This window comes from Bos indicus x Bos taurus, chromosome 9, assembly GCF_003369695.1.
Source record: "Bos indicus x Bos taurus breed Angus x Brahman F1 hybrid chromosome 9, Bos_hybrid_MaternalHap_v2.0, whole genome shotgun sequence".
NCBI classification, from domain to species: Eukaryota; Metazoa; Chordata; class Mammalia; order Artiodactyla; family Bovidae; genus Bos; species Bos indicus x Bos taurus.
Genome location: NC_040084.1, coordinates 63307642 through 63451820, shown reverse-complemented (window position 1 = coordinate 63451820; position 144179 = coordinate 63307642).

Here is a 144179-nt window from a genome sequence, read left to right as displayed (position 1 = left end):
AAAGAATTCATCTTCAAAACACACAAGCAGCTCATGAAGCACAATACCAGAAAAATGAAAGACCCAATCAAGAAGTGGGCCAAAGAACTGAGCAGACAGTTCTCCAGAGAAGACATATAGATGGCTAATAAACATAAATAAGATGCTCAACATTACTCATTAACACAGAAATGCAAATCAAAACCACAATGAGGTACCATCTCAAGCCAGTCAGAATGGCCACCATCAAAATGTCTATAAACAATAAATGCTGGAGAGGGTGTGGACAAAAGGGAACCCTCTTACACTGTTGGTGGGAATGCAAATTAGTACAACCACTATGGAGAACAGTGTGGAGATTCCTTAAAAAACTGGAAATAGAACTGCCATATGACCCAGCAATCCCACTGCTGGACATACACACCAAAGAAACCAGAATTGAAAAAGACACATGCACCCCAATGTTCATTGCAGCACTGTTCACAATAGCTAGGACACAGAAGTAACCTAGATGTCCGTTGGCAGACAAATGGATAAAGAAGTTGTGGACGGAATGTGAAAGGAAGTTGTGTACATATACACAATGGAATATTATTCAGCTATAAAAAAAGAACGAATTTGAGTCAGTTCTAATGAAGTGGATGAAACTGTAGCCTATTATACAGAGTGAAGTAAGTCAGGAAAAGAAACACCAATACAGTATATTAATGCATATATATGGAATTTAGAAAGATGGTAATGATGACCCTATATGCAAGACAGCAAAAGAGACACAGATGTAAAGAACAGACTTTTGGACTCTGGGGGAGAAGGTAAGGGTGGGATGATTTGAGAGAATAGCATTGAAACATGTATATTACCATATGTGAAATAGATGACCAGTGCAAGTTTGATGCATGAAGCAGAGCACTCAAACCCGGAGAGATGGGATGGGGAGGGAGGCGGGAGGGGGGTTCAGGATGTGGGGAAATATGTGCACCCATGGCTGATTTATGTTGATGTATGGCAAAAACCACAATATTGTAAAGTAATTAGCCTCTAATTAAATTAAATACATTAATTTTAAAAAGAGTTATGTTTATGCTATACTGTAGTCTATGAAGTATACAATAGCATTATGTCTAAAAAGCAATGCACACACCTTAATTGAAAATACTTTATTGCTGGGTCTTCCCTGGTGACTCAGTGGTCAAGACTCTGTGCTTCTATTGCAGGCATGTGTGTGCGTGCTTAGTCACTTCAGTTGTGCCTGACTCTTTGTGATTCCATGAACTATAGCCTGCCAGGCTCCTCTGTTTGTCCAAGGCATTCTCCAGGCTAGACTACTGGAGTGGGTTACCATGCTCTTCTCTAGTGGATCTCCCTGCCCCACGGATCAAACGTGCATCTCTTATATGTCCTGCATTGGCAGGCAGGTTCTTTACCACAAGTGCCATCTGGGAAGCTCTCCACTGCAGAGGGCACTGCCAAAACAAACAAACAAACAAAAAAAGGTCTGGCTGAAGACTTGATAATAGCTCCTGCAAAGGCTGAGTAAGATTCCTTCACAGGGAACTATCTTTCTCTCCTTTTCTCTGGAGACCAGCCTTGTCTCTCTGTCTGAAGAAAACAGGACAGCTTCTTGAATAAACTGAAATGGTGCTGCTGAAAATATCAATTTTCACAGATAACTGTTATTTCTTTCTAATTCACTGCTGCTTTCTTTTGGAGGCTATAAGGGGAATTTCCCCCCTTTTTTTCCAGTTCATATATTTTTGGTTGTTTTTGTATATATGTAGGTATGGAGATATAATTGACAGGTAACATTTAGTTTAAGATATACAACTGAAGGTTTGATATACTTCAGTTCAGTTCAGTCGCTCAGTCGTGTCCCACTCTTTGTGACCCCATGAATCGCAGCACGCCAGGCCTCCCTGTCCATTACCAACTCCCGGAGTTCACTCAGGCTCACGTCCATCGAGTCAGTGATGCCATCCAGCCATCTCATCCTCTGTCGTCCCCTTCTCCTCCTGCCCCCAATCTCTCCCAGCATCAGAGTCTTTTCCAATGAGTCAACTCTTCCCATGAGGTGGCCAAAGTACTGGAGTTTCAGCTTTAGCATCAGTTCTTCCAATGAACACCCAGGGCTGATCTCCTTCAGAATGGACTGGTTGGCTCTCCTTGCAGTCCAAGGGACTCTCAAGAGTCTTCTCCAATACCACAGTTCAAAAGCATCAATTCTTTGGTGCTCAGCCTTCTTCACAGTCCAACTCTCACATCCATACATGACCACAGGAAAAACCATAGCCTTGACTAGATGTACTGCAATATGATTACCACTCTAGCTTTATCTAATACCTCTATCATGTTACATAAGTATCTTCTGTGTGTTGTGTGTGTGTGTTTGTGGTGAGAACAATTAAGAACTAGTCTCCTAGCAACTATTAAGCTTACCGTACAGTATGGTAAACTTATGTTTACTCCAATGCAGGAGACATAAGAAACATAGGTTCGATCCCTCAGTCTAGAAGATCCCTTGGAGGAGGAAATGGCAACCCATTCCAGTATTCTTGCCTGGAAAATTCCATAGACAGAGGAGCCTGGAGGGCTATATAGTCCATAGGGTCACGACTGAAGCAACTTAGCACACATTGTTGTTTATAATCACTGTGCTGGGCATTAGCTCTCCAGAACTTTTTTATCTATTAGTTTTAAGTCCATGCCCTTAAATAACATCCCTCTAATTCCCCACCCTATAGTCCTTAGTGACCACCATTCTACTCTCTGCTTTCACAAGTTAGGCTTTTTTAGATTTCACACATAAGTGATATCATATAGTATTTGTCTTTCTCTGTCTGACCTATCTTACCTAGCACAATGCCCTCAAGGCTGATAAATGGCAAGATATCCTCCTTTTGAGTGGCTGAATAATATTCTAATGTGTGTTTGTGTAAAAATAAAAAATCTGATTCTATAAAGAAAGGCAAAGAACTAGATATGGGGTTGACTAAAGGATATATGAATGAATCAACAAAATAGAATCCAGAAAATGACCTATATGTGGTAAATCGATTTTAAGCAAAGGTAATTTGAAGGCACTCCACAAAAGAGTACAGTTGACCTGTGAACAACATGGTTTTGAACTGCACACATTCACTTACACATGGATTTTTTTCAAGAATAAATACTACAGTACTACAGAATCCATAGCTGTTTGAATCTGTGACTGTGGAATCAAGGATATGGGGGGCAGCTGTAAAGTTACATGTGGATTTTTTACTGTGGGGTAGGGCATCCCTACCCTTGTATTTTCAAGACTCAACTGTATATCCAAACAGTTAATGAACATATGGAAAGTGCTCATTCTTTTTAGTTATTAGGGAAATGAAAATTATAAAAAATATGTATGTGTGTAACTGAATCACTTTGCTGCACACCTGAAACTAACACAATATTGTAAATCAATTATGAAAAGTGCAAGTGCTAGTTGCTCACTCTTGTCTGACACTATGTGACCCTATGAACTGTAGCCCATCAGGCTCCTCCAGGGAGGACTGTCCATGGGACTCTCCAGGCAAGAATACTGGAGTGGGTAGTCATTCCCTTCTCCAGGGGATCTTCCCCACCCAGGATTGAACCTGGGTTCTCCTTTGCTGGCAGCTTCCTTACCATCTGAGCCAAAAAGCAATTATACTCTAAAAGAAAACTAGAAACACAAAACAAAAACAAAATAAGATAGCATTACTCAGTCTTCCAAAGGGTTAGAATTAAAGAGTGAGAAAAACAATGGTCAATGATGGTGTAACTGGAACTCTACCCCTGTTGGGAGAATAACCTAGTACAATAATTTTGGAGAACTATTTATTTCTACTAAAACTGAATATTGGCATACCCATGACACAGCCAGTCCACTTCTGGAAATATCCCAAGAAAAATGCATGCCTCAGTACCCTAAAATACACATTCAAGAATGTTCATAGCAATATTATTTCCCAAAATGGGAAAAGCTGCAAACGGCCATTAGTAAAATGAATGAATATATTAGAATATTCACACATGAAATATTATATAGCAATGAATAAGAACAAACCACTGCTACTTATTGTGGCATGGATGAATTTCACAAAAGTAATGTTGTTGAAGCCATATTTAAAAGAATATATACTATATGACTCTATTAACATAATATTTAAAACAAGAAATCTATGATATTTGAAATCAGATAGTTGGCTACATCTGAAATAAGAGAAGAATGGCTGGTTGGCATGGGGGACAAGCAGATATTTTTGAGATACTAGTAATATTTCATTTCTTAACTTGAGTGCTTGCTGCATTTACTTTGTGAAAATACTTCAGCTTGTATGATTTTGATTTGAACACTTTTCTCCATGTCTTTCTTTAATAAGAAATTTATTAAAAAAATAAATACACATTTGGTTTTGTCTCTTTTGATCTTAAAATGGAATCAGACTATACATATTTTTATAATATTTGCTTTTTCACTTAGCATTTTTATTTTGCATTTGTATGTTATTTATTTACGTTATAGGTCGATATACACAACTATAGTTCAGAACACTATATGATCATAATTGTGTTTTAGAAAATCACTCCTGGTTTTGTATACTGAATGGATTTGAGAAGGAAAAAGCAGTGTCAGGGAGACAAGTTAGGAGCTGTCAACATTTTGGAGAAATTTGGGTGGCCAGATCAAAGGCAAAGGAAATAACCATGATAATGGGGCCTGAAATTTAAGAAAAGTTCTTCTGGCATCCCCATAAGATCTGGTGACTAAACGAATATTGGCAGTAGCAGAAAGGTATAATGTAAATTCCAGGTTTCTTTTTACGAGCACAATAGGCTGGTATTCCAATCTATAGGTGTTTTTTAACCCTGGCTACACATTAGAATCACTTAAAGGGCTTTTAAAAAATGATACTGTGCTTTCCCCTTCAATGAATATCAATTAAATTGGATTATCTAAGGATGGGGACCATATTTTGGTGCCTTTTTAAACCTTGATGGTGGGGCGTCTTTTGGTGGTGCTGGGGCTCTGTATCATGGAGTTTAACGAGTTCCTGGCCAGGACCCAGAGAAGCTAAGAAGGAGCCAGCAGGGCCATGAGCCATGTGGGCACTGTGACCCAGCTGCTGCCCCACCCCCTCCAGGGGACCGTGCATTCAAGCAACACTGTGAGATGGAACACTACCTCTTGTTCTGCACCGAGCTTCCAGCTATAAAATGAAAAGATGGCTCCTGCTTCACCTACACCTTCTACATCCTTCCTAATGCCTCTTGCAACACAGACTAATCCAGAACTATGCAGAGAAGGGAATCCTGGGAAATGTAGTTGTGTTCTAGCTATCTCAGTGCAGTGCAGATATATCTGCATGTCCATTGGTTTTGTTGTTCAGTCGACTCTTTGAGACCCCATGGACTGCAGGACCCCTGTCCTTCACCATCTCTTGGAGTTTGCTTAAATTCATATCCATTGAGTCAATGATGCCATCCAACCATCTCATCCTCTTCTGTCCCCTTCTCCTCCTGCCTTCAATCTTTCCCAGCATAAGGGTCTTTTCTAATGAGTCAGCTTTTTGCATCAGTGGCCACTGTATTGGAGCTTCAGCATCAGTCCTTCGAATGATTATTCAGGGTTGATTTTCTTTAGGATTGACTGGTTTGATCTCCTTAGTCATGAGACATTAACAGTGGCCCTGTGAACAAGTGAAGACAAATATATATATTGTACTAAAGAGGAAGGACATCACGGCTCCAAAAAGTCATGCGACTGCCAAGATCCAGGTAATGAGAGGAGAGAGGAACTAAGGCCAAGCACACATCTCCTGATTTCTGACCCTGTCTGCCTCCAATGCTTCTGCTGCCTGTAGAGATAGGAGTCATGACAAGATTATATTGCTCCTAAGTTGTATGTATGTAGATTTGATATATGATTTTTTTCTGACCTTCCATAAATGAAATTCATGCCAAAATCATTCAGCCCTTTGCTCCAATAAGTCCAGGAGGACTAGATAATGAAGTGGTCCTCAAAGAGGAAACCCAAAGCTTTGAAAGAACTGATCTAAAATTTAAAACACTTGATTTTTCTTTCCTCTATTCTCTTTTCCTCCTTTCTCAGATTTTCTTCTCTGATAATTGCAAGGAGAGGGAGACCTATTTCAGGAATAGTTTGTATTGCCTGAGTGGACTGTTTTCTGGATTGAGTTCTGGGACTCGGTCTCCACAGCACAGACTCATTTCACTGCTGCTGGAAAACAAGGTACTATTACTTCCAAAGGTCAAAGTCTCCAACTTCTCTAGAGATCACATTGCGAGTAGAAGCTAGAAAGGAGGGGTTGAGAGTAGTGGGCGTATCTAACAAGTTAATCCTCAGTAATTGAGAGATAAAGCTGCACAGATGGTCTAATAAGAATTCATTTTCATTGTTGAAAAATGTTAACATCCAAGGCATAAATTTTTATAGCTGCAAGTGAGGCTTAATTTGATATCAGTTACTGATATTCAGTGGAAAGTTAAATAAAAATCATTTAACTTCTCTTTAGCTCTGCTTCCTTTCATATAAAACGAGACTAATTTTTTTGCCTACTACTTCCTGCAAAGATATAAACTGAAAATTAATAGTAATATTTCAGTTTGGCGGAAATGACAAGCTATGACTCTGTAAATGCAATCTTATATTTAATCTTGGCTTCCAATCAAGATTTCTGATTCTGATGAAATTTCCTCAAAGCATTGAAAATCAGCTGTAATCTCAACTCCAGCAATCTCACTTACTACAACCACTTCAAATCACTTTTTATTTCTTTTTAGCTATATAATCAATAACTCACGAAAAAAGCAGCCCATTAAATGATACTCTTTTCCAAGTTTTTTAAAATTAGCATTTTGGCTTGTCATATGTCTAATTCACCCTACAAGAACTCTGCTTTCTGGAAAATCTCTAGCACAGTGACTAAAACATAGAGTATTTTATAAATATTAGTTTTCTTTTCTCTTCATCAATCTGAAAAATATATCTGTACTTTTCTCTAGAATCTTCATTTTATCCCAGGTGAACTCATAGAGGTTTTTTGTTTTGTTTTATTTTTAGGTTTGAAGCATCATATTGTTAAAACTAAGCTTTGTCCTAATTTCATAATTGAAGAGTTATCAACATTGTTTTATTTTATTTTTATTTTGTGGATGGATTTGGGGAACTGATACACTAGTGTTCAGCAAGGGACATCAAGAAAGAGAAATACTTTATGCTCGCATATTTTGGGGTTGTATTTTCAAAGAGTTATGTTCTTGTATTCTAATGCTTCTGAAAATTTGATTGGAGATTTTGTTCTGCATCCAACTTTTCAGGGACAGAGTGTCCATCTTTGTTGTTCCCTTCATTCCCCTCATTTAGTAGATACACCTGGTTCTGAGTGTCAAGGGTACAGGAGTCTCATGAAAGGTAAAATGTGTTTGCATACTCCTTCTTGGTATGTGGATACAAAGCCAAAAACTTCAATAGCTACCTAAGGACTCATTTCACTGTCTAGAGAAGCAACCTAACTTTTCCACACTTTTGTTTCTGATTTGGACAAAAACATTCTTCTTAAGGAAGGGAGGAAAGGAAGCTAAGGCTTCAGGATGTATTGGGGACTTGCATCATTAAAATAGACGATCCGGGTCAGGGGTGAGAGAAAGACAAACAGGTTAATTTTTAGGCATGGGATTCTCTGGCCTGGTGAGCAGACAATTCTATCATCAGATTTTTATTTAAACAAACAAACAAACACAAAACAAACAAACAAGAAACCTCTTCCTCATTTGGTGGAAATGACAGAACTAAAGAAAACCTGAAGAAGTTTCAAAGGGGTTAAGGGTGCAGTGAAACCAAGGGGGATGTGAGCAAGCAGAGAAAGGTGTATCTCCCACGTATAACTGTATTTGAGCTGGATAGTGTAATGTGGCTTTGGGAAATGCATGCTGAGGGACTATTACAAGGGAAGGACGACCATAGAGTGAAGAGCAGGGATTCACTGAGAGAAAGCAATGTCATCCTAGTTTTGGAAGAGACATTGAGCAGAGAAAGCTGACTAGGGTTGGTGAGTGTGGACCTTTTAGTTACTTGTATCTCTAGATCTTGTTTAGTCTACAGATTAACTCTCGCTTTGTAGTTGAACACTGGGTCGGGCTCCAACATGCAAAACAATGTTTGTTTTCCTCTTTCTGTCACTTAACCAGTTCTCCCTAACTTTTTTCATAAACACCATGAGGCCAGGGCTTTGTCTCTCTTGTTCTCAGTAAAATGGCTGGCACGTAGAAGAGTGAAACCACTTATTAATATCCACTGGATAACTTCATGGTATCACAAAGCTCCCTTCCAGTTACCCACACAAAGCTAAGGAATGGTCTCTGATGTGCGTCATTGATCAACCCTTTCCCGAACATTCCTGCTTCCTATGCCCTCCCCTCCCCTGGTTTCAAATGCCTTTACTATCTTGTGCATGCTAAGTTGCTTCAGTCATGTCCGACTCTTTGGGACCCTATATACTGTGGCCTGCTAGGCTCCTCTGTCCATGGAGATTCTCCAGGTAAGAATACTGGAGTGGATTGCCATGCTCTCCTCCAGGGGATCTTCCCAACCCAGGGATGGAACCCATGTCTCTCATGTCTCTTGCACTGGCAGGTGGGTTCTTTACCACTAGCACCACCTGGGAAGATCCTTTACTACCTCACCTTTGGGCTGGGCCATCCTTAGCTTCTCAGTCATGTCTGACTCTTTGCGACCCCATGGACTGTAGCCTGTCAGGCTCCTCTGTCCGTGGGGATTCTCCAGGCAAGAATACTGGAGTAGGTTGCCATGCCCTCCTCCAGGGGATCCTCCCAAATCAGGAATCGAACCTAGGTATCTTACACTGAAAGTTAGTCACACAGTCATGTCCGACTCTTTGTGATTCTATGGACTGCACCCTGTCCTGCTCCTCTGTCCATGGAATTCTCCAGGCAAGAGTACTGGAGTGGGTTGCTATGTCCTTCTCCAGGGGATCTTCCTGGCTGGGGATCGAACCCAGGTCTCCCACACTGCAAGCAGATTCTTTACCAGCTGAGGCACAAGGGAAACCCCTCTCACACTGAAGGCAGATTCTTTACCATCTGAGCCATTGATTATTGCTATTGTTTTTAGCTATTCCTCCTCCTTCTGATCTTTTCAAGCAAATCAATTTTTTTGTCTGTGTGTGCAAATTGATGTTTTATTGCCTTAGTAATTTTTCCTAAGCACTTTTTAAGTCATAATACTTCCCTGCACAAAGAGTGACTCCTCATCACTTATTTCTTATCATCTAAAACTGACTTAACCACTTAATTGGGCTGAATTCCCTCATTTACTGGAGGAATTAAATGAGATCATCTACAAAAACCTAACTCTGTGTTAACACCCACATAGTTCTATTTCACTTTATGATTTTTTGTTTTGTTTTGTTTTTCAGAAGGAGGAGGTTTGGGGCCCTTGAAAGTCTGGTTGATCATCTTGAGTGAGAGAGTTGGGGCACGTGGTCTGATGCATTTCTCTGTGAAAAGGCCTGGGTCATTGGGGAATAAGAGAACAGATGCAGAAGCATCTGTGGTTTTGACCCAGTGGGCCCCGCTAGAAGAGCACAGGAAGCTCCCCAGGGCAGTGGTGGCCCTATGGAGGTGGCAGATGGCACTCACAGGCGTGGGTGTCAACAAGCATCTGAGGGAAACCAGCCTGCTTTAGCCTCTGGCTGAGAAAGGATACAGTTAGCCACTATTTAATTAACAAGACTCACAATTTGAGCACTGCATTATAATTTTGAATAGCTATAATTTGCCTTTTATAAACAGGGAGTAAGTAGTCTTCATTCATCCCTATGGAATTGGCTAAATAATTTTTTTTTAATTACAGAAAAGTGTATACGAAAATATGAAATAGGTAAAGTTTTCTGTGATGTATATTTGAGGTAAATTTGATACAGCCATGCTAATGCCATGCCACACAGTTTCCAGTGAAGGAAAAAGAGCACAGGGACTTCCCCGGCAGTCCAGTGTCTAATACTCCAAACTCCCAAAGCAGGGGGCCCAAGTTCAATCCCTGGTCAGGGAGCTAAGGGTCCACATGCCACAACTTAAGATCCCACATGCCACAATGAAGATAGACCATCCCACCAACTGCAACTAGAGACCATGCACAACCAAATAAACATATAAATACACCGAAGAGAGAGAGAGATAAAGAAAGAGAGAGCACAGTGGAATTTAGACTCTAAAGGACACTAAATGGTTCATCTTGAAGTATTACCCACTCAAAATGGGAGACAGAATGGCCAATCTTTCAGTCCCTATATTATAGTGGTCCTCAAAACCCCTCATTTTTGGGGGGTTTCATCTTGAGGTTCCCAAAGCTAATTTCATATGGGGAACTGGGATTCAGAAATCAAACACGCCTGGCCTCCAACCAGCAGCACTATATTTCTGTGAATTGCTTTCCCTGGAATCATCTATATGAAGTGTCCGTCCCAGCTCGACTGAACTTCTCAATGAACCCTCTGTTTCCTTTAGCCGAAATAGCAGACTGAATATAAAGATGATTCAGCGATAGAACAATGGGATAGAGAGTCAGAAAGAAATCTCACTGACCTGGTAGGTGGCCAAACATCTACTCTACACTAGCATCATCATCTTGTGCAAGTCAATTATCCCCCATAAGTCTCAAATTCCTCACTTGTCAAATGTGGACATTAGTCCGGATAGTCACCGATCTTAAGGGTTGCATGACAATGTACAGGCAAGTTCTTTATACACTTTAGAGTAGAGACATGGCTCTGAGCAGTTAATTCCATCTTGCGTTGTTCACTGATTTCAAGTGTTTCTCCAGGGAAGAAGCCTCAGCTTCTCATTTTGTCCTCCCTGACACGTCTTTTATTCTATAGGTGCTGTGGGGCAGAGAGCAGAAATTATATAACTAAACTGTCATACACATCCAGATTGCTGCTAAAATCTAAATTTGGTGTCCTCTCATCTCTTAATTCCCCACAAAGCTTGCTGCAGTCAGTTGCCACAGCTGACAACTGAAAAGTCTTATTTTGAGAACTTTTGGCTAATTGGAAATGCTTTGAAAGTAGGACTATTGAGCTGTAGGGAGATTTAGAAAAGACAGAGATTTTTCTGATGCAGGATTTAGTTCCAGACACACAGCAGATACTCTTTTTCATTAAGAGCCTTAGATATTTTGCTTTATTTGGTCACTCGTATATAGCTGCTCAGCTTCCCCGGGCTCAGTGGTAAAGAATCCGCCTGTCAATGCAGAAGACACAAGTTTGCTCCCTGGATCAGGAAGATTCCCTGGAGAAGGAAATGGCAACCCATGCCAATATTCTTACCTGGAGAATCCCATGGATAGAGGAGCCTGGCAGGCTATTGTCCATGGGGTCTCAAGAGTCAGACATGATTGAGCAACTAAAAAACAACAAACAAAATGCAACTGCTCAGGAGACAATTCTCTTTAGAGGTAAACACAGCAGAAGGATTTAATATAATCTTCAGAAAACAGCCTTGAGACGAAACCTCAGGAGATTATGTCAGTTTTTGCCTCTTAATAATTGAGCAACATTATGATCATCCCTTGTTATCTAAGGGGTGTTGGTTTCAGGATTTCTACAGACACCAAATCCACTGATGTTGAGTCTCTCATGTAAAGTGGAGTAATACAGTTGGCCCCCCACACCCGCAGATTCAACCAAAGACAAATGTGTTGAATCCACAGATTCAGAACTGCAGACAGAGAGGGCTAACTGTATATAATTTGTCCTGTTTGTACCCTACCTATTTTTAACCCATATAACATTTTTAAGTGTACATTACTGTTGACTATAGGTACAAGGTTGGGCAGCTGATCTCTAGAACTTATTTTTCTTGCTTAAGAAAGAAAGCTTTCTTTCTTTCCAACCGATTTTTCCATTGATTAGTAACTTCTCATTTCTCCTTTACTTCAGTTGGAATGGCAACCACCATTCCACTCTTTGATTCCATTAATTTAACTATTCTTGAAACCCCATATAAATGGAAAAAGGCAGAATTTATCCTTCTGCTTTTGGCTTATTTCACTTAAAAAAATGTCTTCCAGCTTCATCCACATTGGTACATGTTGCAGAATTTCTTCCTTTTTAAAGACGACTAATATTTCATTGTATGTATATATCACATTTTCTATATCCATTTATCCACTGATGGATATTTGGACTATTTCCATATCTTGGCTATTGTGACTAGTGCTGCAATGAGCATAAAAGTGCTATTAACTCTTCAAGATCCTGATTTCAGGTTTTTTGATAAACACGCAGAAGTGAGGTTGCTCTATTATGTGGTTGGTAGTTCTATTTTTAATGTTTTGAAGAAATTGTGTACTCCTTTTCATAGTAGCTACACCATTTTGCTTCCTCATCAACAGCTCTATAGTTGACCCTTGAACAACATGGGGGTTGGGACCCACTCTCATTGAAAATCTACCTTTACTTTACAGTTGACCATCCTATCTGTGGTTCACATCCATGGATTTAACCAACCTCAGATCATGTACTACTGTAGTATGTATTTGCTGAGAAAAAAAATCATGTATTAGGGTATCTATGCAGTTCAAATTTCTGTTGTTCATGGATTAACTTCACCTTGTATGTTAAAGGCTATTATGTTCACCTGGTTCAAAAGTGTTTTGCCTTTGCTACCCCACGACCAAGGTCAGGGGCGGTGGCCAGGAGGAGCTACCCCACCCCCAACGTCAGGGGCAGCAGCCGGGAGAAGCTACCCCACGTCCAAGGTAAGGAGCAGCAGCTGCACTTTGCTGGAGCAGCCGTGAAGATATACCCCATGTCCAACGTAAGAGAAACCCAAGTAAGATGGTAGGCACCGAGAGAGGGCATCGGAGGGCAGACAGAAGGAAACCACAATCACAGACAACTAGCCAATCTGATCACATGGACCACAGCCTTGCCTAACTCAATGATACTAAGCCATGCTGTGTGGGGCCATCCAAGATGGATGGGCCATGGTGGAGAGCTCTGGCAGAATGTGGTCCACTGGAGAAGGGAATGGCAAATCACTTCAGTATTCTTGCCTTGAGAACCCCATGAACAGTATGAAAGAGCAAAAAGATAGGACACTGAAAGATGAACTCCCCAGGTCAGTAGGTGACCAATATGCTGTTGGAGATCAGTGGAGAAATAACTTCAGAAAGATTAGAGGGATGGAGCCAAATCAAAAACAACACCCAGTTGTGTATGGGACTGGTGATAGAAGCAAGGTTTGATGCTGTAAAGAGCAACAATGCATAGGAACCCGGATTGTTAGGTCTGTGAATCAACAAACTGGAAGTGGTCAAACAGAAGATGACAAGAGTGAACATCGACATTCTAGGAATCAAAAAACTAAGATGGATTGGAATGGGTGAATTTAACTCAGATGACCATTATATCTACTACTGTGGGCAAGAATCCCTTAGGAGAAATGGAGTAGCCATCATAGTCAACAAAAGAGTCTGAAATGCAGTACTTGGATGCAATCTCAAAAACGACAGAATGATCTCTGTTCGTTTCCAAGGCAAACCATTCAATATGACAGTAATGCAAGTCTGTGCCCCAATCAGTAGCACTGAAGAAACTGAAGTTGAACAGCTCTATGAAGACCTACAAGACCTTTTAGAACTAACACCCAAATGAGATGTCTTTTTCATTATAGGGGACTGGAATGCAAAAGTAGGAAGTCAAGAAACACCTGGAGTAACAGGCAAATTTGACCTTGGAGTACGGAATGAAGCAGGGAAAAGGCTAACAGAGTTTTGCCAAGAGAACACACTGGTCATAGCAAACACCCTCTTCCAACAACACAAGATAAGACTCTAACGGGGACATCACCAGATTGTCAAAACCAAAATCAGATTCATTATATTCTTTGCAGCCAAAGATGGAGAAGCTCTATATAGTCAGCAAAAACAAGACCGGGAGCAGATGGTAGCTCAGATCATGAACTCCTTATTGCTAAATTCAGACTTAAATTGAAGAAAGCAGGGAAAACCACTAGACCATTCAGGTATGACCTAAATCAAATCCCTTATGATTATACAGTGGAAGTGAGAAATAGATTTAAGGGACTAGATCTGATAGACAGAGGGCCTGATGAACTATGGACAGAGTTTTGTGACATTGTACAGGAGACAGGGATCAAGGCCATCCGCATGGAAAAGAAATGCAAAAAACCAAAATGGCTGTCTGAGGAGGCCTTACAAATAGCTGTGAAAAGAAGAGAAGCGAAAAGCAAAAAAGAAAAGGAAAGATATACCCATTTGAATGCAGAGTTCCAAAGAATAGCAAGGAGAGATAAGAAAGCCTTCTTTAGTGATCAGTACAAAGAAATAGAGGAAAACAATAGAATGGGAAAGACTAGAGATCTCTTCAAGAAAATTAGAGACACCAAGGGAACATTTCATGCAAAGATGGGCTCAATAAAGGATACAAATGGTATGGACCTAACAGAAGCAGAAGATATTAAGAAGAGGTGGCAAGAATACACAGACTCAGATAATCACCATGGTGTGATCACTCCCTTGAGCCAGACATACTGGAATGTGAAGTCAAGTGGGCCTTAGCGAGTATCGCTATGAACAAAGCTACTGAAGGTGATGGAATTCCAGTTGAGGTATTTCAAATCCTAAAAGATGATGCTGTGAAAGTACTGCACTAATATGCCAGAAAATTTGGAAAATGCAGCAGTGGCCACAGGACCGGAAAAGGTCAGTTTTCATTCCAATCCCAAAGAAAGGCAATGCCAAAGAATGCTCAAGTTCAATTCAGTTCAGTCACTCAGTCGTGTCCGACTCTTTGTGACCCCGTGAATTGCAGCACACCAGGCCTCCCTGTCCATCACCAGCTCCTGGAGTTCACTCAGACTCACATCCATCGAGTTGGTGATGCCATCTAGCCATCTCATCCTCTGTCGTCCCCTTCTCCTCCTGCCCCCCAATCCCTCCCAGCATCAGAGTTTTCCCAATGAGTCAACTCTTCCCATGAGATGGCCAGAGTACTGGAGTTTCAGCTTTCCTTCCAAAGAAATCCCAGGGCTGATCTCCTTCAGAATGGACTGGTTGGATCTCCTTGCAGTCCAAGGGACTCTCAAGAGTCTTCTCCAACACCACAGTTCAAAAGCATCAATTCTTTGGCGCTCAGCCTTCTTCACAGTCCAACTCTCACATCCATACATCACCACTGGAAAAACCATAGCCTTGACTAGATGGACCTTTGTTGGCAAAGTAATGTCTCTGGTTTTGAATATGCTCTCTAGGTTGGTCATAACTTTCCTTCCAAGGAGTAAGCATCTTTTAATTTCATGGCTGCAATCACCATCTGCCGAATAAACCACTTCAGTATTCTTGCCTTGAAAACCTCATAACAGTATGAAAAGGCAAAATGATAGGATACTGAAAGAGGAACTCCTCAGGTCGGTAGGTGCCCAATATGCTACAGGAGATCAATGGAGAAATAACTCCAGAAAGAATGAAGGGATGGAGCCAAAGCAAAAACATTATCCAGTTGTGGACATGACTGGTGATAAAAGCAAAATCCGATGCTGTAAAGAGCAATATTGCATAGGAATCTGGAATGTTAGTCCATGAATCAAAGCAAATTGGAAGTGGTCAAACAGGAGATGGCAAGAGTGAACATTGACATTCTAGGAATCAGCAAACTAAAATGGACTGGAATGGGTGAATTTAACTCAGATGACCATTATATCTACTACTGTGGGCAGGAATCCCTTAGAAGAAATGGAGTAGCCATCATGGTCAACAAAAGAGTCCAAAATGCAGTACTTGAATGCAATCTCAAAAACGACAAAATGACCTCTGTTCGTTTCCAAGGCAAACTATTCAATATCACAGTAATCCAAGTCTGTGCCCCAACCAGTAGCACTGAAGAAGCTGAAGTTGAACAGTTCTATGAAGACCTACAAGACCTTTTAGAACTAACACCCAAATGAGATGTCTTTTTCATTATAGGGGACTGGAATGCAAAAGTAGGAAGTCAAGAAACACCTGGAGTAACAGGAAAATTTGACCTTGGAGTACGGAATGAAGCAGGGAAAAGGCTAATAGAGTTTTGCCAAGAGAACACACTGGTCATAGCAAACACCCTCCTCCAACAACACAAGAGAAGACTCTACACATGGACATCACCAGATGGTCAAAACCAAAATCAGATTGATTATATTCTTTGCAGCCAAAGATGGAGAAGCTCTATACAGTCAGCAAAAACAAGACCAGGAGCTGACTGTGGCTTGGATCATGAAATCCTTATTGACAAATTCAGACTTAAATTGAAGAAAGCAGGGAAAACCACTAGACCATTCAGGTATGACCTAAATCAAATCCCTTATGATTATACAGTGAGAAATAGATTTAAGGGACTAGATCTGATAGACAGAGTGCCTGATGAACTATGGACAGAGGTTCATGACATTGTACAGGAGACAGGGATCAAGACCATCCCCATGGAAAAGAGTGCTCAAACTACCACACAATTGCACTAATCTCACATGCTAGTAAAGTAATGCTCAAATTCTCCAAGCCAGGCTTCAACGATACGTGAACCGTGAACTTCCAGATGTTCAAGCTGGTTTTAGAAAAGGCAGAGGAACCAAAGATCAAATTGCCAACATCCACTGGATTATGGAAAAAGCAAGAGAGTTCCAGAAAAACATCTATTTCTGCTTTATTGACTATGCCAAAGCCTTTGACTGCGTGGATCACAATACACTGTGGAAAATTCTGAAAGGGATGGGAATACCAGGCCACCTGACCTGCCTCCTGAGAAATCTGTTTGCAGGTCAGGAAGCAACAGTTAGAATTGGACATGGAACAATAGACTGGTTCCAAATAGGAAAAGGAGTACGTCAAGGCTGTATATTGCCACCCTACTTATTTAATTTATATGGGGAGTACATCATGAGAAACACTGGGCTGGATGAAGCAAAAGCTAGAACCAAGATTTCCAGGAGAAATATCAATAACCTCAGATATGCAGATGACACCACCCTTATGGCAGAAAGTGAAGAAGAACTAAAGAGCCTCTTGATGAAAGTGAAAGTGGAGATTGAAAAAGTTGGCTTAAAGCTCAACATTCAGAAATCTAAGATCATGGCATGCAGTCCCATCACTTCATGGGAAATAGGGAAACAGTGGAAACAGTGTCAGACTTTATTTTTTGGGCCTCCAAAATCACTGCAGATGGTGACTGCAAGCCATGAAATTAAAAGATGCTTACTCCTTGGAAGGAAAGTTATGACCAACCTAGACAGCGTATTTAAAGCAGAGACATTACTTTGCCAACAAAGTTCCGTCTAGTCAAGGCTATGGTTTTTCCCGTAGTCATGTATGGATATTAGAGTTGGACTCTAAAGAAAGCTGAGCACTGAAGAATTGATGCTTTTGAACTGTGGTGTTGGAGAAGACTCTTGAGAGTCCCTTGGACTTCAAGGAGATCCAACCAGTCCATCCTAAAGGAGATCAGTACTGGGTGTTCTTTGGAAGGACTGATGTTGAAGCTTAAACTCCAATAGTTTGGCCACCTGATGTGAAGAGCTGACTCATTAGAAAAGACTCTGACACTGGAAAAGATTGAGGGCAGGAAGAGAAGGGGATGACAGAGGATGAGATGGTTGGATGGCATCACTGACTCGATGGACATGGGTTTGGGTGGACTCCGGGAGTTGGTGATGGACACGGAGGCCTAGTGTTTTGAGGTTCATGAGGTCGCAAAGAGTTGGACACGACTGAGCGACTGAACTGAACTGAACTGAACTGAATCATCTTCCAAAAGGAGGTACCAGAAATTACCTCTAAATGTACTTATAACTTCATACTTATAAGCTTCTTCTTTTCCTTTTCCTGTGGTTACAGACTCAGCCAGAACCACAATTTACAAAGAAAAAAACTTCAGCAAGAATGAATTAATATGAGTCTCTGATCAAACCTGCTTAATATTAATTAAAATTGGATGGTCACATAATTTTAAAAGATGAAATTTGTTTTAGATTTTTTTGATGTAGATCATTTTAAAATTCTTTACTGAATTTGTTACAATATTGCTTCTGTTCCATGTTTTTTTTTAAAATTTTTTTGGCCATAAGGCATGTGGGATCTTAGCTCCCCAATGAGGGACTGAATCCACAGCCTCTGCATTAGAAGGTGAAGTCTTAATAACCACTAAACTGCCAGGGGAAGCCCCAAAAGACAAACTTTTTAAGAGCTTTGAGTGTAGGACATCTCATCTTACTCTTTTCTTAAACTCCGTGGTAGATGGACAATTTAAGCAGAGGGAAGAAAGACTCACAATGGTAAAACTAGCACTTAGCATTAGCAAAGTACTAGTAGTTCTCCATATATATGAACTCAACCCAGTTGTTTTGTCAACATCCTTCGAGGTAGGTACAATTATGATCCGTATTTTAAAGAAGCTGATTAGTGGAGAAGAGAAGAAGCATACAAAGTAAATTGCAAAGCTAGACTTTCTACCCAGGCCTGTCTCCATTGCTGATGCTCAGAACCACTGCTTCGTCTCCTCCACAATAGGTACGCAGATCTGCCACGAAGGCAGTTAGAGGAGCTCTCTTGCTCTCATTAACTTGGGTAACTAAGGACTTCTTTTCAGACTCAGACCCATATGACAACTGAGTCAGTCCCGAAGAGGGCAAGAAGCCCATTAGCAACGCAGCTGCAGTAGGTGAATCCAGAATTATTTTTGCTGGCACAGACCAAAAGCCCTGCAGTGAATCTTGACTGTCCCTTGCCATCAGTCACCATTTGAGCTTTTCCCAGTCTTTTCTCTCTTAGCCCCAATAGTTGGATGAGGCTTCAGCTCAATTCTCCAACCTGAATTTTATATCCCCAAGATGGACTGCTCTGAATTCCAACCAACTTCTTTGCAGCTCTGGGTTTGACCTAATTTTTGCAAGTTCTTCACAGGATGGAAGGTGAGAAAAACTAGACATCTTTCTCTCAGTGCCCTTAGCCATTGACTAGGATTTGCCGTGAATAGTTTGGAACTTTGGCACCAGTGTTTGCCTTTTATTACCCTGGCTGCTCACAATCCACCATAGCCATTTGGCCTTATTGATTGATCAGTTAACTTGCTCTGACAATGTCTAACAAATGAATGTTATTGTAGGAGGAGCTCTTGTAGCTGAGGTTAGATTTTTCAGTACACTTCCTATTGTTCATCCCCCTCCTCCTTCTTATTGCTTTTCTCACAGCATGTCTCAGGCTCTGACCTGTTTGACTTAGGATACTTCCCTTTATACAGATCCTCAGGGCAGAAGTACTGTTAGTTCTATGCAGCTACTTAAGTTCCATGACCACGGCCAGCCTGGAAGATCGTGAGGTCAGTTGTTCTGGGCATCACTTGGCCTATTTTGAAAGCTTACTTTGAGTCAGGTGCGCTCACATTGCACTCTCACTCTCTCACCCTTTCCTTATCTCTTCTTTCTCATATTTAACAGCTCAGCTGCTAATAGTTGCTGAGTCATGTCTTTGCGACTCTTTTGCGACCCCATGGACTGTAGCTCGCCAAGCTCCTCTGTCCATGGGATTTTCCAGGCAAGAATACTGAAGTAGATTGTCATTTTCTTCTCCAGGGGATCTTCCCAACTCAAGGATCAAACCTGCATCTTGTGGATTGCAGGCAGATTCTTTGTGTATTTTGACCACTTTCATCACCAAAGGTATTGTATTATTATTGACTGTATTCCCCACATGTACACTTCATATCCATAACTCATTTATTTTGCACCTGGAAGTTTGTACCTCTTAATCTCCCTCACCTATTTCACTCATCCCCTCACCCCCTCTCCTCCGGCAACCACTGCTTTGCTTTCTGTAGCTATGACTCTTTTCTGTTCTGTTACGTTTGTTCATTTGTTTTTTAGATTCCACATGTGAATGAAATCATATGGTATGTTTTTAGTCTGACTTACTGAACTTAGCACGATAACCTCTAAGTCCATCCTGGCTGTTGCAAATGGCAAGATTTCATTCTTTTTTTATGACTGAGTAAAATTCCATCATATAATATATATGTATATATATGTATGTGTGTGTATATATGTATATATATATATATATATATATATATGAAACCTATGTAAAATATGTCTCACATCTTTATCCGTTCATTTATCTGTGGAAACTTAGGTTGTTTCCATATCTTGGCCATTGTAAATAAAGCTGCAATGAACATAAGAGTGAATGTATCTTTTCAAATTGATGCTTTTGTCTTTTTCAGATAAGTACCCAGTAAAATTGCTGGAACATATGGTAGTTCTATTTTTAATTTTTTGAGGAACCTGCATACTGTTTTCCATTGGTAGCTGCACCAATTTACATCGCCACCAACAGCACTAGAGAGTTCTCTTTTCTTCACATCCTGACCGGTACTTATTATTTTTTGCCATTTCGGTGTGGTTTGTTATGCACCAAAGCTGATGGATAGATGCATGTTGTCTCATTTGATGTTCATTGTTGGGCTGCAGTGAGACAGGTTACGTGACTTGACTAAGATGCTTAACTTGTAAGTGGCAGAGCTGGGACTGGGACCTGGGCAGCTCTAGCACCTGTCTTTTCCAGTGCACCCTCTCTGCTTCTCTGTCTGCCAGAGGAGCATCTGATGAGATCGAATGGAATAGTGAAACACTGGAGAGGAAAGAGCCTTAGGGACAACTTAGTACTTCTCTCTTCCTGCACACCTGAAGCACCCGAGGCCCGGGAGTGTTTGTCTTGGTTCTCAAAGCTTGGAAGATATGTAGCAGGGATGCTGACCCCAGGCTTTCTCTTCTTTTTCTCATGCTGTCTGCTTCAGAGTTCTCTGCTCTGCCTTCAGGCCCCCCCAAATTCATTTTTTTAAGGTGAGATGGTGACAGTAAGGTGGTGTCGTGGTGGGGATAGCATTTTAGGCATGAGGAAAGCATGCCTTATGTGTTTGTGTGCTTGGTGTGGGTGGCTTCTTTTAGATTTCTGAAATTAACAAGAGGTGGTCAGCTGCTTCTTTGCCTGCCTAAAATTTGCCTTCAGTGATGGACTCCCCTTCTTAGAGAGAGCAGATGGCCTTCTAGAAACAGATACTTTCTCCCTATTGTTTTAGGCACAGGAGATGTGCCTAAAAGCCTGATGTGAAGGAACCTCTGGAAAAGAGCAGCCTCTGTGCAGAAAAAGACAGATTTCTCTGATCTGTCTAGACCCTGATCTTAGACAAGTCATACACAGGGGCAGACAGAAGAACAGAACTTAATTCTACTGTGGCCTCTAGGCAAAGGGCTGCCACTGCCACATCTCTATTTCTTTCCATTCCCATAAAGCTCTTTCTTAAGGCCTATCTGTATGTATTCAGACAGCCATCCACCAACCTTTGGGGTGCAAGTGTAGCACTTCAATCTTGCCCCCACCTCACCCCAAGCCTAAACAGAGGCCTGAGAATGGAGTCAGGCCTCCTAGTGGGAGTGCCAGTACAAAGCAGTATTTTCCCTCTGTTAGTGTTGATGTCCAGCCCTTCCTTTCAGTTCTACTACTTTAGGTATGTTGTTTCTACTCTGTAAAATGTCTCTTTTTAGAGAATCTTTCCAAAGAAGATAATTAGGTAGGTAGCCATAAATAGGATGTGCAGTAATGAGAGTAGGTTGTACAATCTGGGAAAATTTTTCATGCCTGTAATGGGGAGAGGGCACTGGTAAGAATGCTGGTCTTCAGTAAAGTGAGAGGTATAATTGCATCCTTTTCCTTATCAAATTATGACCCCCTTGTTATTCCATTTCTTGACTTTGAATTCTTCCTTCTATAAAATCATATACTAACTGGAGAAATGAAACATCTTATCATTGCCATATAAAATATATAGAATAGGGAAAATGTACTTGAATCTTTATACATTTTTTAAAATTTTATTTATTTATTTTAGTATACTTGAATCTTAACGGCTTGTATTTTTTTTAGAGCATTTCTTTTGTGGTTCTTCTTTCTGAGTCTTAGGTGGCTTATTTGTGTATCAGAAGCACAGCAAGAGGGAGAAGAGGAAGGGCAATCTAAGGTCATGACCCTGAGGATTCAGGCAGCAAGATAAAAGCTCCTTTCCAGCCCCCACCAAGAGAGGAAAGCAGAAGTGATGGGAATGTCCTGACTTTAGCTCTACAGAAGCCTTTGAATCATTTGATTGTAAGAGATGAATTCTTTCAAAAAATTTTTAAAAGAGTAATAACAAAAAAAGGCATTATACACACCTCTTAGACAAGATACCACTAATTTGGCTAAATATTAGATGAGAAGAGTTGACGGTCCCAGGGAAAATTCAAGTGCCTGCTTTCATCCAAATCTTCTCCATGTGGACAATAGCTCTCATTGTCATATTAGGAAAATTGAGGAGAGAAAATAGATGTAATTTTCTATTCTTCTCACTACATTCCTCAGAGTCCATGAGTAGTTTCTGAGTTTTACTCTAGACATCAGATGAAAACTTCTAGCCCTGGCCTTCAAAACTGCACACTAGGCTTGTCTTTCTTGTTTGCTCTCATCCCCAGTATCCATCAGGAAGTCTCTTCTGCAGCACAGACTGCCTCCCTGTAGGATCCTGAGGTCAGATTTTTCAATCTCCCTGTTCATCAAGTGCAGAGCCTGGGCTGGTGCTCAACCAGCCGTAGAGATTTTACCTGGGTTCCTTGCATACACTGGAGTCTCCAGATTTTTCACCTTGTCTACTCCTATCCAGGATCAGGTTAGTGTTTTGAGAAGATCATCCTGACAATGGTTTTGAGAAGGAAAGGCTGAGTAGAAGGACATGGGTGGGAAACGAGCACCAGAGATGCTTCTATACCCACTAAGAAGCTAGAGGAAAGATGATTTGAGTGCCCAATTCAATGTAAAAAGTGAAGAAGGAAAAGTGATATGATTATTTGATTCTAGGCATTTTCATTTACTCTAACCACTGATTATCTAGATTTACCATTAATTGAAATATTTTATCTCCTTACTATGGTCACAATTATTTAAGAGACAAGTTATATGAAGTTACCAGAATTTCATTTATCTCACAGGTGTTGTCTTCAGATCACATTTAGCTCCTCATCTAAGGATATGGTCATACCATGAAAATGAAAATTACTTGCAGACTTTAAATATAAAATATGAGAAATTCACAAAGTTGCTATAAGAATTTTCTCCCCACAGTTTCAATGCCTTAGGTTTCTCAGAAAGTTCCCAATACCTTTTTTCTAAATCATGCATCCTGTTGGTTCTGTAGAGAATGAAAAAGAGAAAGTGAGTAAGACTTATAGTATATTTTAGGGCCAGACTTGATATTTCTGACTCAAATTCCTAAAATAAACACTAAACAATTGTGTCACAAAATAATACAAACTTGCAAATATCTGGAAAGTATAAACTTTATAAGGGAAAAAATTAAAATCAGTCATAATCCTATTGTTCAAGGAAACCCACTGAATTTTCTGAATTTTTTAGTCTTCAGAAAGACTAGATTGTAGCTGTATGTATCAACTACATAGATGTAACTGTATGTATCCACATTAATTAGGACCATAGTGTATATTCTAATTTATATTCTTTTCTCATTTAATACTATATCTTGAGCATTTTCCATTGATATTAGAATTTTTACAAAAGCAGAATTCAGTGAATATATGACATTTTAACTTGTAGAGGTGTCATAGTTTAACAGTTTTTGCTACTGATAATGTTGTGGCAGAGACTGGTTAGATGGAAGGTCATTGAGAGAATGTGACCTCCAGTTGACCTCAGAGCTGGACTCTGACAATGGAAGGCTCCTCACTCCCTCCCCTGTCCTTGGGATGTGTGCTCTGTTCAATATTCCCATAGTTGAGAGCTGTTTCCAAGAATGCAGGCTTGAATGAGCAATGTTTTGTTGAAACCATCTGGATGGTATACATGACTGAGCCTGGTTAACTTTAACTACATAAACTTTGAGGTTTTGTAGGTAAGTGCAGAGGTCCACTCATCCTTTGGCCACCCAAGATGAGCCTCCTAAGTTTCCTTACCACCTGCCCATCTGGAATGGTTTGTCCCTTTCTTTGGTCTCTTCTTTCCTCTGTGCATGGGGATGGGGCAGTTTCAGATGTTTTTTCCAGGAAATTCTCAAGGTTTCAAACCAACAACATCAACCCCATTTCCTCCTTCAAGGAACACAGGAAGATTATACTGTCCAGCCTCTCTTGCAGCTAGGTTGGGGCCATATAACTGGCTTCTGGCCGGGAATTTGAATCAGAAATATCAAGTCTGACCCTAAAATATAGTTTAAGTTTTCCTTACTTTCTCTCTTTCATTCTCTACAGAACCAAAAGGACTCGTGGCAGATGTAAAGGAAGGCACATTTTAGAGTTGTCACTCGAAGGAATAGTCATGCAAGAAAGCACCTCAGCCTTCATCAAACTCTGGTATGAGTGAGAAAGAAATGTTATCATGTCAAGTATCTGGGAATTAAAGCATTTTTTTCCCCCAGCAGCTACCGTTATTTATGTTGAGTTTTTCTGATTTTATTCAATTTATTAATATACCAAAATGTCTATCTTTATACACATACAATTTGTCCTCTTAGGACAGATTTCTTAAGATCAATCTGGGTGGGATTTTTGGCTTCCATTGAGGATGTAGAAAGCTAGAAAGGCAACATCCCTATTCCAGCAATAAAAAACCTGGATAATCTACAAAATAATAATTTTTCTTAACACCATCCTAGAGGTGAATTCACCTAAAATATAGGGAAAATTTTAGAATCTAAAATTTAAGGGAAATTAAGGCAAGGCAGTCACCTCCACAGAGAGACAGAACATAAGCAGTGTCCTACCTATCAAGGCAGCAAAAGGAAGATGGGGCTTCCATAAAAGGATGGGTAAAGATGCCTTCAGCTAAGATTTGTATCAGATTACTAAAGGAAGAGAGTGGGCTGGGATGAGCATATAGATCTCCTGGGAGTCACAGACAGAATGGGTGTTTTGCAACCTCTTCTTGGATATTGTCAGATACTCAGAGAAAGAATGGGGTATATGGCAGCTGGAGAAAGGCTCTTTTGGAGATGTTGGCCTAAGAATGAGGTTGGCTACCCTTGGAAGGAAAAGCATGACATCCCACTTGTTCCCATCTTCCTGTGGGAAGCATAAACATTTCAATTAGTCAATCAACAGTCACTGTATAGGCCAGGACTGTATAGGGCCACCTCCAAAGACACCCATGTCTTATTCCCTGGAATCTGTGAATTTGTTGCCTTTCATAGCAAAAAGGACTTTACAGATATGATTAAGTTAAGGTTCTTAAGATGGGAAGATTGTTTTGAGTCATCAGGGGCCTAAAGTATAGAGAAGCAAGACTGTCAAATTTAGAAAGGCGTATGTAATGACAGAAACAGAGATTGGAATGATTTGCTTTGGTGAAAGCAGAGGGCCATGAACCAAGGGGTGCAAGTGGCCTCTGAAGCTAGAAAAGACAAGGAGACAGAACTTCCCTGAAGCTTTCAAAAGGAACACAGGATAGGTGACACTTTAGCCTTCTAAGGCTCATTTTGGATTTCTGACCCCCAGAAGTGTAAGATAATAAATTTGTGCTGTTTTAAACCCCTCAGTCTGTGGCAGCTTGTTCCAATAGAAATAGGAAACCTAGATATCCAACCATGTCCCAGTGGCCACCCAACCTTTACAAGGGAAAGCTGAAAGACATAGCTTTTAATGGGCACTCTGGCATCTTGTCTTAGTCCACTCAGGCTGCTGTAACAACATGCCACAGACTGGTGGCTTATAAACAACAGATATGTATTTCTCATGATTCTGGAGGCAGGAAGTCCAAGGCGAGAGTGTCAGCATATTCAAGTTCTGGCAAAGGCTCTTTTCTATGTTGCAAACTGCTGACCTCTTGATGTATCCTTACACAGTGGAGGAAGGGGTATGGGATCCTTCTGGCACCTCTTTTATAAGGGCACTACTCTCATTCATGAAGGCTCTGCACTCATGACCTAATCACCTCCCAGAGGCTCTACCTCCTAATACTATCACTTTACAGGGTTAGAACTTCAGCATATTAATATGGAGAGACAAAAGCTTATATACCATACCACACTTCCAATAAAATTAGAGTTCTATTAAAGCCAGAATTGTTAGTTTAAAATGAGCAATCTCTTCCACAACAGATTTGTTTTAGTTCTTCACTATCCCAATTACTTTTTTAAAGATTTTATGTATTTGTTGTTTTGATGGATGGTGTGTGGGGTCTTATTTCCCCCACCAGGGATGAAACCCATCCCCCCCTGCATTTGAAGCAGAGAGTCAACCACTACACCAGGAGGGAAGTTCCATTATCCTAATTATTACAGCTGTTGTGAGGTGTTTTAATATCTAGTGGGTCTATTCTCTTTCACTTTTTTCTTTTTTTGAATTTCTTGAATATTCCTGCTTGTTTATTTTGCCATGTGTACTTTACAGTCAATTTGTCTAATGAAAAATATCCTGTTGGTATTATGTTAATTTATAGATTAACTTTTAGAGAATATTGACATCTTTATGAGGCTGAATTCTTCTGCCTAACTGCATGGTATAGGTCTCCATTTGTGCTAGCTCAGTAAGACTCCTTTGGTACTTCTGACCTCTGGAACTGTAAGCTTTGCTTCTTTCTCTATGTAGATTTTAACTTCTTGCTTGAAAAAGGTTAATTCTATTTGTTGTAGGGTATACAAGAGTGATTTTTCAAATGCTGAAGTAAAAAACATGTGACAGTAGTATTACATTGAATTCCTTCTCTCAGGAGGTCATTTGTATAGAAGTATCACTGGATATAAAATCACAAACAGCTTTGTTCACTGCTCACTATTTGAAGATACGCTATAGCTCCTTGTAGACAATAACTGCTGAAAGTTGTTCATAGTCAATGATTATATTGTCAAATATGTGAAATGTTTCTTGACATGTAAATTACTGCATATGAAAACTTTATTAGAACTGAGGTTCAAACAGCCCCATCAAATTCTGAAGAGTGAGATCAGAGCAAACTGAAAGGAGGAAAAATGCTGATGTGTGAAACAGACAACTCACCATGCCAGGCTAGGAATGCAAAGGGAGAGCTATGAATGTGTCCAGACCTCACTGACCCTTGATATCGATCATCCAAAATACCTTTCAAATTCTTATGCTACTAGACTAAAATACCAGTATATTAGCATGACTCCAATTCTTTAGTAGTATCTAGTACTAGCTGAGAAATTCTGTATAAGTAAAGAAGAGTTACTTCCTAGCCATCATATATAATCAACCATAAACTGGCTTAAGTAAAACAGTCAGAAGTTATATTCATTTATCCTGTCTCACCTGAATCTATAAAAAAAAAATCTAAAATGTTGATTAGGGCTTTTAAAAAAGATTTTGTGTGTGTGTGCGAACCATTTTCAAAATCTTTATTGAATTTGTTAACAATATTGTTTCTGTTCTATGTTTTGTTTTTTTGGCCATGAAATACATGGGATCTTAGCTCCCCAACCAAGGATCGATCATGTACCCCCTGAATTGGAAGGTAAAGTCTTAACCACTAGACTGCCAGGGAGGTCCCTCAATTAGGACTATTAAGCAAGGGTTTTACCTCTTTGGGTGCTCAGCTATTTCTTGAGGGGATTAGCTGTATAGAATTTCAAGGCATCACTCAGATGTAAACATAAACAACAAATGGAATAGGGAGATCCTTTACATGAGTCACAGCTGGGAGGAGAATGTCCTGTAAATTGAATGTTTTAATTAGCTTCAACAAATGGGAGAGACAAACTGGAATAGAACCAAGGGGAGATGCTTAGATTAACCTGCCAGCTCTAGTTGTTTGCATCAAAAGAGCTACACTGCCATGACAATTTGTCCAGTTGAATTCAAAGAAGAAGTAGAACATGCACAAAATAGGAAAATACAGATTGAAAAAGTAAGAGTGTTAATCTGTATTAATATTCAGGTAAACCAAACTTTATAACTTCATGAAGGGATGTAAGCATTAAGGGAAAGAGGTGCCTGGCTTATAGCCACTGTTCATCTCAGACTTGACTGCCTGCCGTTACTTAGAAGCAGGCACTGGGCTAAAAAAAGACCCAGAATATTACAGACCCAACTTTGGAAGGTATGTTAAATGTCCTCTGGAGTGATCCGTCTCCTTTCCTGTGTTGATTCCTTTCTGTAGAAGCCTCACAAAGTCCTCACTAAATCAGCTTGTACACTGCCTTCCAAAGCAGTCTACTCAATCCTTGGGGAGCTCTGGCTGTTATATTCTCCTGTATGTTGATCCAAAAGCTGCATAGTTTTAGTTTCTACCCATTGCTTTTAGTTCTGTTCCTTGAGGAACAAAATTAATCTTGGAACTGTACAACAGTTTTTCAGCTCTCGAAAACTGGCTATCATCTCCACAACGTACTGTCTTTAGCTGACTAACTAGCTCTTAATTTTTTAACTGCTCTGAACAGGACAAGAGGTCAAATTTCCTCATCATCCTTGTCTCTTTTTTACAAGCTTGTGTTTCTCTTTGTCATCGTAGACAATGCTGAACAGAGCATACTTCTTTTGTTTTAAATCTTTGCTGTCAAAGTGTGTTCTTCCAACTCACAGGAACTTCTTAAAAGTGAAAACTCCACAGACCCACCTCAAACTCCTGAATCAGAGTTTGGATTTTGTTAAGATCCCCGGTGACTCATATGAACTTTAAAATTTGAAAAACACTGTTCTAGATAAGTGGTTCTCAAACTTGACACCACATTGGAATACAGGTCCTTGAGTCCATTCTGAGCGATGACTGAAAAAATGTTTTTTCCCAAAAGCAACAATACTACCTATTTTTCTATACAAATGTTGAAATGTAGGGGCAGTTGAAGGGCAGAGAGCAAAATAAGCATGTCATGAGTCAAGAGTACTAACAAACCCAACAAAAGAAAAGTCCGTTTCCATGTGCTGTGTGGTGGTGCTATCCAGTCTTGGTTCTACTATTTGAAATATGACATAATACTCATCGGAAATTATAGTGGCTTTACTTCCTATTGATACAAGAATCTGGATAACAAAACATAAAAAAAACAATAAATTTAGAAATCACAATCTCTAGGATGTCAAATTTTATAGCTTATGAGGGCCTGCCATTTAATGTTAAAACAGTAATTTTGTATTTACTTGATTATACCACATGGTGGCTCAGACAGTAAAGAATCTGCCTGCAATGTGGGAGAGCTGGATTCAATCCCTGGTTCAGGAAGATCCCCTGGAGATGGGATTGGCAACCCACTCCAGTATTCTTGCCTGGAGAATCCCATGGATAGCGGAACCTGGCAGGCTACCGTCCAAGGGGTCACAAAGAGTTGAACGTGACTGAGCAATTGATATATATGATGAATGGAGACTCACATGCCAATAATGCTAATGTCTTGTCCACTACATGGCAGCCTGAAGGCATACTCAGGTCCTTTCGTGTTGTATATTTTGGAGTCAGTGTTTTATAAATCATTCATCTATCATTTTAAAGGCAACAGTAAAGTAAACTCACTTTCATCAAGAGAAAATTTAAGCTTTTTGTGCCGTGACTAAAGAAGTTAGATTAAAATCTACTAACTCAGTGGTCCCCAAACTCTGGTATCTAATGCCTGATAATCTGAGGTGGAGCTGATGTAATAATAATAGAAATAAAGTGCACAATGAATTTGATGTGTTTGAACCATCCCAAAACTATCCCCTCTCCCTGACCTGTCAAAAAATTGTCGTCCACAAAACTGATCACTGGTGCTCAAAAGGTTTGGGACCGTAAATCATTGGGAATAGAAACAGTATTCAATACAAAGTAGAAACAAGAAAGAGTTTAGAAAGATTCTCTTGAGAACAAAGAGAAGAGAGTCAGAGAGGAAAGGGTTTAATCTCACAGGTCTGCTGTGAGAATATCCATTTTATCTACGTAGAATGAATAAGTTGACTTATTTTATTGCATCCCACAAGGCAAATTCTCTCAGCTTCATTATAAAAAACAATAAACAAAATGGATGCAATATTTTTTGCACATCAGCATGTAAAAGCTTTGCATTGTGTTGTAGGAAAAAAAAAATACATGTAGACCACGTGTCATGTTCCGTTCAATGTTTCTGGCTGTCTACACTTGTCGAGTGCTTCTCACTTCTTACACAGAAACTGCCACAGCACATGGTAAAAAATGCACCAAACTATCACAATTATGCATAAAAATATTCCCTAAGAATACAAAATACTAGGGACTGACCCCAAAATACTCCCTAGTATACAAGTTCTAGGGACCATATTTTTTTTCTGAAATCTCATTTTTTCCTGTGAAGTGGCAGAATAGAATTGTGGTAATTTTAATCTCTAACAGAAGGATCTTTAAGGAGAAGGCTGAAAAGTTGAATGGGCTTCCTGGGTCTCTCAGTGGTAAACAGTTCACCTGCAATGCAGGAAACGGTTTCAATGCCTGGGTTGGGAAGATTCCCCTGGAGAAGAAAGTGAAAATCCACTCCAGTATTCTTGCCTGGGAAATCCCATGGACAGAGGAGCCTGGAGGGTTACAGTCCAAGAAGTTGCAAAAGAGTTGGACATGATTTAGCAACTAAACAACAACAAAAGGTTGGACACTCTTTCTGGGCATCTGGATAAAACAGCAGTTGAGATGAGAACTATAAGTTAGAGGACAGGCTCAGCAAAACAGCATTTCAATGCCTTCCATCTGCCTTCTCTTCTCTTCATTGCATTCCTCAGCCATGCACTCAGTCTGTTGTTTCTTTCCTCCTTATTCTTGCATCAGTTCCAAAAATAACTGCTGAACACTTACTGCATGCCCAGCAATGTGCTGACTTCTAAGGATACAGCAGAAAGCAAGACAAAAGATCTACTTTTGTGAAGCTTAGTATTAAGCAGAGAAGACATGCTGTTAACTAACCAAATTACAATAAAGTGTTTAACTGTGTTTACCCCATCTCATTGTCATTTACCTCCAATGTCTGCATCTTTTCCCCTCTGTCTGGGCATATGGAAACTAGGGGCAATCAGGGAGACCAGAAACAGAGGAGGTGACTTTGCCCCTATATTCTCTGAATCTTGTAGTTTTGGGGACAGAGTACTCACTTTTCAACTTAATGTTAAATATTTATTTTCTATTTCCAAACTGGAGTTACATTTCACATCATAGTATTATCTTACAAATATAACAGTGTGTAGCACTTTATTATTTTTAAAAAAATATTTATTATTTGGCTGTGCTGGGTCTTAATTTTGGCACTCAGGATATTCAGTTGTGGCATATGGAACCTAGTTCCCTGGCCAGAGTTGGTCGAACCCAGACCCCCTGCATTGGAAGCACAGAGTCTCAGCCACTGGACCACCAGGAAAGTCCCTGTGCAGCACTTTAGAGTTTGAAAGTCCTTTCACAGTCATTACTACCTTAGACTCAAAACAAGACTGTGAGATGAATGATCCACTTTATGGAGGAGAAAACCAAGGCTCCTGGAGGCTAAGCTACTTGGCTCATTAGCAGCAGAGCCTAAACTTGAGCTTTTTTGCATGATTTAATTGGTTACAGGCTCATACTAGATTTAAACCTGTCTTTGCCTCAGTGATGCTTCATGGACTATCTACTGTGCTAGAAGAATGTTAAAAACATAGTTTGTGTTACTTCAGTGAGTGATTACAGACAGTGATTAGATTTTACGTTAGCTGTTTGCAGGAATTACACTGCAGGTGGCAGTGTGATATTCAGACCCAGGGATGCATTTGCCAAGCGGTTTCCTAGGAGCTGCCTGTTTTGTTTGTTTGTTTTACCATTTATTTATTTTTTAATTTCTTTGGCTGTGTTGAGTCTTCCTTTTTGTGTGGACTTTTCTCTTGTTGAGGTGAGGGGAGGCCGCTATCTAGTTGCAGTGCACGAGCTTCTCATTGTCATGGCCTCTCTTATTGCAGAGCATAAGCTCTAGAGCTCACAGGCTTCAGTAGTTGTGGCTCCCAAGCTCTAGAGCACAGGCTCAGCAGTTGTGGCACATGAGTTTAGCTGCTCCGAGGCATCGGGGTCCTCCCGGACCAGGGACCAAACATGTTGTCTCATGCACTGGCAGGCAGATTCTTCACCACTGAGCCACCAGGGAGGTCCACGGCCTATTTTTGGTTCCCTTGCCAACACTAGTTGTGGCTGGAGCTCTGCAAGTGGAGACAGGACAAGAGACTATTAGGAGACTGCTGGAGCAGGAACCCTGACATATCTGCATAGGTCAGAGTTCTATGAGTAAAGTGGGTTAAATTTGGGAAGACAGTACAAGAAGATGTCAAGAATCTCAGAGCTGGTTACAATGAGAGTTAAGCAGCAGGATGATGAACACCAACAGGTTAGGCCTCAGGCTGGCTTCACGGGCCTGTGACCTGTGCAGGGTTTAATGTTCTGTTGTTGCCATCTTGAAATTCTTAATAAGTATGTTTTTGTATATTTAGTACAATGGGGCAATGACAATGAACAGAAAGAAGGAAATCTGTGAAATATGCATGTGGTCGATCATTTCCCTCCTCACTTACACATAGCACTCACCATGCTCTGTGAGCATGCGATAAGTGGGCAAAGGGTGTCTGTGAAAACAGGTGTCCATTATCACAGGGTGATCCATGAGCACAGGGATGTCCATGAACATTCTAAACATCTGTCCAGAAATAAGGATTTCTATCACATTCTTTCCCACTGTTGTACCTCCCTGCATTAGCTGACCTCTTAAACGGAAATGATGACATAGAAGAAAAGGGAAAGATGGAGCAACTCAGAGTTTCTGATGATTTCAGTCCTTCTTTTCTCATCAGCAAGTCAAAAAAAGAGTTAGGTGGTATATGCGTATATTAATAAGTAAAATAAAGCCAGGTGGTTCTGTGACATTTTTCTCCACTCTTCTGGTTAGAACAACATGCATATGCTTGTTTCAGTTCTGATATACAAATTGTGTAATTTTGGTGATTCTGTATATGAGTTAAGTGCTCTTGTATTTTCATTTAAAACTGGCATTTTACAATATCAAAATGAATGGGAAAATTCAGGTTATACATTCAAATTTAAAAATTTTTGTTTGTAATAACATTAAATATTGGTTTAAAAAATTCTATGATGAGTGAAGAGAGAAGCCACAGAGGAAAGAAGAGGAAAGAAAAAGTTTATATCCAAGCACATTTAAGGCATGTTTTCTTTTGCTTTGGGAACAGAGTTCCTGCATTTTCATTCTGCACTGGACCCTACAAATGATGTGGCCCGGTCTCCTCCTCCCAGGTAGGGTAAAGAAACCTTCAGCACCCTGGAAGGCCTGAAAAGATCAGTAAGAGCTTGAAACTTGGTGACTTTTAGGAATTTGGGTCAGACAAACTAGAGGATGTTGACCAAAGGAGCCCCAGACAGGTATATCTAGAGTCTGGGGGATAGTCAAGGTCACCTGGAAATAGACCCTAACTAGCAACAGAAGAGTGTGGTCCCTGGTGAGGCTTACTAATCATTTTCTGGCCTTGGGTGGCTTCTGTGAGCACCCTGGAGAGAATGGGCCCTGGAAGAGGAATAGCAGATGCCAGCAGCAACAAGAACCAGGTGGCTATGAGGTGCCAGTGTCTAAGTCAAGGTGTTTCTCATATCCTGTCAATGCCTCCTACCTTTATTGCTGCATTGGAGCTCCAAATGCTTGAGCTCAGTCATATCGAGTTCTGTGAGTTTTCAAGTTGCCTAGGGAAACTACTCTTGTTGCATCAGATGTCTAAGCAATAGACATCATGAACACTTTGACTCTGTGGACCCCAGGATACACAGATGCAGTGAGACAGGAAAGCAAAGATGTCACTGGAGGACTGGATCTGAGCCCCATGTGGGCAACAGGTGGCAAGCATGAACACTAAAAACATCTAAATCTCACAGTTTTCTCTGCTCTAATCAGACAAATAGGGAAAAACTCATAGGCTTTCCTAGACAGAAAGCTCCCTACTTCCCACCTTCAGCTTCTAACTTGGAGCCTGGCCCCATAGCACACCTTCCCTCCTTCCTTCCTGCTGTCACATCACCAACAGGGAGGGGATGAGTGTTCATGCAAAACCAACCATGATGGCAAATGGTCCTTAACATCCTTTGACTCTTATTAAGCTTTGCCAATAAGGCTAACTGCCTACAGTAATAAATACATGCCATATAAGGATTTTCACCAAATATAAATAAGAACTCAAAAAGTCTCAGCACTTCTCCCCACCCTTATTTGTACCCACACATTGGCTACTGCTTCTGAAAGATATAAAGATTCTATGTAAACCTTGTGAGTAGCCAAGGCGATAGTGTGCTAAACAGGAAATACACACATTTAGTATCAGAACTTGCCAGTAGGGCACTGGCAAAAGTTATTTTATATCAGTGAGCCTCCTCTGTTAACTGATTAAAGAAGTTCTTTTCCTCTGTAGACAGTGTGGGTAATGGCTTTGTTCATGGTGGTGTCTGTGCAAGTGTTAGTTATCTTTAAGACAGTCAGTACTTCAATTTCTGTTGAATTGTTGAATCCTCAAGGAAATCTGGTGAAGTCCCCTGAGTAGTTAGTCTGATTATCCTAACCTCTGCTTGGCATTGGATGTTCCAAAGGGGAAAAAAAATGACCAAGGAGAAAGGATAAGGGCCAATGGCTGTAATATCCTGGCTAGTTCTCAAAGCAAATTTGACATACTTAAGATGGATAAAGGCAAGATTGATTAAGAGGTCTGTTGGGACATATTGTTCAGTCTCTAAGTTGTGTCTGACTCTTTGTGATCCCATGAACTGTAGCATGCCAGCCTTCCCTGTCCTTCACTATCTTCTGGAGTCTGCTCAAACTCATGTCCATTGAGTCAGTGATGCCATCCAATCATCTCATTCTCTGTTGCCCCCTTCTCCTTATGCCCTTGATCTTTCCCAGTATCAGGGTCTTTTCCAATGACTCAGCTCTTCACATCTGGTGGCTAAAGGATTGGAGATTCAGCTTCAGCATCAGTCCTTCTAATGAATATTCGGGGTTGATTTCCTTTAGGATTGACTGGTTTGATCTCCTTGCTATCAAAGGAAATCTCCAGAGTCTTCTCTAGAGCCACAATTCAAAAGTATCAGTTCTTTGATGCTCAGCCTTCTTTCTAGTCCAACCCTCACATCCATATGTGACTACTGGAAAAACCATAGCTTTGACTATCCAGAACTTTGTTGGCAAAGTGATGTCTCTACTTTTTAATATGCTGTTTAGGTTTGTCATAGCTTTTCTTCCAAGTGTTGAGACATGGCCAACTGCAAAAGAGAAATATTAAAGATAACTTTACAGTTCCAAGAACTCTCTTCACCTTATATAGTTCACATGTGTTCATTTAGAATTGGAAATACTTTTAAAATCAGTTTGTTTTCATTTTGTAAGTGGCACAAAATTCTATTAAATTTCATAGCAAAATATTTGACAAACTAATTGTTTGAAAGAGGTAGCAATAATTAATGTTTGTAACATGTCTTAATCTTTACAAAGTACTTCTTTAATCATGATGCATTTGCTCCTTACAGAAACCTTTTGAGAGTAGTAACTATTGTTTACTTGTTTTATAGGTAACAATACTGGACTTAGTATCTTTTCAGGAAAAACTAGAAATTAGTTGGACTCCAACTTGAATCTAGGCCCACTGACTCCAACATCCATAACGTTTATCAAAATGTATAACTGATAGTCAGATACTCTGATTAGAGACGGAATTAGCCCAGCACTTGGGAAATGTGGATTCTGGTTCCAACTCTGTCATCATCTGGAGTCACCTCAGTCCTTCCCTTTCACCGGGTCTGTTTCTTCATCAGCAAAATGAAGAAGCTCTGTGGAGCATCTCTAAGTTGTCTCCCATTCCTTTATCCCTCGACTGATATGAAGAAAAGAATTGCAATGGAATCATATTGAACAGAAATTACTCCAAGGCTATCTATTTTAGAAAATATGTTTTCTCTTTGGCTTACGGGAGGAGGGCAAGTACGAACAGCCAAGCAAGTAATAGAACTAATCCAGGCGAGTTTTCTCACCCAGCATAACTCCCACAAGAAAATAAATTCCACCTGGCACCGTGCAGACCCCACCCCCAACCCCGCCCCCGCCCGCAGGAATTCAGGATGGATCGCAGAGGAAGCCAGAGCGCCTGGCACACTCTGCTGTCTTTGAGCCTGAAGATAGGAGGAGGCTCCATCAGGAGGGTGGGAGTTGGTCCCCAACAGATAAATGAGGGTTTCAGAGGCGCTGAACCTGCTCCACAGGCATCGTGCCTTTCCCAGAGGAACTCATACTCGTTAGTCATAAATAAGTCCTGTGAAATGCCTCCCACGTCCCATGTGAATATTTCAAACATCATGCTTAGCCAAGAAAAAAAAAAAAAAAAAGAACAAAAACAAAAGAGAGATTTACCTTTTAAGCTTTAATATTTGTTTGTTTATTTATTACCAGATTTAATGTCCTGAAAAAAAAATTTTGGTATGACATCTTTAAAATTGTTCCTCTCTGACATTTCCCTGTGAGGCACAAATATTCAGGCAAAGACTGGGGCTTTGGGGGTCCCGTCTAATTTTTATACTCCTTCTTATTCTAGCTACTGGAGGTCTTCCCATTCTGGAGACCAGGCAAAGTGCTATGAGAGAAATCTGTGGTGGGGAAGCAGGTTTCCCTAGAGTCAGGTGTCAGGCACTGGTCCTACACTTTAGTGGGAAGATGAATAAGATACAGTTTAACTAGTGGTTACCAGTGGGGAGAGAGTGGGGGATGGGCAAAACAGGGGAAGGGGATTAAGAGATACAACTACTAGGTATAAAATGGATAAGATACTGTGATGCAATGCACAGCACAGGGAATATAGCGAATATTTTATAATATCTTTAAATGGAGTATAGTCTAAAAATATCAAGTCACTGTGTTATATGTCTGAAACTAAAGTAACATTGTAGATCAATTCTATTTCAATTTAAAAAAGACACAGCTTAACTCTGGGAACCCTCAGTTTTAGTGAGAGAGACAGTCAGGTCAGGTAGAGGAATCGAAGGAAACATTTGTGAGATGTGAGCTTGGAGAACAGAGTTTGGCTTAGGCATACAGGGGAGGACCAAAGGCTATCTGAGAGCAGAAGAGAATTCAGAAACACCTCAGAGAGCAGATGACATTAGAACTGGGTTTTAAGGGAGGTGTTTCACAAGAGAAGGAGTAGGGGAGGAGAAAAATCTTCGTGAGAGAAATTAAGGTGTGTGCAAGGCAGGGAGGTGAGAGAACGGGGTCTCTTCTGGAAGCCTGACCCTCCTTTGTATGACAGGCACCTAGGACTTGTACGTGGAAGTGGGGCAGTATCAGCTTGGAAGTTGGAGCATCAGCCAGAAGGTGAGGGGGACTTGTTAGCTTTTTTTTTTCTCAAGGCAATATGAACTTGGTTTTTGGATTATCATTCTGGCAGAAATAGAAAGGATGGATTAGAGGGAGAAGAGGCTAGAGGAATTTCTTATTATTATTATTTTAAATTTTTGGCTGCATCCTGTATCATGTGGGACCTTAGTTCTCTGACCAGGGATCGAACTCTCATCCCCTGCATTGGAAGGCAGAATCTTAACCACTGGACCTCCAGAGAAGTTCCCAGGCTAGAGAAACTTAAACCAGCCATATAGAGGCAAGAGAGGGGAGACGTGAGAGAGATAGAGGAGGATAAATTGGTAGGACTTGATGGGGTCACAAAGAGTCGGACATGACTGAGCCATTTCACCATCTGTAACTATTTTCTGGAGAAGGAAATGTCAACCCACTCCAGTACTCTCGCCTGAAAAATCCCATGGACGGAGGAGCTTGGTAGTCTACAGTCCATGGGGTCACAAAGAGTTGGACACGGCTGAGCCACTTCACTGTCTGTCTGTCTGTCTGATGGCCCGCTACACAGACCCAGTAAGCAACACAGTCATGGGGCTAGGGAATGCCACTTAATCATGATAGGAGATGAGCATTGCCTGCCCTTGATGGATGGGCTAACAAACACTAACTGAGCTATTTGTTGGTATTATGGTTGGGGTGAGGGATGAGCCAGAAAGTGGATACAGTAGTGGTAAAGCTTCTTCCCTCTCTATAAGATCTTGTCCTCTGCTTCACTGTTCAAGGAATGGTCTGAGGTCCATGGACCAGCAGCATCGGCATCACCTGGCACCTTGTGCAGCATCCTGAGCCCCCCAGGTTTACTAAATCAGATTCTGCTTTCTAATAAGGTCCCCAAGTCAGTTATATGCAGTCAGTTATACTAAAGTTTGAGAAGCACTGGCCAAGGGTAACTCTGAACTTTTTCCGTTGGCAGGAGGATTGTAGAGGGAGTAACCACAGAGAAACAGCATAAAGCATAAAACAAAAGTGCCAAAGATTCAAATTGTTAATCACAAAATTGTGGAGTCAGACATTGATGTTTCTTTGTCCTGAAGTTTATACCTAATGGTAACTATGCCTAACTATGATCTTGACTCTCTGATCTTTCTTCCACTTCATATTTCTACTGCTATTCTTTAGATATTTGATTTTGATTCTGCGTGCATGCACAGTTGTTTCTGACTCTTTGCAACCCCATGGACTGTAGCCCACACCAAGCTCCTCTCTCCCTGGAATTTTCCAGGCAAGAATACTGGAGTGGGCTGCCATCTCCTACTCCCGAGAATCTTCCTGACTCAGAGATCAAACCCTCATCTTTTGCATCTCCTGCATTTGATGGTGGATTCTTTACCACTGTACCACCTGGGATAATCTTTTATTTATCTGTGACACTTAAAGATACTTAAAAGGTTGTAAAATGAGTAAAGCTATTTTGAGAACAATTAAGACAACAAAATAAACAAAAATTAACAAATCTGTTTACATATCTCTGGCATCTTTAGCAACTCATTATTCCTGAGTTATAAGGAGATGTTGAGTATGATTTAATAAAGGCTAAGCTAATATTCTCCAACTTCTAGATCAGAGAAGAGACTCAGAAAATCAGGGTCACTTGGAACCAGGGCTCTGTTGGGAGCCAGGCAGCTTCAGGCAAGGAGCAAGAGTCTAAGTCATTGTGACATCTCCATTAAGCCTCAGGAACTGTTCATTGCTCCAGACAGGAGCTTTGATTGTTGTGGCTCTTGCCTTTTCAGCCTCTCATTCATTCAGTTAGGATGGATTTACTGGCATGAAAATTTGATATGGATCTAGAACTCTATGAACAAATAATAATAACATTTGATGGAGGTCATAAAGATGACTCAGTCCCATAAAAGAAAAGGGCTCTGCAAAACACCAAAGGCACACCAAGATAAAAAAGCAGAATATGCTACCTTTTCACAAGCTTAAAATGGCATTCACCACTAGAAACAGGCTTAATCTAAGCTTTGATGTGTGCCATCAAACGCAAGATTTCCAAAGTCTGATGATGTATTAGTTGCACAAAGAGTATGAGAGCAGGTAGACCACATTCATTTGCCTGGACTGGAATGACTATGTGTTGGAGCAGAGAAGTGACAGAAGAATGCGTGAACTTCAGAAGCACTTACAGTGATGAAGTCTAGACAAATCACAGATGACTTTAGTGGCAATGTGAAATTGCTTTTCAAGTACATAATAAATGATGGGATATTCTCTTCTGAACTACTCTTGTTTCTATGAACCACAACTGTGAAGAGAATGTGTTTCTTAGGAATTGAACAAAGCCTTTGAAACAGTCCACAGCTACTCTGAAGGAATGGCTAGTTTCCATTATGGAAGTCACTTTGGGGTGGTATTTAATGGCACTGTCCTGAGGGAGGGGCACTTTGCACTTAGGCACTTCACTCAGTTTTCTCATCTATAAGATGTGATGCATCCTAAAGCAGACTGACTGAATGGATCCATCAGACCAGCAAGTGGTTATTTCTTCAGTTCCTGGGTATACAGTAAGTAATGATGCTCCTAGTTTCTCTCCTTAAAGTGTGGAGTTTAGGATACTGTGGTAGTGAGAGTGGAATGAAAGTCCCCTCTCACCACCCTCCTGTACCAAAATTACAAAGACGTGGGAGGAATGTGGAGGGGTGGTGAATGCCATCACATTTTCATTTTACCCACCTGGTTGACCTGTGCAGAAGATGTAGGATTAACAATGAATTATTCCAATTGTAATTAACTGGTGGCTTGAATTATAGTTGCTGCTCTAGATATGATATCTTCTCCAATATAAATGAACAAATTCTTTGATGCCTGTTTTGTAGCTCCATATCTGACCACCTCCAAACTCCTATTGAACCTAATAGCACATTTCAGAGAAAGGATCTAACTTTAAGGCCAAAGAGAAAGGCTGAATGTTACAGACTCCAAGTAGGAGGGATCTAATTCCTCATGGTGAAAACTTTGACCAATGGGGGATATTTGACAGGAGAGACTTCAAGAAGACTTCAAGAAGAATTTCCCATGTCTTCTAAGAAACACACCTATAGAGTAAGGGTGCAAAATCTCCATGAGAATTCAAGGGTATATGTTATCTGTTTCCTTTAGGAAAGGAAGGCTGTAACTGGAGGATAGACTTCCAGATGAGACCTTAAATGTATTTAATCCATATTGCAGCTACTCTAAGAGATCTGAAGGGGCTGGAGATTAGCTGGGTGTCAAGAGAAGACTCTATACATGGACATCACCAGATGGTCAACACCGAAATCAGATTGATTATATTCTTTGCAGCCAAAGATGGAGAAGCTCTATATAGTCAGCAAAAACAAGACCAGGAGCTGACTGTGGCTCAGACCATGAACTCCTTATTGCCAAATTCAGACTTAAATTGAAGAAAGTAGGGAAAACCACTAGACCATTCAGGTATGACCTAAATCAAATCCCTTATGATTATACAGTAGAAGTGAGAAATAGATTTAAGAGCCTAGATCTGATAGAGTGCCTGATGAACTATGGACTGAGATTTGTGACATTGTACAGGAGACAGGGATCAAGACCATTCCCATAGAAAAGAAATGGAAAAAAGCAAAAAGGCTGTCTGGGGAGGGCTTACAAATAGCTGTGAAAAGAAGAGAAGCGAAAAGCAAAGGAGAAAAGGAAACATATAAACATCGGAATGCAGAATTCCAAAGAATAGCAAGAAGAGATAAGAAAACCTTCCTCAGCGATCAATGCAAAGAAATAGAGGAAAACAACAGAATGGGAAAGACTAGAGATCTCTTCAAGAAAATCAGAGATATCAAAGGAACATTTCATGCAAAGATGAGCTTGATAAAGGACAGAAATGGTATGGACCTAACAGAAGCAGAAGATATTAAGAAGAGATGGCAAGAATACACAGAAGAACTGTACAAAAAAGATCTTCACGACCAAGATAATCACGATGGTGTGATCACTCACCTAGAGCCAGACATCCTGGAATATGAAGTCAAGTGGGCCTTAGAAAGCATCAGAACGAACAAAGCTAGTGGAGGTGATGGCATTCCAGTTGAGCTATTCCAAATCCTGAAAGGTGATGCTGTGAAAGTGCTGCACTCAATATGCCAGCAAATTTGGAAAACTCAGTAGTGGCCACAGGACTAGAAAAGGTCAGTTTTCATTCCAATCCCAAAGAAAGGCAATGCCCAAGAATGCTCAAACTACCGCACAATTGCACTCATCTCACACACTAGTAAAGTAATGCTCAAAATTCTCCAAGCCAGGCTTCAGCAATACAAGAACCATGAACTTCCTGATGTTCAAGCTGGTTTTAGAAAAGGCAGAGGAACCAAAGATCAAATTGCCAACATCCACTGGATCATAGAAAAAGCAAAAGAGTTCCAGAAAAACATCTATTTCTGTTTTATTGACTATGCCAAAGCCTTTGACTGCATGGATCACAATAAACTGTGGAAAATTCTGAAAGAGATGGGAATACCAGACCACCTGATCTGCCTCTTGAGAAATTTGTATGCAGGTCAGGAAGCAACAGTTAGAACTGGACACGGAACAACAGACTGGTTCCAAATAGGAAAAGGAGTTCGTCAAGGCTGTATATTGTCACCCTGTTTATTTAACTTCTATGCAGAGTACATCATGAGAAACGCTGGGCTGGAAGAAACACAAACTTGAATCAAGATTGCCGGGAGAAATATCAATAACCCCAGATATGCAGATGACACCACCCTTATGGCAGAAAGTGAAGAGGAACTCAAAAACCTCTTGATGAAAGTGAAAGTGGAGAGTGAAGAAGTTGGCTTAAAGCTCTACGTTCAGAAAACTAAGATCATGGCATCCGGTCCCATCACATCATGGGAAATAGATGGGGAAACCGTGGAAACAGTGTCAAACTTTATTTTGGGGGGCTCCAAAATCACTGCTGATGGTGACTGCAGCCATGAAATTAAAAGACGCTTACTCCTTGGAAGGAAAGTTATGACCAACCTAGATAGCATATTCAAAAGCAGAGACATTACTTTGCCAACAAAGGTTCATCTAGTCAAGGCTATGGTTTTTCCAGTGGTCATGTATGGATGTGAGAGTTGGACTGTGAAGAAGGCTGAGCGCTGAAGAATTGATGCTTTTGAACTGTGGTGTTGGAGAAGACTCTTGAGAGTCCCTTGGACTGCAAGGAGATCCAACCAGTCCATTCTGAAGGAGATCAGCCCTGGGATTTCTTTGGAAGGAATGATGCTAAAGCTGAAACTCCAGTACTTTGGCCACCTCATGCGAAGAGTTGACTCATTGGAAAAGACTCTGATGCTGGGAGGGATTGGGGGCAGAGGCAGAAGGGGACGACAGAGGATGAGATGGCTGGATGGCATCACTGACTCGATGGACTTGAGTCTCAGTGAACTCTGGGAGTTGGTGATGGACAGGGAGGCCTGGTGTGCTGCGATTCATGGGGTTGCAAAGAGTCGGACACAACATGAGCGACTGATCTGATCTGATCTGATCTGAAGCCTGAGGTCCCTAGGAAGACCCTAGAGCCCCTGGGCTATATGTTCTCTTCCAGGCCTGGCAGCCAAAGCTGGGAGCACTGGGAGTGGGAGGAGGTGGAAAGGATGCTCAGGCTGGTGGTAGAAGAGGGTGTGGATTGGGAGATGGACAGAGAAGCATCTGTCACTCCCTGTGAAAGCTCACTGGGCAGAAGAGAATCCTCAGTGGTCAGTTTATTGCTAGTGAAGACCCAGTAAAACAGATGCTTGATTTGCCCTCAAACAGAAAGGAGGATGGGAAGGAGGTATCTCAAAGTAAGGAAAGCAGTGAAGTGGTGGGTTTTTTCTTTTCTTCTCTTTTTTTCTTTGTTTCATAATATACTTGTCTCAATTTGACATTATTTTTAAACAGACCACGTCTGTGCTGGGAAAGGAGAGTGTCTGATAGGTAAATTTGGACCATGAAATGAGTAGAAAGGAAGGTCATTTTCATTCACCTCAAATTTTTAAGTTCTTAGTTTTGTTTTTATTTGAAAAGTCGTGATACTTTTCCTGGAGCGACTTATTACCTGAAGAAAAAGACATGATGCAGGACACTTGGAATTTGGAAGGTAGAATATTGAATACATAAATGCAAGCTGAGAAAGTACATGCCTACATATATATGCATGTGTGCTCAGTCACTAAGTCATGCCCAGCTCTTTGTGACCTTGTGGACTGTAGTCTACCAGGCTCATCTTTCCATGGGATTTCCCAGACAAGAATACTGGAGTTGGTTGCCATTTCCTCCTCCAGGGGTTCTTCCCTACCCAGGGATTAAACGTGCATCTCCTGGATTGGCAGGCAAGTTCTTTACCACTGAGCCACCTGGGAATTATATATATATATATAACTTTAGGTAAGTATCAAAAAGAATGCTTTGGTTTTCTTTCTTTACCTTTCATAGTGCATTCTTATTAGGTTTTTCTGTAAGATTAAATAACAAGGGAATGGGCAAGGTAAACACAGGGCTTGAAAATTACTTTTTGTTGGAAAAAATTACAATGACTTAACCCTAACCTTCACTTGAACCAAGGCAGCATGCAGCCACAGAACTTAACATCACAGACTGTATCCTGTGGCCCCTGATGTTCGTAACAGCCATTTCTTATGGCCAACACATATTTAAACTTCTCAGAGCTTTTTAATTACAAAGATGTTTCTATTTTATCTAGCAAGACAGCCTCCACTTGAGAAAATATGATGCCCAGATAAGAAGTATTTCTTCTTTCCCTTTATTGTTCTGATAAATACTCCAGAAGAGTATCTCAAAAATCAGTGGCAGCTGCCTGTCAAGAAGACATTCTGTCAAATTAGACAATTTAATGATTTTGCAGTGTGACTTGAAATTCCTATTTTTAATAGAATTGTCACAAAGGTTCATCACCAACTACAGACAGGTACGTGATTTAGCTGTGAGTCACCAAAGTTAGCACCAGCTAGAGAATTTATCTGAGTTACCAGACTTAGTAAGAAGAGAGAGACACTTGTGGTTTTGATAGAATGCCCATGTGGGTTCTGTTTATACAGAACTAGAGTGACTTTGTTGAAACTCTGTTGTTTCTATTGGTGTTTTACATATATCTTAGCTTTGCTAGAATCTCTTAAGGCTATCAATTCATGTTCTTTTGCCAAGAATCAATATCAAGCAATGTTTTGTAGTTCTCAGGAGATTTGATAACCTATAAAAGCCTTTCTATGAAGAAGTGTCCTTAGAATAACAAGCTTGTTTAAATCTTTGGCAGTAATTTTCCATCATACACTCTCTCATAAATGCAGACTCCTGTCCATTCTCATTTATTTCCTCATTGACTTATTAGTATAATTTTCAAGTTCAATATGATAAAAATTATCTTTAAATTCTTATGTTTATCATTATGATAATCATTAAATTCACATTATTTCAAATGTCATAAATAATTCATAACAGTGGAAATAATCATTTAATGCTATTCAGTTTCACAGCATCTCAAATTTCACATGGTTTTGCTACTGTTAAATCACACTTAAGCACCACTTTTATATTGTTATGGTAATATGACATCAACCTGCATTTACTTTTATGTCATAAAGCTCTCATAACTAAAATATGGCAACTGAAACTGACTTCTCCCTGGATTCATGGTTCCTAGGAAAGTCAAAATCTTATATGAAACCAACTCTCTGCTTCCTCTGTTCCTAGGAGAAAAACACTTAGGTAGTTCAGGTTGGGTCTTATCTGTCAATTCATTATCACAGTTGGAGCAGTACTTATTACCCATGTTTAGTTTCCATGAAGACAGGTATTTCCCTTAACCTCTGTAACTCTGCCCTACCCAAGGCAAGTGACTGGAGTTTTCTGATTTGAAAGTTTGGAGATAAAATCTGAGATCCCTGCTCAGTCCTTTCCCTTCCTTACTGCCATGCATGCAGCTGCAGAAAACACCCCTTCTGGTCTGCTCCTCCAAGCTGTCTACATTTCAGGGCCAGGCTCAACCCTGGTGAGGAGATGGGGAACACAGGTGAACTTTCCCTGAGCCCAACATCTGGTACATGGGCTGATGATCTTGAGAAATCAACCAGGAGTAGAATTTTAGTAGAAAAGTAACACTCACAGACCCTGAGACATTGAAATGGGTCAGGCCATATTTTTGTTGTGTTGACTTTGGCATCTGCAGGTATCTCTATTGTGTGATGCTGTTAGTTTTTACTATGGTAGAGGTGAGCATTAGTGAGACTGGCTTTTAACTTGCATAGCCAGAACAAGCTAGTTTGGGTTTTAAAGTATGAGCTAGGTCTCATTGGCTTGATAGTGTATGAAGGCTGGGATGGGATTAGATCTTTCAGGTGCTGGTTAAACAAAAAACGTTTGCTGCATCAATAATATTTTTCAGCCAGGTTGATAGGCAGGAGCTTTAGCTTTCATGGGATCTGAGTTCTGCACACTTTACAGAGCACTTGTGGGGCTTAAGATTTCAGTTTTTCCTGCGAGGTCTAAAATCAGCTTAAATTCAATTTTGTACTGTAGCCCAAGAGAAGACAAAGGAGACTATAGACTAAGTTTGGGTTAAGTGGCTTATTCATAACCTTGGGTTTTTCTCTACTGTGTTATTTCAAATTGACTCTGGATTTCTTAATGACAGGATCTCTATCCTTAGCTTTGGTTTTTAGAGACCCATGCTGTATAAGTCCATCCATAGAACTGTGGTAGATTTTATTAATAAAATAATAAAAAGGGGTTGGAAGGTCTTATTATAATAAAAATATGCCATATTTTAAAGGGATATAAATAAATTAATAAAGTTACCATGGACCCAAAAGTTAGAAAGATAACAAAAAGGTCGTTACAAGGTATTCTCTGTTTCCAAAGGTCAGATTTGCTTCTTGACTAAGAAGGAGCTGAAGAGATCCGAAAATCATACCTCAAATAGAAAAAGACCCATTTAGTCCTACTAAAGGGCTTCCCTGGTGGCTCAGCAGTAAAGACTCTGCCTGCAATGCAGGTGCCCCAGGAGACCCGGGTTTGATCCCTGAGTTGGGAAGATCCCCTGGAGGAGGGCATGGCAACTCACCTCAGTATTCTTGTCTGGAGAATCCTATGGACAGAGGAACCTGGTGAGCTACACTCCATGGGGTCACAAAGAGTCAGACATGACTGAGACGACTTAGCATGCATGCAATACAACAAAAGTAATGGAAGAAATAGAATTAAATAAAAAAAATTGAAACCTGTTGAACAAGAAGAGAAAGAAAGAACTTTAAGTGGCAGCTGTGAAGGGAAAGATGAGACTTTGACAACTGGAAGGTCAGACCTGATGTGTGTTAAGGAGAATGGGATGTACCCAGGTCTAATGACTCTTAAAGGAACTGTTTGTAAAAGAGGACTTGTTTTTCATGGTAACTAGATCAGAAAAGCTAACACAGACCCCAAACAATTTAACAGAGGAAGAGGAGAAACATTGTAAGCACAGACTAGAATGGTTGTCTGAGGGAGCCAGTCCCCAGGATATCCTGAGGAAGACTTCTTAAAGGTTCACTTGTATAGTCTATACCCTGACCAGTTGGGGAACCACTTGCTGACTGTCTGGGCAAGTCTTCCAAGGTTGCATATTATCTTAATCCCAAATCCAGGCCACTCACTATCCTATAAAGAGGAGAGGATAAAATGTGGGTATATAAAACTCTTCTAACAGAGTCTCCTAATTTTCTAGGAATCACTAAGGAGATTTCTCAAGAGGATCTCCAAGATGACAAAAATTAAGTTCCCAATGTGATTGTTTGACATCTGTAGAACATAGTGGGTGTAAGCAGGAGAAATATTGATACAATTTATTTGACTACCTGATGAGCATTTTGTTGTTTTAAAATCCTTTGACACACATCATCTCCTTCGAGTCTCACTGTGCCCCGTGATAGAGGGCGGTATACTTCAGGAATCATTAGCAATGGGACTGCAGCTCAGCCGGTGGGTACTTGCTAAAAGACATTCACATATTGCTGAAGCCTGGATTGGAGAATTTTGAGCATTACTTTACTAGCATGTGAGATGAGTGCAATTGTGTGGTAATTTGAGCATTCTTTGGCATTGCCTTTCTTTGGGATTGGAATGAAAACTGACCATTTCCAGTCCTGTGGCCACTGCTGAGTTTTCCAAATTTGCTGGCATATTGAGTGCAGCACTTTCACAGCATCATCTTTCAGGATTTGAAATAGCTCCACTGGAATTCCATTACCTCCACTAGCTTTGTTCATAGTGATGCTTTCTAAGGCCCACTTGACTTCACATTCCAGGATGTCTGGCTGTAGGTGAGTGATCACACCATCATGATTATCTTGGTCATGAAGATCGTTTTTGTACAGTTCTTCTGTGTATTCTTGCCACCTCCTCTTAATATCTTCTGCTTCTGTTAGGTCCATACCATTTCTGTCTTTATTGAGCCCATCTTTGCATGAAATGTTCCCTTGGAATCTCTAATTTTCATGAAGAGATCTCTAGTCTTTCCCATTCTGTTGTTTTCCTCTATTTCTTTGCATTTATCGCTGAGGAAGGCTTTCTTATCTCTCCTTGCTATTCTTTGGAACTCTGCATTCAGATGCTTATGTCTTTCCTTTTCTCCTTTGCTTTTTGCTTCTCTTCTTTTCACAGCTATTTGTAAGGCCGCCTCAGACAGCCATTTTGCTTTTTTGCATTTCTTTTCCATGGGGATGGTCTTGATCCCTGTCTCCCATACAATGTCACAAAACTCTGTCCATAGTTCATCAGGCCCTCTGTCTATCAGATCTAGTCCCTTAAATCTATTTCTCACTTCCACTGTATAATCATAAAGGATTTGATTTAGGTCATACCTGAATGGTCTAGTGGTTTTCCCTACTTTCTTCAATTTAAGTCTGAATTTGGCAATAAGGAGTTCATGATCTGAGCCACAGTCAGCTCCCAGTCTTGTTTTTGCTGACTATATAGAGCTTCTCCATCTTTGGCTGCAAATAATATAATCAAACTGATTTTGGTGTTGACCATCTGGTGATGTCCATGTGTAGAGTCTTCTCTTCTGTTGTTGGAATAGGATGTTTGCTATGACCAGTGCATTCTCTTGGCAAAACTCTATTAGCCTTTCCCTGCTTCATTCCGTATTCCAAGGCCAAATTTGCCTGTTACTCCAGGTGTTTCTTGACTTCCTACTTTTGAATTCTAGTCCCCTCTAATGAAAAGGACATCTTTTGGGGTGTTAGTTCTAAAAGGTCTTGTAGGTCTTCATAGCAGAGAAGGCAATGGCACCCCCCTCCAGTACTCTTGCCTGGAAAATCCCATGGACGGGACGAAGGAAACTATTAGCAAGGTGAAAAGACAGCCTTCAGAATGGGAGAAAATAATAGCAAATGAAGCAACCGACAAACAACTAATCTCAAAAATATACAAGCAACTCCTACAGCTCAACTCCAGAAAAATAAACGACCCAATCAAAAAATGGGCCAAAGAACTAAATAGACATTTCTCCAAAGAAGACATACAGATGGCTAACAAACACATGAAAAGATGCTCAACATCACTCATTATCAGAGAAATGCAAATCAAAACCACTATGAGGTACCATTTCACACCAGTCAGAATGGCTGCGATCCAAAAGTCTACAAATAATAAATGCTGGAGAGGGTGTGGAGAAAAGGGAACCCTCTTACACTGTTGGGAATGCAAACTAGTACAGCCACTATGGAGAACAGTATGGAGATTCCTTAAAAAACTGGAAATAGAACTGCCTTATGATCCAGCAACCCCACTGCTGGGCATACACACTGAGGAAACCAGAAGGGAAAGAGACACGTGTACCCCAGTGTTCATCGCAGCACTGTTTATAATAGCCAAGACATGGAAGCAATCTAGATGTCCATCAGCAGATGAATGGATGAGAAAGCAGTGGTACATATACACAATGGAGTATTACTCAGCCATTAAAAAGAATGCATTTGAATCAGTTCTAATGAGGTGGATGAAACTGGAGCCTATTATACAGAGTGAAGTAAGCCAGAAGGAAAAACATAAATACAGTATACTAACGCATATATATGGTATTTAGAAAGATGGTAACAATAACCCGGTGTACGAGACAGCAAAAGAGACACTGATGTATAGAACAGTCTTATGGACTCTGTGGGAGAGGGAGAGGGTGGGAAGATTTGGGAGAATGGCAATGAAACATGTAAAATATCATGTAGGAAACGAGTTGCCAGTCCAGGTTCGATGCACGATGCTGGATGCTTGGGGCTGGTGCACTGGGACGGCCCAGAGGGATGGTATGGGGAGGGAGGAGGGAGGAGGGTTCGGGATGGGGAACACATGTATACCTGTGGCGGATTCATTTTGATATTTGGCAAAAAAAAAAAAAAAAGAAAAGAAAAGAAAATCCCATGGACGGAGGAGCCTGGTAGGCTGCAGTCCATGGGGTCGGGAAGAGTTGGACACGACTGAGTGACTTCACTTTCACTTTTCACTTTCATGCATTGGAGAAGGAAATGGCAACCCACTCCAGTGTTCTTGCCTGGAGAATCCCAGGGAAAGGGGAGCCTGGCGGGTTGCTGTCTATAGATTTGCACAGAGTCGGACACGACTGAAGCGACTTAGCAGCAGCAGCAGCAGCAGGTCTTCATAGAACCATTCTCTTCAGCTTCTTCAGCGTTACTGGTCAGGGCATAGGCTTGGATCACCGTGATACTGAATGGTTTGCCTTGGAAATGAACAGAGATCATTCTTTCATTTTGAGATTGCATCCAAGTACTGCATTTTGGACTCTTTTGTTGACTATGATGGCTACTCCATTTCTTCTAAGGGATTCCTGCCCACAGTAGTAGATATAATGGTCATCTGAGTTAAATTCAGCCATTCCAGTCCATTTTAGTTTGCTGACTCCTAGAATGTCGATGTTCACTCTCGTCATCTCCTGTTTGACCACTTCCAGTTTGCCTTGATCCATGTAAAGAGCAATATTGCTCTTTACAGCATCAGACCTTGCTTCTATCACCAGTCACATCCACAACTGGGCATTGTTTTTGCTTTGGCTCCATCCCTTCATTCTTTCTGGAGTTATTTCTCCACTGATCTCCAGGAGCATATTGGGCACCTACCTACCTGGGGAGTACCTCTTTCAGTATCCTATCATTTTGCCTTTTCATACTGTTCTTCCAGATGAACTTCCAGATGTTCAAGCTTGTTTTAGAAAAGGCAGAGGAACCAGAGATCAAATTGCCAACATCTGCTGGATCATGGAAAAAGCAAGAGAGTTCCAGAAAAACATCTGTTTCTGCTTTACTGACTATGCCAAAGCCTTTGACTATGTGGATCACAATAAACTGTGGAAAATTCTGAAAGAGATGGGAACACCAGACGACCTGACCTGCTTCTTGAGAAACCTGTATGCAGGTCAGAAAGCAACAGTTCAAACTTGACATGGAACAACAGACTGGTTCCAAATAGGAAAAAGAGTACATCAAGGCTGTATATTGTCACCCTGCTTATTTAACTTCTATGCAGAGTACATCATGGAAACACTGGGCTGGAAGAAGCACAAGCTGGAATCATGATTGCTGGGGAAATATCAATAACCTCAGATATGCAGATGACACCACCCTTATAGCAGAAAGTGAAGAGGAACTCAAAAGCCTCTTGATGAAAGTGAAAGTGGAGAGTGAAAAAGTTGGCTTAAAGCTCAACATTCAGAAAACGAAGATCATGGCATCCGGTCCCATCACTTCATGGGAAATAGACAGAGAAACAGTGGAAATAGTGTCAGACTTTATTTTGGGGGGCTCCAAAATCACTGCTGATGGTGACTGCAGCCATGAAATTAAAAGACGCTTACTCCTTGGAAAGAAAGTTATGACCAACCTAGATAGCATATTAAAAAGCAGAGATACTACTTTGCCAACAAAGGTCCCTCTAGTCAAGGCTATGGTTTTTCCAGTGGTCATGTATGGATGTGAGGAAGCTGAGCACCAAAGAGTTAATGCTTTTGAACTGTGGTGTTGGAGAAGACTCTTGAGAGTCCCTTGGACAGCAAGGAGTTCCAACGAGTCCATTCTAAAGGAGATCAGTCCTGGGTGTTCCTTGGAAGGAAAGATGCTGAGGCTGAAACTCTAAAACTTTGCCCACCTCATGCAAAGAGTTGACTCATTGGAAAATGAGTCTGATGCTGGGAGGGATTGGGGGCAGGAGGAGAAGGGGGTCACAGAGGATGAGATAGCTGGATGGCATCACCGACTCTATGGACATGAGTTTGAGTGAACTTCAGGAGTTGGTGATGGACAGGGAGGCCTGGCCTGCTGCAATTCATGGATTCGCAAAGAGTTCGACATGACTGAGTGACTGAACTGAACTGAAAGGACATTCAACTAGTGATTGAGTCATAATCCAGATCGCTGAGTTGTGCCATCTACTCCATTCTCCTGAACCACACTGTTCTTCCCACCCCTAACAGGGGTTGCTCAGCCTGAAGAATGAGCAACAGTGATAAAGGGTCTGGGTAGTCTCAGAAGATATAATTATCTGGAAAACTAATATTGTGAATTGCCGGATTCTTTTTAAAGTTAATTAATTTTTGGCCGTTCGTCATTGCTCTGCATGTGCTTTCTCTGGTTGAGCGAGCACGGGTGACTCTCTAGTTCCTATTTGCTGGCTCCTCATTGTGGTGGCTTTTCTTGTTGTGGAGCATGGGCTCTAGTTGTGCGGGCTTCAGTAGTTGTGGCCCCTGTCTTAATTGCCCGGCAGCATGTGGTATCTTCATTCTCCAGCCAGGGATCAAGCCCATGCCCCCTGCTTTGGGAGCATAGAGTTTTGTTTTTGGCTTTTTTTCTTAATTTATTTTTAATGGAAGGGTAATTGCTATACAATATTGTGTTGAGTTCTGCCATGCATCAATATGAATCAACTGTAGATATACATATGTCCCTTCCCTCTTGAGCCTCCCTCCCACCTCCCACCCCATCTCACCCCTCTAGGTTGTCACAGAGCCCCTGTTTGAGTTCCCTGAGTCATACAGCAAATCCCCCCTGGCTGTCTATTTTACATATGGTAGTGTATATGTTCCCAAGCTTCTCTCTCCATTCATCCCACTCTCTCCTCCCCTCCTCCCCTCATGTCCGTAAATCTGATCTCTATGTCAGTGTCTCCATTGGGGAGCACAGAGTTTTAACCACTGGACCACCAGGGAAGTCCCTGAGTGGGATTATACTGTGAAATAGGGCAGGTAATCAAATCAATGCCAAATCTGATAGTTTGGCCTTTTAAGAAATTTTTGAAGAGTGACTCCATTTGGTTTGAAGGAAAAGCTGTCTTTTAAAGTGAAGGTTTTAAACATATTTGAGCAGATTCAGAAAATTTTTTGCACATAAGGGAAAACACCCCTCCTCCAGTCAGTCTGCACAGTTATTATTATGAATAATTTATATTTCTCTCGGGGATTTTGCTATTTATTGCTCTTAATTATTTGCTTTTCAATTGCCACTATAGGTTCCCTGGGGAAATCCTTGAGAGAAGGAAGTTGTCAAGCTGGGGAAAGCATCAGCCTAATGACTCACCAGTACTGAAGCTGTTGGTCTGCGGGTGACAGCAATTACCATTCATTAGCTCAGCATAACTGGTGGAGCAAAGTTCTTCTAAATGGGCACTTGACATGTGTATTAACTTAATCTTTTCCAAAGAAAAACTTCTTTGGGGGAGGATAGATGAAAATGGAAATGAAACGTTGGAAAGAGAGTTTCCAGCTGTTCATTTTTGTTCTTTCTGCTAAATCAAATATTCTATTAAATAGTCTTAGGACAATGTGAGCACTGAAAAGAAAAAGTTTGGGATCCAGACATCAGGGTTCTGTTATAGGGGTGTCATTAACCCACTGGGATTTTTGTGCCTTGGGTTTTTCATTTGCAAAATAGTGTGGGAAATGGTAATGGGGAATTATTAGACCAAATAAAAGAAGCCTTAGTTCAATATAGGGAGCTGGAACTGCTCAAAAGACAGGCTAACTACAGAAAAAGAAATACCCTGAAGCAGTTTACTCAGGCAACCTAGGTTAAATCCATAATCTCTTTACTTACTCTTTAGCATCCAGGAAAAACTGGTCAGAATTAAAGTTTGCTAGGTCCATGTGTGTGTGTGTGTTCAGTCACTGAGTCATGTCTGATCTTTGCAACCCCATGAACTCCACCCACCAGGCTCCTCTGTCCATGGAGTTCTCCAGGCAAAAATACTGGAGTGGGTTGCCATTCCTTCTCCTGGGTATCTTCCCAGATCAGGGATGGAACCTGTTTCTCCTGCATTGGCAGGCAGATTCTTTACCACTGAGACACTAGGGAAGCCCTCTCTAGGTCCATAGGAACTAAGAATAGTGAGCTTCTCAGTATTATTCTATTGAATACTCATAAATCACTGTTCCAAAGAACAGGAAGAGTCAAGCTAATGGTTTTTAAAAGGGGACATGATTTGGATACAAAGCCAGCAACATGCTTCTCTGCACAAATCCAGTATAAGGATACCTGCAAGTGGATCTGGTATGCTGCTGTTGCTGCTGCTGTTGCGTCGCTTCAGTCCTGTCCGACTCTGTGTGACCCCAAAGACAGCAGCCCACAAGGCTCCCCCGTTCCTGAGATTCTCCAGGCAAGAACACTGGAGTGGGTTGCCATTTCCTTCTCCAAAGCAGGAAAGTGAAAAGTGAAAGTGAAATCGCTCAGTCGTGTCCAACTCTTTGAGACCCCATGGACTGCAGCCCACCAGGCTCCTCCGCCTTTGGGATTTTCCAGGCAAGAGTACTGGAGTGGGGTGCCATTGCCTTCTCCGGTATCTGATATACCCATCCCTTAAAATAAACAGAATTAGCTAATATGCTAACAGGTTGCTTTATAAGAAGCACAACATAATACTATGGCTGGGAAAGGGGTAGGAAAAAGAGCTAATCATTTAAAATGTGAATAATACAGTTTTAATATAATAAGAGTTGGCAATAATACATGATGTTTTTGGCCTTGGTCTATTGTGGAGGTGAATCTCCATCTGGGGAATTTTTACTGTCATTGTTGGCAGATAAAATCATTTAAAGATGGAGAAGAGGAAGGGTTAGTACTCAACCTTTCCCCAACTCCCTCCTGCATTGCCCTATTACTACATTTTGCTTGGAGTACTTGAAAATGAACTAGTCTTGCTGCCTTCAGTTTCACTTCTCTGAACCTGTTTTTGTTTGTAGCCTGGGAAAACTTGCTAATGCTCACATCTGATCATATCACTGTACTTTGTAGACCATGGCAAAGGCTCCCTTGAACAAAAGATGAGATTTGAGTAGGTCAGCATAGTTAAAAGATTCTGCATACACTGGGCCTCTCTCCCTTGCAGCCTCCCACGGTTGTGCTTGTCACTCCTGTCAAACCAAACCTCCCCACCCCAGGACCACACACATTCCTACTCATGAAATACCTGCTTCCTTCTTCAGCCCATCTGTACCTTAAATTCTGAGCATCCTACAATCCCCCTAAACAACACATCCTCTGGGGAACCTTCCCTGGCAACCAAGATTAGGACAGGTTCTCCTAGGGCCTTTCACATCCTGGTGTCCCTTCTATTACCATGTTTATTGTACTGTCTCTGAGTTTCACAAAGTGTGTATAGAGGGGTCCTCGGATGCTTCAACAAATTCACAGGGTATTTTAAAATTTTGAAATTTAGACCCAATGAGCCATAAGACAACACATGGACCATTGTCTTAAGTTACTTGAATCTAGCTACTTCAGAAATCAAACTCTTAGGTATTTCTTTTAACCAAGGAGCACATTAAAATGTTAATTAGACATAAAAGGCAAAGGTTGGCAACTTTGCCCTATTGCAATTGCCTCTTCTTGTCTGGGTGTCTCAGTAGGACATTTTTGTTATAAAACTCTTGGGGAATCCGTGGAAAGTTTTTGTTCCATCTTCTAGAAAAAAATTGCATATGCTTCTGCATCTGAGAGATTCATGGGCCTTTGCAGCCCATTGGTGAACCCCCTATAGAAATAAAATCTAGTACAGGGTTTTATATAGGCTGAGTTGAATGAATGAATGAGAGGCTTAACCTGTCTGGTTTCACAGATGCAGAATAGTCAAAGGAAATTAGAACACTGGAAATAGGCCTTAAGAGGAGAGAAATTTCTCCATTGTTTGCCAGAAGAAGAAAGTGGAGATTTTTCAGTTTGGGGATCTGAGAGTCTAATTAATAACCCCTCTTTTGGATTTTGAATCAACTGATAGCAGACACAAGGGGCTGAATAGAACCAACATGCCAATTCTATTAATGCTGTGGATGGATAGACAAGAAACTGAAATTGGACTCTAACTGAGGAGGGGGCTCTGGTTATAGTATGGGAAATGGGAGGGATTTTTTGATCCATAAGACAAGAAGCACCAGATGGATCATAAGACATGAAGTTACATGTGTGAAATGATGGCTGATGCGAGCCTGCCCAGAGGAGAAATGCCAACCCATCGGTGTCACTTCTTACCAGTTTTCCTAGGTGGATCTGTCACAACATGGACAGGAAATAGCACACCAGGTACACTCCCAGTACTTCCTCAAGAGAATCCGAGTGCTAGAAGCTCCTACTTTTAGGATCTAGGCAGCATCTCAGGGAAGGGAAGAGGATTATCCTTATGGACTTACCTATTTTTATTGTCATAATTTTTGTCATTTGTCATTTGTTTTCTGGTCTGCTGATAGACATGTGATCCAAAATCTCATTCAAAAGATCCCAGGGCATCCTTAGGATGTCCACACATAGTCAGAGAGAAAATTAATACACCTGCAGAAAAGGTTCAAACAAGCCTCATATTATTTTTTTTAATTTATTTATTTTAATTGGAGGCTAATTAATTTAATTGGAGGCTTTACAATATTGTATTGGTTCTGCCATACTACAACATGAGTCTGCCATGAGTGTACACGTGTTCCCCATCCTGAACCCCCCTCCCACCTCCTTCCCCATACAATCCCTCTGGGTCATCCAAGTGCACCAGACCCGAGCATCCTGTATCATGCATCAAACCTGGACTGGTGATTCGTTTCACATATGATAATATACATGTTTCAATGCCATTCTCCCGAATCATCCCACCCTCGCCCTCTCCCACAGAGTGTAAAAGACTGTTCTATACATCTATGTCTCTTTTGCTGTCTCCAATATAGTGTTATCATTACCATCTTTCTAAATTCCATATATATGCGTTAGTATACTGTATTGGTGTTTTTCTTTCTGGCTTACTTCACTCTATATAATAGACTCCAGTTTCATCCACCTCATTAGAAGTGATCCAAATGTATTCTTTTTAATGGCTGAGTAATACTCCATTGTGTATATGTACCACCGCTTTCTTATCCATTCGTCTGCTGATGGACATCTAGGTTGCTTCCATGTCCTGGCTATTGTAAACATTGCTGTGATGAACATTGGGGTACAGGTGTCTCTTTCCATTCTAGTTTCCTCAGTGTGTATGCCCAGCAGTGGGATTGCTGGGTCATATGGCAGTTCTATTTCCAGTTTTGTAAGGAATCTTAAAAACTGTTCTCCATAGTGGCTGTACTAGTTTGTATTCCCACCAACAGTGTAAGAGGGTTCCCTCTTCTCCACATCCTCTCCAGCACTTATTGCTTGTAGACTTTTGGATCACAGCCATTCTGACTGGCGTGAAATGGTATCTCATTGTGGTTTTGATTTGCATTTCTCTGATAATGAGTGATGTTGAGCATCTTTTCGTGTGTTTGTTAGCCATCTGTATGTCTTCTTTGAAAAAATGTATGTTTAGTTCTTTGGCCCATTTTTTGATTGGGTCATTTATTTTTCTGGAATTGAGCTGCAGGAGTTGTTTGTATATTTCTGAGATTAATTGTCAGTTGCTTCATTTGCTATTATTTTCTCCCATTCTGAAGTCTATCTTTTCACCTTGCTTAGAATTTCCTTTGTTGTGCAGAAGCTTTTGATTTTAATTAGGTCCCATTTGTTTATTTTTGCTTTTATTTCCAATATTCTGGAAGGTGGGTCATAGAGGATCCTGCTGTGATTTATGTCGAAGAGTGTTTTGCCTATGTTCTCCTCTAGGAGTTTTATAGTTTCTGGTCTTACATTTAGATCTTTAATCCATTTTGTGTTTATTTTGGTGTATGGTGTTAGAAAGTGTTTTAGTTTCATTCTTTTACAAGTGGTTGACCAGTTTTCCCAGCACCACTTGTTAAATAGATTGTCTTTTCTCCATTGTATATTCTTTCCTCCTTTGTCAAAGACAAGGTGTCCATAGGTGCATAGATTTATCTCTGGGCTTTCTATTTTGTTCCATTGATCTATATTTATGTCTTTGTGTCAGGACCATGCTGTCTTGATGACTGTGGCTTTGTAGTAGAGGTTGAAGTCAGGCAGGTTGATTCCTCCAGTTCCATTCTTCTTTCTCAAGATTGCTTTGGCTATTCGAGGCTTTTTGTATTTCCATACAAATTGTGAAATTATTTGTTCTAGCTCTGTGAAAAATACCATTGGTAGCTTGATAGGGATTGTATTGTATCTATAGATTTCTTTGGGTAGTATACTGATTTTCACTATATTGATTCTTCTGATCCATGAACATGGTATGTTTCTCCATCTATTAGTGTCCTCTTTGATTTCTTTAATCAGTGTTTTATAGTTTTCTATATATAGGTCTTTAGTTTCTTTAGGTAGATACATTCCTAAGTATTTTATTCTTTTCGTTGCAATGGTGAATGGAATTGTTTCCTTAATTTCTCTTTCTATTTTCTCACTATTAGTGTATAGGAATGCAAGGGATTTCTGTGTGTTGATTTTATATCCTGCAACTTTACTATGTTCATTGATTAGCTCTAGTAATTTTCTGGTAAAGTCTTTAGGGCTTTCTATGTAGAGGATCATGTCATCTGCAAACAGTGAGAGTTTTACTTCTTCTTTTCCAATTTGGATTCCATTTATTTCTTTTTCTGCTCTGATTGCTGTGGCCAAAATTCCAAAACTATGTTGAATAGTAGTGGTGAGAGTGGGCACCCTTGTCTTGTTCCTGACTTTAGGGGAAATGCTTTCAATTTTTCACCATTGAGGATAATGTTTGCTGTGGGTTTGTCATATATAGCTTTTATTATGTTGAGGTATGTTCCTTCTATTCCTGCTTTCTGGTGGGTTTTTATCATAAATGGATGTTGAATTTTGTCAAAGGCTTTCTCTGCATCTATTGAGATAATCATATGGCTTTTATTTTTCAATTTGTTAATGTGGTGTATTACATTGATTGATTTGCGGATATTGAAGAATCCTTGCATCCCTGGAATAAAGCCCACTTGGTCATGATGTATGATCTTTTTAATGTGTTATTGGATTCTGACTGCTAGAATTTTGTTAAGGATTTTTGCATCTATGTTCATCAGTGATATTGGCCTGTAGTTTTCTTTTTTTGTGGGATCTTTGTCAGGTTTTGGTACTAGGGTGATGGTCGCCTCATAGAATGAGTTTGGAAGTTTACCTTCCTCTGCAATTTTCTGGAAGAGTTTGAGCAGGATCGGTGTTAGCTCTTCTCTAAATTTTTGGTAGAATTCAGCTGTGAAGCCATCTGGACCTGGGCTTTTGTTTGCTGGAAGATTTCTGACTACAGTTTCAATTTCTGTGCTTGTGATGGGTCTGTTAAGATTTTCTATTAAGCCTCATATTCTTAGAGGTTTGTTCTTTCTCCTCTCTCTCTTGTTATATACATATATATGTGTATATACATATGTACGTATGTATGTATATACATATGCACATATGTATGTACATATGTATATATACATGTATACATATGTGTGTATACACATGCACACACATATGTACGATATATGTACACACATACACACATATGTGTATATATGTGTATATATGTGCTTACTCTCTCATATGTATATATATGTATATACACATGTATATTTTATATATGTATACATATATGTATATACATATGTATATGTATATATGTACACACACATATACATATATATACACACATATATACTTATGTGTGTATATATATGTATATACATATATATATGCTTAGTCTCTCATATGTATATATATATGTATACATATATGTATGCCAAGTCGCTTCAGTCGTGTCCGACTCTGTGATACCCCATGGACTGCAGCCTACCAGGCTTCTCCGTCCATGGGATTCTCCAGGCAAGAACACTGGAGTGGGTTGCCATTTTTTCCTCCAACATATATGTATATACATGTATATACATGTGTGTGTATATATGTATAGACATATGTATATACATATATACATATGTGTATATATATATGTATAGACATATGTGTATACATATATATATATATATGCTTAGTCTCTCTTTGTTTGCTCTGTAAATATCTCCATTTATATTAATTATGAGCTACACTGTTCATTGCAGCCAGTTACCTATTCCATTTGGCACAAGATTACCAGATCCCCTCACCCAGCACTGGGGTTGTCCCTCTGGTCCTTGCAGCACCTTGCCTTTACTTGGTGACAGAATTATCCTTTTCAGTTACAAATGTTGTTTATGACATTGCTGTCAGAGTACCACATCTTGTTGTTTCATGTGCTAGATTTATTTATTAATTTATTTTTACCAGTGAAAATATTTCATTTGTCATTGCAATTGCTTTTATCTTTTTTTAACTTCTTGAAAGGATGATGACTTCTATTTAAATTATTAGAAATATTCATCATCTGGAGTGAGTTATCATTTTTCAAGCCAAATCCTTCCCCTGACAATTTATTATAGAATGTTGTGAATCCCAAGGATGAGCTTTCTTTCTCTGCATGGGGAAAAAAAGAGGTATAGAAAAGATTTCTAAAATACATCTGAAGTATCACTGTCAAAGATTTCTAGAAAAGACATCTAAAGTGGCAATTTCAAAATTATGGGTGAACAGGGGGAGAACACCATTCCTGAGAGGCCATTGGGTGGGTAGTTAATTCCTACCCAGCTGATCTCAGTTCACTGATTTGATTGTTTAATGCAAAACTTGGGAGAGAAGAGGAGGTTACAGGAGGTTAAAATGTTTCATAGAAAATTTTCTGTGTTGTATTTGAAGGCAGGGCTTCCCATTGGTATATAAACAGCATGCTACTTCCTTACCTAGCAGTTACACTTCTCCTATTTGGTTATCAAAAGATAACCAAAGAAGTAACTATTTGGTTTACTTCTACTATTTGGTTATCAAAAGAAAACCAGTAGGTATGAAATAATCTGGCCTTTTGGAATTATAAATATATAAACTGGGGAAGAATGACTGAATTGAGGATCAGTAGAAACGCCTGAACCCACTCCATGTGTTTGACACAATGTCCTGGATGATGTGGCATCAGAAAGAGAAGATGATTCTTTGTTCACTTGGTCAGCTGGAATCAAGGTAAAAGTTACAGAGCTGAAAAGTACAGACCATTCTTGGAAGCAATGAATGTTAGAGGACCGTAGGGGTTGGATGTGTCAACTCAAATGTCTACAGGATCTAGGCAGGGATTGTAAATAAATGAGACAGGCAAGCACATGGGTAAGCATCAAAAGTCAACAGGAAAAGTAGAGGCCATCAGAAAGCTCATGTGAAGAGATAGTTGCTTCTTACTCTACATTGTTGTCATGTGAGGTTATGTGCCCAGCAGTGCAAGATATTGTAAGACTTTTAAAAATTTACTTTTTTGGCTGCCCTGGAGTAGGAAATGGCAACCCACTCCAGAATTCTTGCCTGGAAAATCCCAAGGACAGAGGAACCTGGTAGGCTACAGTCCATGGGGTCACAAAGAGTCAGACATGACTAAGCGAGTGAGCATGCAGGAACACAGGTCTTACCTGCAGCACATGGAATCTTCAATCTTTGATGTGGCATGCCAGATCTTTAGTTGTGGCATGTGAGATCTAGTTCCCTAATCAGGGGTGAAACCCAATCCCCCTGCACTGGGAGTGTGGTATCTTAGCCACTAGACCACCAGGGAAGTCTCAGGATATAGCAAGATTTTAAAGAAGTTAGTTAAAAATTATTTTATTATCACTTGAAAAAAATTAAAGATTTTGTGTGAAATCTCTCCATTTCTAAATGCTGTCAACTAATTTAAATTTTGAAAACGTTGTGTAGTTCAGAGGACACATTTCTATCACTTGAATTTAGCTCACAGGCCACCCTGCATACCTCTGCTATCTGATGAGAAGCCAAGGAAGTTTTTTTGAGCAAAGGGAATGGAATTTATTCTTTTTTCCATCCATTTAACATCTATCTGTCAAATGTCTGCTCTGTGACATATGTCTCATAGCCCTGTGACATGGTACCAGCCTTCATGAAAATTACATTCTACATTCTGGTAGTGGAGGCAGATGATGAAATAGGAAAAAGAGATTGTGTGACACACCATTCCAACAGTGAAAAAAATGTGATGGAAAAAAGTAATCAGGCTAAAGGGGACAGAGGAGGGTAGAGGGTGCCATTTTAAATGTCATTGGTAGAGGTCTCTGTGAGTAGGGTCTGTTGGAACTGAGACCCACACACAGTAAGGGGGCACATTGTGTAGTGTCAGGGTGGAGTGGGAGAGGAGGAGCCCCAAGTTTGCAAAGGCCTTGAGGCACACATGTAATTTGATGTGTTGTATCTGGAGGAAGGAGGCCAGAAGAGCCGAAGCAAAACAAGCAAGGGAAGTTTCAATAGGCTAGTCCGTGTCTGAGAAATGCCAAGATGTCCTATTATATGGGGCTGGGCAGGGCTGCTTTTAAAAGCTGCTCATTCTTCAGTGTCCATTTCAAATAAGGATGAACAATAGGGAAATAACAGGAAACAATATTGATAATTGTTGGAGCTAAGTCACCAATGGATGGATTCCCAGGGGATTTACTGTATCTTCTACTTTTGCATAAGTTCAGTAGTTTTTTGAAACAAAATTTTAAGAAGTTCCAGTCCAGGTTTTGTATTTCCCCTTCTCGTTGTTTCTCTGAACTTTCTAAATACCTTATTTTTAAAATAACTCAGTCAAAAAGCACCTGGGTTTTGTAATTTATCCATCATCACAAGTGTGGTTTTTTTTTTTTTTCCCCTCAATTATTTATAAGTGCCTGAAAGTCTGGTGACCCAGTGATAAAGAATTTACCTGCCAAATGCAGGAGACTCGGGTTTGATCTCTGATCAGGAAGATCCCCTAGAGAATAAAATGGCAACTCACTGCAGTATTCTTGCCTGGGAAATCTCATGAACAGAAGAGCCTGGTGGGCCACAGCCCATGGGTGCCTACTAAGTTGTTTCAGTCATATCTGAGTCTTTTTGATCCTATGGATCGAAACTGCCAGGCTCCTCTGTCCGTGGGATTCTCCAGGCAAGAATGTAGAGTCGATTGCCATGCACTCCTTCAGGGGATCTTCCCAACCCAGGGATTGAATCCATGTCTCTTATGTCTCCTGCACTGGCAAGTGGGTTCTTTACCACAAGCACCACCTGGGAAGCCCTGGGCTTTCAGTAAACATTCTCCTAATGACAAAACTGCTTAGTCACAACCCTCTTTCTTGAGATATGGATTGTCTTCTGACTTTATGATCATTGCTAATTCCTTGTTTCCTTGATAACGGTTGCTGTACTTTTGGTTTTTGGTCTATGGGGTCGCAATGAGTCAGATCTGACTTAGTGACTAAATAGCAACAGCAACACCTAAAACTCAGGACAATGATTCGCATTTCTTCTTTAAATTTTTTACTTTTAAAATTATTTTATTTTTAATTAAAAATTTTTAATTGGAGGATAATTACTTTGCAATGTTGTGTTAGTTTTTGCTTTTTAACAAAGTGAATCAGCTGTACGTATAAATGTAACTCCTCTTTTTTGGATTTCCTTCCCATTTAGGTCACCACAGAGCACTGAGTAGAGTTCCCTGAGCTATACAGTATGTTCTCACTAGTTATCTATTTTATCAGTTGTTGTTTAGTCTCTAAGTCGTGTCCAACTCTTTTTGTGACTCCATGGACTTTAGCCCACTAGGCTCCTCTGTCCATGGGATTTTCCAAGTGAGAATACTGGAGTGGGTTGCTATTTCCTTTTACAAGTGATCTTCCCAACCCAGGGATTGAACCCAAGTCTTCTGCATTGGCAAGCAGTTTCTAACCTCTATGCCACCAGGGAGTGTCCAGGAATGTTTAACAGGAGGATTCTTGTGTGCTGTTTTCTGTCTCTCAAAAATTCTCTATTCCTTATCAATTCCTTATAACAGGAATGAGTGGAGTGGCATGCTGCTCCCAGGACTGAGGTCATGGGGGGATGAGACACATGCATGGATTTCCTTCAGTAAACATTCTCCTTATGACAAAACTGCTTAGTCACAACCCTCTTTCTTGAGATATGGATTGTCTTCTGACCTTATGACCATTGCTAATTCCTTGTTTCCTTGATAACGGTTGCTGTACTTTTGGTTTTCTGATCTTTATCATTGTCGAAAGAAATTCCTTGTATAACAGCCTATATATACTCACAGAAAGATTAAAGCACCCTTGTTCCACCAGAGACTTGGGTCCCTGTGTCTTTCTCTCTCTCTCTCTTTCCCTGCTCTGGCTAATTCTCTGGAGTGTGGAAACCCGCCAAGTTCATGTACCTGCCTGGGCTTTCAAGACCTCCTCGAGATGACGCCCTGTGCCTTCGTGAGCGGTGCAAGCCCTGTTCTAGGGTTTTATTGGTTCTCTGTGTAAACCAGGGAATACTAGCTTCTTTCTCTCTTTCACTTTCTTAGCATCTACTCTGGACCACCAGGTTCTGGTCCATTAAAGGACCACAACAAGGGAGGCCCCATCCCCTGGGAAAAAAGAAAAACAAATATTATATATTAAAGTATATATGTGGAATCTAGAAAAATGGTAAAGATGAACCTATTTGCAAAACAGAAATAGAGACACAAACGTAGACAACAAACATATGGATACCAAAAGGGAGAAAGGGGATTGAGGTGAACTGGGAGGTTGGGATTGATAGTGTTATGTCAGTGACAAATTGGTACTTGCCAAGGGCATTTGCCATCTGCCTCTGCGGGGATTGAATCATGTACTGCTGCAGCTGTTGACCATCAACACACCCCAAGGGAGTTCAGAATGGACACTATAAATGAGGCCGTCTGTGCTTCAGGAAACTGGCAGAACAGGTCTTTAGATAGTAGATATTTTTAGGAACTGATTTCATGAGCGCTATCCTTGCATCTCCTCATACCTGGAAAAGCACTAAATTGCTTCATGGTGCCATCAGCATCTCTGTGACTAGCAGAAAGCCTTTTGTAAGATAAGTAAATGCTTGATTACAGGAACTGCCCCTTCACCAAAATCACATATATTGACCTCCCCACTGCCTTTTTGGAGTGGTTTCTCAGAGCTATCTGAGATGTCGTCTCTTGGGCTACAGGCCTCATTTTGCCCCCAATACAACTTTACTCACAACTCTCACACTGTCCATCTTTTTTAAGTAAACAGTTACATAGTAGTGTATATATGTCAATTCCAATCCCAACTCATCTCAACCCCTTTCCCTGACTTGGTATCCATGTTTGTTGTCTGTTTGTGTCTCTATTTCAGTTTTGCAAATAGGTTAATCTCTACCATTTTTTAGATTTCACATATATGTGTTAATATATGATATTTGCTTTTCTCTTTCTTTTAAAAAAATTCACCAGCTTAATCTTTTTTTTTTGGCCGGGGCGGGGGATGGGGCGGGGGGTAGGTGCCACATTGTGCAGCATGCAGGATCTAGTTCCCTGATGAGGAATTGAACCTGTGTGCTCTGCACTAGGAGCATGGAGTCTTAACCACTGGCCCACCTCTGTTTTTCTCATTATGACTTCCTTCATCATTTCTTTTCAGTCTTAGTGTTTAGCAAACTGTTAGGCACACAGAATTTGTTCATTAATATTAACTGATGGATGGATTAAACAAATATTTGAGTGTCTGGTTTGTGCCTAAATGTGTGATAGGTAAGGGTGGGGGAAGGGATGCTAAGACATGGTTCTTGTTCTCTACAACCTTCCAGTATTCTGGAAGATACTGACGTTATAAGGAAGAATGTTGAGAGTTTATTACAGTGAATGAAATAAGTTAAAGGCGGACTGTAAAAGTCAGATATATAGATAAAAGTTTCATTATTTCACATAAATCTGCTCTGTTTATACTCCCAGGCTTTACTTGCTGGATCCTAGGTAAAAGCAAAATGAAACAAATGCAAAAATAAAAACTTATTCTGATGTGGTAATCTTAATTTGATGTGATAAACTTTTAATAGTTCATTTGCACTGCTCTTAATCTTTAAGAGAAAAAAAAAAAAAACCCACTAGTGTTTTGGAGATTTTGTTTTTCATTTTTTTCTCTCCACTGTCAAAGCAAAAATTGCACTGGACACAAGTAAACAGGCAAGGAAGACTTAACTTAAAGCTATTGCAATAGAGGAGAGAGATCAGAGCTCAGTTCGAACTCATTTCTGCTGAAACAAAGAGTAGGAGGATTTTTAAGCACCTGGTTGGGGGGGGTGTGTGTGGCAGAGAACACAGGACATCTGTGTTAGAGAATTTGGTTTTACCTAAAAGAAATGCAAACTTTTTCATGTGTCTTTGTGAGAGGAGGTAGTTTATGAGTTGGAGCAAAGTGCCTGCTGCATTTAGGCTCACAAAAACTTGGAGACAGGGGTGCTATCTCCCTTGAGGTTTACATTGCAAAGAGATGCCTCCAAATCCTTGAGAAAGACATTTCTGGGTTGTAATATTGGGAAGAAACTTTAAAAAAATATATGCATATATCTCAAAGAGGCAGAGAAATAATTTACAATGATAAGTTTTCTACAGTAAATGCTATGAGAGAAGGGCGTCAAGGCTAGAGCTGAGAAGAAGCTGATGTGAAGTTTAGTCACGCTGAGTGCCATCTTGGTCTTCACCTTCTTCTCTCCAATGTGGCATCTGGGGATGTGGGAAGGGGTATGCCTTGCACAATCTCCTGGTGACTGCCAAAATGTGGTCCTCATATATTTTGATTTCTCTGTTTCCATGGTGATGTTCCTTGTCTGCCTGGCTGCTGCTCATCCTGGTAACCCCTATGGCTGAGCATGCAACTTGTATGATATTGTCCAGTTTTTCTCTTGGCTTGGTAAATTAAGAGTCTAAAGCAGTGGCTCTCAATCATGCCTGATCTCTCACTTGCCAGTAGGGAGGCTAAAGATTAATAGGCATGGATAGCGTGTGAGATAAAGTCTTCTATGAGTCCAAACATGACTAGCACAAAATTATTTTCTTTCAGGATCTTCCCTGGTGGCTCAGACAGTAAAGAATCGGCCTGCAAGACAGGAGATCCAGATTTAATCCCTCGGTTGGGAAGATCCCCTGGAGAAAGGAATGGCAACCCACTCCAATATTGTTGCCAAGAGAATTCCATGGACAGAGGAGTTTGGAGGGTGATAATCCATGGGGTCGCAAAGAGTTGGACATGACTGAGTGACTTTCACTTTCATGCAGCATACTGTTACTGAAAAGTAGGGGATCCAGTTTCTTGCTGCTCAAAAGCCATATGTCTGAAGGCTGACTACCCGCCAACCTTAGAGCTTTTATACAAGGTAAGGGGCAACATGCAGAAACAACACAGTCATCTCTGACAGTCATCTTCAAATTGGTTTCTTTGAGGCTAATTCTTGGAATTGTGGCAGCTTATGCTGTGGGTACAGTCTGGTCACCATTTAGTTAACTTCTTTCACCTGGTGTTTTGGTATCTGTAAAACAGCTCACAGGATATGGCTCAGAATACTTTCTATAGTCCTTGAGAAGGGACTAAAGGTCCTTGACTATGCTTAATGACTATATTATTATTATTTGATTTCCTTTGGTTATTTCCCTTTGTTTCTGCATGTTCTCATTTCTCTGATTAAACTTATTCTTTTACTAAAGTTTTCTACAGACAAAAGCAGGCAGAAGACATGAGGGCAGCAAGGACCCTAGGGTCCTGCTCTGTTCAATACTCCCCCCGCCACCTCCCTTGGTGGAAATTTGAAAAGGCTGAATGGAACATACATGACTGACTCTACGTCTACCACTTCTATTTCCCCTTTTATGTCTCTCTTCTTCTACAGGCTGTCTGGACCAGGCTTCTCTTTTTCTTTCCTTACTTGATGTCTTCATCTTTCCATAGAACAGGAAGCCTCAACGTCCTTGGAAAAAAACAACACAATTATCTCAAGGTTTAGTTCTTAATAAGCTAAAGGAATTTGGAAAGCCTTCTCTCTTTATTTTTTTAATTTAAATTTATTTATTTTAATTGGAGGTTAATTACTTTACAATATTGTATTGGTTTTGCCATATATCAACATAAATCCATCACAGGTATACACGTGCTCCCCATCCTGAATCCCCCTCCCACCTCCCTCCCCGTACCATCCCTCTGGGTCATCCCAGTGCACCAGCCCCAAGCATCCTGTATCCTGCATTGAACTTAGACTGGGGATTCGTTTCTTATATGATATTATACATATTTCAATGCCATTCTCCCAAATCATCCCACCTTCGCCCTCTCCCACAGAGTCCAAAAGACTGTTCTATTCATCTGTGTCTCTTTTGCTATCTCGCATACAGGGTTATCATTACCATCTTTCTAAATTCCATATATATGCGTTAGTATACTGTATTGGTGTTTTTCTTTCTGGCTCACTTCACTCTGTATAATAGGCTCCAGTTTTATCCACTTCATTAGAACTGATTCAAATGCATTCTTTTTAATGGCTGAGTAATACTCCATTGTATATATGTACCACAGCTTTCTTATCCATTCATCTGCTGATGGACATCTAGGTTGCTTCCATGTCCTGGCTATTATAAACAGCACTGCAATGAACATTGGCGTACACGTGTCTCTTTCAATTCTAGTTTCCTCAGTGTGTATGCCCAGCAGTGGGATTTCTGGGTCATAAGGCAGTTCTATTTCCAGTTTTTAAAGGAATCTCCATACTGTTCTCCATAGTGGCTGTACTAGTTTGCATTCCCACCAACAGTGTAAGAGGGTTCCCTTTTCTCCACACCCTCTCCAGCATTTATGGCTTGTAGACTTGGATCGCAGCCATTGTGACTGACATGAAATGGTACCTCATTGTGGTTTTGATTTGCATTTCTCTGATAATGAGTGATGTTGAGCATCTTTTCATGTGTTTGTTAGCCATCTATATGTCTTCTTTGGAGAAATGTATGTTTAGTTCTTTGGCCCATTTTTTGATTGGGTCATTTATTTTTCTGGAATTGAGCTGCAGGGGTTGCTTGTATATTTTTGAGATTAATTGTCAGTTGCTTCATTTGTTATTATTTTCTCCCATTCTGAAGGCTGTCTTTTCACCTTGCTTAGAATTTCCTTTGTTGTGCAGAAGCTTTTGATTTTAATTAGGTCCTATTTGTTTATTTTTGCTTTTATTTCCAATATTCTGGAAGGTGAATCATAGAGGATCCTGCTGTGATGTATGTCAGAGAGTGTTTTGCCTATGTTCTCTTCTAGGAGTTTTATAGTTTCTGGTCTTACGTTTATATCTTTAATCCATTTTGTGTTTATTTTTGTGTATGGTGTTAGAAAGTGTTCTAGTTTCATTCTTTTACAAGTGGTTGACCAGTTTTCCCAGCACCACTTGTTAAAGAGATTGTCTTTAATCTATTGTATATCCTTGCCTACTTTGTCAAAGATAAGGTGTCCACAGGTGCGTGGATTTATCTCTGGGCTTTCTATTTTGTTCCATTGATCTATATTTCTGTCTTTGTGTCAGTGCCATACTGTCTTGATGACTGTGGCTTTGTAGTAGAGGTTGAAGTCAGGCAGGTTGATTCCTCCAGTTCCATTCTTCTTTCTCAAGATTGCTTTGGCTATTCGAGGTTTTTTGTATTTCCATACAAATTGTGAAATTATTTGTTCTAGCTCTGTGAAAAATACCATTGGTAGCTTGATAGGGATTGCATTGTATCTATAGATTTATTTGGGTAGTATACTGATTTTCACTATATTGATTCTTCTGATCCATGAACATGGTATATTTCTCCATCTATTAGTGTCCTCTATAATTTCTTTCATCAGTGTTTTATAGTTTTCTATATATAGGTCTTTAGTTTCTTTAGGTAGATATATTCCTAAGTATTTTATTCTTTTCGTTGCAATGGTGAATGGAATTGTTTCCTTAATTTCTCTTTCTATTTTCTCACTATTAGTGTATAGGAATGCAAGGGATTTCTGTGTGTTGATTTTATATCCTGAAACTTTACTATGTTCATTGATTAGCTCTAGTAATTTTCTGGTGGAGTCTTTAGGGTTTTCTATGTAGAGGATCATGTCATCTGCAAACAGTGAGAGTTTTACTTCTTCGTTTCCAATTTGGATTCCTTTTATTTCTTTTTCTGCTCTGATTGCTGTGGCCAAAACTTCCAAAACTATGTTGAATAGCAGTGGTAAGAGTGGGCACCCTTGTCTTGTTCCTGACTTTAGGGGAAATGCTTTCAATTTTTCACCATTGAGGATAATGTTTGCTGTGGGTTTGTCATATATAGCTTTTATTATGTTGAGGTATGTTCCTTCCAGAAAGAAATAATTTGCTTTCTGGAGGGTTTTTATCATAAATGGATGTTGAATTTTGTCAAAGGCTTTCTCTGCATCTATTGAGGTAATCATATGGCTTTTATTTTTCAATTTGTTAATGTGGTGTATTACATTGATTGATTTGTGGATATTGAAGAATCCTTGCATCCCTGGGATAAAGCCCATTTGGTCATGGTGTATGATCTTTTTAATGTGTTGTTGGATTCTGATTGCTAGAATTTTGTTATGGATTTTTGCATCTATGTTCATCAATGATATTGGCCTGTAGTTTTCTTTTTATGTGGCATCTTTGTCAGGTTTTGGTATTAGGGTGATGATGGCCTCTTTGAATGACTTCAGAAGTTTACCTCCCTCTGCAATTTTCTGGAAGAGTTTGAGTAGGATAGGTGTTAGCTCTTCTCTAAATTTTTGGTAGAATTCAGCTGTGAAGCCATCTGGACCTGGGCTTTTGTTTGCTGGAAGATTTCTGATTATAGTTTCAATTTCCTTGCTTGTGATGGGCCTGCTAAGATTTTCTATTTCTTCCTGATCCAGTTTTGGAAAGTTGTACTTTTCTAAGAATTTGTCCATTTCTTCCACGTTGTCCATTTTATTGGCATATAATTGCTGATAGTCTCTTATGATCCTTTATATTTCTGTGTTGTCTGTTGTGATCTTTCATTTTCATTTCTAATTTTATTGATTTGATTTTTCTCCCTTTGTTTCTTGATGAGTCTGGCTAATGGTTTGTCAATTTTATTTATCCTTTCAAAGAACCACCTTTTGGCTTTATTGATTTTTGCTATGGTCTCTTTTGTTTCTTTTGCATTTATTTCTGCTCTAATTTTTAAGATTTCTTTCCTTCTACTAACCCTGGGGTTCTTCATTTCTTCTTTTTTTTAGTTGCTTTAGGTGTAGAGTTAAGTTATTTATTTGACTTTTTTCTTGTTTCTTCAGGTATGCCTGTGTTGCTATGAACTTTCCCCTTAGCACTGCTTTTACAGTGTCCCACAGGTTTTGGGTTGTTGTGTTTTCATTTTCATTCATTTCTATTCATATTTTGAATTCTTTTTTGATTTCTTCTGTGATTTGTTAGTTATTCAGCAGCATGTTGTTCAGCCTCCATATGTTGGAATTTTTAATAGTTTTTCTCCTTTAATTGAAAATCTAATCTTACTGAATTGTGGTCAGAAAAGATGCTTGGAATGGTTTCAATTTTTTTGAATTTACCAAGGCTAGATTTATGGCCCAGGATGTGATCTATCCTGGAGAAGGTTCTGTGTGTGCTTGAGAAAAAGGTGAAATTCATTGTTTTGGGATGAAATGTCCTATAGATATCAGTTAGGTCTAACTGGTCTATTGTATCATTTAAAGTTTGTGTTTCCTTGTTAATTTTATGTTTAGTTGATCTATCCATAGGTGTGAGTAGGGTATTAAAGTCTCCCACTATTATTGTGTTATTGTTAATTTCCCCTTTCATACTTGTTAGCATTTGTCTTACATATTGCGGTGCTCCTATGTTGGGTGCATATATATTTATAATTGTTATATCTTCTTGGATTGATCCTTTGATCATTATGTAGTGTCCTTCTTTGTCTTTTTTCACAGCCTTTGTTTTAAAGTCTATTTTATCTGATATGAGTATTGCTACTCCTGCTTTCTTTTGGTCTCCATTTGGGTGGAATATCTTTTTCCAGCCCTTCACTCTCTGTATGTGTCCCCTGTTTTGAGGTGGATCTCTTGTAAACAACATATATAGGGGTCTTGTTTTTGTATCCATTCAGCCAGTCTTTGTCTTTTGGTTGGGGCATTCAACCCATTTACGTTTAAGGTAATTATTGATAAGTATGATCCCATTGCCATTTACTTTATTGTTTTGGGTTCGAGTTTATACACCATTTTTGTGTCTCCTGTCTAGAGAATATCCTTTAGCATTTGTTGGAGAGCTGGTTTGGTGGTGCTGAATTCTCTGAGGTTTTGCCTGTCTGTGAAGGTTTTGATTTCTCCTTCATATTTGAATGAGATGCTTGCTGGGTACAGTAATCTGGGCTATAGGTTGTTTTCTTTCATCACTTTAAGTATGTCTTGCCATTCCCTCCTGGCTTGGAGAGTTTCTATTGAAAGATCAGCTGTTATCCTTATGGGAATCCCCTTGTATGTTATTTGTTGTTTTTCCCTTGCTGCTTTTAATATTTGTTCTTTGTGTTTGATCTTTGTTAATTTGATTAATATGTGTCTTGGGGTGTTTCACCTTGGATTTATCCTTTTGGGGGCTCTTTGGGTTTCTTGGACTTGGGTGATTATTTCCTTCCCCATTTTAGTGAAGTTTTCAATGATTATCTCCTCAAGTATTTTCTCATGGTCTTTCTTTTTGTCTTCTTCTTCTGGGACTCCTATGATTCGGATGTTGAGGCATTTAACACTGTCCTGGAGGTCTCTGAGGTTGTCCTCATTTCTTTTAATTCATTTTTCTTTTTCCCTCTCTGATTCATTTATTTCTACTATTCTATCTTCTACTTCACTAATCCTATCTTCTGCCTCTGTTATTCTATTTGCTGCCTCCAGAGTTTTTTTGATCTCATTTATTTATTATTCATTATATATTGACTCTTTTTTATTTCTTCTAGGTCCTTGTTAAACCTTTCTTGCATCTTCTCAATCCTTGTCTCCAGGCTATTTATCTGTGATTCCATTTTGATTTCAAGATTTTGAATCACTTTCACTATCATTATTTGGAATTCTTTATCAGGTAGATTCCCTATCTCTTCCTCTTTTGTTTGGTTTGGTGGACATTTATCCTGTTCCTTTACCTGCTGGGTATTCCTCTGTCTCTTCATCTTGTTTATATTGCTGTTTGGGGTGGCCTCTGTATTCTGGCAGTTTGTAGAGCTCTCTTTATTGTGGAGTTTCCTTGCTGTGGGTGGGGTTGTGCAGGTGGCTTGTCAAGGTTTCCTGGTTAGGGAAGCTTGTGTCATTGTTCTGGTGGGTGGAGCTGGATTTCTTCTCTCTGGAGTGCAATGAAGTGTCCAGTAATGAGTTATGAGATGTCAATGGTTTTGGAGTAACTTTGGGCAGCCTGTATATTGGAGCTCAGGGCTGTGTTCCTGTGTTGCTGGAGAATTTGTGTAGTATGTCTTGCTCTGGAACTTGTTGGCCCTTGGATGGTGCTTGGTTTCAGTGTAGGTATGGAGGTGTTTGATGAGCTCCTGTCAATTAATGTTCCGTGGAGTCAGGAGTTCTCTGGTGTTCTCAGGGTTTGGACTTAAGCCTCCTGCTTCTGGTTTTCAGTCTTATTTTTACAGTAGTCTCAAGACTTCTTCTATACAGCACTGTTGATAAAACATCTCCTTTCAAAGACAATGGGCTACTTTTCTGGGTGCCTGATGTCCTCTGCCAGCATTCAGAAGTTGTTTTGTGGAATTTACTCAGTGTTTAAGTGCTCTTTTGATGAATTTGTGGGGGAGAAAGTGGTCTCCCCATCCTATTCCTCCGCCATCTTAGTGAAAATTAATTTTCTTAAAACTAAGTTGGACTACAATAGCTCAGAAACTCCCAGTCTGAATGGTATGCCTCTTTCAACTGACATTGTTTGGTAATATTTTGAGGCTTCCAGACACTGCACACACACTCAGTCATTAAGTTGTGTCCAACACATTTGGGACCTCATGGACTGCAGCCTGCCAGGTTCTTCTGTCCATGGGACTTTCCAGGCAAGAATATTGGAGGGGCTTCCACTTTCTCCTTCAAGGGATCTTCCCTAACCCAGGGATCAAACCCACGTCTCCTACATTCCTTGCATTGGCAGGCAGGTTCTTTATCGCTGAGCCACCTGGGAAGTTTGGAGCCTAAAATTGCCTCTCTACAGAATAAGATTTTAAGATGACCTGAGGCAAACACCTCAGGTCTCCCTGTCCATCGCCAACTCCTGGAGTTTACTCAAACTCCTGTCCATTGAGTCAGTGATGCCATTCAATCATCTCATCCTCTGTCATCCCCTTCTCCTGCCTTCAATCTTTCCCAGCATCAGGGTATTTTCAAATGAGTCAGTTCTTCGCATCAGGTGGCCAAAGTACTGGAGTTTCAGCTTCAGCATCAGTCCTGAATATTCATTCCTTTAGGATGGACTGGTTGGATCTCCTCGCAGTCAAGGGACTCTCAAGCATCTTCTCCAAAACCACAGTTCAAAAGCATCAATTCTTTGGTGCTCAGCTTTCTTTATAGTCCAACTCTCACATCCATACATGACTACTGGAAAAACCATAGCTTTGACTAGACAGATGTTTGTTGGTAAAATAATGTCTCTGCTTTGCAATATGCTGTCTAAGTTGGTCATAACTTATCTTCCAAGGAGCAATCATCTTTTAACTTAATGGCTGCAGTCACCATCTTCAGTGATTTTGGAGCCCCCAAAATAAAGTCTGTCACTCTTTCCATTGCTTCACCATCTATTTGCCACGAAGTGATGGGACCAGATGCCATTATCTCAGTTTTCTGAATGTTGAATTTTAAGCCAACTTTTTCATTTTCCTCTTTCACTTTCACCAAGAGGCTCTTTAGTTCTTCTTCACCTTCTGCCATAAGGGTGGCATAATCTGCATATCTGAGGTTATTGGTATTTTTCCCAGCAATCTTGATTCCAGCTTGTGCTTCATCCAGGCCAGCATTTCTCATGATGTACTCTGCATAGAAGTTAAATAAGCAGGGTGACAGCCTTGACATACTCCTTTCCCAATTTGGAATCAGTCTGTTGCTCTATGCCCAGTTCTAACTGTTGCTGACCTCCATTCAGATTTCTCAGGAGGCAGGTGAGGATGTCTGGTGTGCCCATCTCTTGAAGAATTTTCCACAGTTTATTGTGATCCACACAGTCAAAAGCTTTGGCATAGTCAATGAAGCAGACGTAGATGTTTGTTTGGAACTGTCTTGCTTTTTCAATGATCCAGTAGATGTTGGCAATTTGATCTCTGGTTCCTCTGCCTTTTCTAAAGCCAGCTTGAACATCTGGAAATTTCCTGTTCATGTACTATTGAAGCCTGGCTTGGAGAATTTTGACCTTTACTTTGCTAGTGTGTGAGATGAGTGCAATTGTGCAGTAGTTTTAGCATTCTTTGGCATTGCCTTTCTTTGGGATTGGAATGAAAACTGACCTTTTCTAGTCCTGTGGCCACTGCTGAGTTTTCCAAATTTGGGGACATATTGAGTGCAGAACTTTCACAGCATCATCTTTTAGGATTTGAACAAACAATTAAAGAACGATAAAGGGCTCCTGAAACCTCAGCTCTTCTTCTTTGGCTTTGTCTCAGTCTCCACCTCCAGTGGTGTCTTCTTCCCCCTTTCCTTCTTTGCTGCCTACACCTCCCCTAAATTCTCAGTCTCCTCCCCCCTCAACATATGAGTTGTCTCACCAAACTTTCCTTTTTCTCTAAAACTCCCCCCTGTTCTTTCTTCCTCTGAGTTTGTTAGAACTGGCCCCTGTAAAATTAAGCCCCTGAGGATCCAGAGGATAAATTCTTAAACTCTTATATTCCCTGGACTAAAGATGAACTTTGAGACATAGTCAGAGATGTTCCTAAAGTAATTGAAGATCTTCACAGATATGCTGATGAATTTAATATAGTCGTTCAAACTTATCAATCTGTTCTCTCTGACTTACATCAGCTGGTTCATATGCTTGTCAGCGAAGGCCAGGCCCAGCATTGCATAAAAACTACTAATTGGGAGAACACTGTGTGGTCTCTAGAATTATAACTGGGAGACCAGTCCACAAACTTATAATCTGATCAGACTTGTGCAATTGCTAGATGACTTCACTAAGCAATTCCTAGGGCTTTTCCAAAGTTTGCTGATTGAAACAAAATTCATACTTGCACACAAAAATCCAACAAAGCTGTTCATGACTATTACAATCCACTTCAGTTTGTTTCTAAAGAAAATTCTGGTCTTCCTTCAGATGTTGATTCCACCCCAGTAGCTTTTAATTCTACGTTTACTAAAGGCTGGAGCTGGAATATTTCCCTTCAACCAAAAAGGACAAGGATGGAATGAGAAACTATGTCCACTCCAGATTTAGTTAATCTGGCAAACCAGCTCTCTCAAACTCTAGAGGAAATGTCACCTCAAAGCCAGGCAGTCAAAATTCTTAATCTTCAACTCCAGCAAATGAAGGCTTCAACAGGAAACCCAAATCCTTTCCATTTCTGTTATTACTGCAAAGTCAGGATAAAGAGATTGTTATGCGTTTAAGCACTTCAAGTGCCTTTAGTTCTCTAGCCAGCTTTTCCAATGTCCTCCCAATTCTCAATGACAGAATTTCAAGGAACTATGAGGGTTCTTCCCAATCCTCACTCTTAAACAGCTTGGAGAGATATTTCTCCATATGTGAATGAATCTCTTCCAGTCCTAATTGACACTGGAGCCACACCCTTGGTGCACAACCTCAGTACTGTTAAGCAACCCCTGCCTCAGAGCACTAAAACACTTCAAATAGTGGGGATCTCTAAGGAACCTTAAGAGGTTTCCGGCTCTGAACCTAATTCCTTTTGTTTAGGCAGTTTAAGAGATTCACACCCTTTTCTCCTTAGTTCCTCCCTCTATCCATTTATTAGGCTCAGATTTCTTAAGGAAGTATCATGCCAGAATTTTTTTCTCCCAAAAGGGGAAAATAATTCTAGAACTTGACAGTAATCATCAAAGAAGCTGACCAGATGGATTAAATGACCCTTTGATAGCATTCATTTGTTCTGTTTCTGGTGGTACTAGAGCTGATTCTGGAAACACTGATTATTTGCCCCATACTGAATTAGCTATCACTTTCCTTATGGGCAAAATTTCCAGCTGATGTTCGCAAAATTCACAGCAAAGCGCCCATCAAGATTCAAATAGATACTTCCAAACCTCTTCTCAGAATCAATTAATACACTTCAAAGGAGCCTTCGAAGGCATAAAGCCTGCAATATAAGATTACAAGGCCATATTACAAGGCCATATTACAGGCCTTGGACATGCCTCTGTATCATTCTCATTTCACCAGTGAGAAAAACTAAGGTCTTTGTCCAGGACCTCCAAGTGATCAACAATATCCTGTTGTTCCTAACACTCATCTATAACTAACATTCATTCCTTCTGGGAATAAATTCTTTACTGCAAATGATTTATGCATTTCATTCCTTAGTATTCCAGTTGATGAAGCTACCCTATGCCTTTCTGCCTTCACTTGGAAAGGAAAAAACAATTCACCTGGATAATAATGTCTCAAGGTTTTACTGAGACTCCTTATTTCCTCACAAATCCTGAGGCTGGTCTGCATGATACATTTCCTAGAGGTACTACTTTGTGGTAATATGTGAATGATTTGCTCTTCTTCTCAAACCTCCTCATGGGAAGACAGCATTCAATTGCTAACACTTTCAGCTTTAAAGGGACTTAAGATTGCCAATGGAAACTTGCAGCTTACCCAAACCTAGGTTCAATATTTAGGGTTACAGTTAGGTCCAGGTAGATTTCACGGTATCCTAAGTTTCCCAAAATCTAAAACTAAGTGCCAACTATGAAGTTTTCTCATGCTAGTTGGTTATTACTGAAACTGCATTCCATATTTCTCTCTTGTGGGTAAATCTTTGATATGTTTTACTCAATAATAACAACTCCAATCCATTTTTATGGGAAGAACTGGATGACATAGTCTTCCAAGCCTTAAAGGAAAGTTTGATGAACCTACCTGAACTTGGGCAATGCAAATCAGATCCCCCTTTTACATATGAAAATAAAAGGAATGCCCTTGGCCCATTCACTCAAAACATGGCAATTACCATTGACTCATAGGGTATTATAGATAGCAACTGGACTCTGTGGCATGGAAATACCGCCTTTGTCTTAGAAACATTATGGCCACTGCCTTTTTGGCTAAGGCCTCTGAAAAAATGGCTCTGGGATCCCCTGAAACCATTTTTGTACCTCATACAGTAGAAGTCCTCCTGAATGCTTGTCACACTCAACATTTCTCAGTCATCGGCCTTAACTCCTTTGAAGGCCTTTTGTTAACTTCTCCTCACATAACTCTTGTTTTGTAACAGCCTTAATCCTGCTACTCTTCTCCCCTCCATTACTGACAAAGTCCCTCATGACTGTTTAACAGTGATGGATCACCTTCTGACTCCTCATGATAATCTGCAGGAAATTCCTTTGGGCAACATTGACTTCTAATGGTTTACTGATGGTTCTTATTTAAAAGGCGACAATGGCAAATACATGCTGGGAAAACTACTGCAACTCCTTTTGATGTTGTTCAGGCAGCATCTTTACTTGTGGCTACTTTAGCCCAATAAGCTAAGTTACACACTTTAAAAATAAACTTTTACTTTAATCAAGGACAAAACTGCTCATTTTTGGCACTTTTAACACTGATAGTGTATATGCTTTCAGAGTAGCTAACGATTTTCAAATGTCATGGAAGCAACATGGCTTCCTTACTTCCAGTCGAAATAAAATTTTAAATGGCCTCTATGTTCAGGAATTATTGGTGCAATACTTGTACCTACTGCTTTAGCTGTTCTTGATATTCCAGGGCATTCTAAACTTGACTCTCTGAAACCAAGGGAAATCACCTTGCTAACATTTCTGCAAGAAATGCTCTCTTAAAGGAACTAGCAGCAGCCAAATCTCTGTCATAGTCTAAAAGAGTCTTTCTCTAAGTGATAAATTGAAAAACTGGCTACAGAAGTCTAACAGTTGGTGTCAGAAAAGGAAAAACAAGACTGGAAATTCAACAGTTGTTGGTTTAATAAAAAAGTACTCTCTCTACCTAAGATCATGGCATCTGGTCCCATCACTTCATGGGAAATAGATGGGAAAACAGTGGAAACAGTGTCAGACTTTATTTTGGGGGGCTCAAAAATCACTGCAGATGGTGACTGCAGCCATGAAATTAAAAGACGCTTACTCCTTGGAAGGAAAGTTATGACCAACCTAGATAGCATATTCAAAAGCAGAGACATTACTTTACCAACAAAGATCCGTCTAGTCAAGGCTATGGTTTTTCCAGCGGTCTTGTATGGATGTGAGAGTTGGACTGTGAAGAAAGCTGAGCACTGAAGAATTGATGCTTTTGAACTGTGGTGTTGGAGAAGACTCTTGAGAGTCCCTTGGATGGCAAGGAGATCCAACCAGTCCATTGTGAAGATCAGCTCTGGGATTTCTTTGGAAGGAATGATGCTAAAGCTGAAACTCCAGTACTTTGGCCACCTCATGTGAAGAGTTGACTCACTGAAAAAATCTCTGATGCTGGGAGGGGTTGGGGGCAGGAGGAAAAGGGGATGACAGAGGATGAGATGGATGGATGGCATCACCAACTCAGTGGACGTGAGTTTGAGTGAACTCTGGGAGTTGGTGATGGACAGGGAGGCCTGGTGAGCTGCAATTCATGGGGTCACAAAGAGTCAGACAAGACTGAGCGACTGAACTGAACTGAACTGAACTCTCTCTACTTTGTCATGCAGAGATTTGCACAAGGCTCATCACAGTTTCAGACCCCAAATTGTAATCCTCAGCTGATCCTAAATAAACCCATTTTCACTGGAGAGATAACTAACAGTCTATTAATTTTAGATCAACATAAGAGATAAGCAAGTTTAAGTACAGGCTGCATAAGGAAGGAAAGCCTAGAGACAGATCAAATTTTCAAGTGAATAGGTCAGATTTAAAATCTGAAAATACTACTTAGTAAAGTGGAGGAGTGGGAGACTCTCCCCAGGAGAATTTAAAAATTTGGAATTTGAGCAGTTCCAGATGGCATAAGTTTTCAGATACATCTCTCAGCTAGAGAATGAATTTTAATTTTCATTCTGAAGAACCCATGTATTCCTCATGATAATATGTAATGAAACTGTGTAACCAAGACCAGCATCATCTTCAAGCAAAGGAAATTCTAAGTTTGGAATTAGGTGGCTTAAAGTTTCAAAAAAGCTGCCATCAGTTGTAAGTTCCTTCTTCTGCTTCCTTTCCCACATTATCCCCTACCCACACCCATTCTAAATTAGCTCTTGCTGTAGGTTATCAGGGCTTCCCTGATGGCTCAGTGGATAAAGAATCCACCTGCAATGCAGGAGACACAGCAGGCGTGGGTTCAATCCCTGGGTCAAGAAGATCCTATGGAGGAGGAAATGGCAACCCAATCCAGTATTCTTGCTTGGAAAATCCCACGGACAGAGGAGCTTGATTGGCTACAATCCAAAGTGCTGCAAAGAGTTGGACATGAAGGAGCAATTAAGTACATAGGTTATCCAGGTATATGTAAAACCTCACTGTCTATATAGGAAACTATTTCAGAAACTTGTTTTTGAGGGACTATGAAAATGTTTATGCATCACTGTGTTGACATTTTGTGATAGAGCATGATGAGAAATCTCAGGATGCAAATTTCCTCAAATAGCTTACAGTCACCATGTATCTCCATATACAGAGCTTTCGAGGTCCTCCATCTGCACAAACAGCCCACGATTCAGTTATTCACACCACACTTCTCTCTGAGATGCCTTTTAATGTACAGGGATCAATTAAAAGTGAACCAGTACTTTTATTTAAATGTCATCTCATAAAGGCAGGCCACACAGACAACCTTTTCCTGGAGTGATTCTATTCTAATGTACTCCTCACAGATGGCAAAGCCTTCTCTTCATTCCAGTCTCTTGACCAAGTCTGCTCACATTGATTCCCCTAAAAATTATTTATTGCCAACTAAGAAAAAAAATGCAGAAAAAATTTAGAAGTAAAACACTTTGGAATATACACTCAAAAGTCAACTTGTTTCTTTCCCTTGACTGTCTTCTTTTCAAGATTTTCTCTCTCGGTCTTTGAATTTCATGACTAGTGGTCTGCAGTGGGACTCATCAAGATAGGGACATATACACATGCTGTGAGGCAAATATGAAGACTGAAGGGGGGAAGGGGAATTTTCTAGAAAGTCTAGCCTTTATTCTCATTTTTTTTTTCTCATGGGTTTTCAAAACATAACTGGCCCTGAAAACTAATTTGTTTCATGCTATTTTGTATTTTTAGACCAAGAAGGGTGAAGGAGAATGAAGCAAAATAACAAAGGCAACAATCATGAAAATTAATATCTTCAACACGCTGCTTACCCTTATTCTCCTTTTGAAAACATCCGCCTACAGTGCTTCTTTTCACTCTTTATGGGCTTGTCTGATCAATGTTTTGCATGTCATACAGACAACTTGATTATCTGAAAACTCACAAATTATTATTTCTTATTTTTACAAATGTCGTCATAATGTAGGAAAGAGGTAGAATCTTTCAGTTGTGAAAGCTCAAGGAAAGCTTTCAGATTTTCCTCCTTACCTCCCGCAGTCTCAGCACCTCCTCCCTCTCTCCCTTCCTTCTGTGATTCGAAATAAGAAAACTGTGGCATTAGCTTGAATTGGCTTTAAATGCTTGCTCTCCAAGACACAAGCTATTTAGTCTTGAGTAAATTAGTTAATTTTTAACGTACCTCAGTTTTCATATCTGGAAAGTGAATAGGATATTGCTTTCCTTGGATGACTTTTACGAGATTTGGAGATATTTGTGAAATACATGACTTAATGCACATAGTAGGTTTTTAGTAAGTAGTAGCTACCATCATAATTTCTTCAACAATTATTTCTTACCAACCATGTGTAAGAAACCATACTGAGGTACTTATCATTGTGTTTTGACAAAGGTATTAAGGTGCTATTCTAACACAAAGTCTGATTGCTTGACTATAAATAGAGACTTTATCATAGGCAAGCAAAGTCAAGGCAAAAAGCTGTTTATGACTGATTTAATTTCCTGATGTGATGAAGGACAGGTCTATTCAAGTACTGTTGACATATAATCAGTGTTCATTGTTGTACACTGGAGGGGTTTGGCCTCAGATGTCGACAATTTAATCCTGTGACAGACCACATACCCTCTCAGCTGTCATAATGACAGGTCATTTCATTTAGAGAACAGACAATGGCGGACATAATGAATATCTATATATGTATTTATTTATTTTGGTTATAGGAAAGACAGATTTTATATTTGTGTATAGTTGATTAACAATATTGTATTAATTTCAAGTGTACAGAAAGTGATTCGGTTATACATACATATGTATCCATTCTTTTTCAAATTCTTTTCCCATTTAGGTTGTTACATAATACTGAGCAGAGTTCCCTGCACTTTATAGTGGGTCCTTGTTGGTCATCTATTTTAAATATAGTAGTGTGTACATGTCTATCCCAAACATCTTAACTCTCCCTCCCCTCTACCCTTCCCCTCTAGTAACCATAAGTGCATTCTCTAAGTCTGTGAGTTTGTTTCTGTTTTGTAAATAAGTTCATTTGTATAATTTTTTAAGAAAAGATTTTGCATATAAATGATATCATACAATATTTATCTTTCTCTGACTTACTTCACTCAGGGATAATGTCTAGGTCCATCCATGTTGATGCAAATGGAATTATTTCATTCTTATTTTTTAATTTTAAACTTTTTATTTTGTACTGTAGTACAGTTGATTAACTATGTTGTGATAGTTTCAGGTGGACAGCAAAGAGACTCAGCCATACATATACATGTATCCATTCTCCCTGTATATGTATTTATTTAATATGCAAATATGCAAAGCCTTTGGTACAATTCCTAGGGAGATGAAAGATATGGAAAACTTTCTTATCAAAACACTCAAAACTCTTCATAGCTTATATTGGATATATTTTCTTTTTAGTAATGAAGCAAAATTCTCCCATTATTGAGCCATTCTTTTTATATCAATTCTATAAAATTGCATGTAACTTTATATCTTAAAAGATACAGTTTTGTAAATATTTAATATTCTGCTCATTTGATTTTGAATTGTAAATGTCAAGTATTCTGTTTGGGGGGATTTTATGTTTTATTATACTTTGTTAAAAAGGAAATATTGTACATTTTTAGAATGTCTATATGAGTAAATTTAATGCACTGAAAATAAATTTTTTTTAAAAGCTGTGCAAAAAATTTAGTGGGATTGAGTTTAAAACATAAAGACCCAACAGAATGCCTTCCTTATCCTTCTTTCCATAGTTACTTCTCACCATCCCAGTCTTTCCCTCTTGTGTCCCAGAGGTAAGTTTTAAGATTTCAAAACCACTTACTTTCTTTGGAACAATGGAGCTTGTTGATTTTGCAGTTATCAGGCAAACAACTGATCACCATTCTTTTAATGGGTTAAACAAATTGTGTATCACTTTTTCTGGCATAGACTATTTCAAGGGATAAGGGATGTGTTGTAATGTGTAAGGGTTCTGGAGTTAGGCTTGTTTATTATCGTTTACTTGCTCAGTTGTGTTTGACTCTTTGTGACTCCATGGAACTGTAGCCTGCCAGGCTCCTCTGTCCATGGGATTTCCCAAGAAAGAAAATTGAAGTGGGTTGCCATTTCCTTTTCTCTAGGGGATCTTCCCTACTCTGGGATCAGATCCACGTCTCCTATACAGGAGGTGGATTCTTTACCATTGAGCCACCTGGGAAACCTGCTGCCATTCAAGTTCCAGCTGTGATATTTCCTGATTCTGTGTGCTTGTACAAATTATTTAATCTCACTGAACCTTGAGTCCTTGTCAGTAAAATAGGGTTTATTGAGAGGATCAAACAAAATCATGATCTATTATACTTAATGCATGCCTGCATATAGAAGACACTTAAAAAATTGGGGGTAGAGTTTTCCATTGGCATCTGTGATGGATTGGTTCCAGGACTCCTCTCAGATATAAAAATTCATATATCCTCAAGTCCCTTATATAAAATGGCATTATATTTGCATATAGGGCTTCCCAAGTGACAGAGTGGTAAAGAGCTTGCCTACTAATGAAAGAGATGCAGAGATGCAGTTTCAATCCCAGGGTCAGGAAAATTCCCTGGAGTAGGAAATGGCAACCTGCTCCAGTATTCTTGCCTGGAAAATTCCATGGACACAGGAGCCTGATGGGCTACAACAGTCCATAGGGTCACAAAGAGTCCAACGCGACTGAGCGACTGAGCACACATGCATATTTGCATATAGCCTGTGCACATCCTCTCCTATCTTTTAAATCCTCTCTCATAACACTCAATGCATTGTAAATGCTATGTAAATAGTTGCCAATCCCCAACAAATTCAAGTTGTTTTTGGAACTTTTTCCAAATATTTTTGTTCTGTGGTTGGTTGAATCCATATATGCAGAACACCATATATGGAGAGCTGATTCTATTATTATAAGGATTACATAGCATTTTAATCCAAATTATTACTAGGTTCTTTGCACTAAGCCTGCCAATATGTGAAATTTTTATTGGCTGTTCATATGCTGTGTTGATTTAGAGGGTTGTTTTATTTAAGACAAGTTTACAAAGGTACAGATTTCAGGACTGGACTTCTATTGGGCTTAAAATATTCTCTCTATATACTTTCTTATCCTCCTATTCTTATGAAGACTCATCTTTGGATAAGGAAGCCAACAAACAATGAGCATGTTTTTTTCCAGACAGATTTTATAAAATAAGATTATGTGGAAGGCCAAAGCTTTTACTTTCTGACAAATTTTGTAGGAAAAAGCCAAACAAGAATCTCTGGATCTCTGCTTCTTGATTTTCAGTAGACTAAGCAAACTGTGCTGGTCTAGCTATCTGCTCCCATGATAGAAGGTTAATTGAAAGGCACACTGTTTGTGCTCTCATGTCTACATAGGTGCTAAACACAAACATTGATTTATACTCTGAAACTCGGGTCATTTGAGAATAAAATCATCTCCACTGTTAAGTGCATGTCTTTGTTCTTTTGGTTCAGATGCTTATATTGTGTTTGAAAATAAAATTGTAATTCCTACTCTGACATTCCCCTATGTAATGCCTCAGTTGGTGGCAGTTTGGAATACATTCTGGGTCCATCTCTGCTGTGAGATGGTTCACGTCTCCCATGAACTGTTGGAGGACTATGGAGATGCGGCCAGGCCAACTGTCATTTCCCCTGGAGGAATGAATGGGGTGGAGGTGGGCAGTATGGGAGCGAGCCCTGTTTCCAAGGCCCCTACCTGCCTTGCTGCCTTGTCTTCTCTGGCAGTTCACCCTGGAGCCTCTCATGCACTTATTCCCTTGCTTTCTATTTCTTTCTCTTCCTGTCTTTCTCTGTCTCTCCTCTCTTCTCTCTCTCTTCCTTTCTTTGCCTGTGCCATCGCCTGTACTATTTGGTCTCTTTTATTTCTATGGCACTCATTTCCATGGAATCTAAGTATTCAAACAAACACATTAGATTAAATATAGACTTGTGTAGGAAGAGAAGGAATGTGTCTTGCCTGCTGCCTGCCCTCTGGCATGATTCACGCTGGATGAAGTGAAGGGCGGGAGGAAGATGCTCATACCCGTGAGCACTGCAGAGGGCATTGGAGGAAAATGAGTAGTCAGCCTGAGCTTCTGATGCCAAAGTCTTGCTTTTCTGACAATTTTTATCTTTCTCTACTTCATCTTTATCCTGCCCCTCCAAGAGGGAGTTTAGTAAGTTGTGCTGAGTCAGGGAGATCCCTGTGTCCTTGGTTTCCAAAGCCAAAGCTAGGTAGTATTAGTATTTTAATGTGAATTATTTCAAAGCTGAATGATGTGAAGTATTTGTCCTAGAATGCTAAATTGGATAATGCTGCTTGATCCTTCCAAATTTTAATTTTTTTCCAGCCAAAAAAGCATATAAGATATGGATAAAACTTATGAAATTGGCTTGTGTAGAGACACTAAAGAAAACTGTTTTAGGCACTTTGGCACTACATAGCAATATTAAAAACACAGCCATGCAAGGGTTTTCTGAGTATTAATGGTCCGCAGATATGAATAACCCAGGCCTAATAAACAAAACCAACATGTACCTCTTGAAATAAGTGTGAAGAATGAAAATGTCATTCTTTGTATTGTTACTGTGCTTATAAGTGTATTTTGAAGCACAAGTATAGTTACTGTGCTTAAATTATTAATGCCTTTTTTGAAAGTTCCAAAATTAACTAAAAGTTATTCATATATTCATTTATTGTACAGAAATATACTCAATCCCTAATTTATGTCAGGTATTCCTGTTAGATGTTGGGGATACAGTCTTGGTAAGATACCTAGGGTCCTTGCCCTCATTGAATCTCCAGTAATTGAAAAGTATGATAAAGAAGGGACATATATCCAGTTCATTCAACAAACATTTGTTGGACAGTTACTGTCCTAGATTCTGTTCTAGGTTTGGAGGATCCTGTGGTGGAACAAGACAGGCAACATGCCTGCACTCAAGGACTTTATATTCCAGTGAAAAATTTAGTGTACTTTAGGATATTGTGGGGAATGAAGGAAAGCTTTCTAGAAGAACTGGTTTCCCAACTGAGACCTGAAAAGTGAGAAGTTAAATAGAAAATATTGTGGGCAGAAGTAACAATATATGCTTAGACCTAAGGATGATAGTAAACAAGGAAAATCCAAAAAAGATGAAAGGAGCTCAATATGGCCACTATACCACATTTGAAGAATGTCTAGAGATGAGCTGGAGAGGTGGGTCATGTTAGGTCTCAAAGTATCATGCCAGTCATATAAGTACTTTGGACTTTATTCTAAGGTAAAGAGCAGACATCAAGATGTATTGAAAAAGAGGGGAGAAATAATTAGATCTGTATTTAGAAAAGTGAATCTGGCCACAGTGTGGAGAATAAATGACAGATCAAGATGGGATGTGTGGAGATAAGTTAAGAGATTGTTTCAGTTGTCAAGTTAGTGAACATGGTGATCAGGAAAAGCGAAATGACAGTGATGATGGTGAGAGCAAATCTAGACACAGCTTCAGTAGGGCACAGTGATCAATTAGATGTAAGTGATAAAGAAAAAGGAGGCGATGATGACGACCACCGGGTATCTAGCTAAGAAAATATCATCAAACACAAAAGAACAGTAGGCTTCAGGTGGGAGATAATGAATTCTATTCAGTTTTGAACAGATTGGTAGCCTGCGTGTTGCCTCTCAGTGGAGACACCCAAGCAGTTAGATGTGTGAATTGAAAGCTCAGGAGAAAAGTCTGAGCTGCAAATATGTGTATTTGAATCATCACCATAAACATGACAATTGAAGTCATGGGAGTAGAAGGACTGGCCCAGGAAGAATATGAGGAAACCCTAACTCTGAAGAAATAGGGTTGTAACAGTTAATATTCAAGTGATAAAGAGAAAGAAAAGACTGAAAGGAGACTGGGAAAGAAATGATCAGGGAAGCAAGACAAAAACCATGAGCAGATGGTAACATAGAAACTCATGGCAGCAGGCGATACATTTCAAGGAGGCATGCTCTCCAGTGTCCACACAGCTGCCTCAAAATCAAATAAGAGTAAAGGAGAATAGTCACCACGTGGATGGACTTAGAGTGTACTATGCCTAGTGAAGGGCTTCCCAGGTGGTGCAGTGGTAAAGAGTCCACCTGCAATGCAGGAGACCCAGGTTCAATCCCTAGGTTGGAAAGATCCCTGGAGAAGGAAATGGCAACACACTCCAATATTCTTGCCTGAAAAATTCCATGGACAGGGGTGCCTGGCAGGCTATAGTCTATCGGGTCACAAAGAGTTGGACATGACTGAGTGATTGAGCACAGCACACACAGAAATGCCTAGTGAAATAAGTCAGAGAAATACTATATGATATCACTTATATGTGAAATCTAAAATATAAAATGAGAATATAACAAAACAGAAACAAACATGAATACAGAGACCAAACTAGTGGTTACCAGTGGGGAAAGGGAAGAGGGAGGGGAAATACAGGGCTAGAAGATTAAGAGGTACAAAGTACTATGTGTAAAATAGATAAGCAGCAAAGATATACAGTACAGCACAGGGAGATAGAGCCATCATTTGGTAATAACTTTAATAGGCTACATTCTATAAAAACATGGAATCACTGTTAAACACCAGCAACTAATATAATATTGTAAATCAACCATCCCTCAATTAAAAAAAGAAAGTTAGAAAGATACAAGGAGAATATAAGCCATTTTGTAGTGAGTAGTAACAAATAGAAAAGAGAATGTGGAGACAGCAAGGGTGCTTGCAAGACATTTGATTACAATTGAGAGCGATGACTAGGGAAGTTGATGGAGGGATGGAGAGAAAATTTCCTTTTAAATGGGCACTCAGATCAGATCAGATCAGTTGCTCAGTTGTGTCCAACTCTTTGTGACCCCATGAATCACAGCACACCAGGCCTCCCTATCCATCACCAACTCCCGGAGTTCACTCAGACTCACGTCCATCGAGTCAGTGATGCCATCCAGCCATCTCATCCTCTGTCGTCCCCTTCTCCTCTTGCCCCCAATCCCTCCCAGCATCAGGGTCTTTTCCAATGAGTCAACTCTTCGCATGAGGTGGCCAAAGTACTGGAGTTTCAGCTTTAGCAACATTCCTTCTAAAGAAATCCCAGGGCTGATCTCCTTCAGAATGGACTGGTTGGATCTCCTTGCAGAGCCTGTTTAATTGTAATGGAAAAGAGCCAGTGGAGAGCAAGAGATTAAAGAGAAGATGGGGCACTTAAAAAATCTGAGTCCTTGAGAGAGGGGGAGATAAAATTCAAGGAACAGCAGAAGATTCGTACGAGATAGGAGAAGATATTCATTTTCTTCATTTTCTGCTCTTTGAGAGGGAAGGAAGAAGGAGTGAATATGGATGCAGGTCCATTTGCAAGAGCCGAGGGAGGTACCACCTGATGGATTCTATTTTTCCTGAGAATGAGAAGACACCTTTTGTCATAAGCAAGGACAAGGTGGCAGGATTGGAATTCTGAAATGTGAAGAAGCTCTGAAAACATCCCTACAGTGAAAGGACGCTAGATTGATTAGTGAGAGGTGGAGGGTTTACACGCAGCATCCAAGGCTCTGGTCAAGCAGGAGCTTGTGATTTTCAAGTGAAGCCCATCTGGAAGGCTGTGTGAAGTCAGACAACAGCTGGAATGGGAGCGGAAAAGCTGGATAGTTAGGGAGTTACGAAATAAGAGCATTGAGGGACTTTACTAATTGCCTTGCTAAATTCCATCTCTTTCTTTGCTCAATTTGGCTGATGCTATTTAATAGTTGTAGTTAATGTTGCTGTTCAGTTGCTATTCAGTAGCTATATGTCTGACTATTTTGCAGCCACATGGACTGTAGTCTGCCAGGCTCCTCTGTCCATGGGATTTCCCAGGCAAGCAGACTGGAGTGGGTTGCCATTTTCTTCTCCAGGGGATATTCCTAACCCAGAGACTGAACCTGTATCTCCTGCATTACTGGTGTATTCTTTACAGTTGAGCCTCCAAGGAAGTTTATGATTAATGAATCTTCTATAATTATAAATGAAACTTTTCTTACATTTTCATAAAATGTTCAGAGAAAAGTAAATGTCAGGATGAGAAAACTGAGTGTAGTGATTTTGAACTCAAGTTCTGAGCCTGGATTATTGGGTTAAAATCCTATCTCATCTACTTATGTGTTGTGGGACTTTGAGTGCATGGCTGCTAAGTCTCCTTGTGTGTGCTAAGTCTCTTCAGTCATATCCGACTCTTCAAAACCCCTTGGTCCTCTGTCCATGGGATTTCCAGGGCAAGAATACTGGAGTCAGTTGCCATTTCCTTTTCCAGGGGATCTTCCCAACCCAGGGATGGAACCCAAATCTCTCATGTCTCCTGCATTTGCAGTCAGGTTCTTTACCACTAATGCTATCTAAGTCATCTTATCTTTCTGAGCCTGTTTTCTCACTTAGAAAAATTGGGATAGAAAAGTGTCTACTAAAAACACAGTTAAGTGAGTCTATATCCCTAAAATATTTAAAATAGTTTCTGATACATTTATAGGAAGTACCAATAAACGTTAGTGTTGGGCTGCACCCCACAGTCCTGCAATCCTTGCAGTTGCTCAGCCATGAGACCAAAAAAAGAATCTGGAGTCAGTGACAGAGACATCAGTGATTGACTGGTCAGGGAATCTTACATGTCAGAGGCAAAGGTCCTAGAGCGACACCCCACCACTTGCGGCTGATGACTGATGGCAGGCAGCACACAGCAGCAATCCAGCAATCTTTGCTACCCAGGGGAGGTAAAGGCTACCAGTTATAGAGGAATGACTCGAGAAGGGCTCCTTGGCTGTTAGAGGCGCTGCTGGAGTGCGTCCTCCCACAGTTCCTTGGGTTAGCAGCCATCATGAGGGCCATTATTTCCTGTTGATGACAGAACAGAGTGGACCCTTTCTGGTCTATGGGCTAGAATCATTGTTAACTGGGGATCCTCTTGATCACACGGGTAGTGACTGATTAAACTTTCAGTTTAGGAAGTGGAGGCAATTGTGTGTATAAGATGAGGAGAGGCAGGACCAGGTGGGGGCAGGGGATGTGCAGAGAGTAGCTGTCTTATGGGGCCTGAACATACAGTTAGCTTTTATCATCATTACTATTATCATTAGGGCTCACATCATTCTAGGTCCAAAAGGGTCTTGGAGGCAATTTTGTCTAATTAGCTCATTTTACGGAAAAGGAACCTGAAGGCCACTGAGAAATGCTGCCATTCCCAAGTTAGACAGTAGACCTAGGTCTGGATGCAGGTCTCTAGGGTCTTAGTCATGCTTTAGCTCTTCTGTGTCATGATATTTAGATTTTGTCTACTTGCAAGGTCTTCCCGGGTGGCTCAGTGGCAAGTAAAGAATCTGCCTGACTATGCAGGAGACACAGGTTTGATTTTTGGGTCAGAAAGATCCCCTGGAGAAGGAAATCGCAATCTACTCCTGTCTTCTTGCTTGGAGAATCCCATGGAGAGAGGAGCCTGGCTGGCTAGAGCCCATGGGGTCGAAAAGAGTCAGACATGATGGAAGCAACTGAGCATGCACAGGAGGAGCTAGCTCTACCCCTTAGATGGGGAGAGGGGACATCGAGCAGAGAGCTCCTCCACAAGCCTATCACATGCCTCTGCAATAGCATGAAGCCATTCTACACGAGACACAGTGCAAGTAGCTCTGGAGGCCTAGGCAAGGTCACCGGATTTCCTCTTCATGGGCTTTGTGCCGCTGCTTGTGATAACAAAGAAAATTGCACTTCCACAGGCTCCAGTGTATTTTCTGTTGTTCTATGACAAACAGGCATCTGTGGCCCCCATCCAATTTATTGTCCTGTTCAGTGGAAGAAAGGACATAATGGGAGTCATGGATGGTGTTTTAAAGCCAGGGCTCTGTGAGCAGCAACACTTTTCAGCCTTTGATTGTTTACAGTCTTCCAGCCAAAACTAGATATACATGGATCTATCCTGCTCTGAGTAACAAAGTGCATGCTAAGAAAAACTGGCAACCACTTTCTCAGTTTCTGTGCCTCAAAGATGGTATACACAGATATTTTTCTGACTGATGGCCTCTGGGTCTCTGTTGTGACTGAATACCCAGGCTATCCAAGCTGGGATGTGTGTCACTTCAAACACTTGTCTAAGTTGATTATTGAAGAACTTAAACTGAAGCCTTGGAATCATACAGGGTGAATCATGCTGATGAGATTTCCAAACCAATTTTGGGTTCAGGTGGCTCCATCTTGTTCAAATCCCTGTGTGCTCCCAATCAGAATCTTGATTTGTGGTTTCTCAGCTGTGCCACCAGCCTTCCTACACAATGGTCAGGACTTTGTTTTGCTTTTTGTGGTTGTTGCCATTTTTTCCCTTCTAACTGAGATTAGAAACCAAGGTTATGAGAATTATTTGTAATTGCTACATTTGCCATCTTGCTCTGGGCTTCCCAGATAGTTCAGAGGGTAAAGAATCTGCTTGCTAATGCAGGTGACACAGGAGACACGGGTTTGATCCCTGAGTGGGGAAGATCCCCTGGAGAAGGAAGTGCAACCCACTCCAGTATTCATGTCTGGAGAATTCCGTGGATAGAGGAGTGTGGTGGGCTACAGTTCATGGGGTCTTAAAGAGTCAGATGTGGCTGAGTATGCCATCGTGCTCTGCAGCTAAGTCTAGAGAAGTAGTTGTTAACCTTTACCATGCATCAGAATTACCAGGTAAGCTTTTACAAAATGAAGATCTTTGGGTGTTAATTTTCAAGGCAAGGTTGAGAACCACTGCTCTAGATCTGTGCTTCTAAAACTTTAATATGCTCATGAATTTCATTACTACCCAACTAGCAATTCCTATTTCTCAAAATGTGCTCCTCAGACAAGCACCACTGATAATGCTAAGAGCTTGTTAGACATGCGCACTCAGACCCCAGACTAGACCTACTGACCCAGAATCTGTACTTGAACAGGGTCCCTGATTTCTTGTGTACTTTAAAGTTTGAGAGGGACTGCTCTAAAGAGTTTTATTTCCTTCTGAAAACCATAATTTTGGTTTGCTATCACCAAGTAGATGCTCTGCCTGAGTTATGACATGGAGATTCCAACAACTAGGTTTCCCTAAGTCAAAGGTCATCGAAAAATTTTCCATGACACTATTAACATATGATATGAATTTTCCAAAAAGTAAGGTAAAACTGTGTAAGTAGAATGATTCCAGGTATTCAAAATGCAAGTAAAAATAAAAGAAATACATATTATTCTCTCTGAATTGTAAAAATGTGATTGATTTTTATTCATTTTTATATTGCCTTCTAATGTATAGTTTTTCTATGATACACACATATGATACTATAATCAGAAAAATATTTTTTAATCAAAGGAAAAAGTCTTCTTTAAAATGTCTAGCTTTCTCATTATCTTTTACCCTTCTTGGTCACTATAGGACAAATTTTTATTTCAATGTTGAGTAAGGGCTGTTACTTCAACTTGTTTATTCTCAAGAATTTTGTAGCATTAGACAAATAACCTGATTTAGATCCTATAGTGATGAACTTCTCGTCAATCTTTAAAAAAAGAATCAAGAAATAAAACCAAACTCACTCTTAGAGTGTAGGGAGAGGTGATCTGTGGAGGCTGCATAAGTAATAAAAAATAAGTATTGCCAGATTAACACTATTTCCTTTTACAGATAAGTCAGTAAAATGGTAAATAAAGAGGATCTTTAAATCATCCTCCCAAAACGTTGCATGGTATTTTCATTAAAATATTAAAAATATTGAGGACTGTAGGCTGGATGATATTATAGTTAGTAGAGATCAGTCAGGATTCCAGTAGGAATGGAACACTCAAATAGGTTAATTGAAGGACATTTAATAAAGGGATTATTTGCAAAGATCAGGCATGTTTTAGGAAAACCAACGTGAGATGGTATACTATCTAAGGGCTGGTAACAGTATCTAGGTGTTAGCAACAGCAGAGAATTGTTACCACCCAGAGCCTGGGCTTCCCTGGTGACTCAGGTGGTAACCAATCTGCCTGCAGTGCAGGAACCCTGGGTTCAGCCCCTGGATTGGGGAGATCACCTGGGAGAGGAATGGCAACCCACCCAGTGTTCTTGGACAGAGGAGCCTGCAGGCTACCGTCCACAGCGTCTCAAAGAGCTGGACGCGACCGAGCAACTAACACTTAAATAAGAGCCTGAAGGGGCAAGGGGATGGAGAGGTTCCAGAAGGCAGAGAGCTCCTGTATGCAGTGCTTAATAGAGAAACAGAGCCACACTATAGGACCTGACAATGGATTAAGTGCCTTCCCCTCACTCGTCCCCTCTTAACATCAGTTGCTGCCACTTATTGACCAAAACATGGCAAATAGATGGTAAAACAATGCAAACAGTGACAGACTTTATTTTGGGGGGCTCCAAAATCACTGCAGATGATGACCGTAGCCGTGAAATTAAAAGACGCTTGCTTCTTGGAAGAAAAGCTATGACCAACCTAGACAGCATATTAAAAAGCAGAGACATTACTTCACCAACAAAGGTCTGTCTAGTAAAGGCTATGGTTTTTCCCATAGTCACGTATGGATGTGAGAGTTGGACTATAAAGAAAGCTGAGCACCAAAGAATTGATGCTTTTGAACTGTGGTGTTAGAGAAGGCTCTTTCTTGAGAGTCCCTTGGACTGCAAGCAGATCCAACCTGTCAATCCTAAAGGAAATCAGTCTTGAATATTCCTTGGAAGGACTGATGCTGAAGCTGAAACTCCAATACTTTGGCCACCTGATGCAAAGAACCAACTCATTTGAAAAGACCCTGATGCTGGGGAAGATTGAAGGTGGGAGGAGAAGGGGATGAGAGAGGATGAGATGGTTGGATGGCATCACCGACGTGATAGACATGAGTTTGGGTAGGCTCCGGGAGTTGGTGATGGACAGGAGTTGGGGATGGACAGGGAAGCCTGGTGTGCTGCAGTCCTTGGGGTTGCAAAGAGTCAGACACGACTGAGAGACTGAACTGAACTGAACCCAAAGGTCAGAGGCCAGGGAATCAATCCATCCATACAAGTCAGCCTCTCAGAGGACAGGGCAAGGTGGTAAGTAGACCCATAAGTGCATATGGGAAATATCAGTAATGATATAAGTAATGACTTAATAAGTCTAAGTAAATATCAGGAATAAGTCTAATGGGATGAAGGCTAAAAGAGAATGAGAAATAACTGGTTAATGGCTTAGAAATCCCTTCGTGGCTTTGCTCTACTCAACATTTCATCGGTGATTTGGATGAAGATAGAGGAGGGCACATGGAATGAATCTGAAGCTTTCACAAAACTGGGGAATAGACGACACATAAGATGATAAACCCAGTATTCAAAAGAATGTGGTTCTGTTTCTAACATTAAACATGTCTTTAATAGATATAACTCAAAGGCTAACATTTGAGTTAAAAATGCCAACTGTTTCTATAATTGTAGGAGAGATAATATTATTTATCAATAAGGGTTTTTTTTTGTTTGTTTGTTTTGGTTATTTGAGAAAATCCTGTAAATAATCAGTTATGTGAAAAGACTGCCCCTCCCACTAATATGACTTTGGTGTGAATTAGAATCAAAGACTCCAGAACAAAAGTGGGGTATGATCTCACTTTCTTCTGTGCTGAACAGACAGTAGTGATAACATGAAGTGTGTGCAGGGGATTTAGGGCCAGGATGGTAAGTATTTAACCATTCTCATGGAGAATGAGACTCCATTCAAGAAAGAAGGTGGAGGAAAAAATCATGGAGATTATTTCTAATTGTCTGAAGGACTCTCCTGTGAAGGAAGGAGATGGTTTTCTTCCAGCTCTGGGAGCAGAGGGTTGTAGGCGCAGGGAGCAGCAATTAGATGCCTAAGTGTGAACAGGTAAATGATCTACACCCCTGAAAATCTACTATATCTACTTTAAAAAAAATTGAAGTATAGTTGATTCATAATGTCACATTAGTTTCAGATGCACAGCACAGTGATTCAGTATATATATATACTATATATATATATATATATAGTATATATATATATATCGGAGAAGGCAATGGCAGCCCACTCCAGTACTCTTGCCTGGAAAATCCCATGGATGGAGGAGTCTGGTAGGCTGCAGTCCACAGGATCACGAAGAGTTGGACACGACTGAGCGACTTCACTTTCACTTTATATTCTTTTCCCTTACACGTTATTACAAAGTATTGAATATAGTTCCCTGTGCTATACGGTACAGAGAAGGCAATGGCAACCCACTCCAGTACTCTTGCCTGGCAAATCCCATGGATGGAGGAGCCTGGTAGGCTGCAGTCCATGGGGTCGCTAGGAGTCGGACATGACTGAGCAACTTCACTTTCACTTTCACTTTTCACTTTCATGCATTGGAAAAGGAAATGGCAACCCACTCCAGTATTCTTGCCTGGAGAATCCCAGGGACGGGGGAGCCTGGTGGGCTGCCATCTCTGGGGTCGCACAGAGTCAGACACGACTGAAGCAACTTAGCAGCAGCAGCAGCAGCAGCTATACGGTAGGTCCTTTCTGGTTATCTATTTTACATATAGTAGTGTGTATGTTAATACCATCCTCCTAATTTATCCCTCCTCCACCCATCCCCTTTGGTAACTCTCCTACACTGTTGATAGGAGTGTAAATTGGGGCAGCCTCTATGAAGAACAGTATGTAGGCTCCTTAAAATCTAAAAATAGTTACCATATGATCCTGCAATCCAATTCCTGGGCATGTATCTAAAGACAACTATTATTCAAAAAGATGCATGCACCCCAATGTTAATTGCAGCACTATCCACAATAACCAAGACATGAAAACAGGATAAGCATCTATCGACAGATGAATGGATAAAGGAGATGTGATGAATATATACAATGGAATATTACTCAGCCATAAAGAGGAACAAAATAATGCCAGTTGCAGCAATATGGATAGACCTAGAGACTGTAAACTTATCCTATCCAAGCAAAGGCCAAATATCCACTTACAAGATATATTGCTAAGGAGCTTGGTTGCAGAGAACTGTGTTCTATGAAGGCTTGGAGGTGAGAACCCCCCGCCCACACACACCTGAATCCTAGGGTCATCGTGGCCCCCTGCTAGTCTTATCTTCTTCTCAATCTAAATGACCAGTGCACGTTCGATGCATGAAGCAGGACACTCAAAGCCGATGCTCTGGGACAACCCAGAGGGATAGAGAGGGGAGGGAGGTGGGAGTGGGTCTCAGGATTGGGTAGATACACGTATACTTGTGGCCGATTCATGCTGATATATGGCAAAAGTCATCACAATGTTATAATTATCCTCCAATTAAAATAAATAAACAAATAAAGAAAAAAACTCTGCATGTTGTTAGTTTATACACCTTCTCTTTTCCAGAGCCAAGTAGAAATAGAAACTAAAGTTATGGAGGTTTTAGGTCTTTGATATGATAGATCTATTGTTCCCAATTTCCATCAACAGCCTAAGTCTTCTCATTAAACCTCAAGAACTGCAACAGCTTTTCCAACCTGAGCAATTCCCTTTTTTTAGGGGAGTGGCAGGGCTTGTGGCTTACAGGGTCTTAGTTCCCTGACCAGAGATTGAACCCAGGCCTGCAGCAGTGAAAACATGGAGTCCTAACCAGTGGACTGCTAGGGAATTCCCACATCAGTTAAAGAAAAAAACCAATTCTCATACCAGTAATAGTTAAAAACAAATTTTAAGTTAGGCCTTCATTTAGTTCCTTATTTACTTTTTCTGTTTGTAAAAATCTGGATAAACTAAAAAGTTCTAAAAAAAAAAAAATGAAAGCAAAAATCTCTGGAAATCCTACCACCCAGAAATAATCATGATCCATGTTTCAGTGAACATTCTTCCAGACCTCTCTTTGTGAGTGCCACCATATGGCTTTCTGGATTCATAGAAAGATGATTTTACTTTGATAGGTTTATATTATACATGCTGTTAGGCCATCTGCTCTTTATTTACAACATCATGTTGTTGAAATATTTCCATGTTAGTGAATGCTTTTTAATGCTTCATATGGATATGAATATAACCTTTAAATAGAAAATAGTAAAAAATTGTAAGATGCATGCACTGGTTCTTTTAAAAATAGACTACTGAGACAATATGGTGTCCCAACTGATACAGTCTCAGCTCTCTTCCCAGATGATAGCAGTCCTCACGATGATGTAGTGAGGATACATGTGATGCTGGGGAAAGGTGAAACTGTGGGGCTTTGGTTAAAATTAATTATCTAACTATTAATTTCAGAATAGAATAAAAAGTATTTATTGACTCATTGCTGTGTTAGGATGCGAGATTTAGTGTTTTTCCCTTCTTTTCTATCTCTGTTACACTTATTCAGTAGATTTCATTAGATTTATATTAGTTTTAACATACTTATTTTTTAGTGTCTATCAGATTATATTGTCTGCCACTCTTTTTTTTTTTCTTTTTGATTTTTGACTTTGTATCAGAGTTTAGTGGATTAACAATGTTGTGATAGTTTCAGGTGGACAGCAAAGACCCTCAGCCATACAAATGCATGTATGTATCCATTCTCCCCAAACTCCCCTCCCATCCAGGCTGCCGCATAACATTGAGCAGAGTTCCCTGTACTATACAGTAGGTAGGTCCTTGTTGGTTATCCATTTTAAATAGAGCAGTGTGGGCAAGTCCATCCAAAACTTCCAAACTGTCCTTTCCCCCAATCCTCCCCCACCCCCACCCACCCTGCAATCATTCTAGAAGCCTCTAAGCTCTCTACGTTCTTCTCTAAGTCTGTGAGTCTGTTTCTGTTTTGTAAATAAGTTCATTTGCATCATTTCCTTTTAAATTCCACATATAAGGGATGTTATATGATATTTCTCCTTCTCTCTTGGACTTATTTCACCATCTCTTCGTCCATGCATGCTGCTGCAACATGCAAAATGGTCTGTCTATTTTGAAGATCAAAATGTCCTGTATCTTTCTGTCTAAAAACTCTTGATCACATTGAATTTTTTCCTCCTCTGCTTTGTTGTTTCATATCATGAGCACATCCTCAATGGGACTTTATCTACAGAAACCCTGTGCCCCGTGAGCCAGAGATGCATCCTTCCAGGTAGTTTTGCATTTGATAATGCTAAATGTCTCACTGACTTTTAGGGTAATTTGTATTTGAGGGGCTTTTACACCATGTAGTTCATGCATGTGAAGTTGAGTCAGACTCTGCAGCCTGGGGACTGTAGCCTGCCAGGCTCCTCTGTCCATGGGATTCTAAGGACAAGAACATTGAAGTGGGTTGTGATGCCATTCTTCAGGGAATCTCCCAAGCCAGGGATTCAACCTGAGTCTCTTATATCTCGTGTATTAGCAGGCGGGTTCTTTACCACTAGTGCCACCTGGGAGGCCCTTTACACCATGTAGGTAGTTTAAACTTGAGCCATACCTTATATAAGTGCAAGCAGGCAGGTGCTATTTCTTCCATTCTACCCAGAACCCTAGCTAGGATGCAGACCCTTTTGTCATCTCTTCATGCTGGTGAACAGAATTTTCTTTATTTCCTCTTTTGCTGAGGCTTTGACTAAGAGGGTCTCGGAGGGACAGCTATCACCATACTCAGTGGTAAAATACGGAAACCTTCCTTTGAGACTGACAACAAGACAAAAATGTTCCCTGTTACCACTTCTATTCAAACTTGTACTGGGCTTCCCGGGTGGCACTAGTGGTAAAACCCATCTGCCAATGCAGAAGACATGAGATAAGGGTTTGAGCCCTGGGTTGGGAAGATCCCACAAAGAAGGGCATAGCAACACACTTCAGTATTCTTGCCTGGAGAATCCCATGGACAGGGGAATCTGGCAGGCTACACAGTCCATAGGGTCATAGAATTGGACCTAAAGCGACTGCATAGGCGGGCAGAACACTTCTATTAAGTCAGGAGAAAAGATGGATAGTGCTGGAGCAATTAGAAACATGGGGAAAAAACAGAACCTTTGACTCACATCAAACCATACACAAAAGTTAATCTGAAGTTGGTCATAGAACTTTAAACTTCTTATTGGAAGATAAAAAGTAATCAAGCTCTAGAATAAGATAAGAAACCATTTTTATGACCTTTAGGTCAGTCGTGATTCTTACAGAAGACCCTAGAAGTATTAATCACAAAAGCAAAAAGCAAAATAACAAACTACTGGATTTACTCAAATTAAGACCTGTTTTAATTGAAGACCACCTGTCTGACCTCAGATAAATTACTGAATATGTGAACAGGAAATCCATAGACCAGAAGTTGTTTATAATACAAAGGTCTTATATACAGAATACCCGAACAGCTTTTCACAACTAATAAAAAAAAGGTAAATCACCAAGAAAACTTCACAAAGGATACAGACAATAAGCACCTGAAACAGCTCAGAATAATTGTCATCAAACAAATGCAAGTTAAAACCACAATGAGATATCATCTCACACTCCTTGAGAGAGCTACATGTTTTAAAATTTGACGATATCTTGGTGGCTCAGAGGGTAAAGCCTCTGCCTGCAACACAGGAGACCTCGGTTCAATCCCTGGGTCGGAAAGATCCCCTGGAGAAGGAAATGGCAACCCACTCCAGTATTCTTGCCTGGAGAATCCCATGGACGGAGGAGCCTCATAGGCTACAGTCCACGGGGTCGCAAAGAGTCAGACACGACTGAGCGACTTCACTTTCACTTTCAGTGTTGGTGAGGATGTGCAGCAACTGGAACTCTCCTACTGCTGGTGAACTGGTTCAGTCACTTTGGAAAACAATTCGGCAGCATCCTAAATTGGGATCCCCCACCAAAGTCTGGCACCCCACTCCAGTTCTGTTGCCCGGAAAATCCCATGGATGGAGGAGCCTGGTAGGCTGCAGTTCATGGGGTCGCTGAGTCGGACACGACTGAGCGACTTCACTTTCACTTTCCACTTTCATGCATTGGAGAAGGAAATGGCAACCCACTCCATTGTTCTTGCCTGGAGAATCCCATAGATGGAGAAGCCTGGTAGGCTGCAGTCGATGGGGTCGCACAGAGTCGGACACGACTGAAGCGACTTAGTAGTGGTAGTAGTAGTAGTAGTAATGAAATTAAATGTAATACACACTTTGTGTGTTCAGACGCTCAGTCGTGTGACTCTTTGTGACCTCATGGACTGTACCCCACCAGGCTCCTCTGTCCACGGGATTCTCCAGGCAAGAATACTGGAGTGGGTTGCCATTTCCTCCTCCAAGGGATCTTCCTGACCCGGGGATTGAGCCCGCATTTCCTGTTTCTCCTGCATTGCAAGCAGATTCTTAATAAATTCACTCTTAGGTACCAACCAGCTGTATGGCTTTAGACATGTCTCTTTTTGACTTAAGATTTCAATTCCTTTTGTAAATGCTTTTTTAGACCAGATGACTTTTGAAATCTCTTCCATTTCTATGATTTTACCTCAGTGTATATTATTCATTGGATTATGTTATATATTACACATATATATTTCATTACATTGTATGGTATTATATATATGAGTATCCATTTGATTTCCATTGAAGTAATAAGCATATCATAGGCCAAAATTAAGCAATGAAACTTAGGGTTTAATTAAGTGTTTTTACTTGCCCTTACTCTTATTATGTATATAGAAATGGTTGAGAGAGAAAAACCTGCAAAAGCTCAAAATGGCCTGGACTCTATTAGGAAAAAAAAAATTATTGTAGGGAAATTATTAAGGCAGTATCAGAAAGTATAACTTCTTTTTCTGTATCCATACAAAATTTAAGTTACTGTCATATGTAGCAGGATGCAGATACTTTCTCAATTCATAAACTTGGTGGAAATTATACCTGGTATCTACATCTTTTCTGTTTCTAAAGAATTAAAATTGCACTATATTTTAATGGATATTTTCATCTTTTCAACTAGGCATAAAATTTAATGAGTATATTATTATCTCATTTGGCAGTTAATTAGAACTTTTCAGAAAGCAAAGGCAACGGTTGAGAGATAAAAGTCAGGTGATTCTCATCTTTGATTTTCCAAGCACCTAAAAAGTTTTGGTGTTTCATTTCTTTCATTTAAAAACATTCCTAGGGAAAGAATAACATTAGTTTAGAATATTTATAGGTTTTGTTTGTCCCTGTATCTATCATAGATCTTCTGCTTCTAGTTTAAAAGTCATGGTGATGGGAACTCCCACCTTCACAATGGGAACAAGTTATATTAACTATATGTGCTTAGTCACTCAGTCATGTCCAATTCTTTGCAATCCCATGGACTGTAGCTCCCATTGGGCTCCTCTGTTCATGGAATTTTCCAGGAAAGAATACTGAAGTGGGTTGCCATTTCCTACTCCAGGAGATCTTCCTGACCCAGGGATCAAACCTGCATCCCTTGTATCTCCTGCATTGGCAGGCAGATTCTTCACCACTGTGCCACCTGGAAGAATTATGACTTTATTAGGAAATCAAGGAACTGTGTATGGGCATCAACTTGACAAAGGGTCGACTTTTGATCGCCTATTTTATGTGACAACTTGACTGGTTTACAGGATGCCCTGATAGCTAGGGAAATCATTTCTGGCTTTATCTGTGAGGGCAACTTCAAAACAGACTAGGGTTTGAATCAGTAGACTAAGTGAAGAAGATTGCCTTCATTAATGTGGATGGGCATCAACCAATCCATTGAGGGCTGGAACAGAACAAAAAGGTGGAAGAAAGGTGAATTTGCTCTCTGCTTGAGATGAGATACCCATTTTCTCCTGAGCTTAGATATCAGTGCTCTTCATTCTTAAATTTTTGGACTTGGACTTGGACTTAAAATCTGGTCCCTATCAGACCAGTAATCCATCAAATTCAAGGGTCTACAGGTACTAGGACAAAACCTGCCTACTTGGGGAGACTTGCCCTGGTGATGAAACTCGGTGTTCGGATACTGCTGCCAACTGTCTTGACTGTCTTTTCATTTATTCAGGATCTACCTGATGTCTGTTATGTGCTGGACATTTCTCTAGGATAGGCATTCATCAGTGAAAAGGTCTAGGGGGCCCTTGACCTCATGGAGACTATATCCTAGCTTGAGAGAGAAATATAGCAAACAAATCAACAAATAAATAATATATAAGATGGTGATACATGCTGCAGAGAAAAATAGGACAGAGGGGATTGAGAGGTACTGAAGGAAGATTTAAAGAACTTAAAGAAAAAGACTAACACTACAGAAATAAAGAAATAAGCCAATAGAAATACAGGAGTAAGTTATAAACATGCATTTCACAGAAAGGGAAAGCTGAGTGCCTAATAAACATACAAAACTTATCACTAGTCATCAGGAAAAGAAAAATTAGAACAATGAGACATCATTTCCTAAAGTTTCATTGGCTCAAATTATAGTCTGAAAATAACCATTTTTGGCAAGGCTGTACAGTAACAGACATTCTCACCCACTTTTGATAAGCAGTGTAAAAATTGGCTCAGTCTCTTCAGAAAACAGCTGGTATATTTGATGGAAATTGAATAGATGTATACCAAACAAATCCACTCCCAGTACCAATTTCTGTATCAGTTGGATAAGCTAGATGATGCTTCAAGTGACAGACCCAAGGAGGCTTAGTACATGGCTCATGATATATGGTCATTGTGGATTGACAGGAAACCAGACTCTGTGTCATTTCGACCCCTTCTCAGGATTCATGCTGATGGAGAAGCTGCTATGTGGGACCCTTCCAGCACTACACAATAGTAAAGAGAACATTGGCTATATTGCTTCTCAAAGCTTCAGCTCAGAAATGTCACGCATCATTTTAGTTCACATCTCATTAGTCCAACGTGGCCATGCCTAAATTAAGTGGGCAGTGAAGTGTAATCCTGACATGAGCCTTAATAGGAAACAGCCTCGAAATAGATGTGACTAGTCTTAATGATGCATATGGCTCATGAAACTCTTGGCAGATGCATGGCGGGAGCCACATACAAGAATTTAAAGCAGCACTCTTTATAAAGCATGAAGCATCCATTAGCAGTAAAATGGATAAACAAATTGTATCATATTCACAAATGAAGTACTAAACAGCAATGAACAAAATGAACTACTGCTACATACGTTATTATGGTTAAATCTCAAAAATGTTGAGTGAAAAGGAAAGGCATAGAAACATACTGTGTGATTCATTTGTACAAAGTGCAAAATCAGAAAAAATAAACAACATATTGTGTTGGGATACGTACATATGTGGTAAAACTATTGGAAAAGCAAGAGAATGAGTAGTTAGAAACATGGGATTTTGTTTACTACTGGGCAAGCAAACCTTGGTAGAGGAAGGGGGACCTCAGAGAGGAGCACACACACACAGGGCTTCATAGATACTAGTTACAGGACTTCCCTGGTGGTCCAGTGGTTGAGAATCCACCTGCAATGCAGGGGCAAGGGTTTGATCCCAGGTCTGAAAAGATTCCACAGGCCTCAGGGAAACTAAGTCTGTGTGCCACAACTACTGAGCCTGCGCTCTGGAGCCCATGAGCCACAACAAGAGAAGCCACTGCAATGAAAAGCCCACACCACAGCTGGAGAGTAGCCGCCTGCTCAAGGCAACTAGAGAGAGCCTGCACGCAGCAACCAAGACCAGTGCAGCCAATAATGAATAAATAAATAAAATAGATATACTGGTTAGATTCTCAGAGAAGGCAATGGCACCCCACTCCAGTACTCTTGCCTGGAAAATCCCATGGATGGAGGAGCCTGGTGGGCTGCAGTCAATGGGGTCGAGAAGAGTTGGACACGATTGCGCGACTTCACTTTCACTTTTCACTTTCATGCATTGGAGAAGGAAATGGCAACCCACTCCAGTGTTCTTGCCTGGAGAATCCCAGGGACGGGGGAGCCTGGTGGGCTGCCGTCTATGGGGTCGCACAGAGTCGGACACGACTGAAGCGACTTAGCAGCAGCAGCAGCAGCAGTTAGATTCTACTTTAGTTAGCTGGTGGTATATAAATTTTATTTTACTTTTATTCTTAAAAAATATACATATATATCAATCTTCTCGGGTTACTCTAACAAAATTGCCATAGACTGGGTGGATTAAACAATAGAAATTTATTGCTCACAGTTGTGGGGGTTGGAGGCTGAGAGGAGGGTGCCAGCCAATTTAGTTTCTCCTCAGAACCGTCTTCCCGGTTTGAATATAGTTGTCTATTGTTATTCCCTCATATGGCAGAGAGAAAGATCATCTCTTTCATGTTTCTCCTTACAAAGGCACTAATTCCTTCATGAAGACTTCATCCTCGTGATCTAATTATATTCTAGAGGCTCCACCTCCAAATCAACTGTATATATCTTGCTGTATGATATTTCACAATAAAAGAAAGGTCTTTTTTAAAGCTTTCTTTTAAAAAATGTTTATTTATTTGTCTGCACCAGGTCTTAGTTGTGGCATCAGGATCTTAGTTCTCTGACTAATGAATTGAACCAGGCTCCCTGCACCAAGTGTGCAGATTCTCAACAACTGGACCACCCGGGTGACCCCAAGAAAGGTCTTTTAAGTGATCTTTCCTGAATAAGTAACTTGATTGTCTGCCTTTAAGGGAAGCCTCTTGGATTCTCACTCAGCTAAGCTCACATACCCAATGGCAATACCAGGCAATGGATCACTAAATGGTGACCGTGAGAGAAGAGGGATTGGGTGCTACTGTGAAGACAGCTTATATTACTGGACGGTCCATGTCCACAGAGAAGAAGATTTCAAGATCCTGGAAAGACTTTTCTCTGACCTATATTGTGGTTCATTGTGGCTTAATGGATATTCCATATTAGAAAGTGTCTGAGAAGGTAACTTGGAGGACATTTGACATTTGCCCTCAGATGTAGGTGATGAGAAAGAGAGGGCTTCCCACATGGCACACAGCATGCTCCCCCACCTCCCAGCTGTTGGTGAACCATTCCACATAATTAGCAGAGATGAAAAAGACAGCAAAGCAGAGCACGAGCTGTGCAGATATCAGAACTCGACGGTGTCTCAGTGGGTCTTTGAAGAGCTGGAACCTGAAGGGTTTTGCCAAAAACATGCCCTCTTAGTGCATCTTTGGCTGATGTCACCCAACATCCTGAGGGACCTGAGCCAATGTAAGACACGTCTTGGTTAACATGAAAAAATCAGTGTGGTCCAACAGAAAGTAGAATTTGTTAAAAGACAAACAAACAAGGAATGGCTGAGTCTCTGTTCTCTGTTCTACTGAGAAGAATGTAGAATTGTACATGTTTTGTCATTTCAGACACACAGAGCTGAGGGCAAATATGTAACCCTCATTGATTGTGCAGTCTGCAGAGGCAGATGGAGCTGGGCATTATGATAATTATCTGGGTAATCTATTGAGTAAGAAAACATCTTCAAAAAGTCAATATCCTCTAGAAATGTCATCTCTTTATATTTCATCTTGGTAATCACATAAATTGTAAGGCGGTGGAGCCTAATGAAAAATAGACTTTAAAGTTCCAAGCCTGACACCTACTAGCTGGTGATACTGCCCCAGGATGCTTTCAATTGCAAAAGAATGTAAAACAATAATAAGAGTGACTTAAACCATTGCATCTCAAACGTTAGTGTGTGTACGACTCACCTGCGAACTTGTTAAGATGCAGGTTCTGACTCAGTAGGTCTAGTGGGAGGTGCCCAAGATTCTGTATTTCTGACAAGATCCCAGATGAAGCTGTCCCAGGGGATACTGATGCTGCTGGTACCCAGACTGATGTAGGAGACTGATGGGCCTCAGCTTAGATATTTGCCACTGGCCTCCTATATTTCCTGTGACATGAAGAAGTGGGCTTCAGGCTGGATACTTACAACAGTTAGCATTTTTTGAGACAAGAGATAGATGGGCTCCAATTAAGGCATTTACAATCAGCCTCCTGTTTGCCCTCTGAAATGGAAGTAACAACAGAAACAGGGTAAATAGTCAGTGTTTGTCTCTTGTAAACACCTTAAGGTAATAGTCGTGGCAAGGACAAAGAGAGGTAAAACCTTGTTGGAGTAAAGGATGAAGGGATCTCTGCTCCCCCCTCTTTTGGGAAAGAGAGGCTACACATGCACAGAAAGGCTCCTTGCCGGTCAAAGGCCAGGCCAAAATGAGTATTGCTTCCAGAAGCCTTCACTTCGAAATCCATCTTGACTGAGGGGTACAAGCGCATCCAAGGGAGGGTTCCACGGTAGGTCAGGTGAAGAAAAAGAAACCAGATAATTGGCCTGGAGGAAGACAAAGACACAGAAGAATTGACCTCTATAAATGACGTTACCGCCTCTTTACAGCGCCCTCCTCACTAGGGGTGACACTCACACTCTTTCAGGGGTATGCATCTCTGCCTTGTTTCTATCTCAACGAAACACCATTTCTCGTGTGCTGTCCCACTTGTTGAGCTATGCCTCTAATAATAAACTTTGTACTGAAATTTAGAGTATTTGCCTCCACAATAAATTCATTTTTCACTGGGGGCAAAGATCCAGAGAAAAATAGCTTCTAGCCTCTAACCCTTGCTGGTCTGGTGGCCAGGATTTCTGGTTATCATCCAGGCTACCCAGGTTCAAATCCTGGACAGAGAATTAAGATCTCACTTCACACCACCGCTCCCTGCTGCCTCGCAAAAACAAGGGCTGAAATATTAATTATATTTATTAAATCCATAGCAAGAAGTACAGAGACAGGCAGTTCCTGGTTTCTGTAATTCAATAGCTCTAAGATGTCACAAGACTCAAGTTCTTCTCATATTTTTGCTTTGCCATTCTTAGCATGGCAGAGACAACTTTTAAAAATATATGTTTATTTATGTTATTTATTTGACCAAGCTGGGTCTTCATTGCGGCATGAGGATTTTTTTTTTTTTTCAGTTGCCACATGTGGGATCTAATTTCCTGATCAGTAATGGAATCTGGTCTCCCTGCATTGGCTGTGTGGAGTCTCAGCCACTGGACTACCAGGGAATTCCTGTAGAGACAACTGTTGACTACAAAACCTCTTTGGTAATTTCTGTACCAACATCTCAAACTTCAGTTTCCTGAGGCAGTTTCTCCTTGGTCTTCAGCCAACTTCCCTTCCTATCCTACAAGCCAGAACTACATCATCAGAACTTTCAGCATCATATTAATGGCAAGAGGAATGGAGTTACCTCTTGTTCAGTTCAGTTCAGTTCAGTTCAGTCACTCAGTCGTGTCCGGCTCTTTGTGACTCCATGAATCACAGCACACCAGGCCTCCCTGTCCATCACCAACTCCTGGAGTTCACTCAAACTCACATCCATCAAGTCGGTGTTGCCATCCAGTCATCTCATCCTCTTTTGTCCCCTTCTCCTCCTGATCCCAATCCCTCCCAGCATCAGGGTCTTTTCCAATGAGTCAACACTTCGCATGAGGTGGCCAAAGTATTGGAGTTTCAGTCTCAGCATCAGTCCTTCCAATGAACACCCAGGACTGATCTCCTTTAGGATGGACTGGTTGGGACTCTCAAGAATCTTCTCCAATGCCACAGTTCAAAAGCATCAATTCTTCAGCACTCAAGCTTTCTTCACAGTCCAACTCTCACATCCACACATGACCACTGGAAAAACCATAATCTTGACTAGATGGACCTTTTTTGGCAAAGTAATGTCTCTGCTTTTTAATATGCTCTCTAGATTTGTCATAACTTTCCTTCCAAGGAGTAAGCATCTTTTAATTTCATGGCTGCAATCACCATCTGCAGTGATTTTGGAGCCCAAAAGAGTTGGGCTAATCAATAGAGTCCCCACTTTTTGCTGTCATCCTGGGAGACAAGTGGTGGCACTCAGATCCTTGAACAAAATCTGTTACCAAATAAGAAGGGAGAGGACTAGCTGTTGGGTGGATAACCTCTGTCTTCTGCAGGCCTTTACCAAGTTGTGTTAGCAGGTGACACAGCTGACTGAGACAGAACCCAAACCTCACAGGATGTATTTATTGCTAAGCCCAGGAACTTTCATTTTTTAATTGGGAGGAGTTTGGGGTTGGCCTGGGCAGCTGGGAGAAGAAAATCGAACAAAGATACAGGAGATAAAATGATACCTGATCCATCTGAACATTTGCAGTGGCTGGAGGCCTTATGGAGTAGGAGCTGAGCAGAGACTGAGGTGCCTGAACAACAGATGCTTATGATCCTAGGGCCTAGGTGACCAAATGCTCCCCAGAGTTGAAGAAGAGGTAATTTTCCTTAACATTGCATGGCTTCTGGCATTCTGGACTCAGTAGCTTTGGGAGCTTCTGAAAACAATGGATTTGGCCTGGCCATTGGCCTTCCTGTTATGGTAAAAGCAGCAGTGTTACCTCAGTGGGCAGAAGCAGTTCCCAAATGCCTGGAGGAAATTGATAGTAAGTGTACATCAGAGCCCAAGGAAAAGAACCATGAGGATACTTCACAAAAGACTCTTTGGTTATAGGCACCTGTCAGATCTTGCTAAGTATCCTTGCAAAGAACTGAGCAACACTCTGGGAGAAAATTTTTAATAGACAAGCTGGTAGAGGATTCTGCTATAATAATCCAAATATAAAAAGGAAGTGTGACCTATTTTTGGTCACAGGCTGATAGGCACCAAATGTAACACATCATAAAACAGATATTCAATAAACTGTAGTAATAATAATACTTAACATTATCAAGCCCTTACTAGGGGGTCAGAAGTTTTCCAATAATTTCACATATATTAATTCATTTAATTCTCTTCTCTCTCAGTCCAGTGAGGTAAGTATTATTACTAGCTCTAGTCTCAATTATGGGAAAGGTTTATTCACTTGTTTAAGATCACACAATGAGGAAAGGTTGAGTTAGGATTTCAACTCGTGCTGTCTCAGACCACAGGTCCTGAAATAGCTAATATTTATCTCCATCCTACTGTGTCAGGAACTGTACATATTTTATCTCATTTAATCATTCCAATGACCTTACTCCTATCCCTTTTTGCAAATGAAAAAGCTAAAGCATAGAAATTTCCAAGTAGTGAAGCCAGTATTCATATCCAAGCTGTCTAACTCAGCCACTATGTTCTATCTCTTCCTTATTATAGTAGTTGCTGGCATTTATATTATTCCCAGTATTATTATTATTTATATATATATTTTTTACCAAGTTTGACTTTCCCCAGCCAAGAACCAAAGAATAATAGCCTCTCTAAAGCTACTATAAAAGAAATGCTTCTATTCACAGATTTTGTTTAGGTTAACTAAAATAAAAGCTTCCAATGTGCCCGAGGCATCATCATTTCAATACCTGGGGTGAATGGGAATTAACCATCCAAAGGAAGTCCATACCAGGTATATGCAAAACCTGGTAAAATGCTGAGATCTGGGCCTTCAACCTTTCCTCACACCTCCTGAATCTAATCTCTCCTTATCCCTCCAGTGGGGGTTAGCAGAAGTACTGTTTCTATCGTATCACTACCTTCATTTCCAGCCTTTGCTTCTTGTTCTAACACTAGGACTCCTAAAGCTTTTATTTTCTGTTACAGGCCCATTTTTGCTTTCTCTTACTTCAAAGATCATTCACTCATTCAACAATTCATTCAACAAAAATGAACTGAATGCCTGTCATGTGGCAGAGATTCTTCTAAACAATGGTTACACAAGACAGGACAAGAAAGGCCCCTTCCCTCATCAGGCTTACATTCTGGTTAACATTTAGCCAATTAATAAATCATGTAAATAGGGATAGTGATAAATGTTATGGATAAAACTAAGCAGAGGAAGAGACAAAGGAGTGACTGGCTCTGTTAGATAAGGAATCCATTGATGAGGAAATCATATTTGAGCAAAGAACCAAATGAGGAGATGCCCTTTGTGTAGAAACTCACCCAGTTATCCTCACCCAGCAGTCCATTGTCTCACCAGGCTGCTCAGTTTATGGACTACTTGAGTGATCCCCAAACAGACAAAAATGTCAGAATTAGATGAATATCATCTCAAAAGTGTGTGGATTGTTCATCTGTTCTTGACCATTGGGACAATAATCTGAAATTATTGAGCAGTTATTGGGTTGGCCAGAAAGTTCATTTGGGTTTTCCATAAGATGGTACAGAAAAACCAAAACGAACTCTTTGGCCAATTTAGTACATATTTTTAAAATTGAACAAATGAATAATATTGGCATCTTCCCCTAAGCATATGGCAGATCTGATCAGCAGCAACAAAACTGGCTTACCTTAGGGAGGAACACCTCCCACAACACACAGCATCACAAGTTCAATCACTGTATACTAGGCATGGGATATTAACAAAGACACATCAAAGGGAAAATATTGGCTTTGGGGTTTTGTTAAAATCCTGCCTTAGCCCTCCTTTGCTGTGTTGGCTAATAGATGTTGCAAAATTCTACTTTCTATCTGAGTCCTCTCTGTTGTCACCTTTCATGCTTTTATTCCCAGAATACTACTGCCCACTTTAAAGCCTTTTTCCCCCTTTCTTTTTTTTTTTTTTCTCACAGGCAGAACTGTTGCTGATTTTATTTCTCTTTAAACCAGACTAAGCACATCCTTCAGCTCTTCTCTTTCAACAGCCATGTATCAGAAAGAAGTTTATAGCATACAACCTGCCACCTGCTACTCAGCGCATGTTCCAGGTACCTTTCTTTTTAGTTCTGGAAATAAGGATGGCTCCTCACAAAGATTATTTCTGGTGACTTAGGTATAAAGATGCAAACTAAAGTCTGAGGCGCACGCTTAAGGAATTTCCTCTTCAGATGTCCTTTGATACAAAAGGGTAAGAATTAAGAATCAGTAGTGACTCCCGGTTATTCAGACTACCTTAATCACAGAGACCTTGAAGGGTGCAGAATATGTCAAAAACAAAATCGGCCATTTTGGTCAAGGTTTTTTTTTTTTTTTTTTTTTTGAGCTAAAGGCACTTGAAAAATGACAGGTTCAAGAAGGGCACTTTGACTTTCTCTTTTCTTCCTAAAAGCAGGAGATGAAACTCCCCTGTGAAGCTGCCTTCCTAATACCTTGGAAAAGACCCTGATGCTAGGAAGGATTGAAGGCAGAAGGAGAAGGGGGCAACAGAAGAAGAGATGGTTGGATGCCATCATTGACTCAATGGACATGAATTTGAGCAAACTCTGGAGGATAGTGAATGACACGAAAGCCTGGCATGCTGCAGTCCATGGGGTCACAAAATGTTGGACACAACTGAGTGACTGAACAAAAACAAAGAAATACTGATCAAAAAATGTCAGAAAGATTCATTTTGGACATCTGAGTTTGTACTGTATGGGAGGTTATTCTTCCTTAGGTGTGTTTAAGTACAAAAGGCAAAAAGAATTGAAAGCCTTTAGAAATCCAATCCAGGATTAGAAAGGCAATCCAGGCTAATTTAATGATCAAAGCCTGTGTAAGCCCATAATATACACTTAAAAACACTGGTGACATTGAGTATGTGATGGCTCATGGCCTAATACTTCCATAGGTACTACTGAGAAATTCTCATAAAAGGAGACAAGCACAAAGATTTTCATTACGTCATTGTTATGGTAGCAAGGACTGAAGGCAACTTAAGTATCCATCAGTAGGGAAATGTGCTAAAAATTCAAGTGAGTATACAATGCAATGTTATCCTTGAATAAGTAATGAAAGTAACATTAAATGAAAAAAGAATTAGAATGTATATATACAACACCACTTACATTAAAAATTTAAAGCACATATCTGTGGCAGCCATGGAGGTGTCACTGGGGTCTCTGTTCAAGAAAGAACCACCATTCAGTTGCTAGGAGTGCAGTTAGCAGACAGTATCCAAGTATTAGAGCTGGATACCCCTCAGATTTCAAACTCAGAGTATATTCTTCTAGGGGAGCCCCTAGTCAAAGTCTGAGTATGATAGGAAGATCTGGGACCTGGCCATTTCTGCCCATTGTGGGGCTCCACTTACAAATGAGAACTGCTCGCTCAGAACTTCCCATTAGGGTTGGCTGAGTTGTTCATCACTATTTGAGGCCCTCTCTTTCCTCATCCTGCTGCCTTCTTTTCTTCCATTGGTGTCAGTGGTGGGAAAAGACTCCATGTATGTGTGACTCAGATGGTAAAGTATCTGTCTGCATTGCGGGAGACCCCAGTTCAATCCCTGGGTTGGGAAGATCCCCTGGAGAAGGGAATGGCCACCCACTCCAGTATTTTTGCCTAGAGACTCCGTAGACAGAGGAACCATGGTATCACAAAGCATCAGACATGACTGAGTGACTAACACTTTCACTTTCACTTTCATATTATAATATATGATAGAGTTTATGAAAAGCCACAAGAGAAAGAATCACAGTGTAAGTTTCTGGAATAAAGCTATGGCATCTGAAGCCATATAAACTTATAAACCTTTTGAAAAATAGCTCTTCACATACTACTAAACCCTGATAAAGATGGAACACTTAACTATGGGACATCAAGTGACTGTAAACCCAGAACTGCACATCAAGAGCTGGGTTCTACTGAAGCCACTATAGCCAGATGGGTCCAGGAGAATATATTGTGAAATGGAAAGACATATCTAGAATCCAGCGCAAGTGGAGCTAGACAATATGAGTAACTACATGAGCAGTAGCCCATAAATTTGTACCCATCATGGTTGTATCAGCTCCCTACCACAGTTCAGACATATGGCTATATGGGGAAGATCCTCCCATATAGCCAGTTAGAGAAACAGGAGAAGTCTCAAATTTGGTTTATGGTTGCATAGGCTTCCTGTGTGGCTGCAAACCAAAAATGGAAAAGAAAGTGCATCACATGCATATTAAAGGGTATCCTTAAAATATGGTGGTGAAAACCTTATACACTAGTAAGTTTTAGATGATGCTCAGCTCATCCATCCACTTTGGGCACAAAGAAGTGGCCCAAGGTGAGAATATATATGGGTAAATGGGCAAGGGTTAATGGCTTGGCTGGCTGGTTAGGAGTCTTGAAGTGTAAAGACTGGAAGATCAGAGATGTGGAGGTCTGGGGTAGACTTATGGCTGGTCTAGGTAGAGGTTTCTAGAGTGGATGGACATATGAAAACAGATATAGTAGGTGAAAATCTTTGTATCATGTACAAACACACACTAGAGATCATTCACCTTGGAAGAGGCACTAAACAACCAAGGAGAGAAAATGACTTTTATTCCTTTAAATATTTATCTTAAAATTCTTGCATCTAAAGTGTGTGAAGTTGTAGCTTTGGTTGCATTATTTTGTGTTTCTTTGATTATTAATGAGATTAAGTCTATTTTCAATGTTTATTGGGCATTTTTGTATACTATTCTGTGAAATGTGTCATATTATCCTTTGACCATTTTAATTGTGGGTCAAAATTTAAATAAACTTTTTATAGAGGGAAATTTGACTTTGAATTCTTTCTTATATCCTAAAATAACAGTTACATTTATAGAAATTTATTTCAAGAAACAAATTATTAAACCTCATGTCAAGAATCTTCATCATAGCATGGGTTATAATTACAGAGAAAAAAAGTACATAAATGTCCACGATATTGGTTAATTAATTTATGATAATTATTCACAAATTTATAATTAGTTTATTATATATAGCTATGCATCATATAGTAAGGTACCATGATGGGAGATAACAGTCATAATATATAGATATATGATTAAAAATAAAATGTATATGATTTGCTCTTTGTAAAAGTAAATCATGAATGTGTATATATACATGCATTTTCAAAAGCATGGAAGAAAACTAAAAACCATGTGATAATGGCTATTCATAAAGTCAAATTATAGATGACTTTTCATTTCCTATCTATTGATCAATATATTTTAAAAATTTATATTAAGAAAATACAAATTAAGTAAATTTGTAAAAAGACAAAATAGTAAAAGTCATGTTAAACTATTGATCAAGCTGAACCTTTTGTTAACCAAACAAAATCTGGCTATTTTAATTTTCCTTCTTAGTGTAATAATCTAAGGCCTTTGTATTGCAATTTGCATTGAAATTTTGCCTAAAGTTCATTGGCATCATGATGCTATAATCTACAAACATGGTAATCTAACAATTAGTAGAAATTATATACTTCAAAAAAATGAATGGTGCTAAGTTCTCTTGCAGCTGCTTCAATTATATCCTAGGAGAAATAAACAACAGTGAGCTTAACCCTTTCTGAGATGCTTTTGAAAACATATCATTGTTGATTATGAATGTTACAAATTGGTCCAGGTAGTTGTGAAAACAACTCACATTTTTTTGTTGATAACAATTTCCTCAAGATCTTATTCCTCCTGGAGAATCCTTAAATATGTTTTGAAATGGACTAATTTATAAGCATGCTTTGCAAAGGGGGAACTTTCCATTGTTATGAAGTGAAAGTGTTAGTTGCTCAGTCATGTCTGACTCTTTGAGACCCCATGAACTGTACCCTGTCAGGCTCCGCTGTCCATGGAATTCTCCAGGCAACAATACTGGAGTAGGTTGCCATTCCCTTCTCCAGGGGATCTTCCCGACCCAAGGATTGAACCCAGGTCTCCTGCATGGCAGGCAGATTCTTTATCATCTGAGCCACCTGGGAAGGATTCATTGGTATGCTCTCCTTAAAATCTTTTATCATGACTGAGATATAGCTGGCTACTTAGTTCAGGATGAATGAATGTCACCAATAGATTTAATTTGTTAACAGAAAAAAACTCACAACTTTTCATTAAGTAATGTATGACTCTTTATTCAGATAACAGATAATTCTGTTTCTTTCCTACGTGTTGCTTCCCCTCAGGGAAAGTCTTACAAAAACTGTAGTTAACTCTATCTAAAGATGCAGTGAATTGTTCCATGAATGCATATCAGAGAGTTATTTATTGTTCTTTGGAGACATAAATTAAATTCTGAGTTAATACATGTAAATCAGCTAAAAACAATTTCTGGTCCACGGTGTGTGTTCAAAATAAAGAATATGTCGGTTTCTTTTACAGAGGAGTGGCGCTAGTGATGAAGAACACTTCCACCAATACAGGAAATGTAAGACATGCAGCTTCCATCCCTGGGTCAGGAAGATCCCCTAGAAAAAGAAATGGCAGCCCACTCCAGTGTTCTTGCTGAGAAAATTCCATGGACAGAGGAGCCTGGAGGGCTACAGTCCATGTTGTTGCAAAGAGTTGGACATGACTGAACACCTGAACACATGGCCATGGGAAAAGAAGAAATGATTTGGCCTGAGACTGAGAGTCTTTTTTGTTATCTGAACCACAGTCAAAAATTTAAGTTTCTAAACATTGAAAGTACAGACACAAGCTATATTCTTTTTTATGTATTATTTGGCAAGTGCCTCATATTCATCTTTTCAAATTTCCTCTCTAACTTTGAAACAGAAGTTTGGCAGCCTCTGGCTATGTATTGGGTTGGCCAAAAATTTCTTTTGGGTTTTCCCATAACATCTTATGAAAAAACCCAAAGAAACTTTTTGACCAACCCAATATGTGGCAGAAGGAGAGTCATTTAGAAAGGATGGTCTTGGTCCTAGTATGTGTTTGAGACACATTCACCAGCGTTTTATATTTTGGGGGATGGATCAGATGCCAGAACCTCACATAATTCTGTCCAGGCCTTCTTTTTCCTTATTAAAGACATGTATGTGCCATATATTTATCATATATTCAGTATTGGGAATTCGTGCCTGCCTGATTGGGAGTTAGAAGGACAATGGTTCCTAGGGGGGGGGAAAGCTAAAATCCCTGGTGCTGAGGTCTTCAGATACCTAATTATCAGAGTGTGGGAACTCTCAGATGCCTCTAGAGGTACAGACAGATGAAGCCTGGGGACTTTAACACAGCTTCTTCTAGAAAACATTGGAAGGGGGAAGGCAAGAACATTTTCTAAAGCACATGCCTTCGCCTTCCAAATGGAGAAGGAAGTACCACATGTCCCTGTAATCAGCTCGAACCAGAGGAGAGCCGGGTCCAGCTTTTTCTTTTGGAATTCATGCCACTCACAGATTAATAGGATTTGGGAAATGTGGGAAGAAGCTAAATGATTCCAGTGGTCCTGCCTGTTTCCCACTTTGGTACATGGGAAACTCAGTAGGGGCTGTAGTCTCCATTCTGAGCTCCAGTTTTGTCCCCTCACCTGGATGAGAGCGGGTCACTGAAATTGTCCCCCAGAGAGTCGATCCTCGAGGAGTGAAGGTATAGTGCACCTCTACCCAGGATCTCAGACCTAAAAGTCTTCAGATATCTTGCTTCCTTCTGGCTGCAAGTTTTGCTTCCTTTTCTCTCCAGCTTTCATGAAATGATCAAGGGAGAATATTTAAGTGACTCCTTAGAGAGGCAATAGCATCTGTTCTCACTTATTAATTCATACTTTTTATCCTGTTGTTGTTTAGTTGCTCAGTCATGTCCAACTCTTTGTGATCCCCTGGGCTGTAGCCTGCCAGGCTCCTCTGTCCATGGGATTTCCCAGGCAAGAATACTGGAGTGGATTGCCATTTCCTTCTGTTATAAAGTCAGAGGCTCACTGCTCACTGGTGCACAGGTGTGAATTGGCACACATCTCCAGTTCCTGCCCTCTAACTCAGATGACTTGAGTCCCTGAATCCTAAATGGCTGCTATCTCCACCTTTTGACCTGGCCATTCCTGCAGTGTCTCTGAGGCATATTCCAACCATTAGTCACTCCCTTTTATCCCATTCTCAGCAGAATATCCTAAAGCATGTTTCCACTTTTGAGGAAAAAGAGGTCAGGTAGTTGATTGCCGTGCCTGAGCATTGTCAGTTCTAGAGCATCAGTAGCCACCAGGATCAAGTACCCCAGCAGAGAAAAGATACACAATTGTCCTGGTCCCCACATCCATGGCTGACTCTCTGTCCCCATGCAGAAAGGACTTCAAATTCATAAGCAGTTCAGAGTCTACTAAATTTTTTATTAAAATGGAAATTCCTAGATAATAACTTGGCAAGGACTTTTGGGGGTAGACTTTCTCAATTTAATGTCAAAGAACTTCTTTGAAATCTTGCATTTGTCTCAAATTATATTCCAATTTTGCATGTAATTTTACCTCTAATTTGGGTCTTGGTGGGAATAGTACACTCAAGAATCATTGCTGCTTCCACTTTATCCCTTTTATATGAAAGCTTAGCATTTGACACTACTGGTGAAAAAACATACTGACATATTTAGAGCAATTATTTTTATGTCAATTATAGGTACAGTCCCACCTTAGTTTCAAAACTGAGAATGACAGCCCCCTTGACAATCATTGCCCATTCCCTGCATGGTCCTGAATTTAAAGAGATACAGTCCAAAGAAAACTCTTCACTTTCACAACTCACTCAAACTTTCAAAAGTAACACAGAAATTCTTGTTAAAATCCTCTTATTAAAATCCTTATTTAAAAAATATATAAATTCTTATTAAAATGATCTGCTATTCTCTGGTACCCTGAAACTCCCAAGAAACTCAATTTCTTACCCAAGAGTCCTCTCTCTCATCCACATGTGTCTTTTCAGCATCTTGTCAATTTACATGTCATTCTGTGTCATACCATCCCCTCAAATGCCCCCCTCCCACCCATTACATTTCCTCCTCCCTGTGCAGCATCCTGGGATATTTTTTCCTACTGGGTCTGTTGCTTTTCTCACTTGACTCTGCATCTTCTAGTTTTGTCTTTTTATTGTCAGAGAGCTGGGAAGATTGGCAAGTTGCAAATCCTGATTGTTCGTCATTTATATTCCACCATGCACATATTATCTCTAAACTTTACAACACCTTCAGCATTCCTTTTGTCCTCCTTTCTCAGGTCACAGACTGGTTCAGAGGAACAACACGATGTAGCTTGCATTCAAGTCCATATCTGTCTGGATCACATTGCCTCCCAAACAGCAAGACAGTGGTGCTGCTAAAGGGGCACCATATCCTAGATTACATTGTCATTCTGTCAAAAATCTTATCTCTTGCACAACACAAATAGAAAAATCCCAAATCATACTCACAGTTTTATCCATAAAGAACAAATGTTTGAACCTGCTAATCACGCAACTGTTTGATTAACTGAAAAGAGAGAATAGATTTTCTTCAAAAATTTTTGTTGGTGAGAAACAGTAAGAGAAACAGAGCAAGAAAGACTCAGGTTTCTGGCCCCTCCCAGGTTCAGCCTCTAGAGGATTTTTCACTCTGAGAAATGCTCACGCACCCTTTGAAAAACACCACATCATTCCATTGTCTATCCTTAGCACACCTACTATCTGGCATACAGTAGATATCCAGTTTTTTTGAAGAAAATGGGTGTTCGACTTTTCTTCAATACCATAATTTCAATATCATAGTTGCTGACTTATGATTGTTTTAATTTTTTCTAAGACTAGTCTGATTCATTTTTGTGTCTAATTTCACTGCAAAACCCAGGGCTTTCATTTTCTTGATTTTGGTGTTCCACCAATACTACATTCATTCATTGTGATTCAAGTTTTCAGTTCAATCACAGAAAACATGAAAAGAGAAAGAGAGAATTTCCTCAAGAATGAGTAGGAGAAATACTAAAGAAGATGTGAAAGTTTATATGTTTGAGAATGTGGAATTTCTCAAGAATTGAGAAACTGGGTCAATCCAGCATAAATAGAATCAATCTGAGCAGAAAGAAAAGTGTTGTTGAAGCAAAGAATTTTGTGGACAGACACCCACCCTTCCTACCCCAGGAGTGCTGTTGATGGAACAACTTGGTTACTTCATAGAGTGGTTAGTGATAGGTGAATGGCCCAGTGGTAAGGTAGGAAAGAGGTGATATGTATAATATTTACATTGAATTAGAAATCTAGTCCAGAGCATTAACTGTGACACCATCACCCCAGCAAGCCTGCCATCCTAGGCTTGGACCCTGTAAAGAGCAGAGAGTCATAATCTTCAGAGAATGCCCACTCTATTGTCAAATGATTCTGTCAATAAAGCTTTCTTTACCCTGAACTAACGTCTTTCTTCCCATATATTTCCACCCATTATTTTAGGTCTACTTAGAGCCATGTGGATAATACCCACTTCTTGTATACGGTCACTTAACGTTTCTTTGTAGAGAAATATATTATCTCAAGCACAAATTGGTTATTGTTCATTTGTGAACCATCTCTATTCAACTAATAAATATGTTGTTCTCAGTGCTACAGCAAGTTTAACTGAAACTATTAAAATAATGATACAATAGCAGTGATTACAACATTGGAATGATTTCTAAAAGTTTAAGCTGCATTTCAGGGTGACAGAATTGTGTGGTAAAAGACAGGTTATGTTCCCCAAATCATTCTGGTAAAATAACTGTATCATAGTGTACTAATACTATTTTCAAAATGTTTGAATGTGATATGTTTTCTCATTTTTAATGGTTTTTAATAGTCTATTTTTAGGATTAAGGTGACCCATGCAAGGATGGGGTTAAGGATTAATATGACCCATTCAAATCTCCTTTGTCAACTGGGTGTGATCTTATTCAAATATGAAAACAGAACACTTTTCTAAAATTATGTTGCCACTGTTGTTTTGAATTACCCCAGCAAGAAATATGATAGCAATGAAAGCCAGCTTCTATTGATAGTTTTAGTGACATCTTTGCAGATTACCTAGTAATTTTGTTTTATTGCTAAAAAGGAAATAATTGAATTTAATTTTCATTTTTAAATTGTGAAATATATCACTCATTGAGAATAGTGATATTGTGATGCTTTTTATGTCTCAACTTGGCTAGGATGAGTTACAGTCCCAAGAACTCTATTTCTAGTCTCTTCCCAGTTAGGGTAGTTTATTGTGACATTCTCCCAGGACAGGTGGACAGCAGAATGGAGGCAATGACCATTCTGTGGGATACACACTCCTCTGGGATACGCACTCCTCCTCTCTATTATTCAATCAAACACTAATTGAGGCTTGGCTGTGAAAAGATTCTGTACACAAAAATCAGTCAGCTTTAAGTTAATCAACAGGAAGGATATCCTCCTTGGGACTGATCTAATCAGTTGGAATTCATCTGGAGCAAGTGTCCTCAGCTCAGGCACACAGGAAGTCTTGGAGGGGAAAGCAGGAACTTCAATAACATATATCAAGGCAAGCCAAGAAGAGGGTCCAGGCTGCCTATGCATTCTATTCTCAGGTTTAAAAGCTGGTAGAATTGAAGCTAATAGGAATCTTGAGAATGACAGCCTTTCACGTGTATGTCTCTTGAATCATATTACTCTGATCTGTTCTAATTCACATCGGGTCCTCAGCTGTCATCGTAAATCCCATGTCTTTCCCTTTTTTGTTTTAAAGTCTGGTATAGGTATGGCATATGTTCTAGTAACTTCTTGAGAAAAGGTGTATTGGGATAACTCCTTTTAGATTTTGAATGTGTGAAAAAAATTTTTTCCTATTACTTGGTTGATAATTTGGTGAGAGATAGAATTTTAGCTTGGAAATAAGTTTTGTTTAGAATTCTTAAGGCAATGTTTAATTTCTTTCTTCAAGAGTTGCTGTTATGAAATACAAATTCATCTGATACTTGGTTACTTGTATGTGATTGTTTTAATTTTTTTTTGATCTCGTACAACTTTTTTTGGTCTCCGTGTTCTGAATGTTCACAACAATATTTGTGTCTTTTTATCCATTATAATGGATACCAGTTAAGCCTTTTTAATATGGAGATCCTACCCTAAATTTTCAGGACATTTTCTTGAATTCTTTTATTCAATTTACTCAAATCCATGTTTTTTCTAATATCTCTCTTTTGTATTCATTATTTAGGTGGTGGACCTTCTGATCTTGTCCTCCAAGTTTTTTCATTGTTCCCTTTTTGCATCTTTTCACTTTTTTAACTTTGGGGAAGATGTTAACACCTTTATCTTCTGTCCCAGGAGTAATTCCCTCAGACAGTAGAAAAGAGAATTTCAAGAAGAACATGTCCAGTTAAAACTATCTCATTGTCATGGCCAATAATCTGGCTACAGTCAGCAAAATGAGATTGGAAAATTGGTTTATGAAGATTTGGTAGATGACAGTAGATGGACTTTACAAAATTGGCCCCAGGGCAGAAGTATGTTGTGCCTCATGTGCATCCTGAAAGCTAAAATCTTCCACTGTGGAGATAATCACCCCAACAGAGTTGTTCAACCTTTTTCCTCAGTGTTGTTGTTGTTATTGTTTTAATGGGCTTGTGATCTAATTGGCCAAGATAGCAAGAATCATGCTATCAATGGAGTCAGCAATAATTGCATGTAGAGTCTTGACTGCCCCAATTGTTGAGAAGTGGTTGAATTCAGAAAAAGTGAAAGTTGCTCAGTTGTGTCCAGTACTGCAATTCCATGGACTGTAGCCTGCCAGGCTCCTCTGTCCACGGGATTTCCCAGGCAAGAATACTGGAGTGGTAGCCATTTCCTTCTCCAGGGGATTTTCCCAACCCAGGGATCGAACCCAGGTCTCCTGCATAGCAGGCGAATTCTTTACCATCTGAACCACCAGGGAAGCCCTGAATTTAGAACAAGTATTGAACATAATGTACACAGAAAATTGTAAGACACTGATGAAAGAAATAAAAGATGACATGAACAGACGGAGAGATATTCCATGTTCCTGGGTAGGAAGAATCAATATTCTAAAAATGACTATACTGCCAAACACAATCTACAGATTCAATGTGATCTCTATCAAATCACCAATGGCATTTTTCAAAGAGCTAGGACAAAAATTTCACAATTCATGTGGAAACACAAAAGATCCTGAATAGCAAAAGCAGTCTTGAGAAAGAAGAATGGAGTTGGAGGAATCAACTTTCCTGACTTCAGATTATATTACAAATTACTGTCTTCAGTATACTGATTATAGTACAAATCATCAAGACAGTATGGTACTGGCACAAAAACAGAAATACAGACCAATGGAACAAGATAGAAAGCCCAGAAATAAACCCATGCTCCTGTGGGTACCTCATTTTTGACAAAGGAGGCAAGAATATATGATTGGGCAAAGACAACCTCTTCAATAAATGCTGCTGGGAATATTGAACAGCTACATGTAAAAAAGTGAAATTAGAATACTTCCTAACACCATACACAAAGATAAACTCAAAATGGATTAAAGACCTAAATGTAAGACCAGAAACTATAAAACTCTTAGAGGAAAACAGGCAGAACACTCAATGACATAAATTAAAGCAAGATCTATGACCCACCTCCTAGAGTAACAAAAATAAAAACAAAAGTAAACAAGTGGGACCTGATTAAACTTACTTTTGCACAGCAAAGGATGCTATAAGCAAGGTGAAAAGACAACACTCAGAATAGGAGAAAATAATTACAAATGAAACAAATAACATAGGATTAATTTCTAAAATATACAAGCAGCTCATACAACTCAATGCCAGATAAACAAATAACCCAATCAATAAGTGGGGAAAAGACTTAAACAAACATTTCTCCAAAGAAGACATATGGATGGCTAACAAACACATTAAAAGATGCTCGACAGTGCTCATTATTAGAGAAATGCAAATCAAACCACAATGAGATATCACCTGACACCAGTCAGAATGGCCATCATCAAAAAGTCTACAAACAATAAATGCTGGAGAGGGTGTGGAGAAAAGGTAACACTCTTGCACTGTTGGTGGGAATGTAAATTGATATAGCTACTATTGAAGATGGTATGGAGATTCCTTAAAAAACTAGGAATAAAACCATCATATGACTCCTAGGCATATATCCTGAGGAAACCAAGACTGAAAAAACACATGTATCCCATTGTTCATAGAAGCACTATTTGCAATAGCTAGAACATGGAAGCAATGGCACCCCACTCCAGTACTCTTGCCTGGAAAACCCCATGGATGGAGGAACCTGGTAGGCTGTAGTCCATGGAGTCACTAAGAGTCGGACACGACTGAGTGACTTCCCTTTCACTTTTCACTTTCATGCAGGAGGAAATGGCAACCCACTCCAGTGTTCTTGGCTGGAGAATCCCAGGGACGGGGGAACCTGGTGGGCTTCCGTCTATGGAGTCGCACAGAATCCGACACGACTGAAGCGACTTAGCAGCAGCAGCAGAACATGGAAGCAACCTAGATGTCCGTCGACAGATAAATGGCTAAAGAAGTTGTTGTACATATACACCATGGAATATTACTCAGCCATAAAAAGGAACTCATTTGAGTCAGTTCTGATGAAGTGGATGAACAGAGAGCCTATTACGCAAAGTGAAATGAGTCAGAACAAGAAAGATAAATATTGTATTCTAGGACGACAGAGGACGAGATGGCTGGATGGCATCACTGACTTGATGAACATGAGTTTGAGTGAACTCTGGGAGTTGGTGATGGACAGGGAGGCCTGGCGTGCTGCAATTCATGGGGTCACAAAGAGTCGGACACGACTGAGTGACTGAACTGAACTAAACTGAATGCATATATACGGAATCTAGAAAAATAGTACTGAAGAATTTATTTACAGGGCAGCAGTGGAAAAACAGACATAGAGAATAGGCTTATGGACATGAGGAGAGGGGAGGAGAGGGTGAGATGTATGGAAAGAGTAACATAGAAACTTGTATTACTGTATGTAATATAGATAGCCAACAGGAATTTGCTGTGTGGCTCAGAAAACTCAAACAGGGGCTCTTTATCAATCTAGAGGGGTGGGATGGGGAAGGAGATGGGAGGGAGGTTCAAAAGGGAGGGGATATATGTATACCTATGGTTGATTCATGTTGAGGTTTCATAGAAAACAACAAAATTCTGTAAAGCAATTATCTTTCAATTAATAAATAAATTTTAAAAAAAGAAAATAGAGCTTATAGGATCTGCTAATTTATCAGATGTGAGGTGAGAAAGAGGGAATTGTCAAGGGTAACTTCAAGGGCTTTGCCCAAGCCAAACAGGAATGGCATTTACTTCAGGAAAAATCTGGAGTGAGCTCATGTTCTAATTTGGACAGTCAGATAATTCCTCCTAGGATTCGCAATCTGAAGCAAGTGACACAGAGAGGAAGAGTACGTCATGTTTATCACAATGGCAGTGACAGAGCCAAGCCAGACTGCTGCTACCCATGCTGTCCTTTCTAATACTAAGTCCCTGGGGTTCCCCTGATCTGGCCACTCTCCATGCCTGGTTTTCCAGCTTCTTATTCATCTTGTCAGCCTATGGTAGTCTCCGCTTTGTAATGATGTCCATCTATGTAGGTTTAGTTGCCGTCACAGCCTGACTGATGGGTGAGCACGCTGTGAGACATTAGTTTACAGTCACCTGATGGGCCCAGGACAATTGCTATCCTGCTGCCATAGCAACCCAACTAACTGAAGCTAGTCGGGGTCTCTGTAACATGTAGTGTGACATGTATGTTTAATTTAAAATATGTTGTTTTATGGTCATACTGCACATTCTACTAATCCCTACCTGTCAGATCTCCCATCCTTACCAGGTCTCCCTGGGAACAACATTTACTGTAAGCAATGATCTTGACAGCACTTTTAAATTTGATCCAGTAATGAGTTTTATAGAAGCTGTTGGGTTTTTAGCTTTGTTTGTTTTAAATAATGACTCTCAGTATAAATAGATAGCTTTACACCACATTGCAATTTAGCAAAAATATTCTTGGTATGTGTGGGAGAAATAATCAATTTTTTCCCTTCAGTCTAAGTTTTTCCTTTTCATATCTTGTTTTATTATATATTCCTTTTAAAACCACCTCAATTTGTGTGTATGTGTGGAATTAGACACATGCTTGTGAGTGCTTGGAAGAAAAGTTATGACCAACCTAAATGGCATATTGAAAAGCAGAGACATTACTTTACCAACAAAGGTCCGTCTAGTCAAAGCTATGGTTTTTCTTGTGGTCATCTATGAATGTGAGAGTTGGACTGTGAAGAAAGCTGAGCTCAGAAGAATTGATGCTTTTGAACTGTGGTGTTGGAGAAGACTCTTGAGAGTCCCTTGGACTGCAAGGAGATCCAAACCAGTCCATTCTGAAGGAGATCAGCCCTGGGATTTCTTTGGAAGGAATGATGCTAAATCTGAAACTCCAGTACTTTGGCCACCTCATGTGAAGAGTTGACTCATTGTAAAAGACTCTGATCCTGGGAGGGATTGGGGGCAGGAGGAGAAGGGGACGACAGAGGATGAGACGGCTGGATGGCATCACCGACTCGATGGACGTTTGAGTGAACTCCGGGAGTTGGTGATGGACAGGGAGGCCTGGCGTGCTGCGATTCATGGGGTCGCAAAGAGTCGGACACAACTGAGCGACTGAGCTGAACTGAACTGTGAGTGCTAAGTAACTTTAGTAGTGTCCGACTCTTTGCAACCATATGGACCATAGACCACCAGGCTCCTCTGTCCACTGGATTCACCAGGCAAGAATACTGGAGTGGGTTGCCATGCCCTTCTCCAGAGGGTCTTCCTGACTCAGGGATTGAACCCATGTCTCCTGTGTCTCTTGCATTAGTAGGCAGGTTCTTTAACACTAGCACCACCTGGGAAGCCAGGTGATTAATATGATTAATATGGGTATTAATCATTCAATCTTTGTGGAAGATTATAATTAAACTACATAAATATATGTAAGTCTTTCTCTTACAGCTATTCCATAGGTCATATCAAGCATAACAACCCTCATTGCTGGAAAGTTATTTCTGATATATAATCTAAGATAAACTTGCTTTAACTTACCATACTTCTCACTTGATTTACCATTAGTAGAAGTGTTGAACAATTGATCATCTTTCTTCTTGTCAAGCTTTATGCAACTAACAGCTTTTCATTTTATGGGTTTTTCACTTCATTAAGTTACTTTGTAATAAGTAGGATGTTCTGGGGCATCCTATTTACCCATGAGTCAGTACCTATCCAAGTGTTATTATCAGAGATAAACCAATTGCTAAATGAGTAACAGTCTGTTTTCTCAGGTAAACAAACACATTTGCATATTCTGAAAATGCCTCATTTTACCAAAAGGAATTATTATTCCCAGTTTGGACAATACTCTGTTTATAGTTGCAAACAACACTCCCACAGTGTCATTTTGCCTTGAAAATTTATGCTTTTCTTCAATGTCAAGGACACAGGTCAAAATTGGATGGGGCTGGGACTAGGGAGATTGCACAGGGCATGACTCACAGGTATCAAAGTTTAGGGAAACTAAAATAACAAAATGCCAGCAATACTTTAGAGTAGAAGTGTTGGAGTAATTAAGGAAGAATCTTTAAGAACCAACAAAGACCCAAAATTATTCTTCATGGCACACCAATATCACACATGCTTTTAAGAACCTGATCCAACATGATGCCATAGGGAGGGAAGCAGAAGGAAAGGGCAAGAAAGAGGACTGTACATAGGATAATATTTGCAGACACCAATACAAGTCTCTCCTGGGAAAAGGGGAAGAGCATTTTCTGCAGGACCAGTGGCTGCTTCATGGAGGGCTCCGGGTGAGACTCAAATTGTTAAGGGAACCAGTGACTGAAACCACTCCCCCTGGTCAGGCACTGTAGTAACTACATGTAAGAATTATCTTACAACCAGAGGTCCTAGGAAGGAAGGTGGAACTAACAAACTACCGCCAACCAGAATAATCCAGGAAAGGTCAAAAGCAGAGAAGAGACTCTAGTCCAAATGTCTGTCCAATCTCCCAGAATCCTTCTCACTTGAATCCATCTTGGCTGACTGATAAGCCACCAGGAAGGACTCTGAGTCAGAATGATTGGCCAGAGACAATTTGGAAACTAACCCAACTACCATAAAACCCAAGACTTTCAGCCACATGGCAGAACTGTCCTCCCGGGTCCCCTTACCTTGCTTCTCTCTCCTCCCAGGCACTTCTTCCCAATAAAGTCTTTGTCAGCCTGTGTGTCTCTTCAGACAATTCAATTCAGAGGATTAAACAAGAGCCCACTCTCAGGTCCTGGAAGGGGTCCCCTTCCCGCAATAAAATCATTCCAAAATCTCCATGCTAAGCTCAGCCCCAATCACCTACCAAATTTAATTTAAAAGCATGTATTTTCAGTCCTGCGAGGAATCACAAATATTTGTTAATGGAGTAAACTGACTGCAATGCAATAGTAGGACCCATTAACAGGATGATTTGGAGAGAAATCTTTGAGAAGGCAAGTCATGGTTATTCCTGAAGTCAGTCCACTGTTTTAGCTGTGACTGATGTAACCAATCCGCATTTGAGTTGTCAGGCATCCAAATTCACCCACTACCAGTGATTTTCTCTTGCTGCTTAATCATCAGGATTCCTGAAGTCATTTATTTCCCTGGCAGCTTCAGGGCTTTGGGGAAAGGGAGAATAACTACAGGACAATCATCTTTTTTATTTGCATATTCTAGATATTCTGTCTTTATAAAATAAAAACAATACAGCAAACAGTGCTTTTCTTACCAGTGCATCAACAGTCATTCTTGACACAATCCTCACTCTTTCACGGATAACGAATGCCGAAAATGGACCACTGAAAGTGAATGAGCTTGAAAAGTCACCTGTTTCAAACTGGCCTGAAGTTTTTCCAAAGAACACTTGAAAAACAAATGTGCCTATAATAATAGCTTAGGACGTTGTCTTCCAAATAACCAGGTGCTTGCTCAGGCTTCAGAAGAACCCCCAGGACACCATGGTGGCTGCTAGGATTATGTTGGTCTTTCCATCCCCACAATTTCACTTCTTTTGTTTCCTCACCTAAGATACCCCGTCTTTTCTCTTCTCCTTATTTATTTCTTGCCAGACTTCAAGGCCCAAATTCCCACTCACTTCCTGAAATCTCACTTATTTTAGGTGTTATTAAAATTTTACACCCGTAAGTTCCCTTACCATATTACTACAAGATGACCAATGTTTAATCAGTTGAAAAAAAAATTGTTTTCTGTTAAGTTCCAGGCAATGGCACCCTACTCCAGTACTCTTGCCTGGAAAACCCTATGGACAGAGAAGCCTAGTAGGCTGCAGTCCATGGGGTCACTAAGAGTTGGACATGACTGAGTGACTTCACTTTCACTTTTCACTTTCATGGAGAAGGAAATGGCAACCCATTCCAGTGTTCTTGCCTGGAGAATCCCAGGGACAGGGGAGCCTGGTGGGCTGCTGTCTATAGGGTCGCACAGAGTTGGACATGACTGAAGTGACTTAGCAGCAGCAGCCAGGCATTATGGACCAGGAAAATTGAGATTTTAAGAAAGAAAATATGATTATTCTGCTTAGGAGCTGACTGTTGACCCAGACATATATATTTTATCCTCCTATCTAAATCTCAATCTCTTTTCTATAATCATTTATTTACTTATGGATTTCTGGGTATTCCTTGCTGCATGGGGTCTTTCTCTAGTTGCGGTGATCAGGGGCTATTCTTCATTGTAGTTCCTAGGCTTCTCACTGCCGTGGCTTCTCTAGTTGCTCTAGGTGCATGGAGTTTGGTGGTTTCGGCACACGGGCTCAGTAGTTGTGGTGATGGGCTCAGTTGCTCCATGACATGTGGGATCTTCCTAGACCAGGAATCGAATCAATGTCCCCTTCATTGGCAGGCAGAGTCTTTACCTCTAGCCACCAGGGAAGCCCCAAAGGAAAAATACTTTACCATAAAATCTATTCAAAATTATCTGACATCGTTCTAATAGTTTCTAGCCATCAGAAGTTATATTTTTCATGTTACTCTCAATGCATTGCTCTGCTCTTTTCACCTCTGGCACATCATTTAACAACTTTTTATTTTACTTACAATAAAGCAGAGTGGTAAAAGATATAGAATCCAGGGCCAGACTGCCTGTATTCAAATTCTAGACTCTTACACCTGTGATCTTGAACTTAGTTTCCTCATCTGCAAAATGAGTATACATATGGGCTTCCCTTGTAGCTCAGTTGGTAAAGAATCTGCATGCAATGCAGGAGACCTGGGTTCGATTCCTGGGTAGGGAAGATTCCCTGGAGAAGAAAATGGCAACCCCCCCCCCCCCCCCCCCAGTATTCTTGCCTGGAGAATCCCATGGGCAGAGGAGCCTGGCAGACTACAGTCCATGGAGTTGCTAGAGATGGACGTGACTTAGTGACTAAGCCACCACCACCACCATACATACATATATATATATGTAACTTAGCAGGTTTTTGTAAAAATTAAATGAACTGATGCATATGAAACATTTAGAAAACTACCTATCATGTAGTATATGCCTTTTAATATTTGTTCATGATTATTATCATTATTCATGGCACCATCAAGAAGTAGGTGTTGCTATTCCACTTCTAAGATGGAGCACTTTCAGCAAAAACATGATATTTGTTGTATTCTGAATTACAGTGGAAATAATTTCTAAAGGCAGAATGTGAATGCCTTGCATTCGCTGGCTTTAGTATAAGCTCGGAGCTATTCTATCATCTTCCATTGAACACTCTGCTTTCAGGTTCAGTCCAGGGCATTATTCTAGTGTTATGAGGCTGCATGAAAAATATGAGTGGATATGGTCTCTTTTCTCAAGTAGTTGACTCTCTGAGTTGTGCCCAATGGTGTCGCACTATCTTGTCCTCCAATCATGCTACTGTAATAGATGTTGGTGGAATATTCCTTAACAACAATCTAAGGTACCTGCTAAATTCTGCTGTACTTGAACTTGCCCAGAACCCTAACAATATATGAGAAATTGGGGTTGTTGGTAGAGGTGGTGTATCAGAATAACGTATCAGTCAGGATTCTTAGCTGCAGATGATAGAATCCACTTTAGCTGCTTTAAACAGGAAAGAATTTATTAACTCTTTATAGATGGAGGTAGTTTAAAGAATTTCCTTCAGGGTCAGGAAACTGATTTCATAGCTACAAAACCAGGGGAAAAAATATCTAAAAGAAATGCCCAATCATGACAGAATTGCTCTGGTATAAATCTCTTTGCTATCATCTCACACAGCTCAGCATCTATGACAGAGTTTGGGCACTGAAACCATCACTGTTGTTGCCTCCAAGGACCGTATTCCTTTGCTAGTATGCAGGCAAGAAGACCCACTAGCCGTGTGTATCACACTTCCTCATGAATTGGCAACTTTCTGCTTCTAAGTCTTGCAGAGCTGTATGTGATCAGGAAAATCAAAGCCATGCCAGAAATCCTTTTTCCTCTTCATTCTCTTTTTCTCCTTCTTCTTCCTCTCCTCCTCCTGTTCCTTCTCTTCTCCCTCCTCCTTCTCTATACAATTTAGGAGACAAGCAGAAAGGGGGTTAAAGTACATGTTGAAAGAAACAATACACTGTATACACCACTATTCTCATCTTTGGTTCCTCAACACTCTTCTTCCCAAAGTTGAGCTTCTAAACAATGAAATAGCAATGACAGTGTGTTCTCTCTTATATAACGCAACTATTTTTCTTACAAATAAAAATGCTTTCATTCTTTCCCCAAAAGGGGAGATCCAAATCTTGTTGGATGATATTCAATACTCCTATACACTGGTTGGAATTCTTTCTTGATTCCTGTAGTCAATTTAGTTCAGTTGCTCAGTTGTGTCCAACTCTTTGTGACCCCATGGACTGTAGCACACCAGGCTTCCCTGTCCATCAACAACTCCTGGAGCTTGCTCAAACTCATGTCCATAGAGTCGGTGATGCCATCTAAACATCTCATCTTCTTTTATCCCCTTCTCCTCCTGCTTTCAATCTTTTCCAGCATCAGGGTCTTTTCCAATGACTCAGTTCTTCACATCAGGTGGCCAAAGTATTGGAGCTTCAGCATCAGTCCTGAATATTCATCATTTCCTTTAGAATCTACTGGTTTGATCTCCTTGCAGTCCAAGGGACTCTCAAGAGTCTTCTCCAACACTTTTGAACTCTGGTTCAAAAGCATCAGTCCTTCAGCACTCAGCTTTCTTTATGGTCCAACTCTCACATCCATACATGACTACTGGAAAAACCATAGCTTTGATTCGATGGATCTTTGTTGGCAAAGTAATGTCTCTGCTTTTTAATATGCTATCTAGGTTGGTCATAGCTTTTCTTCCAAGGAGCAAGCATCTTTTAATTTCATGGCTGCAGTCACCATCTGCAGTGATTTTGGAGCCCAGGAAAACAAAGTCTGTCACTGTTTTTCCATTTTTTCCCCATCTATTTGCCATCAAGTGATGGGACTAGATGCCATGATCTTTGTTTTTTGAATGTTGAGTTTTAAGCCAGGTTTTTTTTTTTTTTTTTTTTTTTTTTTTAACTCTCCTCTTTCACTTTCATCAAGAGGCTATTTAGTTCCTCTTCACTTTCTGCCATAATGATGGTATCATCTGCATATCTGAGGTTACTGGTATTTCTCCTGGCAATCTCGATTCCAGCTTATGCTTCATCCAGCCCAGCGTTTCTCATGATGTATTCTGCATATAAGTTAAACAAGCAGAGTGACAGTATACAGCCTTGACATACTCCTTTCCCAGTCTGGAACCAGTCCTTTGTTCCATGTCCAGTTCTAACCATTGCTTCTTGACCTGCATACTGATTTCTGTAACTTATGGACTAAATAATAAAATTAATTACCTTTTCCAATGGAAGGGGAAAGGAATAGAAAAAACAGAAAGTGATAAGTAAATATATGAGTAATAAAGTAAGAAAGTAAATTGCTGGGAGCCAGCACGGGAGTTCCCACCCATGACAAAGGTCATGCTAAGAGGCCTGATATGCAAAGGCAAGTCAGGGCTCAAGGGGCCCCCCTGGACCTGCCTGAGCATCTACCCCAAAACCAAAATTTGTCTGTTTTACTATTTCATGGCTTTCACCAACTTTTCTGACATTAACGGGGGGCTATCCCTGACCACTTTTCTCTGTAAGAAAATCAACTTAAAACTCTAGTTAATAAGTCTCCTGGGCATAATAGGAATGTTTCAATTCAAACCCCTCTGATGACTTTCTAGCTTGCCTGACAGGTTTGTTCAGACTCTTGCAGCTACGCATGTGATTGTTCACAGCCTCCCAACCATGAGAGGCACAGGAAGCTTAAGATATTCTAATAATGCAGAGCTTCTCAGAGAGTTAAAATTCTTAGAATAGAACTAGTAGAGGATTTCTTTGTTGAGCTAATGCTTGCTGCCAAGTTTCCATATCCCTTACCTACTGTGTCCCTGGGAGTGTATTGATTAATATAGTTGGTGTACAGAAATGTAAGTAGTAGCTTTAATGTTCGTAACCTTGGACCCTTGAGTTAATTCTTTTCTTGTTATAGCCCACCACACTTTTGCCCTATAGGAATGCAACTTTATCTAATGCTTTCAGAGGGTGGCGCCTGACTTTAGAATAATCACCTTTAGAGAAAAATAAGTTTTCTGAAGAAAGGGTCATAAAATGTTAACAGGCCTCCTGGCCAGAAGATGATGTAAAGCACCTAAAAGCTTTTGCATATGATAAGTTTGCAGAAAGAAAGCCTGGCTTCAATAAGGATCAAGGACTGCTGACCTTGCATGACTCTACCCCCAACCCCCATTATCCTCTATGCACAACTTAAGGTATAAAAACTACTTTGGAAAATAAAGTGTGGGCCTTGCTCATCAGACTTGGCCTCCTCATGTTGTTCTTTCTCTTTCCTTTTCCTTTTCAGGTTGATCCCCTGGAGTGCAGGGGCCCTCTGCATTCACTTTCCTGCCTGGGCTTCTAAGACCCACTCGAGAAGGTACCTAAGGTGGGGCACCTTCCATGATTCAAGAGGGTGCCTGCGGCCTACGTGAATAGAGCAAGTCCCGTGCTGGGGCTTTATTGGCTTTCTGTGTAAACCAAGGAATATTAGCCTCTTTTCTCTCCTCTGTTTTCTTAACTGCAAAATTCTTTCCTTATCTCTTTCTCTATTTCTCAGTTGCCGGCACCGTCCTCCCAAGGGATCCCTGGATCCAACGGGGGCTGGACCCCGGTAGTAAATGTGATTGGCCACTATAGCCCTCTTTTCTTCAGTTGGTCATGGTGGTCTACATGGCCTCCAGAACCTTTCTCATACTCCATTTCACATTCTTTTAGTGCTTACGGTGGCTCGGAGGGTAAAGCCTCTGCCTGCAATGTGGGAGACCCAGGTTCAATCCCTGGGTAGGGAAGATCCCCTGGAGAAGGAAATGGCAACCCACTCCGGTACTCTTGCCTGGAAAATCCTATAGATTGAGAAGCCTGGTAGGCTATAGTCCATGGGGTCGCAAAGAGTTGGACATGACTGAGCGACTTCACTTTCACTTTTGCTCTTTTGTTGCATGAGTCCATGTTACGATTCTCCTCTTAGGGCTTTTTAGAGCAATGAAACCTGGCCTAGGCATCTGTTTCACTCTGGGGCCTTACAACACAATATCATACACTGGGCAGCTTATTAACATTTACTTACATTTCTGGAGGCTGGGAAGTACGTCATAGTACTTGAAATTTTGGTGTCTGCTGAGAGTTGGCTTCCAGGTTCATAGATGGCCTTTTTTTTTTTTACTGTAACTAAAAATGGAGCAGGCCCCTATGGTCCACCTACCCTTCCCACCCCCCACCACGTCCTCTGCCTGTTTATTTATTTATTTATTTTTTGTCTATAGAAAAACTTTAGCTAAAGAGTAAGTTTACTCAGAGAAGTGAAAAAAAATGCAGAAGCAAAGGAAAGCAGTCCAACAGGACAAAATATTACAGTTTAGTCATTAAACAAAGTCAAGGACCTTCTGTTCCTCCTCAAGGGCTGTGGACAACATTCTGAGCCATATCCTGTGAGCTGTCTTATAGATACTGAAAACCCCAGCAGGTGGAAAAGTTAACCACATGATGACCAGGCTGAACCCATGGCACAAGCTGCCACAATTCTGAGAACTAGCCTCAAAGATGGGAACAAACTGACCATGGAACTGAAGACTAACTGTACTGAAAACAATCAAGATGACGCTGATAAGATCACTGCATGATCAATTTCAAGATGACTGTCAAAGCTGACTGGGTTATTGCCGCATGGAGCCCCTCTCCTCCTATAAAACCTCTTGCCCACTGATATTCAGTGAAGGAAAGTCAGCCTTTGGATAGGAGTCCACCCCTCCCACTGCCCCTACCCCATTGCTGGTGTCCGAAATAAAACAAATTTTTATTTCCACCAACCTTGCCCCTTTATTGGCTTTAGAGCAGCAAACAGCAGGACCCCAGTTTCAATAACACAACCTCATGTAGCAGAAGGAATGTGAGAGCTCTATGAGGACTTTAAAATTTTTATTTATTTATAAGTTCGCATCATTTATTTTAAAGCAATTTTAAAATTGAAGTATAATTGCTATATAATATTATATAAGTTGCAAGTGTACCATATAGTGATTCACAATTTTTAAAGGTTATCTCCATTTATCATTGTTACAAAATATTGGCTATATCCCCCATATAGCACAATGTATCCTTGCAGCTTATTTTATACCTAATAGTTTTACCTCCTATCCCTTACTTCTCTTCCCTCTCCCATCTTCCCTCTCCCCACTGGTAACCACTAGTTTGTTCTCTTTATCTGTGAGTCTGCTTATGTTTTGTCATATTCACTAGTTTTTCTGGTGTTTTAGATTCCCCATATAAGTGATATCATGCAGTATTTGTCTCTCTCTGTCTGACTTATTTCTATTAGCATAACATGGGACCTCTTTTATAAGGGCACTAATTCCATTCATGGGGGCTCTACTCTCATTATCTAATCACCTCCCAAAGGTCTCACCTCCTAAGTCCATGACCTTTGGGTTTGGATTTCAACATATGAATTTCTGAGGGGATATAAATATTTAATCCATAGTACTAGCATAATTTTAAAATTGTGTCTAGACCTTGTAATATTCTGGCTCTACTTATATAATCAGAACCCAGCTGGTCCCATTTCCAACAACGGATGCAAATGTAATTCAGAAGGAAGATACAGCTTCTCTTGTCAACAAATGATAGAAGATCCCTGCGCAGATAAGTTAGTAACAAAAATTTATCCATTAAGATAATTACACAGCTTAGTTTCCAGATCAATGAACTGTTCTCTCTGCATATAAAGATAAATTAAACCACACATTAATTATTTTTAAAAGTTAATGATAGGAAGAATGTAAGCATAATTTAGATTTGTATAGTACAGCAATAGTAGGCTTCACAAGTTATCATGATGAAATATGTAGCAATCTTGTCCATGTAAGTATTTCTTGAATGTCATTGGCAAGAATATGAGCCTTCACCCTTTAATCTAGAAACAAAGCAAACCAAAACAATTGCCCAATGGCCAAAGGTTGTTATTCAGGTTTAAAACCTTAAGTAGGAGCTGAGTCAAGTTTAGGTTATCAGGCTGAAGTCATGTTTGTGGTGTGGAGGCAGAAAAGTAGAATTGGGGCACCAGCTCCTAAAGGAGGGAAGATTACCAGTATAGTGAAGACTTCAAGGCAAAAGGACTCCTTGACCTGTTCATGGTTCAGTACTTCCTTGTCCCTCAGCCTGAGAAGGCTCTCAAATTAACCCAGCTTTTCCAGCAAGTTTGCAAAATGTTGATGCAGAAGATGATGTGTAAGGAGACCTAATAAAACTGCAAAGGAAATAGTCTTATAGTTGAAACCTTTTTTAAAAAAATTAAAAATTATTTGTCTGGGTGGCACGTGGGATCTTAATTACTCAACCAGGGATCAAACCTGCAACCCTTTCACTGGAAGTGCAGAGTCTTAACTACTCGACTTCCAGGGAAGTAACCTATCTCCTTTTAAAGAACATTTGATAGAAGACATCAACATCCCTGACAAGGGCTCCCCTTCTTTGTGCTTGAACCATCCCAGTGATAACAGGTCTATCATTTTCCAGGGCAGCTGATTGTATGGTATGGAAAACTCTGCCTGCTAGATCATCTTCTCTGGTTACCAAGAGGTAAACTGTGCCTTCCCTTGGTTCTTCCTATTGGTCCTAAGATTCAAGATCAGATGGCCAAGGTGATACTCTTCCTCTCCACGGTAGCTCTTCAAAATCTGTAGTTCCCACACCCCTCTTCTTTAGACTTTTCTTCTCCCAGATTACAATGTCTCCTGTCTCTTCAATGGTTTCTCATATGGCAAGGCTTCAAGTTGTGGCAAGGTAATATATTTGAAATAGTCACCACTTTTTTCCTTATAATAATTTATCAATGACTGGAAGGACTTGTTTTCAATAGCAGAAGGAAAGGCCATCCTAGCAGTTGAGAAAAAGGATGGTGACCCATCTGTTGGGCTCTCACAAGTGTTCCTTTCTGGAAAACACAGTCTGCACATGAGGACTCCTCCCCACAAGGGCACTCTGACGGGGTAAGCTGAGGATAGAAGGCTTTGTGCATTCCCAGAACATTAAAAGGAGAAGGAAATGGCAGCCCACTCCAGTATTCTTGCATGGAGAATCCCGGGGACAGAGGAGCGTGGTAGGCTGCTGTCCATGGGGTTGCACAGAGTCGGACATGACTGAAGCAACTTAGCATGCATGCATGCATTGGAGAAGGAAATGGCAGCCCACTCCAGTATTCTTGTCTGGAGAATCCCAGGAACAGAGGAGCCTGGTGGGCTGCCATCTATGGGGTCGCACAGTGTTGGACACAACTGAATCGACTTAGTAGCAGCAGCAACAGCAGCAGGACATTGAAAAGAAGTGTTCTCCATACACTGTAAAATATGAGGTTGATCATGAAGGGTTTTCTGTCATGCCAAGGAATTAGGACTTTATTTTGAGGGCATTTAGAAAGGCATGGAAAGGTATTTTGTTGAGAAGTGATATGATCAGGGCTGAGTTCCTGGGAAGGCTTGACTGGCAAGGTTAGGGTCAAAGACTGGTGTCCCGGTGCAGGTGAGAGATGAATATGGCCTGGACCAAGGCTGCAGGAGTGAGCATGGAAGGGGAGAATGGGTTCTAGAGGTGTTCTGGGTGGGGAAGCAGTGGGACATGGGAGTTGGTTAGAATTTGGGAGGGTGAAGGAAAAACTAATGACAGAAGCTGACCAGGGTCCTGGCATTTCTATGGCCCTGCAGATATCTGAAAGTTCAGTGTGCCTCCTTCCAGAGAGACAGACTCTGCATTATCTGAGCAGATACAGCCTGAGAAAAATAACCTATGAGTCTGCAAAATACATAGCTTTAAAAAGGCAGCTTTAACTTTCTACAAAATGTGTATAAATAGTGGTCATTCTCTGTAACTTTTTAAAAAACTTTTTGTTTTGTATTGGAGTATAGCTGATTAACAATGTTGTGATACTTTCAGGTGGACAACAAAGGGACTCAGCCATATGTATATTAATATATGCATTCATTCCTCCCCACCCACCTCTCCCATCCAGGCTGCCATGTAACATTGAGCAGAGTTCCCTGTGCTACACAGTAGGTCCTTGTTGGTTACCTATTTAAAATATGGCAGTGTGTACTTGTTGATCCCAAATGAATGAACTTACTTGCAAAGCAGAAAGAGACTCACAGACTTAGAGAACAAATTTACGGTTGCCAGCGGGGTAGAGAGGGGCGGGGAGGGATGGGGGGAAGACATAGTTAGGGAGTTTGGGGGAGACATGTACTCTCTGTAACTTTTAATAGTAGGCTTCCCTAGTGGATCAGATGGTAAAGCATCTGTCTGCAATGCAGGAGACCCAGGTTCCATCCCTGGGTTGGGAAGATCCCCTGGAGAAGGGAATGGCAGCCCACTCCAGTATTCTTGCCTGGAAAATCCCATGGACCACAGAGCCTGGTAGGTTACCGTCCATGGGGTCGCAAAGAGTCGGACATGACTGACTTTTAATAGTAGGTTCCAAAAAAAAGAACTTTAAATTTAATAGAATTTTAAAATATGGGGGGGGGGGGGGGAGGAAGTGTTCTCACAAGAAAGATAGGCAGACTCTGAACACAGATGATGTTCCCTAGGCTGAGACACATCATTTGTGCTCAGGATTCACCTGTCTTTCTCAAGAAACAAGAAGTAGTGAACACACAGCGAGGAAGTAATGAGCACACAGAAGTAGAGGTGACCTGTAAAGAAAAGTTCTAGAATGCTCTTGACAGGAACCAAAAAAACCAGTTTTGTTTTGTTTTTTGACAGTCTCCCTAAGCTAATACCCAGTTAAAAAGAAAATTATGAAATTTATTCACAAGACTTTTTTTTTCTTTTATGAATATCTTCCTGTTTTCTAACACTTCTTCTAGTGGAGTTCCCAGGAGACAGGGCAATGCCACAGTTGAGGTCTGCCGGAGCAGACTGGCACACAACATCACTGCTTTCATTGCAGTATTTTAGAAAAAGGGTTTATTAGCAAATGGAGACCAAAATTAATCACATGGGTTGTTGTTGCTAAGTTGTGTCTGACCCTTTGCAACCCTGTGGACTGTAGCCTGCCAAGTTCTTCTGACCATGGGATTTCCCAGGCAAGAATACTGGAGTGGGTTGCCATTTCCTTTTCCAGGGGATCTTCCTGACATAGGGATCAAAACTACGTCTCCAGTGTCTTCTGCATTGTTAGGCAGATTCTTTTATCACTGAGCCACCAGGGAAGCCCAGTCACACAGGTATATAATATTAAAACATAATTAGAAAAAGACTCAAGGGGCAAAATTGTCCCCTTCCCCATATCTGACATTATTTCCTCAAAGCAGAGATGCATTGCTGATAGTCTAGTCATTTCCTTATTTCTTCTGTTTTCTAAACCACAATTAATTGGAATATCAATAATATTTTAAGATCAATTATACTTTTATGAATAAGAATATAATTCTGAGAGATGAATAAAATACATTTCCCTATCTGGTTTATAAAATATGAGTAATTTAGGTTTCTGTAATAGGGTGTGGAGGAGATTAATTGAGGCTTTTCTGGAATAACAAGAAATAGACCTCAGAACAAGGTAAACAACTCTTCATATCCATTTCCTTATAGGCTTCCATGACCATCAGCAATGGACTGAACTGGATGGAGGGCTTGTGAAATTTTTATGAAAGCTTATCTCACCAAGCAGAGCTCTGTCTAGAAAAAATGTCTGACTTTCCCAATAATGCAGTATTCAGGTATTAATAGAAATTGAAATTACTGAAGATCCTTGATGCTTATAATCAAATTATTTTTGTAGTTTCTTACATATATATATGGTTATATATATGTATATCTACATGTCTTTTCATTTCTATATACTTACTTATATAAATATACCTTTAATTTATTAATGGGTTCTAGAAGCCATGGCTTTAGGGAGATGGGCTCTGGCACTGGTAACACTGTGGCAGTTGCCTCTAAAATGATCTCTGGACTTCCCTCATGGTCCAGTGGCTAAGACTCCAGGCTCCCAGTGTGGGAGGCCCGGGTTTGACCCCTGATCAGGGAACCAGATCTCACATGCCACATCAAAAGATTCTACACGCCACAACTAAGACCCAGTGCAGCCAAAATAAATAAATAAATAGTAAAATGATCCCTCAAGATCTGTTCCTTCTGGCATTTGTGACCTCATAACAGGTCACAGGTCACCTCTCTTTGTGCACGGACTGGACAGAGTGATTTTCTTCTAACCAATAGATTATGATAAAAGTGATGATATGTCATTTCTGAGATTGGATTATATATATAAAAATAATCTCTTTGACATCTGTGTTGCTCATCCTCTTTCACTATTCTTTGTTGTTATTGCTAAGTTGTGCCCGACACATTTGCAACCCCTTGGACTGTAACTCTCCAGGTTCCTTTGTCCATGGAATTTTCCAGGCAAGAATACTGGAGTGAGTTACCATTTCCCTCTTCAGAGGATCTTCCCAGACCAGGGATTGAACCCATGTCTCTTGCATTGACAGGTGGATTCTTTACCACTGGGCCAAGTTGGTTCTATTCTTACTCTTTTTCAAAACCTTTGTTCTGAGGATTATCAGCTGTTCAGTTCTGAGTAGCACTATAGAAAGATTCATGCAACAAGGAACTGGTGTCTCTAGTCAATAGGGAGCCAGGACTAAGGTTCACAGTCCCAGAGCATCCAAGGAAATGAATTTTTCCAAGGATCACACAAGCAAGCTGGGCAAGGGGTCCTCTGCCAGTTTTTCTTTGAGCTGATTTTTGTCTTGGCTCACATCTTGATTGCAGCCTTGTGAGAGACCCTGAGTCAAGAACTTGGAAAGCTGCTCCAAGCATCCTGAGCCACACTGTGAAATAATAAGTGTTTGATGGTAATAACTGTGAGCAAAGTTTTGGAGTAGTTTGTTATGTATTGATAATTAGTACAAGTAGATAGTATATTCTTATTAGCAAAGACTAATTTTTTAGCTTTTTTGTGGGCCACTTCATATAGTAACTCATGTTAATCTTACAGTCATCTAAAATTACCAAGCTTTTTAATTCCAGTCTCCTCCACTTCAAAACGTGTGAGAGATCTATGTAGTAGAGGCACCTGGATCCAGCTTGCCCAGACTCAGATCTCACCATCTCACTCACTAGCTGTCTATCTTTGTATGTGTGTGCTCAGTCGTGTCCGACTCTTTGTGACCCCATGGACTGTAGCCTGCCAGCTCCTCTGTTCATGGAATTTTCCAGGCAAGAATACTGGAGCAGGTTGCCATTTTCTACTCCAGGGAATCTTCCCTACCCAGGGACTGAACCGACGTCTCTTGCATCTCCTGCATTGGCTGGTGGATTCTTTACCACTAGCGCCACCTGGGAAACGCTTGAAAAGTTATTTAACCTCTCTGGGCTTTATGATCAGTATCTGTAAGATTGGAACAGTAATACCCACAGACTTCCTATCCCAACACACATGCACACACACACACACACACACAGAAATTCTTTGATTTTCCCACTTCACAAGCACAAGACAAAGCAAATGATGTGGGAAAGACCAGGAAGAGCTGTTTAATGTAATTTTTTTGCTGTTTGGATAAACTGCAAATTATTGACCTTTCTTGAAATGTTGTGAATAAATCCCTGGGAGATTTAACACTGCTGACTTAAATGTATGGGGGAAATATTCTTTGACAATCATGATTTAAAGTGTCAGAAGACTACAATAATTAAAAATTACTGTAATATTATATATTTTTCTAGATCACATAAGTAAAAGCCAATTAGGATAATTTTCAAAGATTTTGTCTTCAGGTTCCTTTAGTATTTTATTCCCATTTTTCCCTCAATAATGACACCACAACCATGTACAATATACCTGTTTTATATTACTTTCTCCAGTGTTCTATGCATTCTAGAAGGGCAGGGAGATTTCTTTTTTATGATTTGCAATTCCAGCAACCAATACAAAGTTTGGAATCTAGTAAGAAGGGTTTGGAGAATTTGTTGAATGAAGAAATGAATGGATGCAACATCAATCATAAATACGGAAAGCTTTGAAATAATTCCTTGTATATTGATTTAGATAAACATTGCTGTGACTTGTAGTTGAAATTAATAAAGATATAAATCAGTAATAGGATTAACCACCCAAGAGGTATTTATCTCTTAACTGTTGAAAGAACATCCCTATCCTTGTGTTTTGTAGTTTTATCTCTGTCCAAGACAGAATAAAAATCTGTGACACACACACACACACACACACACACCTCAAAACACCACACCACATTGCACATTTATGAGTGCTAAGCAAGCCTGCTTGGATTAATGCTTCAGTGAGGCTATCATCTTCAAAAAAGAAAGGTGTTCACAAATTTAAGTATTAAAGAAATAAAATAAGAGTTTGTTCACCCAAATGAATGTCCATCTGAAATGTGAGCAGGAGCTGTTTTCACATGGAGGAGGCTTCCTGGGCCCTTGACTAATGACGTCCCTTTCTTTCCTCCCAGCCTCTCTTACAACCCCTCCCCAACACCTACATTTCTTGGAAAGAAGTGTGAGGGACCAGCATTGCAGGGGTATGGCATCTACCCCTCTCAGTCAATAATCCTCCTAAGGAAGAGCATATGCTCTCACTTAACAAACACTGGATATTTAAAACCACCACCAAGTTTTAAAAGCTAGGACTTCCCTGGTGGTCCAGTGGCTAAGACTTTGTGGGCCCAATGCAGGGGGCCTGGGTTCAATACCTGGTCAGAAAACTAGATCCCACATGCCTCATCTAAAATCTTGCATGCTGCAACTAAGACCCCACACAGTCAAATAAATAATGATTTTTTAAAAAGTTAGAGTCATCTTTATTTTGTCAGATTTTTTCATATAATCCATCCCAGTATGGGCTTCCCTGGTGGCTCAGATGGTAAAGAATCTGCCTGCAATACAGGAGACCTGGGTTTGATCCCTGGGTTGGGAAGATCACCTAGAGGAGGGCATGGCAACTCACTCCAGTATTCTTGCCTGGAGAATCCCCATAAACAGAGGAGCCCAGTGGGCTAGAGTCCACAGAGTCATAAAGAGTTGGACATGACTGAGCGATTAAGCACAGCACAGCACACCCCAGTATGCTTGCTCCCTTTCTCTCTCTGTCTCTCTCTATCTCTCTCTCACACACTTTTTAAACATAATTTTGTTTGAAATCTACAACCCAGAAATACTCAAAGACCCTGCCTGGTAAACCAGAGTATGTGACAGTATTACCCAGCAGGCCTGTGAGAAAAAGAAAGCTGGGCCACCAACATCCTCTCCAGCACTGCCTCACCCTGGAGGAATTAATATGCCTAACTTGATTAACACTGCATGTGACATGACTGTCCCTTGAAAAGCAGACATTCTCCAAGTCACTACATGATGGTACATTTCTGTGATCAGTTTGAGAAATTTCAGAACCAGGGACTCTGGTAATACAAGATAGTCTAATCAAATTAAGGTAAATGAACACATCATGATTACATATTAAATTTAATCAAGGGCACAGGACAGCATGGGTGACATATATTTAAATAAGAAGTGGCTATCTCTGATTGACATATATACACTACCATGTATAAAATAGATAGCTAATGGGAAGGTGCTGTATAGCACAGGGAGCTCAGCTTGGTGCTCTGCGATGACCTAGAAGGGTATGATGGGGGAAGGTTGGAGAGAGGCTTTAGAGGGAAGAAATGTATGTATACTTATAGCTGATTCACACTGTAGTACAGCAGAAACCAGCAGTGTAAAGCAATTATCCTCCAATTAAAAAAAATTTTTAAAAGAAGTGGTTATCTCTGTATTTATATAAGCCAACCATTCCTGGGTTCCCAAACAGGATGGTTATATGTCTTTATAATATAAAGAAGGGTAGACAGCCTCAAGAAAGATGTGGGTGAAAAGGCATTGCATAAGGGAGGAATAAGTAGGGAGAGAAGTAAAAGAGATCAGATGGGGAGGAGAGACAGGGATGATTGCAGCACTATTTACAACAGTTGGAACATGGAAGTAAACTAAGTGTCTATCAACAAATGAATGGGTAAAGATGTGGTACATATATACGATGGAATATTACTCAGCCATAAAAAGGAATGAAATTGGGTCATTTGTAGAGACGTGGATGGACCAAGAGCTGAAATGCAGGGTGAAGTAAGTCAGAAAGAGAAAGATAAATGTCATATATTAATGCATACATGTGGAATCTGAAAAATGGCACAGACAAATCAAAATGCAGGAATAGAGCTGCAGACATAGAGAATGGATATTGGACATGGGAGGGAAGGGGGGCGGTGGGATGAACTGGGAGATTACAACTGAGATATATACACTACCGTGTGTAAAATAGACAGCTAGTGGGAAGCTGCTGTATAGCACAGGGAGCTCAGCTCGGTGCTCTGTGATGACCTAGAGGGGTAGGATGGCAGAGTGGGAAGGAAGGCCAAGAGGGAGGGGATATGTGTATACAAATAGCTGATTCACTTCATTGCACAGCAGAAACTAACACAGCATTGTAAAGCAATTATACCCCAATTTAAAAAAAGCAAAAAAGAGAAAGAAAAAGGAGAAAATAACAGGGAAGAATGGAAAGACTGGTTTCTTTTCAACAGTTGCAAATAGCCTATAAACACAGTTGCACGTTGGTCTTTACAATACCTTCGTTGAACAGGAATT